Source organism: Crinia signifera, chromosome 2, assembly GCF_055691185.1.
Source record: "Crinia signifera chromosome 2, ASM5569118v1, whole genome shotgun sequence".
NCBI classification, from domain to species: Eukaryota; Metazoa; Chordata; class Amphibia; order Anura; family Myobatrachidae; genus Crinia; species Crinia signifera.
Window position 1 is genome coordinate 226,520,277 of NC_139218.1, and position 144,179 is coordinate 226,664,455.

Below are 144,179 nucleotides of genomic sequence, written 5' to 3' on the forward strand. Positions count from 1 at the left end.
ATAAATGCAGCATAATTTTGAAACTGGTTTGCACAAATGATTTTGGCACAATGGGCCTTATTCCGGTTCACTCGTTCGGATGTGCATTCGGACGTATCGTTCTGAACGCATTGCACACCAACACGCTGTAAGGCCACCACATCCGTTCGGACGGACTACCATATAAGAGGGAGTGGCGTCGTTCTGCCTCAACACTACCGTGTGCGGATGGAACTCACCAAGTTTGCTCAGTCTTTCAGCATCCAAGCGGCCGGACAGCCGACCGAACGCCCTCTGTTGGATTTTTTCAGAGCACAGCACAAATCCGCCTGGAACTCATGCTTCAAACCGATTAAACAATTAGCCAAACTCTATGGTCTCTATTTCTTTCAATTAAATGCTTGTACACCCAAATTGCACTTTACATGAACCCTTACAACATTACAATGTATTTGTTAGAATGTGGCAGTTTCCAAACTATACCTGCGTTTATGTGTCCCGCAATTTTGCATACTGCAATGACCTTAATCAACACCCCTTCCATTTCTATAACTGCCCCAGTTGTGTACCCATTATTTAATCTACATCTAATATTTGTCATAAACATTACACATCATAAATTATTTATTGTCATTTTTTCAGTATTCAAATATTGCGTCATGCAATGCATGTCACTTCCATAGGTACTTGTGTATTATCTCGGCTCCCACGATTTCCATCTTATGGGATCTTATACAATTTAAAATTGTATACCATTGTATATGGCATACAATGGCATACGATGAGATGAGATTTTAAATTGTATAAGCACACTAATGGGTGCTTTCAAGGTCAATTGGCCCCCCTATAAGATTTTTAATTGTATAAGCACCCTAATGGGTGCTTACAATGATAAATGCACCCCCACTATCAACGCCAACCCGAAGCGTGGCGAGCGCAGCGAGCCCGCGAGGGGCGGCGGTACGCGTCCTTCGACCTTTTCATACCCCCACTATCCATGTCGGCGTGGAGTTGATTTTATATAGTGTGGCGAGCCCAGCGAGCCACCGAGCCCGAAGCGTGGCGAGCGCAGCCGTAATACTAATTGTAATTACGCGTCCGCTCGCCACGCTTCGGGTATGAAAAGGTCGGAGGGTATGAAAAGGGTATGAAAAGGTCGGAGGACGCGTACCGCCGCCCCTCGCAGGCTCGCTGCGCTCGCCACGCTTCGGGTTGGCGTTGATAGTGGGGGTGGCGTGGGGGTGCATTTAACATTGTAAGCACCCATTAGGGTGCTTATACAATTAAAAATCTTATAGGGGGGCCAATTGACCTTGAAAGCACCCATTAGTGTGCTTATACAATTTAAAATCTCATCTCATCTCATCGTATGCCATATACAATGGTATACAATTTTAAATTGTATAAGATCGGGTCCCATCGCAGCACATCTCATCTCATTGCATACCATCTTAAGCCTTATGGTATGCAATGAGATGGGATGAGATTGGAGCCGTGATAGTACACAAGTACCCTTCCATATACTATATTCCCATACATATGTGGCCCAGTACGTGTGTCTACTTGACAACTTATCTATTATAACATTGCAAAACACAATTTCTGAATAGGACTCAAATGTGTGCCTATGTGTACATGTGTTTGCCAAACCAGTGTCTACTGTTACCACTGTATACATTCATGCACTAATTGTGTGCACATCACACAGTAACCTAGCCCATTACTCAAAAAACACACACCCCAACATGTATTCATTACCCTTCACTTTATACCACACATAAAAATGATATCACACATGAGTATACAGTATGTACCTATTCCCCTTACCATAACGCAGTACACAAACAAAACACAGACAACTTCTAACTTTGCAGAAACTTGTATTCTATACAAAAATTCTGTATCTATTCTATACAAAAAAAATAAAAATCAATTCAAAAGGTCTGATAGGTGGTCCACCTCCTGGGCTGCCGCATGGAGAAAACGCATCCCTAGGGTTCCTTGCATGGCTCTGTGAACTTGGGTCAGGTAATCTGTTGGCATGGGAAATGGGGTTTTAAATTAGTGTTGAGAATGATTTACACATGTTATTATTTTGTGTCTAAAGTTGTCTTCATTGAGCTAGGAATCCAACCAACCTTTCTACACAGGATGAAAGAGGGTCCTGCTGTCAACATGTTACTAACTACGCTGATGGAGAGACACACAGGGGGCTAGTGTATTAATTGTATGGCTTGTGCCATAAAATAACAATGTATATGCCCAAAGCTGCCCTAGGCTTGTGGATGTGTCAAACAGGACAACTCTCTGTAGTAAGCAATGTACTGATAAGGTCCTAAAATTTTACCTCCTTGCCATTTACAACCATCACCAACTATACAGTACTGTATGTCAATGTAATGGGGGTAAGGTGTGGCTCTCCTTGCAGGTTTACTGCATGGATTCAATGGCAAGCTTCAATAAGGGTACAAGTGTTTTTTGTGGTGGACACACAGTAGTCATTGGTGTGTGAGGGGCGGCACACACCAAATACCAATGGTGTTTGAACTGGAGTGGTGTGTGTGTGTGCAAAAGAATGGCTGTTGTGCCATGGTGTGCACATAGGGGCCCATTTATGATGAAGGCATTTCCAATGCAATCTGGTAGGAATATTACCACCCAGGATCGCATTTGGAAATGTCATCATTTCCTAGGGATGTATCATCCATGACAGTGCAGGGACAGTCCTCCAAAAAGAACCTGTTCCTGCGAAGCGCAGAGGGGATTAGCTGTGGGGAGGGTAGGTGGGTGGTGAAGGCAAGGAGTGAGTAGGAGGTTGGTAGTGGGTAGGGGATTTGTAGTGGGTAGGGGTTTGGGAGTGGGTAGGGGATTGGGAGTGGGTAGGGGTTTGGGAGTGGGTAGGGGATTGGGAGTGGGTAGGCCTCCTGGTTGGCCCCTGCTTCCTCTGCCTGCCTCCGGTCCCGTGTGGCTCTTTGACGTGCTGTGTATATTTTATCTAATTGAAGATGTGGTGTGGTAGGTGGAATCCATGGAGATTTTGGGGGAAAAACAAAAAATTATAGTTTCACTGCAGAAGTTATAAACCAATATACATGACTTTTAAAAACTAGCATACAGAGGTTATGTTAAAATGTTTTTAAAGCAAAAAACACACACACACACACACTCCCACTCACTCAATTTCACTTTCACTGCACCAATCTCACACTAATACAAACATTCGGCCTAACATGGGCAAATAAGAATAAACGCATGCAAAAATCAGCAGTAAACAGGGAATATTTGGCGTCTAAGGAGCTGGAGGAGGTCCGGCTGGCGCCTTCTCAAGTCAGACCATCGCCGATCCAGTTGGGCGGTGGTCCTCCGCACACCTGTGCGGGCGAATATTGGAGACATAGGGGCCTGCCCGCGCCAGCCTTTGCTCCATGATGGCCACAAGGGCCATCAGCTCCCTCGTGGAAAAGGGTGCTGCCCTCTGTCAAGATGGCGCAATGGTGCATTAAACAAATGCAGGGACATATATTAATAATGCTGTTCTCTGATTGGTTGTTAACATTCTTATTTGGTATTAACTTTATTGATAATAGTTCAATTAACAGTATGTATGCGAAATTTCTCTCGCCACCGCCATCGGAACGGATTGCAATACTTACTCTATGCATGTATGTATATGCGTCTATTCACATACATATACCCACACTCATATGTGCATATCTCCTGCCTATATGATTTCATTGTTTAGACTGCTGACCATACCTTCCTGACTGTATAACCACTCAACTAGTAGTTTGGACATTTCAACAATCTTATCCACCATATAATACCTACCTTCAACAAACACACAAAACACATACCAACATGACTGTTACAGTAGAATACACATACAAATCATCTCACCTGACATGGCGTCCATCATCAGCTATAGAAAGAAACAACAAAATAAATAAGTTAGGACATTTCCCAAACATGCAATACATCACCCAGTTCACACATGACTGGGCCCCCAAACCATTACACCACAATCATTATGTAGCCTACAGGTGCATTGTTCATCAATGTCAAATAATCCGTGATGTCACCTTTTTAACAAATTTTGAATTGCTTCTGAATTTATAACGTCATCAAGTAGTTTAAGAGATTCCACGCATCACGGCCTTCCAGCTCTTGCAGTCTTTGCCAGATCCCGGTTTGTCGGATAACATGAGAGTCATGGGCACTTCCGGGAAAGTTGGAATTGAAGGCAAGAATTTCCATGGATGTGTCACATACCACCATCACATTGAGCAAGTGGAACATCTTCCTGTTCCGGTAGATCCGCTCGCTCCGTGATGGTGGCACAAATGGTACATGGGTCCAACCCACAGCCCCTATCACATTAGGAAAGCCAGCAAGTTGTTGAAATGCCAGCTTACTCCTATAAAGGGTATCTTGGGCAAAAGACATGTAACATGTGGGGGTAACCTGTACCTAGTAAGTACCTCATCATCAGGCAACCCAAAGAGGGTCACCCGTGAGCGGTAGATTCTAGCATGACCTGGCCTCCTTTGGCGCCAAGTGGGAGGAGCCGCAAGTTGCCCCTCCTCGTACACCACATACACCATTGCAGCTTGTGATAACTAAATTAACAGGAAATACTCACAATTAAAACAATGTACTTTTAATGTTGAAAATGCAAACAAAATAAAAAAACTATTTCATATAACCATATATACAGGCGAGGGACGGCCCGTATCCTCTATTCTTGGTTGTGGATGTCAAATGATTTCTGAAACATTGGACCCAACATTTAAGTTTCCACACACATGCCATCAATCATAGATATTACTTTATTTAATGACACTTTTCAAACAAGTGTTTGGCTTCCGTGTGTGGGCTGCAATGACTGAATGGGCCAATGCATGAAATTTCATCAGAGGAATGGGGTAATTAAAGTAAATTGACCAGAGGACTGGGTTAGTATTGTGTTCAGCTGGGAGTAATTTAGGTGCCGTGTGTACTAATTGTCAGACCGAACGCGTTGCACATGAACTAGTGCCACCGAGACATGAAAGCTACTTCTTTCCACCGAAGATTTTGGGAGTGTTGGGTCGCGGCCCAAGTGGACGCCTACCACTTATCGAGCACACCCATGTTGACGCCCCAATTTACGCCCAGTTTTGCCCACTTTGAAACAGCGTCCATAGATACGCCCACATTACGCCCATATTATCCGACAATGTTCGACAATGGTGGACATTTTTTCTGTGTGGCGATCCAACCGAGTGCGGAGAGCCGCCATTGCACATGCGCAATGTGTAGGCTACGCACGTGCACTCAGCAGGAATACGCAATCCGAATGAATGTGTAGCTGAGCGAGTCAATCAGAATAAGGCCCAATTAGAGATTGGTCAAAAGACAAAGAACCAAGGCGTTGTGTAAGATCTAACACAACATTATTATATGCTATGCACATTGCATATCATCACTATGATAATAGAAACAAACTTGTAGAGACATGTTCCCTATTGCAATCTTAATACGAGAGGCATGGTTGTGACATGTTATGAACTAGAATAAATAACAATATCAGGAGGGTAGGGAAGAAACATGAATACTGTAGAATGAATTTTAATGAAGTATAAATGTAATGTTGTCAGACTACGTGTATGGGTGTGACCGGTAATTGGATTTCTTGTTACTCGCTTGACGCTGTCAGTCTGTGACTCACCTGCAATTCTGAGGGCGGAGGGACAACGGAACCCCGGAAAACTAACTCCCCACACACAACCACATAATGCTGTCACCGTGAGGACGGTGATAAAATGTTTTATTTTCCAGCCAAAAGAATCACGGATCACCGCTAGAAGAAATATGGGTACTTGTGTAGTTTCACGGCAGCAAGCTATGCTACGCTATCAGCGTAGCTCAACGGCAGACTAGCATAGCTAGCGTAGTGCCCCAGCAGCAGCCCTGATTAGTCATCGTGCTGTCCCCACGAGCTGCAGCTCTGTCCCCCGCGTCCCTGGCAAGCCTAGTGAGCGCCTTTCACACTGCGCTGGTAACCGCCAGATCCCCTGTGCTGGTGGATGCCAGTGGAGAGGCGATCTTGCGGGCGACGGCAGAGGTGCTCCATCTGCCTGAGACGCACGAGCTTGTGCGTCTCAGTAATTTGTGCAGCAGGGTACGGTAACCCTGCCCGTGTCCGCTTCAGGGAGACAGCCAGGGTTAGGGGTCCGGTAGTGCGTGCATCTTGTGCACAAGGGGAGGGGGGGGGGGGTGGTGGTTTGCCGGTGCTCCATATTACATACTGGCAAATGCCTCCATTTCAAACCCCCACTATCCACGTCAGCCTAAAGAGTGGGGAGCGCAGTGAGCCCCCCGAGGGTACGCATGCTCCCGACTTGTTCATACCCTCACTATCCACGTCAGCGTGGAGTTGACTTTATAAAGTGTGGCGAGTGCAGTGAGTGTTTACACGTAAAACGAGCCCAAAGCATGGAGAGCGCATCGAGCCCTGAGAGTGGATGCGGTACATGTCCTCCTGACCTGTTCATACCCCCACTACCCCCACTATCCACGTCGGCGTGGAACCACCGCAAAACAAGCCTGAAGTGTGGCGAGCGCATGCCGATTACTTGACGTGTATTCCTCGACGTGTATTCCTCGTTCCCTCGCTTCGGGCTGACGTGGATAGTGGGGGTGTTTCAGGAACACATTCACACCTGTCATGTCAGGCAGGTTAAAAATGGTCAATGGTTCCCACACAATGTAATAAGCGCTAACACAGCGCTAACTGACTACGCTAACTGCGTAAGCTCCGGTTAGGCACAAATATACACACAGTCACAGACACAAGCTGAATATGCTGGCTGCGGGAACACTATGCTGATTCTGACAGGGACACTATGCTGACTACGTAACTGCCGCCGTGAAACCACACAAGTACCGAAATATGGAATGTTACAATAACAAGAACAATCAATGGCAAAAGACTAAAGAATTCATTGACACTGCAGGCTGCAATTCGCACGATATGCTGCACAATAATTATGATTAAGTAATTAATAAACAGTACAATTGATTTAAAACACCGGTAAGGAATATATGCAACAGAGAATACAGTGCAATATAATTAAAGCAATACAACACAATAAGGTATATTCAACAACAGGTACAAGTGTCCTGACTTTAAATAATGAGTCCCTGAACTGCACAGTTCACTGTACAGTATAAGGTAATTTTGGCCTAGGAGCGCCGTATTGTTTCATAGGTAATATCCCGAACTTTGGCACAATGCCAACACTGAACGTCAACTTCACAAAAGGTTCCAATAAATGGTCCAATTGGCCAAAGGTTGTGATCTGGGAGTATAAACTCAGGGTATGGGCTCTGGCTGAAGTAGGGGCCCCTTGTCCTGGGCCTGACGTATAGGAGGCATTTACTGAGGGGACATTGTGTCCTGTCCAGGGCAAAGAAAGTGGGAAATCAGGGGTAGATTTATTAAGCTCAGTGAAGTGATAAACTGTCTGGTTTTTATCACCAGCCAATCAGCTCCTACCTGTCATATTTCAAATCAAGCCTGTAACTTCACAGGTAGGAGCTGATTGGCCGGTGATAAAAACCAGACAGTTTATCACTTCACCGAGCTTAATAAATCTGCCCCTCAGTCCCTTGGAGGCATAAATGCGTGTTGGTTTGGGATCACAGGTAAGGCCTGGTATTACTGGCCTACTGGAGGCAGTTCCTGGGTGAAGAGATGATAGGGCCTGTGGGCCACTAAATGGATTGGACCCAAATGACCTTGTGGCTCTGAGGGTAGTCGGCTGACAGGGATGTTAATGTCAGTGTGTGTGTGTGGGGGGGGGCAGCACTACAATACCTGCACATCCGCTGATGTTTCTGGCTACTGCCAGTCATGATTCCTTGGACCCGCTGGACCTGTTAGGGCTGGCTGTGAGGTGCGTTGCTGGTGCCCTGTTACTGGGGATCTCCACGTGGCTCTCTGGGGTCAGCTCTGCGTCTGGGACTTAAATGCAGGACGTCGCTGGTCTCTCTTCCCCTGTATCCCTGCTCCGCTTTGTCCTGCAGCTCTGTCTCTGGTGGGTGATTGCTGGGCTCAGGATGTCTGTCACTCGGCGTGAAGGTGCGATGCGCCACTGGCTGGGGGGGTCACAGATGGCTGTGCGGGCGTACTGCTTCCATGCTCTGGCTATGTCTCCTGTGGGACACCACTGGAACTTCCACCGGTCTCTTCTTCCCACCTGTTGCTCACTGCAGGCGCTGTGTCGGGCTCCCTCCTTGTGTCTCTCTCCACTACTACTGACGGCAGCTGTGTGAGGAGCTGCTGTACGCCGGTCTCCTTGCTCCGCTCCACTCAGCTCTGCCGCCATGCGTGACACTCCTCTGCTGTCTCTCCTCATGGCACATGCTGCTTACTCCTTAAGGTGGCAATACACCTACAGATTTATTGTCCAATCTGGGTGGTTGGAACAAAAACCTGGTAATGGATGAGAGCAAATGACTGTTGACCATTTGCTTGGAAATGCTGGAACACTGCCAAACTGTCATTCAGGAATGACCAGAATTTTGTTCCAACCAGACAGATCTGACAATAAATCTGTAGGTGTATGGCCACCTTTACTCATCTGGAGCACTCTGCAGACAGACTCTCTTCGCGACACAGATCAGCTCCTCCCCTCGGTTTGGCGCCCACCGACCACCAATCCGCTGGCACCCTTTCCTTCCCACTCTCCAGGGATCTGCAGGTCCGTACTGGGTTCTAAGGCCCTGTGTGTTGAGCTGGCTGCTGTGGGGTGGTTGCATAGCAACTCCCCAAGGGGACATGTACAAGAACAGCACATTAAGTGTATAGACAGTAAGTGTATAGACATTAAAAAGGGGTACCCCCAACTGCAGGGACCACATAAAGTCATCCAAAACTATATCAATCCATACTTGCCTACATTCCCCAATAGCACCTTGGAGTACCCAGCACCCCCTTTCCCCGGCCACCCACAATAGATTTGTGTTTAATGCATCATTGTAACCCTGCCTCCATTATACAGCACCTGCTTTTTTCAGCACTGTATAGCTGGAGGCGGAGCCAAGATGATGCAATTGTGATGCCACATCCCCAGACAGCTCACCATGTTGCCATTCATACCTCCTATGCAAAACAATAATAGCGCTGTTCAGAGGTGGAACTACTATTGGCACAGCAGGTGCAGTGCACCAGAGTTCCTGAGGACTAAGGAATCCACTGCTGCCGCTGTCACCCTCTTCCTGTCACCCACTGTTTTTCCCTGTCACACTCTGCCTCCCCCTGCCTCTCCCTGTCACCCACTACTGTTTTCCATATTGTGAACTTGGATTGGGGTTTAGTTTAGTGTGTGCTAACCACATGTTACTCAAAATGGAACAGTGTGGCAGGTTTGTCAACTGTTATGTCGGCAATGTTAAAATCACAACAGGCAATGTGTCTTCATTCACAGAATGCCATCAGGAAAAATGCTGACATCAGAAAGTTGACATAACAGTTTGACTACGGAGGGAAATTAGGGTTAGGTTACACGGGACAGGGAGGTTGGGAGAGAATTCAACAGCGGAGATCACTGATCCAAAATCAGCTGTCCTTGTAAAACCTTTTGCCATTACTTTAGTAGTGACTCAGCAGTGCTAGTGTGTATGTGTGAACTTGGGTTCATGCAAGCATTATTAATTCCAGGCAGATGGAGGCTAGCTACAGTAGAGAGGAGCGATTCCTCTTCACAATAGGGGCTTGTTCCCATAGTTAAGTAGCAGAGGTTCTTAAACAACAACCACGGTTCGCAGTTCTTCTTCAGGGCTCTTCAGGCCCTGAAGAAGACCTGCGAAGCGTACGCCGGCCGACCCAGCCGTGCGGACGTTCTCCCAGCGCTACCAACAATACCTCTGTGTGTGATTGTATTTTTAGTCCTTTTCAGGAATCTAATGTAATAGATAGCCGTACCGTTTATCACTCGAGTTAACCGCGGTGCCTACTGTCAGCGGTACTCGGTGTAACGGCTGTGCACGCAAGCTTGCATCACAGCGCTCGTCCCTGACATAGGGAGAGGCTGTGGTTAGCAGCAGCAGCAGGGCACAGTAATAGCTACTTTAAACATCCAAATTGATTTTGTACACATGCATGCTTGAATGCTATAGTTACATGAGTTAGGCAGATGGCCACTCTGTAACCATTTCTATTAGCTTATGCTACATGTGTAACCAATAGTCCTGCAGCACTTAACTCCGTATATGCATACAAAACTACACTGTATTATCTGGCAGCCATCCTGTACCTCAGGTTCCCATTAGTGTTACTGTTACTACACTGTAATAAACTGTGACATATCTGATTTGCTGTATTAATGCACAGATTGTAGTACAACATAGGAGTAATTTATGAGCTGCAGGGTTTATAATTTAATCCAAACCAATTATAAAATTGAGATACCTCTCTACTCAAAATATGATATTACCAACAAGAAGGTATATTTTATGTCTCTTTTCTATAAATGGTGCACCACCATATGACAAACTTTTCCTTCCTTTGCATTACAATCTCTATAGGACATGATGCACAATAAAGTGAAAACTCAGGTTGTAGATTAAATCCACTTTTATCGAATAATACTGAATACAAAATGGGTTAAAACAGCTTGATTAAATCAAGAGGAAGGATCTATGTAAGCTCCCCTGCTAGACTAGTACACACTACTACTACTACTACACAGGAACACACGGTGACAGTTCCATACCGCTGGGAGGAAGTTTGTCCCAGCTGTCTCCCCGTAGCTGGTGACATCACAGGGCGTCAGAGTTTGCTCAGAGAGCAGCGGCGTACGCACACACAGTCCAGAGCTGCCAGACAGAGAGAGCGGAGGAGCAGTGAACGGCTTCCTGGCCGCGGGGACCACGCTGATGTGAGTGCCCTTCTTCCCTTACACTGCGCCACCCCCGGCCGGGCCCTCTCTGGACATCACTGGGCAGGCGCCGAGGTGCTCTTACCCACCAGTTAGCTGTGACCAGGCTGCTGTGTCCGGCCTGTCACTGCGTGCGCCGGGCATAGAGGGTCCCTGCCGGTGGCGTGTGCGGGGATAGATATGGCTATGTTGCTGCGGCCGGTTGCGTGGGATGTCGTTACTGTACTGTGGGTGCCAGCAGCAGCAGCAGCAGCAGCCCTGGGGTGGCAGCTGGGAGGAGGCTGGGTGTGCGCTATTACTTTCCGCCTGGGAGCTATGTGTGAGGCAGGGACCGGGCACCTGGTGCTTCTGCCACCGCTCATCCCGCTTGGAGTTTACGTGACAGTAATTAGCGCTGAGAAACTTGTCAGCCAATGGGAACTGCGCTGTGGGGGCCGCTGTCAGGGACATGGCAGCAGCCGGCTATGCAGCCATCAATACAGGGGTCTAGACACATACAAGATAATGGATTATTGTTTGTGGCACATATCATACATTCTTGGCTGTAATATTAGTAATGATGCTAAGTATTTCATTATGGATCGACTGCGCATGCTAAGTATTTCATTTGTTAGGAGAGTGCACAGAAGTAGTAGTGGGAATGATGACATAATGTCCAATTATATTAACCGTGTCAGCAGCTTTCATCCTACGCATTTTACAACCTTAACTCTGTACGAAATCGTATAAACTCTGTAATCCCTGACTTCTTACCTAATTCTCACTGTAGTTATACATTGGCAATAAACATAGCAACCAGGCTGAAATGCTGATGGCTAAGGTTGTGTCAATTTGCACTGTCCAACATTCATAAATTATCCTCGCTATCTGTATTGTTGATTTATACGTTTACAATATGTACTCTTTCCACTGTCTGTACTTCCTCCCTGGGAAAATCTACAAGGCCTATGGTAACAACAAGGATTTTACCAGGAACTTTTTGAAGTGCTAGTAATCCCCAGTGCATAAGGGGATTGAATTGGTCTGGACAGTGCTCGTGGCTTCTCATCATAACACACGGACAAACATAAGTGAATTCTGTCCCTCTAACTCAGTGGTTCCCAACCCTGGTCCTCAAGTACCCCCAACAGTGCACGTTTTCCAGGTCACCCGGCAGGTGCACTTATTATTCAGACACATTTGAAAAGATCCACAGGTGGAGCTAATTATGTCACCTGTGATTCTGTGGGAAGACCTGGAAAACGTGCACTGTTGGGGGTACTTGAGGACCAGGGTTGGGAACCACTGCTCTAACTCACCCTAAAGCGGCGTACACACCTTGAAATTAGTGCTAAGCAATCTAACCTATGCGAGTTCCCTTGAAGTCCCGGTGGCTAGATTGCCCATACACACATAGTGATGTGTGCTAAGCGATCTGTGCTAATTAATGTTTTGCATGTACTTGCTAGCCGATCTATCTAGATTTTGCCTGCATGTGCTAAAGATCTGAGCCAGCTATGGCAACACATGGGACCGGGTGTCACCATTACTATGGTACACACAGTGATTTGTGCTTAATTTCTTAAGGCCCATACACACTTAAAGATTTTCATTTCAAAAGACTTTGCCAAAATCTCTGAAAGATATATCTTTCACCAAAGTAGTTCGTACACACTGAGCTATTTTCACCAAAGAGCGAGAGATTTTCAGCCGGCGAAAGACTTTGATGAAAATCTTTCATTATAAAAGGATATTTACATAATGGGCGGGGTTTATATTCCAAGAGTGGGAGCAGGGGCCCTTTAATTTCAATGTGTTTCTGTTCTTGGGTCCTGATTCAGAACTGATCGCTGGGCTGCGTATATTGGGAGCCCAGCGATCAGGTAAACGCCGCCCTGGCCGTTACCGCTATAATATACATTGGTGGGCATATATATGGGATGCGGTTAATTTCCCGGCGATCGGATTCCCGGTGGTCAAAATCCCGACGCTGGAATCCCGACCGCCGAAATCCTGAAACTTTCTCCCTACGTGGGTGTCCACGACACCCATAGAGGGAGAATAAATTAGCGCGCCGAGCGTAGCGAGGCACCGGGCGCGCTGCGTGGCGAGCCCGCAAGGGGGGGCAATCCACGTCCCCCCCCCCCCCCTTGTTGGGATTTCGGCAGTCGGGATTCCAGCGTCGGGATTCCGACCGCTGGGATTCCATACTGAATCTATATATATCTATATATATATATATATATATATATAGATATAGAGATATATACACAGTATACACACACACACATATATATATATATATTAATATTAGGAAGCCTTGCATTGGTGTTAGTGGTTATATATATATATATATATATATATATATATATATATATATATATATATATATATATATATATATATATATATATATATATATATATATATATATATATATATATATATATATATAGCCTTGCATTGTGGCAGTGGTCATTTATTTATATATATATATTGGGACACCTTGCATTGGTGGCAGTGACAGCAGGGGGACACTTGGGAGCAGGGGGCGGCTGGAAGCACTTTGCCGCTGGCACCGAGTGCTGACAGAGGAAGAGGAGGACAGGTGACATGGGGGACCGGGAGCTGCTGCGTGGCGGCGGGCTTGCTGCGACTGCTGGCACTGGCAGTGTCTTTTCCCCCCTGCTCCGTCTCCGTGCTGGGAGCAGGGGGAGGGGGGAGGGAGCAGGGGGAGGCGGCGGGGCGGCACACGGGCTGAAAGTGGTTAATCTTTCAGCCCGTGCAGCGTACACATACAGCGATGATGGATAAAAAACCATCCATCATCGCTGGCATGCTGGTAAAACCAGCCGACGTGGGACCTCGTTAGCGATGATGCGGGAGCGCGCATCATCGCTAGGAGGCAATCTGTGGGGCATACACACTAGGCAATTTTCAATTAAAAATCGCTCAAAACGGCTGTTTTGAACGATTTTCAGGTGAAAATCGTCAAGTGTGTATGGGCCTTTAGATCACTTAGAATATAGACAACAATCACATACCTATGTGTATGGCCCTTAAGGATAACTTATAAACACTGTTTACTTAATTTCTTATTATTTTTTAAATTTATCAATAAGAATCTTTTGGCCTGAAGACATGAATATCCCTTTCCCATGTGCTTGTCTTTAAGATTGCTGGGTGACTTTTTCCACTTTCGCTTTGTTTCAGTTTTCCTTCACATTATATGCAAATAACAGCTAGCATGCAACAAGTAGAAATAACATAACCGGTACAAAAAGTGTGCAATATTGCTGGTTCGCTGACATCATCGGGGGAGGAGGCAGCACTTAGAGCTGGTGCTGCTCCAAGCACTGCCTCCTCCATTGGTGTTAATGGGAACCAGGTCCCTCGATCCGATTAAGCCGTTCATACCGCAAAGCAACACAGCAACGAACTAACAAGAACCCTTCTTTTTTACCGGTTCGTATTGCCATGTTGCTACCGGTTTGCGGGACCCGGTAACCCCTTTCACATTGCACCAATTGCCGGATCGAAGTGGCAAGACACTGGCATGAACCCATAATTAGATGTGAAAGGGGTATTGATATGTTGAGGTGGTTATTTTATTTTTTTCTCAAGTAAACAAATGCAATTATGCAATAGATTAATACTGCCCGATTAATTATTTCTTCACAAACGTAGCTGCTTGCATTTTGCCCATTACTCTGGTTGTATGCTGTGTAAAATTTTGCCTGGCAGTGTAGAGATTTGGCAACTGATAATGTGAGGGGTCCATTCTAGAAGCAAGAATGGTCACTTAGAGATTGCAGTGTTTCCAAGTCAAACACATATTTCATGTAAATAACATAATTGTAAACCTAAGCACGTCCTACAAGGTTAAATAAGTAGTAGTCTATTTCTATTAATAGTTTTACAATATATTATTATTAATTCAAATAATGAGGAATATTCTAAAACTTTTTTTTTTCTGTAAGTGCATTGGTTAATATAAAACTAACAAATATTTACTATGATTCTGTCATTTGTTTATTAATTATTATTATTATTATTTTTAAAGGCAACAAGATGGTACCTGAAGGAATCCATCACTGTTCATAGAAAGACCCTTTAAACCTTAAAGCACTTATTTTTTAATTGGGAGAACCCTCTACAATGGCAGCTGGACCGTCGCAAGCTGGCGGAGCTGCCGGACCATCTGGACCTCCTACAGTGACCAGTCAGTGGAATACTGGGTCTCTAGCTGTGGCTGTTTGGGAATGGCAAGATGAGCTCAGCAAATGGAGACCATATAGCGGCAAAGTGAGCAATTATATAGAACAGTGTATGCAGGCTAATCAGCAGCAGAAAAATAGCCGTGCTCTTGGAAACAGCAACAGTATCTCGCTTGGACAAGTTGATCCAAAGTTAGCTCCATATATAATTGATATTGCAACTCTTGCACAGTTTCGCCAAGACACAGGTAAGAGTACATTCATTTGGTTTCTAAAATATGTATTTTATGTCATAATTGCAAAGTGCATCTTCATAAAATTCCTTCTGGAATTTCACCTGCAGCAGGATCATTTATTTCAAACTGGATTTAATATTCAAATTGAGACCCAGTTAGTGATTTGGGGAAAAGATCAAGTAGACCAAGGTTAAGTACCAAACAATCGGCTCCTGTCATCTTTCAAACTGTCTGTAAAATAACAGGGAGCTGATTGCTTGGTACTTTAGGCCTTATTCTAGTTCACTCCTTCTGACAAAATCCTTCTTAGATGGAAAAACCATGTGCACTTCAGGTGGGGCAGATGTAACTTGTGCAGAGAGAATTAGATTTGGGTGGGGTTTTGGCACTTATGTATTATCCAGGCACCCGATTTTTTTTTTTTTTTTTTTCATCGGGTTGGAAAAATCAAGTAGATCGCATCGCATGCAACCAAATCGCATGCGATGTGATCGACGTGATTTTTTTCATAGGAATCAATGTTAAATGGTCTCAATAAATGTTAAATGGTCCCTGAGACCCGATTTCACATTAGGGTCAATGTTAAATGCCCCCCAGCCCCCCCCCCCCATTGTTTGTATGCCCCCTCATTGTTAACGCCACCATCAACGCCAACCCGAAGCGTGGCGAGCGGCGGCGTTACGCATCCTCCGACCTTTTCATACCCCACTATCCACGTCGGCATGCAGTTGATTCAATATAGCACGGCGAGCCACCGAGCCCGTAGCGTGGCGAGGGGACACGGAATACGAGCCCGAAGCGTGGCGAGCGGACGCGGATTACTTAACAACTTTCGCGTCGCCTCGCGGGGCTCGCTGCATTTGTCACGCTTCGGGTTGGCGTTGATGGTGGGGTGGAGTTAACAATGCTGGGGCATTTGGGCTAATACACCTAATGGGGGGGCCACGGGGGGGCATTTAACATTGCCCCTAATGTGAAATCGGGTTTCATGGACCATTTGGAACCATTTAACATTTATTCCTATGGAAAAATCGCGTTGATTGCGTCGATCGCATCGCATGCGATCAACGTGATTTAACCGCAAAATCGCGTCAGTCGCATCGCATTGCATGCCTTAAGTTAAGGCATGCAATTTTCTACATCGGGCGCCCAGATAATACACAAGTACCAGGGTTTTACTTCAAAGTGAGAACTATATTGCAGTGTAAAAATAAAGCAGCCAGTATTTACCCTGCACAGAAACAAAATAACTCACCCAAATCTAATTCTCTCTGCATAAGTAACATCTGCCCCCCCCTGCAATGCACATGGATTTGTCCATCTAAGAAGGATTTTGTCAGAAAGAGTGAACTAGAATAAGGCCCTTTGTCTCTTTGCACTCTCTCCAAATTCTGAGAAATCTCCCAGTTCTCAAGGATCCAGCCTTCAGACTGTCCATATGTTCTGCATCAACATCTGCTCCCCTCAGCCATGCATGGTCCCACAGACAAGATGTTGCTGGACAACAAGAAAAGCAGACCGTTTCTGCAGGAATGTGTGACCAACCTTCTTGGACTCTCCTTTATCCTGCAGGCAGATAGGCAGTATATTGCCCCCTGAGAACACAGGCTGGAATGCCAGACCTTTCTTAAGTAATGTGAGGGACTGCTTGCACTTCATTTGTAGTGCAGTGTGTAATGTGTGCATCTGCAAAACTGGAACAACTTTATATTACTTCTTAAGCTTCTTTTTTATTTTTTTTTATTTTTTTTTACCAGTCACTGACTTTAGTAGTTCTAGGGGGGATTTACTAAAGTTTCTAAAAAGTAAAGAATACAGACACTGTGTTAACAACATCAAATTTGATGGCAGATTTTGCCAATTTAGAGGTAAATTTACTAAAGCTTCTAAAAATGAAAAGAAGTGATGTTGCCCATAGCAACCAATCAGAGTCTGTCTATGATTTCTCTATTGCATCCTAGAAAATGATAAACCCGAATCTGATTGGTTACTATAGGCAACATGGTACTTGTTTCCTAGCACGGCCACAACGATTTAGATCGTTGTGGTCGTAAGATAAAAAATCGGATCGATCGCATCGCATGCGATTTGGTCGCATACGATGCGACCGATCCGATCGACCGATTTTTCACCCGATTTTTTTTTTTTTTCACCTGATTATTTTCAATTGCCCCCCCAAATGTTACTAAGTGGGCTAGACCCCACGATAGACGTCAACCCGAAGCGTGGCGAGCGCAGCGAGGCCGCGAGGGGCGGCGGTGCGCGTCCTCCGACCTTTTCATTCCCCTACTATCCACTAGGGCGTGGAGTGAGAATAGAATAGTGTGGCGAGCGCAGCGAGCCACCGAGCCCGAAGCGTGGCGAGCGGACGCGTCTAACTTCACAGGTATACGCGTCCCCTCGCGGGGCTCGCTGCGCTCGCCACGCTTCGGGCTCGGTGGCTCGCTGCGCTCGCCACACTATTCTATTCTCACTCCACGCCCTAGTGGATAGTAGGGGAATGAAAAGGTCGGAGGACGCGCACCGCCGCCCCTCGCGGGCTCGCTGCGCTCGCCACGCTTCGGGTTCACGTCTATCGTGGGGTCATGGCGGGCACATAAAAAATGTGAAATGGGTCATATTGGCCCATTTCACCTTTTTTAACATTTTTACCTATGTGAGATGGACTTAATCAAGTCCATCTCATCTTGTGCCATTATAATGGCACAAGACCGACAAGATCCTCCCGATTTCAATGTTAAAAGATTTTTTAACATTGAAGTCTATGGAAAAATCGGGTCAATCGGTCGGTCGCATCGCGGCCGATTTTAATTGGTCGCGACCGACCGATTGACCCGATTTCTGTCAATCAAAGGGAAAAAATTTTAAAAAATCGGCCACATCGTGAGGATCGTGTCCCTTAATTAAGAGCCACGATCACTCACGATTGTGGCCGTTCTAGGAAACAAGTACCGGCAACATCACCTCTTTTCATTTTTTGAAGTTTTAGTCAATTTGCCCCTTAGTCTCCTTTTTTAGATTTAATAAAGGAGACAAGTGGTGATATTACCTGAATCGTTGCTCCCGCTACCAACTAAGTTACTGGAGAGCTGGCAGGACTTTATTAGCACATGCAGCAATGCACCTGCTACCAACAGTCATTTATACAGCACTCCGTGATATATATTGGAGTGTGCATACACTTACTACCTGGGTCCCATAGAAATTAATGGAGATATCGGATGCTACTCGTTAGTCAAATGCTGCTCGTAGGTACTGTATGCTATGCATCTCGGCACTGCCACAACATTCTAACCCCCGCTGCAGCAGCAACTTAATAGGACTTAGGATAAAAAAAGGCACGCAATAAATACATGATTGTTTTTTAATCACTTATTACATTCTTTATTTCACTCTGAAGGCCCCCATACATTAGGCTGACTTATCCTAAGGATCAGTCGGCCACGATTTCCCTTGGGAGAGCTCACTAAGATTCGGCACTTGATGTGCCATTTTGTTAACGTGTGATTCATCACATGCAAGTTATCACATATAAGCCCGGGGAGCTGCAGATGGGAGGCGGCAGAATTGATAAACTCAAGTTGACCTTTTCATATTGCCAGTCGACCTTTGGCTTATGTCAACTTTGTTCTATGTCAAACTTGTGCTTGTTGACAATATGGTGTCGACCTATTGACCTTCTACCTAGACACTGTTGACCTAAAATCTTGATCATTGGCAGTTCCAGAGGTGATGCTACAGCACAGTCCAAAATTCAAATAGGGGAGTCAAACCAGATGCTAGTGAGTCTTGGCTGGCAATATATGGAAGCATTTAGAGTAGCAGTTGGTGTGGCTCCCCTATTTGAATTATGGACTATGCTGAAGCTCCTCCTCTTGATCCGCAACTGATCGGATCCCCTTATTAATGATGCATTCTTGTATGATTTAGCCAACGTTCAACCTTCAGCTGGGTACACACTATACATTTTTTACTAATGATATTCACGAGAACAATATCCTTGTGCATTTTTTACTAATGATATTCACGAGAACAATATCCTTGTGCATATCATCTATTTCATTGATGTGTGCTCCAGCTGGCCTCCTCCCAGGCTGAACATGCATTCAAATCTGCCTATGTCGTCAACAACTGTACGTTCAGTGGGTGGCTGAATGACATTCCTGAACGATATCTTTCAGTGTGTTTGCACTAGATCATTTGCCGGAAGTACCAAAAATCGTATAGTGTGTTACCCAGCTTTACTATGGTTGACAGATGGCAGGGAGTTACGCATGGTTGTATTTAAACTAGTGTTCATTCTAGCACCCACTTTCTTTGAAAACCCATGCAGTTCCTGTTCCCTGCCTGGGGTGTCACTGCCTGCTGGGGTGTTTCTAGCACAGCACAGGTCTGGTTTGCATATCAATGCTGATATACAGACCACACTATGCTAGAAGCACTGCAGCAGCAGTGACACCCCAGGCAGGGAAGAGGAACTGCATGGATTTTCAAAGAAAGCGGGTGCTAGAATGAGCACTATTAAACCTTATAGCAGGCATTCCCAACCACGGTCCTCAAGGCACACCAACAGTGCAGGTTTTAGTGATATCCAGGCTTCAGCACAGGTGACTTAAATCGTACCTTAGTGATTCTGATTAAACCATCTGTGCTGAAGCCTGGATATTACTAAAACCAGCACTGTTGGTGTGCCTTGTGGACCGTGGTTTGGAATGCCTGCCTTATGCAATGTTCCTTTTTTTTCCTTTCACTTTTGCATCTTTGTTGTAATTATAACAACAAAATTCCCCTAAACAAAAACGAAATTACAGTTTTTTTAATATGTGCTATTTTATAGAAGTCATGCATTTCAACATGTACATTGCGGGTGCGCTGAGCATTTATAAAGAAAATTCAGTCAGTATGATTTACATAAACCTGTTTTTACTTGATTAAAAGAGCTAGTGGGAGTGTGTTAAGCTGGGTAAACACTATACTTCTTTTTTTTTTTTAAGCTATACGCACATTCAGTGTGGGGCCGGGGAATGTCACTGAACGATATTGGTCAGTGTCTTTGTGCTAGATCATTTGCCTGGAGCATTATCGATATCCGCGCAAATCGTATAGTGTGTACCCAGCGGGATTATAAAATATGGACTAGATCTGCAAATAACAATCACACTGCACATCTAGGGCCTGATTCTCTGTTGCACGCAATGCCAATGCTCACAGAGTTGAGCAGCACAGTGTGTTTAAATTGGTTGATTACAAAGAAACTTAAGGGGCCCATACATCTACTATTGTGTGCAATCATTTTGGCATCTGTCAGCCTGAGATTTTTAACATGTATTTGCACCAGCAGTGATAGCTAACCTTGACGCTCCAGTTGTTGTTGAACTACACATCCCAGCATTTCCTGCATCAGTTTTAGCATTTCCAAATAGCAAAACTGTAGCAGGGCATGCTGGGATGTGTAGTTCAACAACATCTGGAGTGTCCAGGTTAGCCATCACTGTCCTACAGCAAGCTTAGGGTGTAGGGCTGTAGATGTATGACCCGCTTTTACATACTCTCGATGGAGGCCAAACTGGGACTACAAATGAACCTATTACAGGGCTGTTGCCTTTCATCTCAGCCCTTTCAAAGTCATCCACATGTTTTTATAATGCAGTAGCGACTTAGGGCCCGATTCAGACCTGATCACTGGGCTGCAAATCTTTGGAGCCCATCGATCAGGTAAACACTGCCCAGCCAGAGCGTTTCCCTGCCCCTGTGCAGCTGCAATTCTTTGTCAGCCCTGCAAACGGGGGAAATCCATTCGGATACACCATTAACCCCTTCACGACATTTGACGTATATATACGTCATGGCCGGGATGTACTTCCCGACACATGACGTATATATACGTCATGACTTTAAACTGTCACTGCGTCTCGAGACGCAGTGACAGAGGGACGATGTCTGCTGTCCCTGACAGCAGACATGTCCCTGCATGCCCAGGGGGGGCTGCGATGTCGCCCCCCCCGTCGGCGATCGCTGTGATTGGCTGTTCAGTGTGAACAGCCATTCACAGCGTTTTCCTGTGTTACCAGCGAATCGGACGCTTGGTAACACAGGTGTCAATCACCGCCGGGCGTCAGGGGGCATGAGGGGGTCATCGGTGACGATGACACCTCACCCCACCCTCACCCCACCTGCCCCCAAGGCTGTGATTGGTCCGTGGGACCCACGGACCAATCACAGCCAAGGCGCGACATTTAAACTACCGGTGACTGCGCTGCAGACGCCATTCCGGTCTGCAGTAGCGTGCAGAGCGGTCACCGTGCCTATCTGCCGTTATACTGACCTGATCCTTGCTCATACTTACCTGATCCTTGCAAATACCTTACCTGATTACCTGATCACTGCTTGTAGCGTGCTGGACGCTTCCTGGATCTGACTTCTTGGAACTTCCTGCTGCTGCTGCAGTGTGATAGAGAGATAGAGAGATAGAGAGAGATAGAGAGATAGTGACAGAGAGAGCTATATTTTGTGTCTGCTACCCCCCCTTTTTGGGGGTGCAGGGGTTTTTTATATATAAATAACTGTCGCTGCTGCTGCAGTGTCATAGTGATAGATAGTGATAGATAGTGAGAGATAGTGATAGATAGTAATAGATAGTGAGAGATAGAGAGATTTGTGTCTGCTACCCCCCCTTTTTTGGGGGTGCAGTTTTTTTTTTTATATATATAACTGTCAGTGCTGCTGCTGCAGTGTCATAGTGATAGATAGTGATAGATAGTGAGAGATAGAGAGATAGAGAGAGATAGAGAGAGATAGTGACAGAGAGTGATAGAGAGTGTATATTTTGTGTCTGCTACCCCCCCTTTTTGGGGGTGCAGGTTTTTTTTTATACATATAACTGTCAGTGCTGCTGCTGCAGTGTGATAGATAGTGATAGATAGTGATAGATAGTGATAGATAGTGATAGATAGTGATAGATAGTGAGAGATAGAGAGAGATAGTGACAGAGAGTGATAGAGAGTGTATATTTTGTGTCTGCTACCCCTGCCTTTTGTGCTGATCACTATATCTGAGGTGATCAGCAACTTTTTGGGGGTGCAGAGGTTTTTTTTTTTTATATATACCTGTCAGTTGCTGCCAGTTGCACCAAAGGTTGTGCACCTGCTGCCCCTCACTGGTAATCAGTGTCGCATCACTGATCACCTTTTTTTTTTTTTTTTGTGGGTGCTGTGTGGTCTTTTTTTAATTTTTTTTTTACACACACTGTGATTTTGTGGGTGTCCTGTGGCCACTGTGCGCTGATCAGTGACGTACATCACTGATCAGCTTTTTTCGGCACAGGGTTGATCTATTTTTTTTTTTTTGATCAAATTCCTGTTGCCTTTGAGCGCTGTTCAGTGACAGACGTTACTGACCAACATCTGTGCTCAATTTTTGGCGCAGGACCTTTTTTTTTTTTTTTTTAACCCCTTCAATTCTTTTTTTTTTTAACCCCTTCAATTTTTTTTTTTTTTTAACCCCTTCATTTTTTTTTTTTTTTGTATAAAGTATTTTTTTTGTTCTGCACTACATACACACAACACACTACATACCTCCCGGGTTGAAATAAAGTTTGTACCCCCCCCTACACTATACACGTGTTGAAACATTTCACTACCAGTAACACAAAAATAAAAATGTCATCCCAAATGTCATCCCAGTCATCCAGAAGAATGTATTCAGTGGAGGAGGCATATGCCATGCTTGCCTCTGATTCTGACACAGCCAGTGAGGCAAGCGGGGAATTTGAAGGATTCGTCTTAAGCTCCTCTTCCTCCTCTGGTGATGAGGGACCCCCTCAAAGACGCCCCCGTAGAGCAGCTGAGACCCCCCCCCCAATAATTGATCTCGTATGGACCCCACCACCAGACAATTTTGAGCCCCAGGTTCCTGAGTTTTTGGCCATGCCAGGAATCCAATTTGATTCCACAGGTCTCAGAGAAATTGACTTTTTCAAATTATTTTTCTCTGATGATTTTATAAATTTAATGGTGGACCAAACTAATTTATATGCCCAGCAGTTTATTGCTCAAAACCCCACGTCATCATTTGCTAGGTGGACCCCTGTAGATGCAGTAGAGATGATGGCGTTTTGGGGTCTGGTGTTTCATATGGGCATAGTAAAAAAGCCACAAATTAGGCAATATTGGAGTACAGATGTTCTGTACAGCACCCCATTTTACCGTATGGCCATGACCCGGACTCGTTTTGAGGCAATCCATAAATTTATACATTACACCGATAATGCACAGTGCCCACCCAGAGATGATCCCACCTTTGACCGGCTATTCAAAGTCAGGCCGGTCATTGATTATTTCAGTGCCAAATTTGCAGAGCTATACATCCCTGAAAAATTTATTTGTATTGACGAGTCCCTTATACATTTTAAAGGAAGGGTTAAATTCCGCCAGTACCTTCCCAGTAAGAGGGCAAGGTATGGCATAAAAATGTATAAGCTGTGTGAAAGCACCACAGGGTACACCCACAGGTTTAGGGTATATGAAGGGAAGGATTCAAGAATTGAACCGCCAGAATGCCCCCCCTCCCTCGTAGGTGTTAGTGGCAAAATTGTCTGGGATTTAGTGCACCCCTTCCTGGATAAGGGTTATCACCTCTATGTGGATAACTTTTACACCAGCATCCCCCTGTTTAAGGCCCTTGGTTCAAGAGGTACAGCAGCTTGCGGTACTGTGCGCAAGAACCAAAGAGGCCTCCCCAAAACACACATTGCCCAAGTAATGAGAAGGGGTGAAAGCAGGGGAATATGCACCGAAAATATGTTGTTGGTCAAATATAAGGACAAGAGGGATGTCCTTATACTGACAACAATTCATGGAGACAGTACCACCTCCATCCCTGTACGAGGTACCAGTACCCACACCTCCAAACCAAATTGTATCCTAGATTACAATAAGTACATGGGCGGAGTGGATCTTTCAGATCAGGTACTGAAGCCGTACAGTGCCCTGCGGAAAACAAATATCTGGTACAAGAAGGTGGCCGTGTATATCATCCAGATGGCACTGTATAACGCTTACGTGCTATTCCGTTCTACCGGCCAGAGGGGGACATTTATGCACTTTCAAGAGGAAGTCATAAAGGGCCTAATATTTGGGAACCAGCAGGCAGAGGGCCCCAGTACTTCTAGTACTGGCCCCCGTATTGTACCAGGGCAGCATTTTCCCAACGAAATCCCCTCCACTGCAAGAAAGGGAAGGACACAAAAAAGGTGCAAAGTTTGCTATAAAAAGGGAATAAGAAAGGAAACTATTTTCCACTGTGAAACTTGCCCCGACAAACCTGGCCTATGTATAAAGGAGTGTTTCAAAATATACCACACATCGATGGATTACTAGGTTCATCATTTCACCGTGCATCGGGGGTCTTGCTAATGCCACATAGCACCCACCATTCATTCCACCAGAATCTGAGCTGCAAAATCCAAAAATCACTCCTTCCCTTCTGAGTCCTTCCATGCACCCAACTGGTATTTTTTGGTCACATGTGAGGCATTGCCGTACTCTGGAGAAATGGGGGCACAGATTTTGGGGTGCTTTGTCTCCTTCATTCCTTGTGAAAATGAAAAATTTTGAGCCAGAACTGCATTTTTGTGTAAAAAAAATGTAATTTTTCATTGTCACAGCCCAGTTGTACCAAAATTGGTGAAACCCCTGGGGGTTTGAAATGTACACTATACCCCTAGATGAATTCCCTGAGGGGTGTAGTTTGCAAAATGGGGTCACTTGTGGGGGGGTTCCACTGTATTGGTAATGCAACATAGCACCCACCATTCATTCCACCAAAATCTGTGCTGCCAAATCCAAAAATCACTCCTTCCCTTCTGAGTCCTGCCATGCACCCAACTGGTATTTTTTGGTCACATGTGAGGCATTGCCGTACTCGGGAGAAATTGGGGCACAGATTTTGGGGTGCTATGTCTCCTTCATTCCTTGTGAAAATGAAAAATTTTGAGCCAGAACTGCATTTTTGTGTAAAAAAATGTAATTTTTCATTGTCACAGCCCAGTTGTACCAAAATTGGTGAAACCCCTGGGGGTTTGAAATGTACACTATACCCCTAGATGAATTCCCTGAGGGGTGTAGTTTGCAAAATGGGGTCACTTGTGGGGGGGTTCCACTGTATTGGTAATGCAACATAGCACCCACCATTCATTCCACCAAAATCTGTGCTGCCAAATCCAAAAATCACTCCTTCCCTTCTGAGTCCTGCCATGCGCCCCACTGGTATTTTTTGGTCACATGTGAGGCATTGCCGTACTCGGGAGAAATTGGGGCACAGATTTTGGGGTGCTTTGTCTCCTTCATTCCTTGTGAAAATGAAAAATTTTGAGCCAGAACTGCATGTTTGTGTAAAAAAATGTAATTTTCCATTTTCACATCCCAGTTGTACCAAAATTGGTGAAACCCCTGGGGGTTTGAAATGTACACTATACCCCTAGATGAATTCCCTGAGGGGTGTACTTTGCAAAATGGGGTGACTTGTGGGGGGGTTCCACTGTATTGGTGCTTTGGGAGTCTTGCTAATGCAACATGGCACCCACCATTCATTCCACCAAAATCTGTGCTGCCAAATCCAAAAATCACTCCTTCCCTTCTGAGTCCTGCCATGCGCCCCACTGGTATTTTTTGGTCACATGTGAGGCATTGCCGTACTCGGGAGAAATTGGGGCACAGATTTTGGGGTGCTTTGTCTCCTTCATTCCTTGTGAAAATGAAAAATTTTGAGCCAGAACTGCATGTTTGTGTAAAAAAATGTAATTTTCCATTTTCACATCCCAGTTGTACCAAAATTGGTGAAACCCCTGGGGGTTTGAAATGTACACTATACCCCTAGATGAATTCCCTGAGGGGTGTACTTTGCAAAATGGGGTGACTTGTGGGGGGGTTCCACTGTATTGGTGCTTTGGGAGTCTTGCTAATGCAACATGGCACCCACCATTCATTCCACCAAAATCTGTGCTGCCAAATCCAAAAATCACTCCTTCCCTTCTGAGTCCTGCCATGCGCCCCACTGGTATTTTTTGGTCACATGTGAGGCATTGCCGTACTCGGGAGAAATTGGGGCACAGATTTTGGGGTGCTTTGTCTCCTTCATTCCTTGTGAAAATGAAAAATTTTGAGCCAGAACTGCATGTTTGTGTAAAAAAATGTAATTTTCCATTTTCACATCCCAGTTGTACCAAAATTGGTGAAACCCCTGGGGGTTTGAAATGTACACTATACCCCTAGATGAATTCCCTGAGGGGTGTACTTTGCAAAATGGGGTGACTTGTGGGGGGGTTCCACTGTATTGGTGCAACATAGCACCCACCATTCATTCCACCAAAATCTGTGCTGCAAAATCCAAAAATCACTCCTTCCCTTCTGAGTCCTGCCATGCACCCAACTGGTATTTTTTGGTCACATGTGAGGCATTTCCGTACTCGGGAGAAATTGGGGCACAGATTTTGGGGTGCTTTGTCTCCTTCATTCCTTGTGAAAATAAAAAATTTTGAGCCATAACTGCATGTTTGTGTAAAAAAATGTAATTTTCCATTTTCACATCCCAGTTGTATCAAAATTGGTGAAACCCCTGGGGGTTTGAAATGTACACTATACCCCTAGATGAATTCCCTGAGGGGTGTACTTTGCAAAATGGGGTGACTTGTGGGGGGGTTCCACTGTATTGGTGCTTTGGGAGTCTTGCTAATGCAACATGGCACCCACCATTCATTCCACCAAAATCTGTGCTGCCAAATCCAAAAATCACTCCTTCCCTTCTGAGTCCTGCTATGCGCCCCACTGGTATTTTTTGGTCACATGTGAGGCATTGCCGTACTCGGGAGAAATTGGGGCACAGATTTTGGGGTGCTTTGTCTCCTTCATTCCTTGTGAAAATGAAAAATTTTGAGCCAGAACTGCATGTTTGTGTAAAAAAATGTAATTTTCCATTTTCACATCCCAGTTGTACCAAAATTGGTGAAACCCCTGGGGGTTTGAAATGTACACTATACCCCTAGATGAATTCCCTGAGGGGTGTAGATTGCAAAATGGGGTGACTTGTGGGGAAGGTTCCTAACTTTTAGCACTTATGGTGCCTAGAAACCTACATGGTGCCTAAAAAAAAATCTCATAAAAAGGAGGCTCCAAAATCAAGTAGGTGCTCCTTCTATTATGAAGCCTGTGGTTTGGTCAACGTGCACACTAGGGCCACATATAGGATATTTTTGAAAACACAAGAATTGGGGGAATCAATTTTTAGTCACATTTCTCTAGTAAAATCTACTGTATTTGTTAGAAAAATGTATTAAAATTGAAACTCTGCAAAAAAAAAGAAATTTTGAAATTTCACCTACACTTTGTTTTAATTCCTGTGAAACACCTAAAGGGTTAACAAACTTCCAAAATGCTGTTTTGAATACTGTGAGGGGTGCAGTTTTTGAAATGGCATCATTTATGGGGGTGTCTCACATACAAGTCCCTCAAAGTCACATCAGAACTGAACTGGTCCCTAAAAAAATCAGTGTTTGAAATTTTCTTGAAAATTTGAGAATTTGCTAGTCATATTTGAAGCCTCCTAGTGTCCAAAAAAATGAAAAGGGGGTTGAAATAATGATGGCAACATAAAGTAGACATATGGTCTATGTTAGTTATTAACTATTTTGAGTGGTATGATTATTTGTCTCACAAGCAGAAAATTTAACATTTTGCATATTGCTAAATTTTCCATTTTTTCACGATATTTTGGTATTTTTCACAAAAAAACACAGACTGTATCGACCAAAATTTACCACTAACTTGAAGTACAATGTGTCACGAGAAAACAATCTCAAAATCACTGGGATAAGTAAAAGCAAAAAAAAGTTATCCCCACTTAAGTGAGACATGTCAGATTTGAAAAAAAGGGCTCTGTCATGAAGGCACAAACTGGCTCTGTCATGAAGGGGTTAAATGGATTTCACCTATGTGTGGAGTAAGTCCAGACATAGATGTCTTTGTGCGCAGTGGACCGTACGTATGCGTAGTCTATTGATAATTAGCAGGGCAGCAAATCGGGCTGAATCAGGCCCATGGTGTGCCCTTTTTTCTCATGTCTATCTGACCCTTGTCCTTCTTTTTTTTTTCATGTACTTTGCAGCATTTTCTCTTCAGCCCTGAGCCTTTTCACAGCCTCTTTTAGAAAAAAATAAATAAATAAAAATCCACCCATTATTTTGTCTGTCTGTATTCACAAAAAGCTAATCTATTTGCTATTACAGTGCATCTTGCCTGAACACCAGATTACCTTTCTTTTAGCCCATTGCCTTTTTTAATTGCCCCCATTGCTCTGATGCCATGATTACCTGCATCCTGACAAAGAATCCGCTTGACAGAATTTCCCTATTGCCACAAAGTCCGTCCTTCTGAAATTTACTGTAATACTGTGTTTTTGTGTGGTATGAGTTACCCTGTGTCTTTGGGTGTGGATCATATTATCCACTACACTACGGTCCACTGTCATTAGGTCAACACCATTGGGTCGACAGGCAGCAAGGTCGACATGGTTTTAGGTCAACAAATGCGTTAGGTCGACATGGGTTTTTTCACTGTTTTTGACCTGAATGTCGACACAGTTGACATGTAGGGCATGAAATACCGCCTGTCGGCTAAAAAAAAATAAAATGAAAACCCCAAGTCGACCTAACGCATATGTCGACCTAGACACCTGTTGACCTTCATCCATGTTGACCTAGTTGCCTGTCGACCCAACGGTGTCGACCTAATGACTGTCAACCTAAGTGTGGTCAATTTAAGATGACCGTATCCTGTGTCTTTGTATTAAATTACATTCATTGAAGACCCTAGGTCTTCTTCACCAGCAGCAAATCTACTGCAGTCCACATCAGGCTAGTGCAGTCAGATCCGCTATGTCCCAGCCATGATTTTCATTGTGTGATGATTGATACACTGCATAGAACAGTCCCTGTCTTTAGTCCAGGTGCTACTTACCATAAAGGCAAAGCCATACATGTTGTAGCATCTTTTCTTGTAGTGAAGTAACTATTGCTTTATGAAGCAATAGTTACTGTATACTTTCAGAACTCATTCTCTGTGGTCCAGACATATTAGGTTTTTGTCATATGCCAATTTTTTATTAAGCAATAAAAATCTATTTCTTCATACCAGTTAGGTATCCACTGTGATATTCAGTAGTTAAGTCATTACCGGGCAGCTAAATTGCTCAAATACATGTGTACAGTGTAGCTGTATGTGATTCTTACAGATATGCTTGTATTGGGGAAATAAGTGTGTTGTATAATCTCTGCAGCACATAGGGTTTTTTTTTTGGTTCACTCTTTCTGACATTCCTTCTTAGATGTACAAAACCATGTGCACTGCAGGTGGGGCAGATGTAACGTGCAGAGAGAGTTAGATTTGGGTGGGGTTTTACATCAAAGTGAGATCTATATTGCAGTGTAAAAATAAAGCTGTCTGTATTTACCCTGCACAGAAACAAAATAACTCACCAAAATCTAACTCTCTGCACATGATACATCTACCCCCCAGGCAGTGCACATGGTTTTGTCCATCTTGTGGAGCCCATACACGCTCTGTTGTGGTCCGGCTCCGTTCTGTTCTATGCGATGCGCGCTCCCACACAGTACGGGACAAAAAGTATGTGCTGCACATACTTTTTGTACTAGCTACACATCGTATCAAATCGCAGTGCATGCACAAGGGATGCGATCCGATACGATGTGTACTTTAAAAGTACATAACGGAGCCGCAAAACGGAGCGTGTATGGTAATCCTAAGAAGGATTTTGTCAGAGAGTAAACTAGAATAAGGCCCATAGTCTCAGTCAGCCAAGCGCACATTTTCATACAGGAGTTGGAAGAACTATGTGAAGCCTTATTGTGCTTTATGTTTATCCTGTTCATTGAGATTACTGGAATTTTTCGGGAATGTGATCTTTTGCTTAGCAAGGCATTCATTGTTCATTACAATTCCAAGGGGACACTTTGGTGTGTTCTGCATTTCTAAGCTTTCTTTTAGTAAATAATTACTCTCTTAGATTATATTCCCTATTATCCTGCATCCATAGCACTAAATGAAATACAATTATTTCCAGAAAGCCTGGCCCCTTGCAGCAAACATGAATTCATGTGGTTACCTACTATAACTAAGACAATCACATTAACGTTTATTTTGGTTGGCACAGTGGTCAACATTTGCTTCCTTACAGGGTTGGGGACCTAGGTTCAATTACAATAAGGCCCTAATTGTGTGGCTTTCCTCAGGGAGCTCCATTTCCTCTCACAACCTAAAGATGTAGTGTGTGTGATCTTGGTAGTTATCCTTCATCTATTAAGTACATCCTGGCAGTTCCTTCTATCTGTGGAATATGAATTATTGCAATTGATGATTATGATTTTGGCTGCCTCACTTCCCACTGATGCTTTTCCGGTTAGACATCAACACAACGACATCGAGATCCACCCTTAGCTAATGGGTTTGGAAGGTTTCCATGTATATAGAGGAACAACAATTACATAAATATCTTAAACTCCCTGCCTCTTTGGATTTTTGAACCAAGTAAACTTAAATTAATATCTTAAGAATAAACATGACAAAAATATTCTTTTTTTTTTTACCGGCTATTATTACTTCATAGCTAACCTTTTTAACAGATTCCTATGAATTTCTTTGGAGGAAAAACATGGGAGAGAGTTTCTTATAAGGATTGAATCAGATTTTGAAGTAACCTTTCAAATACATTAGTTAAAATACGTTTTAAGATCTTTTAGTGTTGGTACATAGTGAATATTTATGAACAAGTGATATTGTTGTTTTCACTCATTACTAATCTTAAATGGCGATCCAGCCAATCATCTCCTAATGAATGATAACAGGAATATCACTTGTTAAAGATGCCCTTAGTTTCTTAACAATGTATATATATACTTTTTCCTACTCCATCATCTGGGTTATTGCTGCGTGCCCCCCCCCCCCTCACTTTTATCTGGGCAGCACACTGCTGTGCTGGCCGGACCAGTGACCTCCTCCTCCCTGGCCCCTACATCCCCTTTTGGGTGCAGGGAGGAGGAGGTGGAGCCATGCCCGACAGCCAGCAGGTGGATAGCAGCCGGGTAAGGGAGGGAGGGGGAGCCGCTGGGGACCCGCCGCAAATCGCCGGCCACAACGTAGATGACGGCTCTTAATGCAAGAGCTTTCCTTTGCGATAATTATCACATATGTACATTCATATGCGATAATTATGTGTGCGGTAGCCGGCGATATGCTTGTTGCACATTTGCAGCTGTGACATAAACGCGTTGTCCGTTTTCTAGATGTACTGCTAAGTGAACAACAGCTGGACTTCATTCATGTATGGGAAATGAAAGAATTTGCCATGTATCTTCCAGCCTGATGCTGTGCAATTTCATCATTTATATAATAGTATGTATATAAAAACATGTGCGTATACGAATGCAACGTTGTGTCCAAATTTCAAAGCAATCGCTGAAGAACTTTCGGAGATTTAAGATTTTGACCAAACGAACATTTACAGTTTTTTATTTATATAGATTTTCCATTTATTTTTGGATTTTTTTCTTCTATATCTGAGTAATTTATGATTGATCTTGCCCCTCTATCTAGATTATTACTATTATACTTATGTATCCTATGTTATACATTGTTATCAATTGATTTATAGAACAGTCATTAAATTCTCCCTATGCTAATTATTAAAAACTTTAATAAAATTACATTTTTGTCTTTATCCTAATTTATAAAGTCAAAACATTTGTCAATGCACAAAGAAAAAAAATTGAATGTCAATAACTTCATTTTAATTCTAACAGAACATCTGGAATCAGGAATTTTCGTCAGTCCTTAATCCCATTTTCAGCATTAGATTAAAAGATCTAACTAGTGTGGGAACTTAATCCGTAAAAGTATCTGACATGCCAGTGAAGTTTTAGGATTTTTGCTTATGTTTCTTTCTCATCTACCACAGTCTCTTTCCAAAAACAAACATTAATCTCATTATTTAGATAACATTGCAAAATACTGTACAGTGTTAATTCTACTGATTATTCTGGAATCTTACTTTATGCACCCATACATTACTAGTAAGCCCGCTCAAAGCGAATGCTTCAACAGCTAGTCTGCTACCTTGTACAAACCTGCACAAACACTTGCCTCTGTGTTTGTGCATGTGTGAGAGAAAGATGTAGTTTCACTCGCTGCCAACAGATGGCAGTGTTTCCTAGACACACAGACACTAGACATATATAATGAGGTGTGTGTGTGTGTGTGATTGTAGGCAGCACAGTGTCACAGTCTCCTGATCTGGCCAATGCAGGAGTGTTGGAGCTCTTTATTGGCTAATGTTCTTACATACACATTATCCAATTACCTGGTCGGCCTGATGATTTTATAGTCTTGAAGGTTTATTTCACTTCTTGCACATTTCTTCTGAGCTGGCCACATTTTCTGATAGGAGGTGTCATTTGATGATAATGTAGAGTTTGCGCACCTTTGTGCAACTTTGGCAGACCACCTGCGTGCAAAATGCAATGTAAGCTATGCTGCACTTTTTACAATTGTAATTAAATGGATTTCTTTCTCAGCTGGATCACTTTGCAGTGTTTACAAACTACAGATACTACTGTACTTCCATTTATTATGTTAAAGTGATTACACTACATTTTGCAGAATTCAGAAAGTACCCAAAAGTCTTGCATTAGCAACATTGATAACAGAAGGAAAACTTTAAACCCACCTTGAAATATAAAAGGGATTTACAGTATAAACCAAACCGAAAGGAAAGCTGGGAATTAGGGTTACTGGCGACACCCCCCAAAAAATGACACTGAGCAGATGGCTCATCCAAAAAGAGCTTTCTGAATTTTTTTTTATTATTCATTTTTTTTTTTTCCATTTGTTGAACTGCTAATACATTGCGGAGGATGACTTTCTAAAGACTTTTTTGTTGTTGGTTTTAAACAGTTTACTTTTAAGTGAAGCAGAATATGCTGCTTAATGTATGTGTATATTATAATTTGAAGAAGATAGACAGTGGGTGCTTCCCAGGAACTGTCTAAGAATAACAGGATGTAATATTTTTAACCAGCTCAGCAGCTGTACAGAAGGATGACAAGGGAAAGGGAGGGAGTATGTCAATATTTCAATTATTTACATTGGACACTGCATCCAAAAATGAAATCATTTTATTATTTTACTCCTTAACTGCCAAGTATCAGTTGTAAAGTGCAACAGAATATGCTGCGCTCTATAAGAAATTGTGAATAAGTATGAGTGTGACCTTAAAAATTGCAATGGATCAAATGGGGTTGGGGGAAACTCATTTATACTGTATTCGCTTTGGTTGCACCCTAGAGTGGGTGGGACTCGATATTCTAATGCCTGTAAAGGGGCAACAAATGTATAGATAAATCTTCCATTCAAAATACTACATTATTTTTTTCAAGCCGGGACATAGAGGAAATGTGACACTTTAAATGCTGTCTGCCCCATCCTTTTGCACCCAGACTCAAAGGTCCCCTTTAGGTGAAATACTTGTCACCACTTTCAGATGCTGTATGATCAGCAGAAACACCCCATCACTGAAGAAATCCTTATGAAATCCAGTGATCGAGAATATTTCCATTGTCCTGGCTTCAATAAACTAAGGGTCACCGTCATTTCAAGAATTCTGCCCCATCCGTAATTGTTTTCTGTTGATCACCGACAGTAACGCCCTATAAAGATAAAGCACCTTTGTTCATCTGGCCTGCGTGCTGGAGCTTTCCGTCTCCGGGCACTGTTCACCGATATGGGGATGTGAGAGCGTCCCATTGTTATAAATGGGTCAGGTGAGCATCTGAAGCGCACACATGATCCATTTTTCATAGCATGTTATAGCTTGTTTAGCTACTATGTTATTCTATCATACATGGACAAAAGTATTTTAATGCCTGACAATTACACCAACAGGGACTGTACTGATGATGTATTCAAATACTTTTTCTTTAATATGGGCTTGGCCCACTTTTGCAGCTATAACCGTTCCCAATCTTCTTGAAAGGCTTTTCACAAGATTTTAGAGTGCTTCTGAACTCGCGCCGTGTTCGGACGTGCGAGGCTTGCATGCATGCAGCTACTCGGCCACACAGTTTTTGTACTTACATTGATACCAAATTTGGAACTGTTCAGCTAAGGAATCAGACGAGCATTTTTTACTTCTACGTACGATGGGCCTGATTCTGGTTCACTCGCAAAAGCAAATACTCTCTAATGGCCAAAACCATGTACACTACAGGTGGGGCAGATGTAACGTGCAGAGATTTAGATTTGCTCTATTCAATGACTGATGATTTTGTGACTGTTCGAAAATCTGGCATGGGCGAAAACAACATGAATCTGCAAATTTGTCACTGATCCACATCTCTTATCGAATTTGGGTCCATTTTCAACCATTCCAATTCGACAAAAATAAGTGAAAAGGGATTAAAATGCGGTTTAAAGTGCATGCAATTGCAAAACCCATTGAACTCTGCACATGATTGAATACCCCTATAGCCAGTTTGGACTTTAGGAGCTTGCATACTGCACTCAGAGTTTTTTTTCCCTTTATTGATCCTCTCCCTGATACCGAGATAATACGTCATTTTCTTTCTAGGTCACATAAATTTTCCAATAGTGAAAATGCCATCCAAATTCCTCCAGTAGTTTTGCATGATGTCAGAACAGACAAACACCTATTCAATGCAGCTGCAGATCGTCGAAAATGGCCGCAAATTCGACCATTTAGCACCTGTTTTTGCCAATGCAGATTCGACTTTTTTAAAAACCCGAATCTACATTGGTAAAAACTGTTGCTAATTTGTCAAAGGTGCTGCATTTTTAATGACGCTGTTCAGCCATTGGAATATTTACCATGGTTGGATAGATTGAATAGGTCTAATGTAAATTTGACAGATTATCCGCGAAAAGTGATGACATTTCCAACTTTTAGAAATATTGACACTGATTGAATACCCCCTTTTTATCTATAGCTAGATAGTTTAAATGTGAACAAAACATATCATGGGGTTACTGTTGACATTGTATGGTATATACTCTGTCAACCATAAAGTACCTTTTAGCATAATGGATTCAACAGATGAAGGTAAGCAATACGACATCAACAAATCATACTCGGATACGGTCGTATTGTCGACAGCACTAGGGCGTGGTGTGAGAATAAAATAGTGTGTCGAGTGCAGCGAGGCTCTGTGCCCGAAGCATGGCGAGCAAAGCGGTTCACTTCCAACTGTGTCCATGTCGACATCCGCGTGAAAAAACACACCTAACGCATTTGTCGACCTAAACCCATGTCAACCTAGACACCTGTCGACCCAACGGTGTCTACCTAATGACTGTCGAAGTGTGGTCGATAAATTAATTCACACCCATCATACTGAACTCCTTCATAACTAATGAGGAAATATGTATACAATGCTCATTTATTTTTCTCTTGACTTTATTAGATGAGCTTTAAATTTGGTCATGCTGGTCTAATTAAATAATCCAAATGGGCTGTTGTATACATTGTTTTCCAGTGTTTGGCTGGGATTACATCAGCCCAGGAAAACAATATACAGTGACATCTCTAGACCTCATGCTTTATTGCTATGTGTCCCAAGGGAGGTTAGGGCGGTTCTTCTGAAGTGTTTTGCTATTGCAAAACAAAGGATGTACTGCTATGTATAACTAGTACAGCAGGAATGAGCTACAAAAGATAATGCGATCATCTAAATTTACTATATACTGAATGTGGCTTTTACAACCAACTTGTTTCTATTGCGTTTTTTTTTTCTTTCATATATGGATAATGTGGTCTCTGTAGAGATTAAGGGGTATTCAATGTCTGCCACTATTTTCGACAGGGGTAATAGCGCCAGCTGCCTGTTCATTGCTGCTGTTTCCGACAGCCTTGAAAGATGGATTTTGACAAAACAGATCAGACTTTAAAACGAGAAGGATGTGGATTGTCGAATTCATGGATGTTTCTCGACAATCTATAACCGCATTTATCGTCAGGTCCCCATTTTGCAATTTGACAGTTGAATTCTGCCTGTCGAGTGTCTGTCAAGCAGAGCAAAAATGGACCTGGATTCCATCTGTCGGAACGTTCCGATAGTCGGAATCCAAGATTGAATACCCACCCTATGACTATTGAGGTCAATACACACTGGCCATTTTTGTCCAGTGTGTATAGTGCCTGATGATGGGGAAAATCACTGAGCTAAAAAAACGCTGGTACTCTTTACTTAGAAGGGCGCCCACGATTTTGATCGTGGGCATCGTTAGTAAAAAATCTCGGGCATTGAATGCACTAAAAAATCGGGTGCGATCAACCGACGAGATGCCTGAGATTTCCCATAGGGAACAATGTTAAATGTCTCAATTGACCCAATTTTCCTGTTCAATGCCTCAATTGACCTGATTTTTCCATAGGAAACAATGTTAAATGGGCCACAGAGGACAAATAGGCACCCTGAAGTGTATAATGGCCACCCGAATTGTTAACGCCACCCCACGATCAACGTCAACCCGATGCGTGGCGAGTGGCGGCGGTACGCGTCCTACGACCTTTTCATACCCCCACTATCCACGTCGGCGCGGAGATGAGAATAGAAAGTGTGGCGAGCGCAGCGAGCCACCGAGCCCGAAGCGTGGCGAGCGCACGCAGACAGCTGTGAAGCCCGCGAGGGGACGCGGATACCTGTGAAGGTATCCGCGTCCCCTCGCGGGGCTCGCTGCGCTCGCCACGCTTCGGGCTCGGTGGCTCGCTGCGCTCGCCACACTTTCTATTCTCAACTCCACGCCGACGTGGATAGTGGGGGTATGAAAAGGTCGTAGGACGCGTACCGCCGCCCCTCGCGGGCTCGCTGCGCTCGCCACGCTTCGGGTTGACGTTGATCGTGGGGTGGCGTTAACAATTCGGGTGGCCATTATTCACTTCAGGGTGCCTATTTGGCCTCTGTGGCCCATTTAACATTGTTTCCTATGGAAAAATTGGGTCAATTGAGGCATTGAACAGGAAAATCGGGTCAATTGAGACATTTAACATTGTTCCCTATGGGAAATCTCGGGCATCTCGTCTGTCGCATCGCACCTGATTTTTTAGTGCATTCAATGCCCGAGATGGCCGAGATGGGCGCCCTTCTAAGTAAAGAGTACCAAAACGCTCAGTGCGCACACCTGGGGGTAGAAGACTCCATAGCAGGAAGCTATGGAAATCCATCCACTCCCTTGCTCATCTGCTGGCAGATGAACGACTGGGCCAGCGATATGTGGCTCATCGCTGCCCGGTACACACTGGGCGTCTTTCAAGGTGAAAGCTGCTCAAACGAGTAAACTGAGCGGCTTTCAGCTCCGTCTCCCAGTGTGTATGGGCCTTTAATCTCCATAGGCAGACTATCAATAAAATATGCTGAAAATGTGTTTCTTTTTTTCAATGTTGGTTATTGTTTTTTTACCCAGATATGCATGGCATAGCAACTAAAATTATTTGTGTTTTGTGCATCATATTATATTCAAAGGATAGTGTTTTTGAAACCCACATTGTTATGGGAAGAGGTGACTAGATTTTTAGATCTGTAATTCTTAACAAAATGGCAGTGGTTCAAATGATTTTCGTACTTAATGTAGCTTTCTTGTTTTCTATGTTTTCAAAGAAAACTTTTGAGAAGTAGTAAAAGCTAAAATGAACCAAGAGTTAAAATCTGCACCATAGTCTCACAATGTACAATACTGTGCAAAAGATTTGTACAGGTGTCAAAAAAATGCTGCAAATTCAGAATGGTTTCAAAAATAGAATTGTTAATAGTTTGTATTTTGTTCATTGTTAAAAACAAAGTGACTCAATAGAAATGTAAATCAAATCAATAGTTTCCTTCAGCATAATTTCGTCTAGGTATACTTGCACATAGTCAGGAAGTTTATAGTATTATAGTGTGGGATGTTGTAACATCCGCTGCCCATTACCACCGGGCATCGCATTATTAATAACGGCATATGCTCTAACATATGCGGTTATTAACGCAAGGGACAGCTCTTGCGATAAGAGCTGTCCCTTGCGATGCGGTGCCGGCACTGGACTTCCGGGTCTGTGACCCGGGAGTCCATCTGCGCATGCGCAGAGTGACGCGACGACCGCAGGGCATACTGGGAGGGATCCGTGACGGATCCCTCAAACAGCGCTGCTGTAAGAAGCCCATAGGCTTCTGCAGGGAATTGCCAGCTTTTGCTGGCGATTCCCTCCGCAGCGCTGCCACTGCGCTGCCGGGGTTTTTACCGCATTTCTGCTTTAGAGAATCTCCCCCCTTTGTCAGGTATATGATTACCCAAAAATACTTATCTGGTGATATGATCATCATATTCATATGCAATATGGGCATTAACAGAAACTGCTTTGTAGGAGGCTGGTTGAGGAACAGAAGTGAGATATCAAGGGGTTGGGATCATTTGGTCTATTGCATTATGGTCGAAAGTCATTAGGTCGAATCCATTAGGTTGACATGCTAAAAGGTCGACATGACTCTAGGTCGACATGGGAAAAGGTCGACATGAATCTAGGTCGAAAGGTCATTAGTTCGACAGGTCATTAGTTCGACATTGTCTGTCGACATTCACAAGGTCGACATGGGGTTTTTCACTGTTTTTTTACCTGAATGTCAACAGTCGACATGGACACAGTTTAAAGTGCACTGCATCCCCTCGCATCGCTCGCTGCGCTCGCAATGCGTCGGGCACGGTGCCTCGCTATGCTCGGCACACTATTTTATTCTCCCACCACGCCCTAGTGGATGGTAGGGCATGAAATACCGCCTGTCGGCACATGTTGGCTCAAAAGTGAAAAACTCCATGTCGACCTTGTGAATGTCGACATAGACAATGTCGAACTAATGATCTTGTCGAACTAATGACCTGTCGAACTAATGACCTTTCGAACTAGAATCATGTCGACCTTTTCCCATGTCGACCTAGAGTCATGTCGACCTTTTAGCATGTCGACCTAATGGATTCGACCTAATGACTGTCGACCATAATGCAGTAGACCAAATGACCGCATCCCATATCAAGAAAGAATGCATGGTTTTGGGGATTCTGTTATGCCTGCCTCAAATGCCCAATCCGTGCCAGCTACGGGGCTAATTGGCTAGCCCCAGGAATTAATTAGATTTGCTATGGCTAATTGGATATCCCCTTAAATCTGAAAAGGACATCACAATGTTTGCACTTACCTGTCCCTAATTTAGGAATACCAGATATATTTAGTACAGTATATAAAAGTTATGCAATAATTGAGCTAGATGCAGCTTCAGAGTCTGTAAATAAAAACCTTTTTCTGTAGTACATTATCACAACATGACCTGACCTTACAAGAGATAAGTACAGTAGCAGGGAGGTTAAAGCCCAGTCACACCAAAGTGATTAAGTAAAATGCTAAACTGGGAATGAACATTCATTACGCCACTGATGGAACACTTGCTAGCAAGAAACGGCTGAGAGAGAACTTGTTGCTAGATAGTGTAATTACTTTGTCCTCTTTTCTGTTGTACCTTATAGCAACAACGAAAAAATAAAAATGCATAATTCAAAGCACACTCAGTTGATTGCAAGAATTGAGGACCTACAGTATGTTGTTATTCAAGCAGTTTTCGTATTCAGAACTTGGCTGTATTGCTATCATAAATCTATTGAGTCTTACCAGGAGAGATCACGTGCATATAGAGTATGAAGTGAATAAAAGTAAATGGACAGATACTGTACTGTACACAGGTTCTATATAATGCCCCTTTCCCACTGCAGCCTTAAAACGGTATTTTGCCGATTTTTGAGGGCAAAATACCGTTTAAGGCTGCAGTGGGAAAGCGCCAGAGTTGAAATACCGTTTAAAGTTAAACGGTATTTCAACCCGTTTTCAGAGCAGGGTTTTAGCCGGTAATCTACCGTTTAAGAGGCAATGGGAATGCCTCTTAAACGGTTTTACCAGCAGATGCAGCGAGGATGGCTCATATTTGAGCCATCCTCGCTGAATCTGTATACAGCAGCCGGGCTGAAAGATGCGCGGCTTTCAGTCCAGCTGTCTGCTCCCTCCCTTGCCACCCCCCCTCCCCGCCCGCAGCGTCATATACTCACCGCTGCTCACCGGCGCCGTCCCGCTGTCGCTCACCGGCGCCGTCCCGCTGTCAATCACCGCCCGGCAGTCCTGCTCCCCCGCCCGGCCACACAAGCTGGGCGCTCCGCCCCTCCCGGCCTGCTCGCCACGCCCCCCGCCACGGAGACCTGCTCGCCCCGCCCCCCCCCCCCCCCGCTGAACACGGAGCCACTGAGCCAGTAACGGAGTATCAGCCAGTAATATATACATTGCTGGCACAGGCCAGCAATGTATATATTATTGGTACCACTGCACACCAATGATTATTTATCAGCCAGTAATATATACATTGCTGGCACAAGCCAGCAATGTATATATTATTGGTACCACTGCACACCAATGATTATTTATCAGCCAGTAATATATACATTGCTGGCACAGGCCAGCAATGTATATATTATTGGTACCACTGCACACCAATGATTATTTATCAGCCAGTAATATATACATTGCTGGCACAAGCCAGCAATGTATATATTATTGGTACCACTGCACACCAATGATTATTTATCAGCCAGTAATATATACATTGCTGGCACAGGCCAGCAATGTATATATTATTGGTACCACTGCACACCAATGATTATTTATCAGCCAGTAATATATACATTGCTGGCACAGGCCAGCAATGTATATATTACTAGCACCACTGCACACCAATGCTGTAAAAACGTTTTGAAGAGCTAAAACGTTTTACCTGCAATGGGAATAGGACTTAAATGGCATTTCAAACTGTAATCTGCTGCAGTGGGAATGCTAAATACCATTTAAGATTACCTGTAACTTAAAACGGTTCTGCAGTGGGAAAGCAGCATTAGATGGAAATGGTGGCTTCTGCTGTATAATTTGTACACTTGTTTACTTGTGTAACCTACTTACTGTACATGTTGATTTTTTTTAGCCTTTTTTTATTTGATTTCTTCCTCCTTCATCTATGTGCACCTAAGTCTTCATTAAAAGCATTTTGTCACATTGTATTTAGCTTTTAAAGGTGCACCAGTCTTGGAATATAGCAAATGTATCCACATTATAGACAGTATTCAATGCTCTTCTGCGAGCTGTGACGGCGAGCAGTGCTGATTGCTCACTGTCACAGCTCGCGGGTCAGTAATCAACTGACCCTCTGCACACGCCGTTTCCAACTTGTTGGGTTTTTACAGCGAGGTGGAAACAGCTTGTGCAGCCGCCAAAACAGCGAGGCTCGTGTCTAAATGCCTCAGGCTCCCTGCATTAGCCACGAACCTCACCATTTGGGGGAATATTCGCCCTCGTCTGACAGCGAGGATTCTCTGGAATGTTGAATAGGGTGAGCATCCGGCGCAGCGGTTAAATGGCGAGAGTGGCTTGTTTTCAGCGATCCTCGATGTTTAACACCCTCGCTGGCCACATTGAATACGGCCCTATTACTCCATTAATATAAGTCATAGGTTCTCAAACTCTGTTTTCAGGATCCCAAACAGTTAATGTTTTCCAGGTCTCACAGAATCACAAGTGAAATAATTCTCTCCAATCTGTTCTTTTACATTGTGTCCGTGAGCAATGAAATACACCTGTTCATGCTTTCCAGGTCATCTATAAGGAGAACAGTTTGGGGTCCTGAGGATGTCTGAGAACCACTGCCATAAGTCAAAGAAAAGCTGAAGGCAAAATATTCTTTCTCATACTCTGCTACATAAACAGGTGTCGTATTGAGAGATGAGCCCTGGGAATAGTAAGCAGCTTGCCTCAGCTGTTTCACTAGAGAAGCTGAGTAAGCTTAGATGGTAACTAGCGTGAAACATTGCACTAACAACAATTATGGGAAATTCTACCACACGTCTGCACTTCTGAAGTAATGAGAGTTTAGAAGAAAATGCCAGAAAAATTGTCTGCATGGTTTTTAGTTAAAATTTTACATTTGGGATTCTTAATTGGCTTCAGAATTGATTCTTAATTCTTTAGCATTGTTGATTCCAGAAATGCTGTAGCATAATACTGATGCACCAGGTGATCTGTTCAATTAAAACTTACACAACACTCTAAAGGTGCCCACACATGGGCCCTTAGTCACATCTGATTGCAGTACAAATTTGTGCAAAACCATGTGCACTGCAGGTGGGGCAGATGTAACGTGCAGAGAGAGTTAAATTTGGTTGGGGTGTTTTGAAACTGAAATCTAAATTGCAGTGTAAAAATAATGCAGCCAGTATTTACCCTGCACAGAAACAAAATGACTTACCGAAATCTAACTCTCTATATACATATTACATCTGCCCCATCTGCAGTGCACATGGTTTTGCACATTTTTAGAAAAATTTGTACTGCGATCAGATCTGAATAAGGGCCATTGTGCGTTTTGGGCTTCCAATGTGATGTGATGCACACTCAGCGCACATCACTATGTAGTAAAAGAATGTGCTGCCCATACTTTAGTACTAGATTGCATTGCCTCTAGTTCAAACTGCACATTGCGTTGGCATGTCACATGCGTTTTGAACCCGATGCAATCTAGTCCAAAACGCAGGGTGCACAGTGTGTAGGGCACCTCAAGGTTAGACGTAAATTTATAGTAAAACCTGCAATGTAATCTGCTGCATTTACACAGACTTCTTTCAATTTGATGAAACATATATGCTTACTAGTTAAAAGCACTTCCAAATAATAGATAACAGGGCTGGTTTATTAGTGGAGGGGAGGAGGAGAAGAGTCTCTACTCTCACCGCGATTTGGACATGGGTCTGTCCCGGGAGTGACCCTGCATTTGTGGATTCTAACTGCTTACGGCGACCGGGCTTACAGCTGGGTCACGGTCGTCATCAGATGCAGAGCGGTGGCGTGCCAGGTAAGAGGCAGCACTGAGGAGACGCTGCTGCCTCCTCCATAGCAGTGAACGGGACCTGGGTCTCTCAACCTGGGTTACCCATTCACACTGCATCCTGGGTCTTACCCGGGAATCACACTTTTTACTTCTTTGGATTGATTGGAGAGGAGGCAGGCTGAGAGGGGTAGCAAGGTGGGAGAGCACACGGGAATAGAGAGGGTGCAAAGTGGGAGAGGACGCAGGGTAAACAAATGCCTACCAGAGCTTGATGACTGCACAACATTATTTGGCTCCAGTGGCAGCAGCAGGTAGTTCAGGGAGCATACCACGTGGGAGCCCTAAGGTGCTCCGGTGGTGGCAGTACAGGACCTGGCTGCAGCCGCGTGATCCTCCAGAGAAATGCTCCTGGTGCAGTGCTCAGACCCGACTGTGAGTGACTTTTAACTGCTGATTGCCGGCGGAGGCGTGCGGACTAGCGGTGCGGGTGTGAGTGCAGCTCAGTTTGGGTGTCACCCCACCAAAGGGTGACACCCGGTGTGGGCCGCACCCCCCCCCCCCCCCCCTAGTGACGCTATTGGGAGACTCACTAATGGGATAATTCAGTCAAACGTGATGCAGGCGATGTGCTGTTGGGACTTCATCTGAACTCCAGTAATTGTACTCTACACTGCTGATGTAACATGCATAACTCCCACCATCCATAGGTATGATAAGAAATAGACACAAGTTTATGCTCCTGTATACATGCAATGCACATTCCCTGGAGTTTGTGCCAGAATATGTGATGATGATGGATTATATTGATGGTGGCTTGGGTTGCAGGTTTGAATGGGCAATAGTATTAAATGTAAATCCCGGTGGTGTATTGCGGTTTTAAATCTTGTAACCTCAACCACCAGCAATTCACAACTTTGAATAGTCATCACTTCCTCAATATACTCTGTAAACCTGTAAAAATTGAGTACTGAGGCAGATCTGGATGCCCCTAGTAAAATGGGGGGTAGATGCGTTGCATCATTAGTTTGAGCTTTAAAGCGTGGGCAGGGCACACTTGTGGATGATCCTGGGACTCCATATTTCCCAGAGGACCCTACTCCCACCTTTTGGCTGCAGATCAGCAGCAGGTTCTGCATCCTCCATACAGCCACAGTGTTTGGGCCTATTATCACATCAGCACTGCAGCAGATATAACCAGTGAGGCCAAATAGGAACAGACTCATACAGGCAACGCAACCCAGCTGGACTTTTTTCATCAGATACGGTACCGTATGGACTTGAGATCTCAGTCACCACTTTTTTAATACCACAGTTGTTGCAATAATCAATTTTAACCGATCCATTTATCAATTGTTTGGACTTATTTTGTCCTTTTATGTGTTTTATTTTATTTTTGTATTTATTTTTAATGTATTCAATAAATTGAGTATTGGTACTAGCATCTTGTACAAATCGTCCAATTGTTTAATTCACGTTTAGCGCGGTCATCCATCTTTTTAACTTTTAAACACTTGTGGAGGATGGCCACAAAGCCGTTTTTGTCTCTCCAGAATGACCTGCTGTTTCTATAGACACACCTGAAAATAGACCTTTTCAGATGCTGGGCAAACTGTTTTGAATACCTCAGTTGATGTGCATGTGTATGTGTGTGGTCTATCATAAAGATATGCGATCTGGGAAAAAGACAAATGTGCCACCAAATGATTTAGCACACTTCACCTTTTTCAAATGAGATAATTTCTCTGTGGTGTTGGTCACTAAAATAATTCCGCTGGTGACCTTTTATTTAAGTGTTGTAAATTTATATACTTAAAAAAAAAAATCTAATAGTAATAAAAGTATGGATAGACTTAAAGTTGTGAGCGTACTTAAGCAAAACCTGGATTACCTTTTATTTGCTTATGTTGACCCTTTTACTCTCTTTAATCACAGGAACCATGCGATATGTGAGGAAAACTCTCTACTCATTAGACTCTGCACCGGCCAAGGGGATTTGCTGGGAGTGGGTAAATGACGATGGCTACTGGACAGCTTATGAAACACAGATTTGCATTTTCCTAGAGGAAAACTATTGTAAGAGGAATCCATCTGTAGACCTTGGAATATTTGGACTACGGTACCATATTGACTTTGTCTCCCTCATTCAGACAAATCAGGTGACTGGTTTTAGACGACAAATTCAGAGGCGTATAGATGTTCCGTATCCTATAACTACAAAGTTGGGACCAGTGCATAAATCAGCTGCATGTGCTTGTCACCAGTGCCTAGCAAACAGTGGAACAGGACCTATACCTGTTCGATATAGACATTCCATGATTAATTTGTCTGCGTCCTCAAATTACCCCAATGGCAGTCGGACCTCAAATAGCAGTGTTGGCTATCTACCATACCCCAAACCATCAATGACTAGTGCAAAATCAGCACCAAAGCTTAATAGCACATGGCTGCCACCATCAACATCCACGCAGTTCCCTGGTCCATCTTCTGCTAATGGGATAATCAGGTAAATGTTTATTCATCGATTTTTCTTTCACTGCTAATGTGGTTTTTGATTTCTAACAAAACGTGGAAGGAATCCCTACCTACAAAAAAGACTCAGATTAACATAATTTATTCCTTGCGTACGCAACAAGCAATAATTCCTAAGCAGCACACAAGGTGCGCTCTCCCAATCTGACCATTGTGGGAGTGTTGACTGCATACACACCTATGCAGTTATCAGGTAATAGGCTTGATCATTTTCAGAAGTGCGTACCGGGGATGTGCGGTGAGATAAATGGCTGGGGGAGGTACTAGCCAGTGTCAGAGCCAGATTTACACAAACATACGTATTTGTCCTATTGTGAGCTACAAGTCATAGCATATCACTGCCTCCCCAGGAGTATGACGAGAGAGGCGCTGCCTAACCTTACCGCAGATCGCTGGTGGTGTACCTAGCTCTACACAGACACGGTGTAAAATATTTTTAACTACACTGAGGTTTAAAACGCAGTGTGAAATGATAGGCATTACTGAATTACAAGGCTGCAATAGCCATCCATCCCTTCTACCTATCACTCCACAGTGAGATGATGCAGAGATTGCAGCAAATGCTGCTGTACTCTTTACTTAGAAGAGCGCCCACGATTTTGATCGTGGGCATCGTTAGTAAAAGATCTCGGGCATTGAATGCACTAAAAAATCGGGTGCGATTAACCGACGAGATGCCCGAGATTTCCCATAGGGAACAATGTTAAATGTCTCAATTGACCCAATTTTCCTGTTCAATGCCTCAATTGACCCGATTTTTCCATAGGAAACAATGTTAAATGGGCCACAGAGGCCAAATAGGCACCCTGAAGTGTATAATGGCCACCCAAATTGTTAACGCCACCCCACGATCAACGTCAACCCGATGCGTGGCGAGCGCAGCGAGGCCGCGAGGGGCGGTGGTACGCGTCCTACGACCTTTTCATACCCCCACTATCCACGTCGGCGTGGAGTTGAGAATAGAAAGTGTGGCGAGCGCACGCGGACAGCTGTGAAGCCCGCGAGGGGACGCGGATACCTGTGAAGGTATCCGCGTCCCCTCGCGGGGCTCGCTGCGCTCGCCACGCTTCGGGCGCGGTGGCTCGCTGCGCTCGCCACACTTTCTATTCTCAACTCCACGCCGACGTGGATAGTGGGGGTATGAAAAGGTCGTAGGACGCGTACCGGCGCCCCTCGCGGGCTCGCTGCGCTCGCCACGCTTCGGGTTGACGTTGATCGTGGGGTGGCGTTAACAATTCGGGTGGCCATTATTCACTTCAGGGTGCCTATTTGGCCTCTGTGGCCCATTTAACATTGTTTCCTATGGAAAAATTGGGTCAATTGAGGCATTGAACAGGAAAATCGGGTCAATTGAGACATTTAACATTGTTCCCTATGGGAAATCTCGGGCATCTCGTCGGTCGCATCGCACCTGATTTTTTAGTGCATTCAATGCCCGAGATGGGCGCCCTTCTAAGTAAAGAGTACCAATGCTGCCTACATATATGGCAGATGTGAAATGTTTGCTTATAAAAAAATGCAATTGTACACATGCGCATAGTTGCAAAATGCATTAAGGACTGCACCATTAGCATAAGTACTAGGATTAAGGAGGAGGTTATTCAGTGATCTCAAAAGCAAAATCTATCTCTAGTGGGCAAAATCATGTGCAGAGAGAGTAAAGGTCCATACACGTGGGCGATTTTGCCCAGCGTGTATGGACAGCGATGATCGCTATCATCGCTGGGGGGAAAGCCGCTCAGTGCATACACACTCAGTCACTGCTTTCCTTAGCGCAGTGCTATGCAAAGCCATCCACAAAGCCGCTCATCTGCTGGTAATACCAGCAGATGAGCGGCTTTCCCAGCAATGATGCTCAGTCGCCCAGTGTGTGTATGGGCCTTTAGATTTGGGGGAGTTGTTTTGTCTTGGTGCAGGGTAAATACTGGCTGCTTTATTTTTTTACACTGCAATTTAGATTTCAGTTTGAACACACCTCACCCAAACCGACCTAACTCTGCACATGTCACATTTGTCTCTCCTGCAGTGCACATGGTTTTGTCCATTAGAGAAAGATACACTTATACCCATGCTTTTATTACGTTTTTCAGAGAAGTACACATCCGGTTTCAATAAAAATGATTTTTTAATTTTATTTAAATCTCCTAAATGTCAGGTACTCATCGAAGTAACTGACCCACACAAACCTGATGCATACAAGAGCAGCAATGAAAACCCATTTTTGGAGCTGTTCACTAGTGCTGACACAGTGTTAATCATTGCATCTTTTGTATCTGCAAATAATACAGTTGTCATGGTTATATAGGCATTTCTGTGTAGCCTGTATATTTATTACAGCACCCCTTATTTACCACATCTCCATGTATAATTTCCCGAGTCATGCATCATGTGGATTTTTTAAGGTCTTTTTATGCTACTCATGCTATGCAAACTGGCATAGTTTTTACTAATTCCAATGCCTTGATTGTCATGACTGGAACTACAGTTAACTGTATCACCAAAGAACACTAGAGATGAATGAATTTTAATATATAAATATTTAAATCACCAAGCACAACCCCAGTTTGAATATACTGGTAGAAGTATGGAGTGAATTAAATTTGATGGCAGTACAATTCCAGCAGTAGGATGATTGGCGGCATAACATACTATTTTGTATACAGGCCCAGTTCCACCACTTCTAGTAGACATTTATTTTAAAATACAGAATGAACCAAGTAATTCAATTTATGCTTAACCAGTGGTTCCCAAACTGTGTGAAAAAAAGAATATAAAGATCACTGCGCTGCTTATCCTCTTACAACGTGAAATATCAGTAGTACTGTCTCAGTCAAGTATTTCACTGTAATTCCCAGAATGATGACACTTCTTTGATGTGCACTTTTTCTCCATACATGAAACAGAAAAGAGAAACAGCAAAACAAGACTGTCAGATATTATTCCTCATATATGAAGCGAAGGAATATTATTTCCGGGGGAAGGGACCCCAAATTCCCAATATTGGATTGCTTACACGTGCTTACAGGGTATAGCGTGTGTGTAATCCTATCTGGGTATCTTTTAAGGGGACCACCAACTCGTGCTCAGGATGGTATATTATCTTACATGTGCTTACATGCAGGACACTTAAGAAACCCATATATTGGTATCTTTACAACTCCAAAAACAATGCTCAAGGTGTCCTTGAGAAAGACGCCTGGAGCGTCGAAACATGTTGGAGGAGTGTTTTTTAGTAGGCCACCCACGTTACCAAGGACCAGGTTGAAACCATACAGCAGGAGCTACCCGGGTTCCATCTATCTTCCTGTTGTTATCCCTGTTTCTACGGTACGAGGCTTGGCCTATCATCTTTTTGTATTCTGTGTTAATAAAGCCTCATGTTTTATATCTGATCTGCACCATGAGGAGTTTTTCATTTTATTTTATATGGTACTGATTGGAATAAGGAAAGATACCTTTACATGATTGGCTATACATCTCACCACGTAAGACAGTGTGAGCATTGTTTTTGGAGTTGTAAAGATACCAATATATGGGTTTCTTAAGTGTCCTGCATGTAAGCACATGTAAGATAATATACCATCCTGAGCACGAGTTGCTATTATTAGAGATCTTTGCAGCAACTTTGAAGTGAAGCGCTGGTTGTATTACTTTTTCTTGTATGTTCTACGGTTCCCAAACTGTGTGCCTAGGCTCCCTGGGGTGCCTCAGGACACTTGCAGGGGTGCCTTGGGTTGGCGGACCAGGATCAATTCATATTATTTATGGTCCATGTACCAGGCAAAACCAGTGCTTGTGGCTGGCAATCATAATATATGTGGACAAACAGAAGCAAATCCTGTCATTCACCAGATAACTGACATATAAACACAATGCACTTACTGGTAATTTAATATTTTTTTTTCTGAATTTCTCGATAAGAAGCATTTGGCCTAGGGGTGCCTTGAAAATATTTTGATGCTCTAGGGAGCCCTGATTCAAAAAAGTTTGGGAACCTCTGTGCTTAACAATAGTTTGTAACATGAATAAGGTTTTAAAGGTCACTAATACCATCCCAAATTGATCACAACCAACCGCACACGCTTCTCACATCCATACGTTGGTCTTCCACTCCTAAGGTTTATACTCCTACAACAGGTAATTTAAGATTTTCATTCTGCCAAGTGTAGTATGTACCTCCCCTCTAAATAAATCAATCCTTAAAACATGGCTTGTTTTGGTAGTTGAGTTGAAAGCCGTACCCATAGTAACATAAATACACCATAACAAAAAAAAAAACAATAGTGCCAACAATCTAAAAATCGCTTGTTTTGACATTCCCAGATGCCTGCTGCCATGGAGCAATATGTGAAGTAACATGGCTTCATATGTCCTAAATCTACCATGGTGGTGGATGAATACAGGAGCAAGATGGTAAAAGTAGCATCATTGTATGTTTGTATTTTTGAGTAGAAGAATTGTAATAAATTTCAATAGTTGCTGAAAAATAAACTGCAATTTAATATAAAAGTAAAAAGGAGATGTTTATTTGTAAGAAACTGTACTTGACAAAGGTGGTGAATTGATGAATCGTGTTAAGAGATAAAATCAGGGAATAGAATTTTTAAATTTGTGAAGTGATATTAACTATTTAAAATCTCAGTAGGCTCTAAATGATAACTCAGATTAACATAATTATTCCTTGCGTACTCAACAAGCAATAATTCCTAAGCAGCACACGAGGTGCGCTCTCCCAATCTGACCATTGTGGGCGTAAACTCGACCAAACTAATTGACTTGATGATAAAAGTCCTGTTTGGGTGCCCAAACGGGTTCAATTTATTCATCTTTTAGCTCGCTACCCACACGGGTAGCGAGCTGAAAAGATGTGTGCCCACCCATCACCAGAAACAATTGAATACCAGCGGCAGGTGAGCATGGGGGCCAGAACACATGCCCAAGAATTGAATCCCCCCTAAATGTATGTGTGGGCAGTTAATTGCTAAACACCTTGCATATTGTTAAATGTGTTCAGATAAGGCTGCTGGAAAGGCAATCTACTGTTACAGCCACAAGGCTTTGGAAGGAGATGGCTAATTGCAGTATTCCTCTGCTAACCACAGAGTTTTACACTATTGCTGCAGGTTTAGGCTCACTATAGGGCTTTTGGAATTTGGACATAGCATTTCCCTACTTCCAGATTGTAGGTGGCATCATTTATATACTAATGCCCCTTTCCCACTGCAGCTAAAAAAACGGTAAATTGCAGATTTTCAGTGCAATTTACCGTTTTAAGGCTGCAGTGGGAAAGTGCCAGAGTTGAAATACCATTTAAAGTTAAATGGTATTTCAACCCGTTTTTAAAGCAGTCCTACACGTTAAAATAACGTTTAAGAGGCAGTGGGAATGCCTCTTAAACGTTATTTAGCCTCCAGGCAGTCCCAGTGCCTGATGAGACCTAGTAGTTCTCACTTTGTGCATGTGTAATGAGTGCACGTGCATAATAGAGCCGCTCATTACATATGCGCATATGTAATGAGCGGCTCATTAGTATGCATGTGCACTCATTACATATGCGCAAAGTGAGAACTACTAGTTCTCATCAGGCACTGGGACTGCCTGTACTCCGCATGGACCCCCGCTGCCTCCCCACTGCCCTGCATCCCCGTGCAGGTAAGTACAAGGGGAGGGGAGGTGGGGGCACAGGGCAGGTACGGGGGGGGTTAGGCACTCTTTACACTTGGGGGGGGGGGATTAGGCACTCTTTACACTGGGGGGGGGGGTTAGGCACTCTACATTTTACACGGTTCACTGCAATGGGAATGGTACTTAAATGGTATTTAAAACGGTAATCTGCTGCAGTGGGAATGCTAATACCGTTTTAAATACCATTTAAGATTACCAGTACTTTAAACTGGTCTGCAGTGGGAAAGCAGCATTAAACTTGTTAACTAGAGCTGAATGGTTCAGGATATAGACATCAAGCTGTGCCCCAACATCCATCAGTGAGATTCTAGCAGTTCATGCATCTGAGTGATTATCATCAGACTGCACATTTGATTGACAGAAGAGACTGTTTGGGAAGGTAACACCGTTTTGTAGCAAAAATACAGGCATGCCAGAGATGTTTTTTTTTTTTTGGGGGGGGGGGGGGGGGTTTCTGCCTTCAGCTGTGATTGTGTATGTAGAAAAACATAGTTTTAGAAGACTATGATGCAGCTGCTTGTGTTTACAAAGTTACTGAGAAACTTGTGATGGCTTTAGGTAGAATATTCATTTTTGGGCCAAAGCATCACTTGCAATGATTAGCAATTCCAGATTCTGAAAATTTGCAGATGCACATGCTTTTCTGTACAAACATTATTTAGGCCCTATAGCAAGCAAAAAACAATCTTAATAAGTCAACTTATATCCTGAAACATTCATTTGTGTGATAATATAGTGGCGTGGAAATTGTTAAACTTCCCCCTAAAAGTAAACTCTAGATCTTCCCCTGCTTTTCCCTGAGATCTTGTGCCTCTCCCTGTCACCCTCTACCTCCCAATTCCTTCCATTGCTATCCTCTAGCTTTCACTGCCTGCCATGGCCTCAACAATCACCCACTGTATCCCCAGTCACCCTGTGATAACATTAACTGTCGCTTTCCTTTTGTGCCTCTGCTGTGCTAATGTGCATGTGGGGTGGCCATTCTGTGGTAACTTGCAGAGTTGTAGCCAAAATAGTTTGAGAAGTTCTAGTAAAATGAAAGTAGTCAGTAAGTCTATTCAAAATTAAATCTGTTCAATTTAGTTTGTTTATATGGAGAATAAAGTAGAAAAGTATAGTAATAAAAGATGCAATGGTTTTATTCATAATATAATTTAGTAAATAACTTTATAAAAAACAATGAGTAAAACAAATTAGGTATTGCACTCTTTTGTGGTTGTTCAGACGCATTCCACTGCCTGTTAGTGGCTTCTCTAGTCGTTTATTTCAATAACAATTTGTGCACCATTGACTTGTTTTATTATTCTTACATTGTTAGTCCTCAGTTCATCACCCTTGCATTGTACATTATTTCTGCGCATCTCTAATTTTCTTTATACAATTCCATCACATAATGAATTTACATGTTTGTTTTCACCAGCTATTGAGTTATTTTTACTATTCTATTATATATTTGTATTCTGAATGATCACTTTTACCATCCTGCTCCTCAATTCATCCGCTGTCTCCCGCAGTGGACATGGAGATCTATGAAATCCAAAGCCATGTCACTCCACAGCAAAAGACAGCTAAGTATAATTTTATTCTATATTATCTAGATGGAAGAGTGGGTTTTGGTGGGTAGGTGTGTGTGTGGCACGCGTCGTATTTTCACATAAACGAAGTGCAAAGTTGAACCCTTTATTGTAGAAATATTTTTATCCAACACAAAACAGGGTTAAATGTTGTTGTTTTTTTCCAGGCCGAAATGGTGATATACTGTACACAGGAGAACACGTGATTGGGGAGGGGATTTGTTTAGATTGGTGGTAATCCTTGCCTTTTAATGCCCCCATACACTAGTGCGATTTTGGCCTGTTTTCACACAATTCTGACAGGTCAAGCCTAGGAATCGCGTGAAAAGTGGCCACATTCTCAGCTGTTTAATGTCTGATCGGATCCAAAGCGAATTACCGTAAGACACATCGTGGGTGATTTTTAGTAACTGCGATGTATCGCATTTAATTCCCTTGAACTCCTCCGGCAGCTTCCTGGGAGTCCTTTTTACATGCGATAAATCAAATGGCATATCAAGTGCCAGATCGGATCTGTGTAGCTTCCGAGTTCAAGGGAAATCTAGTACAACTAGTCTGATCCAGACCTCACAATAGCATGGTTGCATGGTTTCATAATTTCAAATATTGATTTTTCTCAATTATACCCATTTATTTTATTATGTGATAGTATTTGATTACAAACATTCCTATTACCTTCTATTGGAATTTTATTTATACATAGCATTGTACCATTTTACTCTATAGATAAATGAAAACTGCTTTCTTCCTACTTACTATTCAAATTACACACCTTGGATTCAAAGTCTAATTTCATTCTGCACTATGTTAACATTGATAAGCTATGGGTGTAGTGTCCAAATTGGATCAGTGCGGCAGACATATTTTAATTTTGAAGGGCAAAATGTTAGACATGATGTTTCTCTACAGCTAGCGGTAGCGTCTAAAATTTGCCCGTATAAAAAGAGTTTGCCTACTTCACAGATCAGTACCCCCCTGCACTACAGGAGTCTTGTGATACATTATTTGATGAAAATCTATATTACTAGGAAATAAAACATTAATATAATTAAAAGAGTAAACTTTGGTCCTATTTTATGAACTAGTAGTTGTACAGAAGGTGGAGTTTTGTGTTTTTGTTAGTGGTGGTTGAACTAATAAAACTAGCCCATGCTGTAGCAAAGATTGGTAAGTTGTGTTGTTGTTTTTATATACTCGATGAAGGAAATGATTCATCAATGTTGTATTTTATTCATAGTGATCTCCAATCCGTAAGTAATTGAAACTGGAAGGCTGCTAACTTGGGTTTACACCAATTCCCCTTTAGAACAAATTCTATAACCCAAGCCAAATGAGTAGTGCCTTAACAAGTTCTATTATTCCAAAATAACACTGTTTAATAGAGTAAATAAAAACTAAAACTACATAGACCATCAACAGTAAAAATATTATTGAACTAATAATGCGCGCTCAAAGCAAATAACTCAAAAGCTAGTCTGCTACCTTGTGATTGCCTCTGTGTTTGTGCCTGTGTGAGAGAGAAAGATGTCGTTTCACTCACTGTCAACAGATGGCAGTGTTTCAGACACACTAATGGTCACAAGACATCTATATAGATGATCGAGCCCTGTAAATATCACTTAAAATGATTTATTATATAAGCATCTATAGACATTTGATGATATGCTTTCTTTTCCCTGTAGCATACCTTCCGTTCCAGTACAGATGCAGAAGAACAATTCTACAAAACAGGCACTTGCAGGTAAAGTTATAGGGTTTGTACAAAGTTGTCTGTTTACAGAAATCTTAGGCTTATTTATCTGGTACAAGGCTTTAAATACAAGGATTTTGCTATGAATTTGCTTCTCTGAAACACACACTTCTTATTTAGTCCTTTTCACTATGCAACTTTTTCTCCTTTGCATTGTAAAGGTTTACTAAACTGCACTCTCGTGGACATGCACCATTAATAAAGTAAAAATAGCAGGAAATACACACTGGGAACTTATGGCCAGGTGTATTCTATCATGGACTCCATATTGTAGATCACTTACGAATTTTTAGAGCCAAAATGTTTTCCCTTTGTCTGACATGCACCTTAACCAATGTCACATGGAATTGGTGATGATATAGATAGATCTAGTATTCCTAGTTTGCACAAATGTCCTCTTAAAATTCAGATCTTACCATAGGACGTATATGCTATATCCATACTATTAGGCTCGCACACACTGATTAAAAAAACAAACAAAACATGTTTTGTATCCTCGCTCTTTACAGATGAACAAGCAGGGATCCCTAAGTATCTCCAAGGCATTTGGATAATATAGAGAGTGTTGTCCCTGACCTGCACAGCATTAATGTTGACATTACGATGATTGTCACAAAATGTGTGCAGATTAAGTAGTTATTATTTTTAGAGGATTATCACTGTTAAAGAGCATTTAGCAGACTTGGAGAATGCATATTGAGTTACTGATTTTTCAGTGTATCTAGAATCCCTAAATAATCAAGAGCTGGTAGTGTTCACTCTTGTATCGGGTGGGCACATTTTACATTAGAAATGTACATTAGCAACAAAAGTTCATGTATTAAAAAAATTACACAGCGCACCAGGATTGCACATTGTCACACACCAGGACCCATTAGACATTATGCAACACACTGTAATGTCCATTACACATTATGCCACACACCATAATTTATTTATTTATTTACAGTTTCTTTATATAGCGCAGCATATTCCATTGCGCTTTACAATTGGAAACAGTGAAAAAACTGATTTGGGAAGTAACAAAGCTTACAATGCCCATTACACATTATGCCACACACCGTAATGCACACTACATATTATGCACCACGCCATAATGCCCATTGCACATTATGCCACATAAGTGCCACTTAATTACATGCTCGTTGCCCAGGGCAGGAAAGGCGAACCCAGCCCTCCAGATTGACAGTAGTTCAACTGCCTGTACACAAAGTGCGGGCTTAGCAGGCAGAAAGAGCTGATTGACAGCTGTTTCTAGCAGAGAGCTCAGCGGCATGTCAGTGCGGCGGTGGTCACCTGGGAAAGCTGACGGCAGCTGGAAGCATAGAGCTCAACGGCGTGTCAGCTCGGTCCTGAAGGGTGCAGACAAAAGGGAAAAGTGCATTTAGGAGTGAATAAATAGGGCAGGTTGCTGCAGCAGGAACACTAAGCTGGTAAGATGATGCATGAAATCCACCTACCTCTATCACAAGCATAGCACTAGCTACAGGTGGAAAATTTAAATCTTCCTTTTTTATTTAATAAAATGTACTTTGCATGATGTGTGTACAGGCACCAATTCTAAAGTACATACATGTCCTATCAAAATACATATATTGGAAGCAGCCAACTTTAGGTCTTGAAAAGCAGTAGGATTGGCATTCTGAAGGCTGGCATCCGTATAGTAGGTAGACATTGACAAAAGTAGACATGGCAATGATCAACACATGAAAAGGTTGACATACGTTTTTTACAATTTATTTAAAAAAAATGGGACTTTTTCATACTTTATCATCCACATGGACGATAAACAATAAAGCGTGGTGAGCAGGGAGCCATGCGAGAGTACACGCATGGCTAGATATGCGTCTGTTGGGGCTTCATGTGCTAATTGGGGGGTCCACACGCTCAGGTGTTGAAATTCTCACCCAGAAATGTGAAAAACGCATGTCAACATTTTGGTTGTATCGACCTTGTGCATGTCGAGCTGTTAACTGTCTGCCTAGACCCTGTCTATCCTGTGATCCTTAGGCCGCATGTATTATTATATTCTGTTTCTGTACTAGCGTTGCTGTGTCCCAAATGCCAAATAACTTCTAACTAAATTCATACAGTACTATCACTGATTCCTTAATTTCTAGCTGGGAACTTTATTGCATGGAGACTTTTTTTTCATACTTGTACATGCATTTATTGCAGTTAACCCTGTGTCAAGGCAATAATTAACGTTTTCGGAGATGTTCCTAGCAACATTCCATGGATGTTTGTCATGGGGTAGCACTTGGCAATTTGCAAAATTGTGACATAAGGATGTGGGTTTTTTGTGATGTAGGTTTTTATTAACATTTGTTTTAGTTTCACAAATAGTATCACTGTATTAATGCCATAAATACAGTATTATCTGTTAAATTCTGTCTCTATATTTAAATGAATACAATTGAAATACTTAGATTTATATGGACTTACGACATAAATCACTTATGGAATAAATTCAAGGTCATTTGCACATTTTATGATGGTAACCAATTTGGCATCACAAAGGGTACAAGTAATATGAATCAAACAAAAGATGATGAATTGATCTCTACCATCTAGATGTTTCTCCGAGTGTAACTTAATTTAACAATAATATCAACCTTAAGTAACTTCCAGTTGTTTTTTTGCTCCGAAATTGCTGAGAAATAAAGTAAATCCCCTTAATAAGGTTTAATAATCCAGTTCCCATTTAATTTGGGTAGCTAATACAGCAAAAAAATTGGTTCAGGTTTTATCCTGATGAGTGGAACCGTCACTGACCTCCTTGGTGGTCACAAGACAGTGAAAAAAAGGGAGGGCTGTGCCAGATTATACCCCCATTCACACCAGAAGCAAATTACCTGCTTTCGGGGGCAGATTGCAGCCATCAAAATGACTCGGCACTCATTATGCTGGGTAATTGCCAGGTCAGTGTTATGAAAAGGGTATTAAAGGGAGGACTTCAGATGCTGCTGTTCTTGTTACATTATTTTTGTGGCTGATAATCAAGTGCCAGTGAGCACAAAGTAAATAGTTACTAGTTGCCTGAATCGCAACTAATGAAAACAATGGCAATGCCAAAATGTTGCCTAATAGGTCAATGAACACATCCATTTTATTAAGTATATTTGTAAGTAAGTTACGGCTTAGGGTTTTTGTTTTTTTTTGGGGGGGGGGGGTCTTTTTACTTCTTTAATTGCTGACTAACCTGTCTGCTTATAGCTTATCTGCTGTTTTCATCTCTGCTTGCTGTATGCACTGTATTGCATCAATCTAGTGTGTGTGTTTTGGTAAGCAGACTTCTGGCACTAGATCAAGACAATTTGTTAAAGAGTATCGGAATTAAATTTAGGTGAAATGTGCACTTAAAAGCTTATGGCAAGCAAATAATTTTGTTTTCATGTCATAAACAAATGTTTTTTTACCTATTAACTTTGGTTTATGCCAAAGCTTTCGCTAAATACTCAAAGCAGTGTCATATTTTTTGTGTTTGTGGGTGTCATACCATTTACTATAAGATAGCATGTAAGCTCTACTGGTGTATGGTATATCGGGTAATATCACTACAAAGCAAACTTCTCTCCTTTATGGAAGAGAAAACTAAAAATAAAAAAATTATTGTGATAAGATTAGTGGTCCATTATATAAAAAAAAATTGAAACCACGTCAAGTGTGTCAAATGGATGTTCTATATTTTTGTACTTTTTTTTTTTTCTTTAGAAAAGTGCAAATTTGTTTTAGAGCAAATAAAAATGCTCAGATTAAATTGGTTGTACATAGAAATGTTTATTTCTTTCTCACCCTCCATGGCAGCCTTTACTCTGGGTTACTTCCCCAGCTCTAGACAGGTAGCGCTTTGTAGGCCCCGCCCACCTTGGGTATATACAGCCTCCTCCCCTTGCATCCTCAGTCTTTTTCCTGTCTCCAATTAGACAGTGTAGTGTAGGTTTGTTCTTGTTAGGACTTACCTCATGTCTTCCAGCTCATGCACATCTGCATGGCTGCCGCTGGATGGGGTGGCTCCCGGGGGAGAAGTGGATACCTGGACGGACGGAGATGCAGCAGGCAGCGTCCTGCACTGTGCTCCCATCCGTTGCGCGCATATACATCAGGCTGTGTACTGTTTTGTGCTCCCACTTGCACTTGTAATACAGGCTCCCGCTCCACGCTCAGGACTATGGCATCATTCTGCTGTACTCTCCGACACTTATTACAGACGGCAGTAGGGGGCGGTGGAAGGGCAGTAATGACGCTACGGCTTCTAGTCCGTGCTTCTGCACATGCACCTGTCCCTGGAGGGGTCAAATTGTTATTTAATGGCTCTGGTCTAAACAGTTATATTGGTGGCTATGGATCCGGAAATAAATCCTTCTCCCCCAAAACTGTTATCATGGAGAGGTTTAGAAGAACTTCTATTCATTTATTGGATAGTTTAGTGGTACAGTAGGTCTTTTCTTGTTTTTAGTGTGTCTAAAGCTCCTGGAAAGAAGAGTACTTGCAAGACAAGCATTTGTCAAAGAACTGTATATCATGTGATAAAACTTTCTTGGCTGAGAAAGGTAGTAACATATGTAAGGAATGTAGTGAGCCTGCTGGGATACAACCTATACATATACAGCAGTTTATGGAATGGATGAGGAAATCCGTTGTGACTAAGGATAAATTAAGAGACCTGCAAGGGGCTAAGAGGTCAAGGTCTCAGACTAGCCTGGATTTAGAGTGTGATTCCGAATCCCTTGTTTGTTAAAGACTCAGAGGAGTCCTAGTCCTGGAATAAGATAGCATGATTCATTTGGAAATTGTGGACAGTCTTCTGAAATCTATCTGTAAATCCATGGATTATAAGGAGACTGAGTTGGTGGATGGACACGATTGTCTGTTTGAGCTTAGATCCATAAGAACCAGAGTTTTTCCTGTTCACAAAGTCCTTTAAAGATTTGATGTCTACACAATGGCAAAATATGGATAAGAAGTTTAGTAGTTTCAAGAGGATCGATTGTATGTTTCAAATCAAGGATGAACTGTTTGATGGTGCTTCTTACCTAAAGTTGATGCAGCGGTATCAGAAGTTGTTTCTAAAACTACTATTTTGTTGGAAGACGGTGCTACTCTTAAGGATGGTGCGGATAGGAGAATTGAGAGTTCATTAAAAAAGCTACAGAAATGCTTCAGCTGTGTCTCCTAAAGAAAGAGTGGCTATGGCATCCACGTCCAGAGCTCTAAGACTGTGGGGATCTTCTATGGCACGGGTGTCAAACACAAGGCCCGCGGGCCAAATCCGGCCCGCCAGACATCGTCATGTGGCCCGCGCAAGGAGATAGCATGCAGGGCAGTGTGTCCCAGCTCCTGCCTAGGCCACCTCCTCTCACCCACCCCACCGCAGCCGCCTTACCTGTTCCTCCACTGTCGGCGGCCATGTTCCTGTAGGCACATATGTATGCGGCTACAGAAACATGGCCGCCGGCCTCCACGACTACGTGGAGGAGGGCCCGGCCTCCTGTTCCCTCTGATGCCCGGCAGTGACAGACACTGGGTGGGGACGTCATGACGATGACGCCGCCCGCCCATGCGTCTGTAGAGAAGTAGGAGCAGGCAGGGAAGCTGGACCGGGAGTCGGGGACAGTGTGGCCGCAGCAAGCAGTGAAGAAAAGCTGGAAGCCGCAGCAGCTGCAGGACAGACGGAGAAACAGTAAGTGAGGATGAGGATCACACTCACAATAAAAAAAAAATATCTGCTGTTTCCTGAGGTGTCCCCGTGTATAATAATAATAATGCCATGACACCACAGGCTGCTCCTCCTGTATAATCATTTATGTGTCATGGCATTACTTTTATTATATTATACAGGGGGAGCAGTCTGTGGTGTCATGGCATTATTATTATACAGGGGGAGCAGCCTGTGGTGTAATGGCATTATAATTATACAGGGGGCCCCCGATGAATTTGAGTTTGACACCCCTGTTCTATGGCATCTGATATAGATGAGAAGATTTCAAGACCATTTCTTTAGAATCTGAACATTATAATGAAAGCAATCGAGTTTCTATGTGAAGCATCATTGGATGTAGAAGAATATACTGACAAGTATATGGCGACAGGTGTCTCAGCTAGGCGTGCAGAGTGGTTGCACAGTTGGTCAGCTGATATTCGCTCCAATAATCATACAATAACAGACACAAGTGTAACAGGCTGGAGAACTCATCTGAGAGGGGAGCATTTTCAAGGGTACATGTCCCGTCAGGAGCAGAGAATGTCTTAGAATCAGAGAGAGATGAGAGCAGTACGGAGAGCGATGATCCATTTCCAAGATCTCATTATGAATACTCATCTGAGTATTCTGTCATCTGTCAGACAATACAGCGATCCTAGCCTACCTTAATCGCCAAGGTGGAACCAAGGGTCAGATCCTGTGGGAAGAGGTCTCAGGCATACTATCTTGGGCAGAAAGGAGTCTTCTCTATCTGACAGCGCTACATGTTCCGGAGAAAACCATATCATTGCAGACTTTCTCAGCGGGCACCAGATATTACCTGAAGAATGGGAACTGGACCAACAAGTTTTTATGAAAATAGTGAAGAGGTTTGTGATGCCTCAGATAGATCTCATGGTGACAAATCAGAACAAGAAAATTAATCTCTTCTATTTGAGATATCAACTACCTGGTACAGAAGGAGTAGATGTTTTCTCCCTGAGGTGGGAGCTTCAGCCTGTGGTATGTGTTTTCTCCATTTACTATGATCTCCCCTATTTTGAGGAAAATCAAGGAAGAACAAGCCATAGGAATTGCGATCCTCTCTTTGTGGCCCAGAAGAGGATGGTTCCCCACGTTACTGATAATGGTGATACAGGAACCATTTCAATTACCAGTGATACCCAGGCTACTACGGCAGAGGCCACTTATTCCCCCAGATGTGTGAACACTCAGTTTAAAGGCCTGGAAACTGTGTGGTCAATTCTAGTCAAAAAGGGAGTTTCAGACCCAAGTGGCCCAGTTTCTCCTCAGGTATCTACTACAGAAGATCTCCTCAGATATTTACTACAGAATTTGGAAGAAATTTAAATCCAGGTCTATTCCTTATTCTGAAACTGAAAGTTTTGAAATGCCTTGTGTGTTGCAATTTCTTAATGAAGGCTTTAAGAAAGGTCTGGCAGCCTCAACTCTCAAGAGTACAGATTTCCGCATTGACGGTCATGCTGGATAAAAATTTGTCAGAAGATGGGCTAATAAGGAGGTTTTGCCAGCCAATTAAGAGGGAACATCCAATAATGAAGTCTCCATTGGCTCCATGGGATCTGAACTTAGTTATTAGCACACTTATGATGCCACCTTTTGAACCTCTGGAGATGATACCGCTAAAATAGGTTACTTGGAAAGTCGTTTTCTTGCCTGTCATAACCTCAGCTAATAGGGTTGGGTAACATTATGGGCTGAGCAACCTTATCTGAACATATTTCCTGGCAAAGTGGTGCTCAGACCTAATCCAAATTTTATTTCAAAAGTGGTTTTCCGAGTTCCATTTAAACCAAGAAGTGGTGTTGCCTGCCTTCTTCCCAGAGCCAAAAGATGAAGATGAAGAGAAGTTGCATATGTTAGATGTGGGGTGCCGGTTGACTGCCTGATGGGGATCCCGATGGTCACTATCCCAATGTCGGAATCCCAACTGCCGGTGCTCCGACAGGGGGGGGATCCCAACTCACAGGGGCTATTCTCCTTCGTAGGGGTCCACAACCCCCATAGAGGGAGAATAGAACCTGTAACGAGCCATCGAGTCTGCAGCGTGGCAAGCGCGCAGCAAGCCTGCAAGGGGCTTCTTTGCACTCGTTCCCCTGTCGGAACGCTGGCAGTGAAGATTCCAATGTCTGGATACTGACCATCGTGATCCCCTCTGTCGGATCACCATACCACAGAGATATGAAAGACAAAACCGCTATTCACTCTACATTCAGGTGCAAGAAAGGGCGAGATAGATCTTTTGTAGGCCCCACCCACCTTGGGTATATACAGCCTCCTCCCCTTCCATCCTCTGTCTTTTGAGTGTCTCCCTGTATATAATTGGAAATCACAGAAAGAAAAAAGGAGGGGGAAACTATAGGCTGCCACGGAGTGCCTCTAAAGTTACTATATCAGGATGGATCAAGGAACTCCTTTTATTCGTTTATAAAGAGAACGGTCTGGAGGTTCCTGAAAAGCTAAAGGCACATTCTACCAGGACTGTTTTTACGTCATGGGTAAAAAGGGCACAAGTCTCCGTGAAAGACCTTTGTGCGGCAGCGACGTGGTCCGCTATTAATACCTTTTCCAGTTACTACAATATTAATGTTTCTGCTGCCCACTTTGTGAAAGTTGTGCTTGAACGATCAATGTTGTAAACAAGTTTATTATACTCTTTAAGCATGGCTATGTGGCTTTTATCACCACCCCCCCCCCCCCTCCTCTTTTTTCCTTTCTATGATTTCCAATTTATATACAGGGAGACACTCAAAAAACTGAGGATGGAAGGGGAGGAGGCTGTATATACCCAAGGTGGGTGGGGCCTACAAAGATCTATCTGCCTGGAGCTGGGAAAGTGAAAAGTAACCCAGAGTAAAGGCTGCCATGGAGTGGTTCTGAATAAATGAAATAAGTATATTTTGCACTTGTTTACGTCATTTTAAGCCACTTTTGAAAAACTTTAAAAAAAAAACAATTACTCCCACCTGCAAGCCTAGAACAATTGGCCTTCTCAAAAGGCACCACAATATACCTGTCCCATACCTTAAAAACTTCAAAGTGCCTATATCAGGCATGTCCAAACTATGGCCCTCCAGCTGTTGTGAAACTAAAATGCTATTGGGGAATGCTAAAACTATGGCAAGGCATGTTAAGATGTGTAGTTTCAGCTACAGCTGGAGGGCCACAGTTTGTCCATGCCTGGCCTATATAGTCATTCTGGTGGGTGTCCCAGGGAGATTCAATTACTTCACAGAAAGGGTAGTGGATCATCCCATCAGAGGTGGTAGAGCAATTTAATCATGCTTGGGATAGGCATATTGATATCCTTACAAACAAATAAGGATCAAATATGGTTTGAGGTAACGTTTAAAAAAGGGTCAGACTAGATGGGCCAAGTTGTTATGATCTGCCATCAAATTCTATATTTCTAGGTCCTAAACCAAATTCCAACATTTTTTCCATTTAAAATAGAGCTTTTCCCCAAGCTTATTGCCCGCTCAGAGGGGATGAAGTGAAATTCACAGTAAACTTATACATTTTTAATATTATGGTGCCACAAGGGATCTGCTGCGCCAAATTACAGATTACAAAAATTAATAAGCACAACAGTGACTAACAGATAAATACAATAGAGGACAAGTACAGGGTACATAAAACTAGTTGCATCAGCAGACAACACAAACACTCAAACCCTGCAGAAAACTGGTGTCATCATAGATGGTTTACGTAAGCGAAGAAAAGCACCTCAGAGAATAAGGCCCTGCTTATGAGAGCTTACATTCTAAAGGGGAGGGTTAGACAGATATGGGTGAGTGATGTGTTTGACAGTGGGCATGGAATAGAGGGTTAGAATGAGATTTGGCTGGGTTTGGTGTAGACGTGTGTTTTGAGCGCCCATTTGAGGTTTTGTAGAGAGATGTAGTCAGAGTGATGGAGGTAAAGCATTTCAGAGAAATGGATCATAACATGAAATGTTTTGGCGGTAGAGTGGGAAGAAGTAATTAGTAGGCAGGAGAGGTGGCATGCATTAGTGGAGCGAAGAGTGTGGGAGGGAAAGTCAGAGATGTAAATGGAAAAGTAGAGACCGTTGTAGACACAAGTGATTAGAGCAGAGGAGAGAACATAAGGAGGAAAGGTAGATTTGGGTATCATCAGCATAGAGATTATATTGGATGTAAAAAAAAGCTAAGGAGTTCAACTAAAGAGGACATATAGGGACACATTTATCAAGATCCCTTTTACAATGCGATCTGGGCGGAATATTACCGCCCAGGATCACATTGTAAAATGCGATCACATCACCGGAATGTATTACCTGCTGTGCCCAGGGACAGGACTCCGAAGGAGCAGGGGGGTCTGCGCATGCGCGGTTACGCGCTGACCCCCCTGCGACCTTGCTGACCGCACTGCAGCTCGGGCAGTGCGATGTATAGCCATAGGCTACAATGGGCTATCGCCATATCAGAATAGCGATAGCCATGGGGTGCGAAGCCGGGCTGCCCGATGTTGATACATCGGGCAGCTACGCATCCCCCATAGAAACCTATAGGGGATGCGGCCGGTGGCGCTGCAGGGGGGGATCGCAGCAGGGATCAGAGATTCCTGCTGCGGTCCCCCTTTAATACATTTCAGTGATACTTAATATTTGTGGTTAACTTTTCGGGGATTTAGCCGCAAATCTTACTTAAATGGGCCCCTTAGAGAGAAAAAAAGCAGGACCAAGAAAAGAACCTTGGGGGGACATCTACAGTTAGTGGGAGTTATGAATGGAGACAAAAAAAGTCAGATAGGTAGGAGGAGAGCCAGGAGAGGACATTATCGCGCATACAAAGGAAGTGAAGGATTTGCAGAAGGAGTTTGTGGTCCACAGTGTCAAAAACAGCAGAGGTCTAAAACCAATAAAAACTAATGTTAAAAAAAAAAAAAAAACAGCAGAGGTCGCAAAGAGTGTCCCTTAGATTTTGCAGCATGGAGATTGTTTCAGACTTTTGTGTGGGCAGTTTTGGTGGAGTGGACATGATGGAAGCTAGACTGGAATGGGTCAAGTAGGGAGTGGGAGAATAAAAAGGCAGTTGTTAACAATATGCTCAAGGAGTTTGGACTCAAAAGGGAATAGAGAGATGGCAGTTGGAAAGGGTGTTTTGATCAAGGGTAGGTTTTGTTAAGAATAGAGGGGCAGATTTATTAAGCTTGGTGAAGTGATAAACTGTTTTTTATCACCGGCCAGTCAGCTCCTAACTGTGAAGTTACAGGCTTGGTTTGAAAAATGGCAGGTAGGAGCTGATTGGCCGGTGATAAAAACCAGAGACTTTGTCGGAAATTTACTAAAGGAAATTTGTAAAAAAAAAAAATAGGTGTATTTGTATCCAGAAATACACTTAATTTTGACATTTACTATCCCGAAAATACAGCAATTCGTATTGATGTGCTATTTTCGGGATAGTAAATGTCAAAAATAAGTGTATTTCTGGATACAAATACACCTATTTTTTTACAAATTTCCTTTAGTAAATTTCCTCCTTTATCACTTCACCGAGCTTAATAAATCTACCCCAGAGAGACAATTGCATGCTTGAAGGTAGAGTGGAAAGTGGGGCAGATGTATTACGCCTGATAAAATGGAAGGCAACTTCACCAGCCAATCAGCTTCTAACTGTCATTTTTAAAATACATCTGATTGGCTGGTGCGTTATCACTCTACCAGGCTTAAAACATCTGTTACAGTGTCTGATGAGAGGGAGAGATTGTAGATTTGTGCCAGATAGGAACAGGCAGATGGAGAGGTTAGTGTCAGAGAGGGAGGTGGTTATTTTCTTTTTTTTTTTACACAGACCAGCCAGCAGGGGGCCGGGAGCCGAGCCGCTCATTAGATATTCATATATTCACTGCACCCGATCATTACATATGCACGATCGGGTGTAGTGAATATACCCGGGGAGCCCACCTCCCCCCCACAAACGTTCTGGGGCAGGCAGGACACCTTCCATCTCCCTGCCTGCCGCCGTCCTCAGGCTCCCTGCGGCATCGCCAGTCAGGGGCAGCGAGCCCCTGACTCGTTGAATACTGGAGCCGGCGAGGCTCCGTAACGCGGCAAGCAGTGGCGAATGTGCAGCGAATCCTACACAGGATTCGCTGCACATCGCCAAAATGCTCATTGAATACTGCCCTTAGAGTGCGATTTCCTCCATTGTCGCTCAGCAGTAGGTGAGCATTTTTGCAGATAACTAGCGCATTCGGTGTTCCAGGGTTGAGGTGTTAGTCTGTGAGGGTGATTATTGGTTGGTCAAGAGCAGACGTAAGGGGTGCGTTGTGGAGAATGATCGCCAGTAATTTTAATAGAGGTTCATCGCAAGTCATAAAAAGACCCATTTCTAACACACACACACACACACACACACACACACACACACACACACACACACACACTGGATTATCACAGCTAATTGAATATCTGGAACTAGTTATAATAATTTTACTTTTACTAAGGGGAAAAAAAAAAGCTTCCATTGCTGCTTTCTCCTAAATACCACTACAAAAAGCACTGATTATTATTGTCATTAATTATTTGTATGGCACCACAATATGCTGTAGTGTTGGTCCTTGGGGAATACAGGCCATGCATAAGGAAAAGACATACAAAGGCCGGCAAAGTGATGGAGTGAGGCCCTTGCAGGGGATGTCATTTGCAGTTCAAAGTAAATATAGAAGGGTAGGATAATACCTTGAGATTATATTTAAAATGTATGTCGGAGTGGTGCTGATGAGGGCATTGTAAATAAAAATGAGTTATTTGTATTGGATCATGGAGATCAAAGCAAGGTAGTGGTTTGTGAAGTTGTGTGATGGGCGTGGAGTTGCATTTAGAACAGATTGCAGTTGGGATAGGTGGGTTATAGGAAATGAAGATTGAGGCAGTTACAATATGACAAAACACTGCCAAAATAAATGTGGACTGTGTAAGGGGTAATGCAACAAACTTTTTTTTTTTATTTATTTTTATTTTAATCCATTTGCATTCAAGTGTATTTTGTTGTGAATGGTATTTCCATATTCATTCTATTTTTAGAGTTTGTTTTCTTTTATCATTTTTGTTTTTTGCCTTCCTCATTTTTTCCTTTTTGCATGTGGATTTCATGTACACCTAGGCATGGCGGCTATTCTGATGTCTGCGGCTGGGCTCCCTGTACGTCTTACCTCCACACCTCCACCCTCCAACCCAAACGTGGCCAGTAAGCGTGATAAAAACTCAGTTAGGAGATTGAGGAAATTGCCAAAGAAAGGTAGTCTCACATCCTCTGTCATTTTTAAAATTTCCTTAGAATATATATGTACTGCACCACCCAAAACATTCTTTTGTCCTTGTTGTCCTTTCTTCTCTATGGATTTGGGCACAGGAAAGTACTTTACAGTGTCCTTAAATGGGCTTAAAGTCTTAAGAATGCCTTTGGTTGAACAAGCTTTTGTCTTTCATATATTTTGCTTTTTAACTTTTATTTATTTATTTATTTACAGTTTCTTTATATAGTGCAGCATATTCCAGTGTGCTTTACAATTGGAAACTGTGATAAAACAAACTGGGTAGTAACAAACCGACATAGGAGGGCCCTGCTCGCAAGCTTACAATCTATGGGATAATAGGTGGGATACAAAAGGATAGGGTTCCATAGCATGGCAGTCCCATCAGATTACAAGTGCGTTCTGATGGGGTGCAATTCGATATGAATGCTACTAGAGGTAATTTAGGAATTCCGGAATATGATGAGATTCCCTGCAAAGGTGAGTTTTCAGGTAACGCTTGAAAGTTTGGAGGCTAGAGGAGAGTCTTATTGTACGTGGAAGGGCATTTCATAGGGTGGGTGCACGCATCGTTAATATGAATAAATATATATCTATAGATTGATATATCTATATATATCTCTATATCAAGTTGTATGGATGCGGCACTACTTAGGTCAGCTGTTGTACCAATAACAAAAGTCGGTGCCCCCCGAATATTATGCCCAAAGGTGTGGGATTTAATGTATCGCGATGGTGGATGGCGGCACTCGAATAAAAAACAGTGATGACCTAGATAGATCCACATGTTTCAAGACCTTGCGGTCCCTTTTATCAAGGTGTCTTCTGCACCTTGCTAAAGGGACTGCAAGGTCTTGAAATGTTGGGACCTATCTAGGTCATCAGTGTTTTTTATTTGAGTGCCGCCATGTCACAAAGCACCTAGGGAAATAGTTGACACAGGTTGTGATATACCGCCATCTCACCCGTCGGCTCCCAGGGGTCCGGATCCCATATGATACATAGTATGCGGTACTTTTGCATACAATGTATCGAATGCGATCCTAGTAGGCCTAAGGGCTGCAACAAATATTCATGTCAGCCTGTAGGATCTGCTATGCTAGATGCATGGGAACGTGCCTCACATCGCAATTGTAGGTAAATGAAATGCGATGTGTCACTTTTTATGTGTTCCGTTGCAGCAATGCTTCCGAATCACATAAAAAGTGGCCATATTGCACTAGTGCAGGCATGCCCAAAGTCAGGCCCGGGGGCCAATTGTGGCCCGTGCTGTCATTTCAAGCGGCCCGCAGCCTCCAGCTGGAAGCGGGCAGAGCATCAGTGGGAGCCCAAGCATCTCCTGTCCTTGCAGTACCTGCTTTGCCTCTCCTTCCTCTGGCTCACACAAGGGTCTGGGAAACATACAGAGAAGGGAAGGGGCAGAGTGGGGGACATACAGTGAAGGAGGGTCAGGCTGGGGGACATACAGTGAATGGAGGCACTGATGGGCATTAAGGGAAGGGGGGCAGGCTGGGGGACAGAGTGAATGGGTGCAGAGTGGGGAACATACAGTGAATGAGGGGCAGGCTGGGGGGCAGAGTGAACGGGGGCAGAGTGGGGGACCATTCTGATGTGATTAATGATTCAAAGAATGTCAGGCTGAATGGTCGGCCCCCACACATTTACACTTCACCAAATCTGGCCCTCATCGCAAAAAGTTTGGACACCCCTGCCCTAGTGGATAGGGGCCTTTAGGGAATAGAAAAGAGTTTTCGAATGGAAGCATTTTGGCTGCATTTTTTAAGATTTTGGAGGATTTGGAGTAGGAAGCAAAGAGGTTAAAAAGAGATTTGGTTATTGGTGATGGCTTTGGGCAGATAATGTATTTTTCCCCAGTAAATTTTGATTTATAGACTGAACCACCATATATGTGGGGGTATAATTCTCTCCACAAGGGGCCAAGAACAAGGAAAGTAGAATATTTTAAGAGATCTTTCATCTGAGGTTTTTACTACAGTACAGGTTGAGTATCCCGTATCCAAAATGCTCGGGACCAGGAGAATTTTGGATAACGGATTATTCCGTATTTCGGAATATTTTAATATTTCAATTATGTATTTTGAAGTATCTTGCATGTATGCTGTATAAACACATAAAATACACACAAATATATTTTATTACCACATAAAATACACTCAAATATATTTTATTTGTTCAAAAAACAAGGTTTCAAAACATGAAACAAAATGTGTGTACTATCTCAGCACTGAATTTGAATGCCAAGCAATCATTTTCTTGCACATATATAGTGCCAGTTACATATCATGTCACCAGTAGTGCTGTTACAAATGTCCCCAGTGAGTTTTTAGCAAAAAAAATAATTTTTTTTCACTTTCTGGAATGTATGGTTTTCGGAATAATTCGGATAACGGATACTCGGATACGGGATACTCAACCTGTAGTTTAGTTTATTAGTTAATTCATCAGGATCCAGACTCTTTTCCACATCCCCCTCTCATTCACTTATTTAAGGGGTTGACTGTGTGATAAGAATGTTGCAGAGATCAGACCTTTTGAAGTTTCTAACCAGAGGCAAAGATATTCTATCGGGGGACATATCAAGGGCAAATTAGTGGTTGTGTAATGTAAAATAAAATGGCAAAGCTGCAAATATTGAAAGAGCAGCTTTTGTGGGAGGGAGATTGAAGAATAGAGTCCATCCACATTTGGACAGAAATACAATAATTATTCTACGGTGTTTAAGTAATATGTCCGGGTGTAGTCCCGGAGGAAAAGCAGGGTTATCCCATAGAGAATCTAGGCAAGGGTGAAAGATAACAAAGTTGTTAAATGTGAGAGCAGAAGTCCTAAACTGAGAGCGAAAACTTCAGCTGTGGAAAACTGCTTTGCTTCTGCTGCGCGCTACTGGAATAGCATCCAAAATAAACTTTAAGAGCACCAGCCTCTGTTGCAGTTTATATAGTACGAGATGGCAGGAAGTGCCAAAGTACACATTGAACTAGGTGTGTAGCATAATAATAATAATTAATGAGGCTTGGTATCCCCATGCCTTCATTAGAGTGATTCTTTTGCAGTATCCTCATTTGGTACTTGTGTAGTTTCACGGCGACAGCCTATGCTGTCAGCGTAGCCCAAGGGCAGCCTAGCGTAGTTAGCGCAGTGTCCCCACCAGGCAGCGTAGTCACCGTACTGTCCCTGCAATGCTGAAGCTCTGTCTCAGTCATTTGTGCGGCAGGCTATGGCAACCCTGCCCGTGTCCGCTTCAGGGAGACAGCAAGTGCGTCTCATGCACAATTTGCCAGTGCTCCATATTACATACTGGCAAATGCCTCCATTTCAAACTCCCAGTATCCATGTCAGCCTGAAGCGTGGCGAGCGTAGCGTGCCCCGTGAGGGGACGTAGTGCGCGTCCTCCCGACCTATTCATACCCGCACTATCCACGTCGGCGTGGAGAGTTGATTTTATAAAGTGTGGCAAGCCAACGAGCCCGAAGCATGGCAAGCGCACGCGTAAAACGAGCCTGAAGCGTGGCGTGCCCCTTGAGGGGATGTGGAATACATGTCAAGTAATCCGCATCCCCTCGTGGGGCTCGCCACGCTTCGAGCTGACGTGGATGGTGGGGGGTGTTTCAGGAACACATTCACACCTGTCATGTCAGGCAGGTGAAAAATTGTCAATGGTTCCCACACAATATAATAATTTAATAAGCACTGACACAACGCTGACTGACTACGCTAACTTCGTAACATTCTGGTTAGGTGCGAACATAGACAAAAGCTGACTACGCTGGCCGCGGGAACACTATGCTGATTCTGAAAGGGACACTACACTGACTACGTAACTTCTGACGTGAAACTACACAAGTACCCCTCATTTTAACCCATGGTTTCTTGTCAACCCTTGAGAGCTCTATGTAAGTTGTTATAGATTTTGGTTGGATTCTTATAAGAAGTGTCACCCAAAGATAAAGGGGCCTGGGGTGGGTAATCATTTTGACAGCCACAGTGCAGTGGACATTATGAGTTTATTCTTATCTGCTGAGTCCTCATTGAAGTTAGCAGATTATAACTGGTGATACGATCGAGTCGGCTACATATCCCCAAATATTTGCTTTTGTAGTGTTGCATTGGAAACTCTTCCAGGTATTGTAAAATATCAGGAGATATACTTATATTGAAGGTCTCTCAATATTAATTTTACTGTAATTTGCACTATTAAGTGTTTAAGCTGCATTCACTTCAGTGATGTCACGAGTTCCTAGTGAAATAAGATTGTATTTTTCAACTAGTTAACGGAATGCAGCATAAATTTGCAAATTAGGACAAGCACCCAATCCATTTTGTAATCCATATCACAATATAGAGGAGATTCCAAATTAATGCATTAGGTTAAATAAATGCAATGTAAAACCAATGTTACTATGACACTGTAGGTCAAATAAGGAGAAAATGGTTTGTTAATTGGGCAACTAAGCATCTTATATAATGGTTAGTATAATGTATGCAAAGATTAACTGTCACAATTCCGCTTATACGAAATAAGAGCTCCTGTGTTCTGAGCTGAATCTGACGTGGGTAGCAGCTGATAGGCCATGTGTGTGTGTGTTACTAGGTAGCAGGTTAAGACTTTTTTATATTTGGTTAACTATTTATGCTGCCTTCCCTATGCTGAGATACCCTTTATTTATTTAAGGTAAGAACATTAATATCCTTGCAATCAATACACTTGTAGTGTGTAAAATCCTCTGATCATCAATTTAATATAATGGTTTTTGTATATCAGTTTCTTCTTAATTGATGTATTAATTTTTTTACTGTGTGCTTATCTTCTGTAAATATGCGATCTGTTTATTAAATTGGGTACCTTCTAAATTTGAATACAGGTTGGGTATCCCTTATCCAGATATCCCAAAACCGAAATATTCAGAATAGTTCAGTACCCCCGCCCCTTTATTTATACTCGCCTCATCCCCTGATGACCACGGCGGCCATTGGGCTCCTCTTCAGCGGTATCCCCAGTCCCAAGGATGACTTCACTGGCGCACCCGTGAAATTCAGCATTTCAAAGCAAATGGTCAACTGTCATTTGCTCTCATCCATTACCAGGATTTTGTTCCAACCAGCCAGATCGGACAATCGATTTGTAGATGTATGGCAGGCTTTAAACTCATTTTAGTGGCATAAGACTCTAGTCATGGTGTGAATAGAAGGGCTGTTTAATGTGCAAGAAGGCAAAATTCTGTGTTCTAACGTGCTTTACATAAAATAGTAATGCAACTTTCCAGCAAAGTTGAACATGTTTTGTTACCCTCATTGTATTTTTCTAAATACAGGTCTCTATAAAGCTTAATGGGGCAGATGTATTAAGCCTTAACAAGAGATAAATGCAAGGGTGATAAAGAGAGATAAAAGACCAGCCAATCCCCTCTTTACTGACTTTTTTTCAAACACAGCCTGTAACATGGCAGTTAGCAGGTGATTGGCTGGACGTTTATCTCTCCTTATCACCCTTGCATTTATCTCTTGTTAAGGCTTAATACATCTGCCCCAATGATTGCTATGCGGCTCAAAAATAAATGCATTCCAATAACTTTGTCCAGGCACTGCAAATGCTAATACTGTACAGACAGACATAAGTGTTCAATTAATTCAAGGCAATTCAACTTGAAAGATTGTTTTTGTACTATGGGCAGAAATCTGGGTAACATGGAAAGCCCAGACAAATATGTGAAGAGCGTACCAACTACACCCAGATTGCATCTTTTGTTAGAACTGACTTAGTTTAGGCCTTGCCAACTCTTGGGCCCTTCAGCTGTTGGGAAACTTATTTCTCTGATCAGCTGGTAAAACATACTGGGACTTGTAGTTTCACAAAAGATGGAGAGTAACTGATTGGTCAGGCCTGCTCGAGTTCTGCTGTTAATCACTTGATGAGATACAGTACATGCAAGGAATTAAATTAATTAAATCCCACGCACAAAGTTGAATGAGCTACCATCCTTTGGTCTTCTAGATCAGGGGTCCTCAAACTATTTCTCTTTCAATGGTCCTGGTGACACAGCTCAACACTGGGATGTAGGAGGGTCCGAAGGAGCCAGGCACCTATCCTAAAGCTTTTAGAGGGTAGGCTCCTCCCCTACTGCATCCCGGACTTCTCCAGTTCGTGTTAGGTGCCCACTGGAGTGGGTGCTATTCTAAAGAGCTGCAGGAGCAGCTGAAGAATTAGAGTAGTTAGGGGAATTTTATTATTTTATTAATTATACTCTAGCTAGGTAGGTACAGTGTGAGGATTCTCATAGTGAATCCTCACACTGCTAGCGCAGCAGGAGCTGACAGAAGCGTGTCCTGTCAGCTCACTGTGCACAAGGGAGACGCTGTCTGGCCTCCCTGTGCAGCGCTTACAGCTTCTTTTAAGAAGCTGCCTGGGCTCCGGAGTGTCCTGAAACCGGCTTCACGTTTAGGTGGGGATCATGGGGGACAGGCGCTCCGTGATGGCGGCGGCCATTTTATGCGGAGCTTACACGCTGAGCTCCTGTATGAGAGGACAGCAGCGTTGTTACAGGCATGTTCCAAGTGGTCCCCAGTCGAGGGGGAGATACTGGAACTAGGAAATCCTACCAAGGGAGCGGCTGACTGGGGGTGGTTGGCGCCAAAAGTCACGGACCCCGCAGCAGCAGGGACTTTGGTCTCTTCCCTCACTCTGTGTTTGGCGCCTTTCAGAACGCTTGCAGCGGAGCTGAGCTGGCTTACAGATCCTAGCAGAGTGTTTGGATTTCCTGGGATTCGTTTCCCCGCATCTGAAACCGACAGACAGCTAAGTGACTGAGTGCAATAACCTGTATAATCGCTGGTACATTGTATGCACTGTATATATATCACTTTTCATCATGTCTGAGCAACATGCTGTGGTTTTGGGGGAGGGAGCCCTTATTGCACTGAGCGCGTGTAATGTATGCACACAGAAATTTGTCCCTGAGCAGATGACCAAGGGGGGCCTGTGTAACACTTGCGCTGCTGTGAGACCCATGGGGAGTGAACCTCAGAGGGCAGAGCAGATTGAACCCGCGTGGGCCAGTGCCCTAGGCAGGTCAGTGAACGCTTTGGTGCAGCTACTGGACAGACAGAGTGATGTATTTGTAGAATCCCAGAGACCTATGCCATCATCTCAGCAGTCCTCTGGCTCCTTGCCTCTTACCCAGGCAGATCCTGCCTTTATTCAGGTGATGCAGGATACTGCTAAGGGGATCAACAGGTTTAGTGAGATACTAGACAAGATTGATGTTGATGTTGCAGGGACCCCTAAAAGGTCTTATGCTATGCCTACATTGGTAGATGAGGAGGAGGGAGCGTATACTGACATCCCCTGGGATCAGGGGCGTCTACCTCTGAGGCCAGACCTTCTAAGACAAGGCCCATTCAATCACCTGGATTCAGCTCGATTTATTTTGACGGCCTGGTTATTGAAACCGCCATTTTGAAAAGAAAAGGTTATTCTGACGCAGTGGTTCATACTATGATTAAAGCCAGGAAATCTGTGTCCTCGGCAAATTATTATAGAGTATGGAAGACTTACATTCGATGGTGTGAGAGACGGAAGTCACACACATCTCATTTTAAATTATCAAAAATGATGGAATTCTTACAAGATGGTTTCTCATCGGGCCTAAGCCTTCAGTCATTGAAGGTGCAGATTTCGGCCTTGTCCATCTATTTCCAGAAGAGGATAGCCATTTTACCGGAAATTCAGACATTTTTACAGGGGGTATCTAGTTTGAAACCTCCATACAAACAACCAGTAGCGCCTTGGGATTTGTCACTGGTTTTGGAATGCCTTCAGAAGGCACCCTTTGAACCTTTGAGGTCGGCGGACCTAAGTTTCTCACATGGAAGCTGGTGTTCTTGTTGGCAGTGGCATCAGCTAAGAGGGTGTCAGAGTTAGGAGCTTTGTCATGCAAATCTCCTTTCTTAATTTTTCATGACGATAGGGCGGTCCTTCGGACAGTGCCTCAGTTTTTACCGAAGGTAGTCTCTGCCTTCCATTTAAATCAGGAGATTGTTCTACCTGTGTTTCAACCCCCAGAGGGTTCTAAGAGAAGGGACAAGTTGAAGAATTTGGATGTTGTGCGTGCTTTACGCATTTATGTGGACAGAGTAAAGAGTGTCAGAAAGACTGACACCTTGTTGGTGTTGTATGACATACACATAATTGGTTGGCCTGCATCTAAGCAGACTATTGCTAGGTGGTTGCGTTCTGTGATAGCTTTTGCAAACACCAAAGTGGGAAGGCCTGTACCGGCCAGAATAAATGCGCATACCACCAGGTCAGTTGCCACCTCTTGGGCGGTTCGACATGGGGCAACAGCTGAGCAGGGCTGCCACTTGGTCGTCTGTTCATACCTTTGCCAAATTCTATAGATTCCATGAGTTTGCGTCGGAGGACGCATCATTCGGGCGAGCAGTGCTGAGAGCTGCAGACCTGAGCGTACCCACCCAAAGGACCGGCTCTGGAACGTCCCAGTGTTGAGCTGTGTCACCAGGACCATTGAAAGAGAAAAAGGGATTTTTGTAAGAACTTACCGTTCGAATCCCTTTCTCTGATATGGTCCTGGTGACACCGATCCCTCCCTTACGCTCAGTAAGTATGCCAGAATTTTCATGATGTTCATGTTAAAATGGTTAAAGTTAACAGTTTTGGTTATAAAATGTGCATATAATATGTGCAGGCGTTTGTACTGAGTTAATGTATTCCAGTGGCTTTGAAAGATTGAACTGAAGAAGTCCGGGATGCAGTAGGGGAGGAGCCTACCCTCTAAAAGCTTTAGGATAGGTGCCTGGCTCCTTCGGACCCTCCTACATCCCAGTGTTGAGCTGTGTCACCAGGACCATATCAGAGAAAGGGATTTGAACGGTAAGTTCTTACAAAAATCCCTTTTTTGCTATGGGACCCCATCTGACAATAAAAATAATTACAGGACCCTAGCAAGTGACTGCTTAAGGTAATCACATCACATGTGTAGGCAGCAGACAGCACATACATGGCAGCATTGTGGAGGCACAAAATGATGGGAGGAGTCAGAAGTAACAGATAGTTCAACAGATTTTTCAGACTCCTTGAATCACTGACTGAGATAAGAAAAATAATCAGCTTGATGGTCAGCAACATGGAGCTGTGACCCCATGCTGAGAAGGGCGGGACCAACAGTTTGAGAACCGCTGTTCTAGAGTGATTGATTCTACCTCTGGGGCTTGTACAGGCATAAAAGCTTTCTATTTTCCTGATTGACCTGTTATACGAGTCTAGAACAGCAATGCGCAATATTTTCTATTCCATTTTCTTCATTGGGAGAATACTCATTAAAGGGGTCAAAATAAAATATATAAAATACGTACATAGGTAAATGATCTCTATAGAGAAAGATATGTGCAGTAAAATATGTCATTTAGATTCAATTACTGTAGTTCAGCAGTTGGTTTATCGCTCAGTGACCAAATTGCTGAGCTTTTATCTGTGACCAGTGATGGCGGGGGAAGCGCATGCTCCTGCGACCAGTGACCACTGCTGAGCTGGTTGCTGGAGCTCAGTGACCATATCTCTGGAGATTTTGGCTGAAATCCCTCCATGTGCACGGGGCTTTTGAGAATATTTGTGCTTTCAAACATTTAGGATTTTTTTTTTATTTTTTTTACTCCAGATAAGTACATTTTGGCATTTGTGCTTTGTATGCGAAAGTTTGCTTTACGGTACCAATCTGGCTCTGACTATAGGAACAGAAATAAATGATACAAAATTCTTTATGATGCAACTAAAACCCTTCATTTCTTTGTGTTTGTTTTAAGTAAAAACTATTGCTAATTACCTTGCCTGGACATTTTGCCTTATTCCATTATGCGATATACAGTATACTTTAGACTTTTAACTTTAACAATGACGTGTGTAGTAATCTATTACAAAATGTATACGTCTGAGAAGTGGTGTAACAATGGAGCCGGCGCCGCCGGGTTCTGCAAGGTGCCAGGGAGAAGTACCCTGTGTCTGCTGGTTCCAGGAAGAGGAAATCCTGCTCTGCCAGGATGGAGACCGAGTGCCGGGTCTCCCTCTCCTCAGCATCACAGGACTTCCTCTTTCCAACGCGGGACTCACTCTTCTAGACAGCTCAGGGCTGTTTCTTTCTGGCACCAGCAGCCGCAGGATTTCCCTCCATGGTGCCAGGTCTTCCTCTCTTCTTGGGTACAGGCAGCAGAACCCATAGGCAGGCAAGTGTTGTCATCAGAGACCTCACTGGGGAGTGTAGACGCGGAAGCCTCTTTCCCTCCCTCCTCCTAGGTACCACGTGGACGGAGGCTCGTGGCAGCCAATGTCTGGGTGTTCAGGTTGCAAAACTGAGGTATAAGGTAGTCTTTTCCTGCAGTGAGGCCATACAGGCTTTTTTGGAATGTGTGGGTGCAAATTCTTTATTTTAAAAACATTTATGGGCATATTTTTACTGGTTTCACTGGAAGCCATGTTTTTTTTTTTTTTTTTTTTTTGGGTGGCTGGGACAAACATTTTTTGGCAGGGGGTGAAGAGTGGGGACAGTGGCAAAATTTTATGATGCAGGAAAGCTCACAGTTGGCAGTATGATGCAGGAAAGCTCACAGTTGGCAGTATATGATGTGATTACATTGAGACTAAGGACTCCGTGGCCACTTGTCTGGAAAGATAGATGCATGGCAGCAAGCTTGATTGACCAGAAGGCTGTCTGTCCCTTTCATGCTTCCTTTCCCCGGTGTCAGGTGCAGAAAAGCTTTAGTAAATAAAAAAATCTTTGAAGAAGTTGAAAATAATCCTCTCTGGTTTCTTCAAAGCTCTGTCCGTATTACAAAAGAGCATTGGGGTCGAAGAGAAATGAGCTAGCCAGGTCCTTGGGATGGGAGGATGTAGAATACAGTGTGGCTTGATTGGGGGATTGAAAGAAGTACTTGGGACAGGACAACTGCAGAGCAGACCATGGATGTCTGATCCTGGATGAGGGATCACAGTCCCAAGTGATTACTGCGGAGCAGAGACTGAATGCGCTTCCTGTGGCAATGTTGCTAGCACCGCCCCATGACCTTTTATGATTGCTGCCTTTGTGGGATTAAGTGCTCTGCGGACAGATCCTATGATTTCCGGACTGTCCAGAGGAATACCAGATGGGAGGAAAGGCTAGCTTACTGTAGGTCCTTTTACCCCACTTTTTTTCTTTCTTGAAGCAATAAGATTAAGATGGTGGAAAGGGCAATTGTTTCAACGTTGGAACATGATGATATCAATGAAGGATGAAACAATCCTATTCTGTTTTTCATTAGCATACACAGGTGGTCAACTCTGACTATGGAAAAACAATATTTTACTAAGAAAAAAAAATCTATTTTGAGTATTTGTACGAGTTGTCTGAGCCACAACTTGGGCACAATTTCCCTTGACCTTCCCTAGCAGCTCCCGAAGAGTCGCCATATCCGATTTGGTTGTTGATGTGCCATGTTTTACATGTGATAAATCGCATGCGATATATAGCCTGTAAAAGGACTACTTGGGATCTTCAAAGGAAATAGGGTGCGATACATTACAGGTGTTAAAAAGCACCCAGGATGTACCGCTGATGGGGTTCAGATTTATCCTATGTTCTGCAGGTCTGGCTTCCGACTGACCTCTGATGCACACGGGTACGCGCATTAAATTCGATCAGAGGTCAAACACCTGCAATTTTGGACACTTTGCATCTGATTTCTCGGCCCATCCCTCGGAATCGGATGTAAAGAGGCCAATCAAACATGATGTATGGGGGCCGTAAGTGAATGCATTTCAACAAAGTTACATATTTTATGGGGTTAATATAGTGGCAATAGCAATTGTGCCTTAAAATGTAATCATTGCTTTCATTAAAAAGTCACCTTCGCTCCCTTGTTTTAAACAATTTATTTATGCATGTTTTCACAATCGGTTAAACCTAAAACCACTTCCTATCTCCTCTACAAAAAATATTGTTGTGAATCATACAAATATATGTCCGAGCAGCATAGCATAAATCCGCATTAGCACAACATTTCCCAATAGCCAATCACATCCCAGTCATAGTACGTTCTTTTTGACTGAAATATAGAATCTGCTGTCGGTGAAAAATCTCCATTTTTTTTTCAGTTTTTTAGGTCGTTTCGATTTTTCACCTGGGCTAAAAATACAGTATGGTCAGAAAATCTGTATGTTTTCGACTATTTTCAGTTGAAATTGGGGGTGGTTTCGAAGCTTTTTCCCTATGCCAACAACAACAAAAAGATGAAATAATGGGCAAAATATGACAAAAACTTCAGAAATTGAATATTGAAGCATCACAATAGGCCTTTTTTCCACCTAGTACTACTTAACAATTCTAAAATAGTACTGTTGCCCATGTAATGCTAGATAAATTCCAAAATACTGTGGTGCTGAGACAATGGGAGTTTAGAAATGGTTGTACAAGTACAGCTAAATACTGTAAGTATACTTTTTGTTACATGTGTGTATGTAATCTTAAGGTTTTTAAATATGTTTATTGTAGGCAATACTGCTGACCCAGAACAAGTTGTGAAGAAATACCTGGAAAACATACAGAAGCCTCCAGAAGAGGTCTGATATCATTCATAACATTACCATTAAGTTGATCAGAGAGATGTATGTATATGTATGTGTGTGTGTATTTTTTCTTGCAAAAATGTATACCTTTTAATTTATTTGTTATCTTTAAGGATTGTATTATCTGCATGGAGACACTGTCTGCAGCATCAGGGTACAGCGAGTCCTCAGAAAGCAAAAACATCAAGCCTACAGCTGTTGGGAAACTGAAAAAGTGTGGTCATGTATTCCACCAGCTCTGCATGTTTGAGATGTATAACAGTGGGAACAAGGTATTGCCTCTATGTTCAACTGGCTCTTACTACTTTACCAGTCCCTTGTTTTCTTCTTCTTTGCAATTCCTATTGAACTTGTATAAATAATGGTTTCTGCAGAACAGGTTTTAAACCCATCTGAACAAAAGAACTGTTTAACATCCGGTTTGCTTGAAATGTGTAAATCAGTTGTGTTTGTGTGCAGATTAACTTTCTGTGTAGCTTAGAACCATGTGCACCCAAAAAAAAAAAAAAATTGCACATTTTACAAGGTTTCTAAGAAAAGTATAATATTGCAATCTTAGCGATATACAGTATGTATCCATTCTGTGAATAAACAGGGACACGTTATAAGCTGCCTTTTGTTCTGTAACACACACACACAGTGTGCCTGCAGTGGAGGGTGGATTGCTACAAGCATTTAGTGCCGTAAAGAGGGCTAGTGATTTGCAAATGTTTTATGGATGATACATGATGAACGTACAGTTAGATGTCCAGTAGTGGATGACGAGCTGTAAAAATCATAGGTGGCTGGGTCTTATCTGATAAGTCTAGAGCAGGGGAGCAAACTCCAGTCCTTGAGAGCTACCAACAGTTAATGTTTTCCATGTCTCCTCACAGAATCACAAGTGAAGTATTTCGCTCCACCTGTGGATCTTTTAAAATGAGTTAGTCAGTAATGAGTGCACCTGTGTACCTGCGAGGTGAGCTGGAAACCGTGAACTGTTGGTAGCTCTTAAGGACTGGAGTAGGCTACCCCTACAGTATACAGAACCCTTTGTAAGTAAAAGTGAGTGCTAAGGAATTTGGTGATGGAGAAAATAAGAAAAAAATAATAACTTGTTTTTCTTTTCACAGGTGCAAATTCTATTTTTATTTAAATTTTTATTTATTTGTAATATTTGTTTTTATAATTTTGTGTTTTTTTAATTCATTTTTATTCTTCTTTTCTCATCACCATATTCCTTTAATTGAGCACTTACTTTTACTTACAATCTGTCTTCATTTATAGAACTGCTTTCTAAACATATGAGCATTGCCGAGTGCTTGCCAGATCCCCCTAGCTGGTGAGCGCTGGCAGAGGGGGCGGCAGTGTGCGGGCCGGCACACGGGGACGCGCAAGCAGCTCACTAGTTCGTCTCCGTCAGTGGGGACAGGGTGCTTCCCTGCCAGTCTCTGCTTCAGGGAGACACGCAGGGCTTCCGACAGAAGGGGCGCGCAAGCACCCCATTTTGTCGCACTCTGTTGGCTGGCGGGGGCGCATGGCGAGAAAATCATAATTGCCTTTTTTAGTGCAAACTTTTTTTTTTATTGAGTTACAATAGGGAAAATAAGGAATATGAAGATACAAAGGAGAGAACAAGTAGGGGACAGAAGTATGAAATATAGAATAGCTCCCGAGTGAAAAAAAAAAAAAAGGATCAATCCTAATCCATGACAAAAGCCATCCAGAATGCTAGGGGGGTTACTTCAACAGTCAAGTGTTAAGCCATGTACACACGGGTCTCAGCCCTGGCGATTTTGTGTGCTGTGTGTATCAAGATGTAGTTAAGCCGACAGAGATGGCTAACTACATCCTGCCAGCCATGGGAGCTGCGGCCAAATGCACAGTGTAGCAAGAATATTCTTGGCTGCACTGACTATTTGGCCAGGTGATAGAGGCACTGCCGGGCCACGCATCGCAATCGCCTGTTGTGTACGCCCCTTAAGAGTTAGTCTCAGAGGACTCAAGGAGACTATATAGAGGCCTTTGAGGAGGCAGGTGTAAGAATATCCCTAAAGGTTGCAGTCTATAAAGCCATTGAGCAGAACCTTGTATTCCTGAAGAATGCATAATCTGCAGAAGTTAAAATAACCATTTCCATAAAGTAATCCATTTTACTCAACCAATCCTTAACTGTTGGAGGGTGGAGGAGTGCTACCGCACCGGAATAAGGGACTTGGCAGCATTATTCGAACGGCACAGCTGGGACCTTTTTACATTTTGAAATTAGTCTGGAAGACAGATGAAACAACTAAACAACGGCTCAGATGTAACTGTTTCCGTTAAATGAATAGCCCAGCTGTCCAGAGTGGCTGCAGACAGAAGCATTGGCATCATGTGTGAAATGGGGTGCCAGGTGCTCTAGAGCATTGCCAGTACGTTGGGCATTCTCCCACTTCAGCGGCTGAGATATAAATACATCTCATTAATACGGCTTCCTGGTTCACCTTGGTAAAGAGGCAAAGAAGGAAAAGCTATAGTGGCACAATGTGTATAGTACATCTACAGTACCTCACTGTGTTCTATTTGGGATGCTGCCGAGTTGATTTTATTGGCTAGAAACTACTACTGATGTTACCTGTCTGATGGGCGGCTGTTGCATTGGAAACAGACAGAAAGGTCATTGAATATGCAGTGCAAAGTAAGAAAACGTGTCTTGCCATGTAAATAAATGGAATAGGAGATGATGGCTGGTCCTAAGTAGGCTGGAAGGGGTACAAGTTTTACACTCCTGCTTTATTGAATTTTGATGTCTTTACTCTACTCTAAGGTCAAAATTGTGAGTAATCACCTGGTTTGTTTCCCAGTGTGTACACCGTATTAGCCATGCACCATTGAACTTTTCAGATAAATGCATATACAGTAACCATTCTCTTTTATAATTGTCATTTGTAGGATGGCAGTTTGCAGTGCCCAGCTTGTAAGACAATATATGGAGAGAAGACTGGAACACAGCCAAAAGGAAAAATGGACATTTTTGTTATACCGCAGTCTTTGCCTGGTCATGAAGATTGTGGCACAATCCACATTATTTATACCATTAACCCAGGAATACAGGTACATGAGAATTGTAACACCATCATGGCCTGGGGCAATGCATACCGTAACAACATTTTTCAGTTGTGATGCTGTAATCCTTTGTCATAGATTAAGTATAATAGTTTAGATGTAACAGCAGCTGACATGTTGCTGTGTACCTATCTATGCGTGTCCACTACATAGCCTGGTGTCTTTGTGTGGGGAGGGAAGCTCAGGTACCTAAAGCATAATGTATGATAAACTGCCCTCGGAGCTGCGATAATGCATGGAGTCAGGAATTTATCCCAGATCCTTTGTTATTGCAAGATAATGGGACACTTTTTCTCCTGGAATAAATCAAAAACAAGCTATAATTACATAGGCCCGATAATGACCAGTGTTAATAAATCAGCCTGTTCTGGGGGGGGTTTTCTCGTGAGAAAAGTTTTTGATGAATACAAAGTTTGTGTATATTGAACCATCACAAAGCAAAGCTGTCACTATCTCAGTAAAACTACACCTCCCCCCTCCCCAATTCTGTATTTCTCAATATTCTGTACTTTGGAATATGTGATAGGAGACTCATTCTGTAATACATAAGTCGTTTGCCAGTCTTATAATGTAAAACATGATTTTTATGCAGGAACCTGAGCACCCAAACCCAGGGAAGCCTTACACAGCCAGAGGCTTTCCTCGCAACTGCTATCTTCCAGACAACAGCAAAGGAAGAAAGGTAATCCGGATACATTTTTCTGTGGTTTAAACCAGCTAAACTCCCAATTAATGTACTGGAGAACCCACTATTGAACACTACCTGTAAGGCAAGGAGATTGTCCCGAGCAAGGCTGGGTCTCTCTCCATACAACTCAGTATTTTCCTCAGTACATTACAATATTAAAACACAGGAACCTCTCATACAGAATAAGAATAATACCTTTAAATGGAAGAAGGAAGGGATTAGGAATATAATCGATGTGTTGGACCAGGAAGATTTATCAATGCTCTCTTATGAAAGTTTAAGCGAGAAATACACAGAGACAAACATCTCAAAATTTAATTACCTCAAGATAAGAAGCTATGTGACAAGTATATTGAATAGCCTGATAGGAAAATAACTAACAGGGGGCCTGGATCTGGCAATACGCCAGGCAATAAGTAAGGGAATTACTACCGCCCTATTGTACACACAAATTAAAAGACAGGCCCAGGTGGAGGATATAAAGACAGGGATGACAGCATTTGTCAGAACTAACAAAAATATAGTGACAGCATCATACATGGAGATGCAATACAAACTGCTGCACAGGGCATACTATACGCCAAAGAAACGGTTTCAAATGGGAACAGTTACAGACTCAAACGGCTTTAAATGTTTAATGCCGGGAGCAGACTTGTATCATTGCACTCTATGACTGTCCAGAAGTGCAAAAATATTGGAGGATGGTAGCAATACATATACAAGATAGTTACGATATCAAGATAAAGCTCACACCAGAATGGGCCATATGGGATATACTAACACACATAATAGACTGTCGCAAGGGCAACGGAAGTTTATAGCTAAAATAGCAGCTGCTACACGTAAGACAAACCTGTCACAATGGACATCTGCTAATACACTTACAATTACAATATTAAAACCGAGAATATCGTATCTATACCAGATGGACTGGATAGAGATGAATACAGACAAAGATAAAAAAAATCAAAAACTTTTTTGATACTTGGCTTCCCTATATTAAAAAATGATCCCCCCCAACCAGAGAATTAATTAGAAAAATGGTATCAATGACATCTTGGTACAAAATGGAGGTGGGAGGCCAATGGAATAAGTCCCTTTTGAGAAAGAGAAAGAACACTATATAAGAAATAAGGGTGAAGGGAGGGAAGATAATGGATACCGGGACGGGGGAAAAGTTAGCTGTCAAGCAGAAGGAGGAAAGAAGGAAAGGAAAGGGTGGAAGGGAAGTACCAAGGGGCATACAGTATATAACAACATAGATAATGCATGGTAAAATAAGTTTTATTAATGGACTAATTTGTGAATTCCTTTGATACATGAACTAAGAAAATATATGATGTAATGTAAAAGTTTTTAAAATTGTATGAAAATTTTTCTACTGTCAATAAAAATAATAATAATAAAAAATAAAAAAAATCTGTGTTAAGTGGACCCTCGGGGCTTAATGCATGCAGCAAGTGAATTCGCTCTCACCCTGTAACCTGGAATCTTAGTCTTGCCATGCATTAGCCACGAGGCCTACCTCTCCAGGCCTTACACTGTTATACCCCTTTTACACCGCCGAAAAATCCGGGTCAGCGGCGGGTCAGACCCGGATCCTCGGCGGTGTAAATGGGGGGTATCCGTGTCCATTTACACGGGTCCTCTACCCAGGTCCTGACCTGGGTAGAACCCGGATGGGACCCGTGTAAATGGCGGTGTAAATGGTCCCGCTGCGGGTCCACAGCGTGCAGCGCTGGGGAAGCTGTCCCCAGGTGCTGCGGGAGGAGGGGGGTCCCTGCGGCTACTGAGGCGAGATGGGGTACCTGTCAGCGGCCAGCCTGACACGGCGCTGCCACTGCTGTATCTCCCCCCGGCGGCCGGTCCTTGCGGCGGATGGACAGTCAGTGTCGGCGGTCCCTCTGGCGCAGGGGAAATAGTACTATTTCCCCTGCGCCAGAGGGACCACCGACACTGACTATCCATCCGCCGCAAGGATCGGCCGCCGGGGGTAGATACAGCAGCGGCAGCGCCGGCAATCATAGTGTCAGGCTGACAGGTACCCCCTCTCCCCTCAGCAGCCGCAGGGACCCCTCTCCTACTCACAGCACCCGGGGACAGCTTCCCCCCTCTACCCCCACAGCACCCGGGGACAGCTTCCCCCCTCTACCCCCACAGCACCCGGGGACAGCTTCCCCCCTCTGCCCTCACAGCACCCGGGGACAGCTTCCCCCCTCTGCCCTCACAGCACCCGGGGACGGCTTCCCCCCTCTACCCTCACAGCACCCGGGGACAGCTTCCCCCCTCTACCCCCACAGCACCCGGGGACAGCTTCCCCCCTCTACCCCCTCCAAGCTATATAGATAGATCTATATAGATCTATATAGATCTATATAGATCTCTATAGATCTATAGATCTATATAGATCTATAGATCTATATAGATGTATAGATCTATATAGATATCTATAGATATATCAACAAGGAAAGGCAGGGCTGACCCGGGTTCAGTGTAAATGGTGCAGACCCAGGTCGAAGTGCTGTGTAAATGCAGTATAAAGCAGGGTCAGACCCTGGAAACTCCAGCGTTCAAAGACCAGGGTCGGACCAGGGTTTTTGGTGTAAAAGGGGTATTAGTCTAAAGCCTGTGCTAAGTCCCATGGCCAATTGAAGTCCCCTCTTTGCGTTCATTTAAATATGTGGTTTGGTTTTTTTCACTAGTTCATGATACAAAAAAACAAAATTACATGTTTTTATAAGTAAAATATGAATGAATTCTGCATTTTTATTTATTGTATTGAAATAAATATCACATTTTTCAAACTGTTCATTAACCCTTTCAGTGCCAACATCTGAGAGAGATGTTAAAAATTGCTAAAAATGCTAGCGTCGCTCACATTTGTTATATACATTCAAATAAAAAATGTTAAAAATATATATATATATTTTTCCTATATAACGTAAACATTACAGGTCCTAATGAGGAATAAAAATGTTTGCTTCTCAGTTTTCAAAACTATATTTACAAATTCACTCTGTACCGTAGTGATTATTAGCTGTGGCAAACTTGACACCTGGTGGTGAATAGGAAGTACTACCGAGCACATTACAGAGAGGAAACATCATCACAAAATAATAAATGTGATTGTATTGTCAATTGTATCACTTCTCATTATAAATTACCATGTTTAGTGAGTGCATTCAATGTATGACCAGCCTTACAAGCTTATTGCTTACAGGTATGTGTAATACACACAATGGAAAGACTAATGCATCATTTAGCTTGTACCTGACACAACATCAAAACCTATTAGAACCGTAATAATGCCTCCTTACATTCAGTGGCAGCACCGTAGATGCTAACTCCAAGTTGGCCAAAGGACCCCATTCTACCCACCTCCTCATGAGGGGGAGGAGTCAATCCACCAAGTGAAGTATTGAGCGCTCCAGAGTGACAGTTAGGGGTAGACTATGATGGGTAAGGTGAGTTCAGTGTTGAACTGCAAGAGGGGATGGCTAGGGTAATGCTACGAGAGTGGCGGGTGTAGGTTTATCCCTGTGGGCATGGGGACGGGCAGGAGGAGGTGCAAGGTCCAGAAGCCTGCTTGGACTTAGGGGGCATGGCTTCACGGGGAAGCCACCGATAACCGAGGTATGCAGCCTGCTTCTGTAGACTCTGCAGCACCCAGCTCCTGTTACTTTGGAGGAGTCGTCATTTTGGTGTCCACTTGTGAGTGGCTGAAGGAGCAGAGATAAATAGTATTACATTGCAAGCAGTGGTACATTTATATGTTTTTATTTACTGTATCCGTTTAATCAATTCATTACCATGCTTTTTATCTTTCCATATTTAACATTGAATATACAGTATAACTATACATAACTGTCTGTTAATCGTGCAAGGTTTTCTATGCTATATAAATCAGCAGCTGTGCCCTGTACCTTTGTCTCCTAGCAAAAAAATTGCACTGCAAACAGCTGGAACAAAATGCAGCTGTCAGGCTGTTAACCAACCAGCCACATAACACCCATTCTCTACTCCCTCCATTGGCTAATTCTTAAGATTGCATAGCCCAACATGACAAGGGCCAAAGTTATCTGACGCAGCTTCTGATTCCATATTGCCTCACACCATTACTACTGTAACTGTCCGGAAGAAGATACAGGGATGTTGTAATCTCTCCCTACCTGTCTGGACGGTGACAGCTGTCAGACAGGACAAGACACCCTGTGGATAGACATGTACTACAAGCTCTGAAATGGTAGAGTTTGCTTCAGGTAGCTGGCCCAGTTCTGCTTTTCAGGATCCGGATCCCTTGATACCCAACCCTGTATCTTACATTATAGACCACTCCTGGGCTAATATTTTTATAAACCTGGGGATGCTACCGACTTATACAAATTTGTTCATGGTACCCCAACCGTTTATTGAAATAATGCTTAAAGCAAATAAACTATGAATAGACCTACATTTTTCCTTAAACTTACATCTTGTCAGTCTGATGGCTCACAGTGTATATGGCACACACACTCCCTGTGCCTACATGGCTTACCAGATACAGTATCCGATCAGTAGGACATATTGAAAGATTTGTCATGCCCAATCGCCTGATTAGTGATATCAAATCACTAAGCAATTATCAAGCTGATAATTGCGCAATGTATGCCCGGCTTCATTCTCCAAAGATGTTCCAAAATAGGACCTTATTCTGGTCCATTTGCTCCCTTGTTTATTCACACAGGGGGGTGAATTTTGGCACTGCGTATGCGTATAAACTTTTATGCACATGTGCAGCCGCTTGGTGGGAGCAGGTGCGGCGAATTGCTGCAAAAGTATGTTTATGCTAAACAGCGATTCAAATTAGTGCAGGAATTCAGGGATGGTCGTTCGCGCGGGCTGCGCATAGATGATGCGCGAAGCTGCGAATTACGCAGCTTTGCATGTTAATCAGAATCGCCCCCATAGCCTGGACAAATTAGTTGGTAGCCCTTAGAAAAGATCATAAATAATTGGATTATAGTGATATTTCAAACAAATTGCTTTCTTGAATTATTTTAATTTGGCCTACACATGTAGCGACCATGCTTAGTGTTCTGAGCGATGCCAGATCGCTCAGAATGCTCAGCAAGATCACTCAGCGTTGTGTGCTGAGTGATCTGCCAGCGACAGTGTTCTCCTTGAGAACCCTGACCCTGGCGATTACTTAGATTTATCCAGCTGGATATTAATCGCCGGGGGGATAGCGCCGCGTGGGGCCGCACATTGCTGTCGCAATGCCCCTAAACCGCTATGTGGGTAGTCCCCATAACACGTTTTGTAGTGGAAACATGCAACACTCCAAGCAGCATTTTCAGGAGCAAAATCCATACAAAACATTACATACCTCAATAACCCCCAAATGGTGCAGAAGGCGCAGCATTTCCAGTCGCAGGAGGAGTGACGTCGGTCGCACCGGATGATTCATCATTCTCACTGCAACCATCAACATAGCAACTACATATACAACAAAAACATGAATGCTCAATGCAGCAGTCACAGAACATGCAATAAATGTAATCTGGAGGCATAAGATGCAACAAAGCTTTTTATTTCTGTGTGTGTGTGTGTGTAACTACTTTATTCAGATTATTTGTTTGATTTCTCTAGGTATTGGAGCTGTTAAAACTGGCCTGGTCTAGAAGATTGATTTTCACTATTGGTGTTTCCAGCACAACGGGTGAATCGGACACTGTAGTATGGAATGAAATCCACCACAAGACTGAAATGACCTCAAACGTGACTGGACACGGCTATCCTGATCCAAACTACCTAGACAATGTCCTTGCAGAGCTTGCTGCCCAGGGGGTCTCTGAGGACTGCTTAAACGTGTAAAAGACGCTCTAGCTGTCTGCCTCCTAGTGAGTCATAGGAGGCATTCATTTAGCTCATTTATACGATGCCTTAATGTTTTGATTTAATTTAGCATTATATTTTTTGGTAAAGCAATACGTAACAAAAAATAGGTTTACAAAAATGCTGGGGAAATTGTGTGCTTTGTATAAGAGTGGCAGGTGGGTTTATGCTGCCAGCCCTGCGGGACAGGGACCAATCATTCTGAATGTTCCACCTTGTCCTTCCATACACCTGTGTAACATTGTGATACAGCACTTTCATTAAACAAGAGGTCAATTGTGGAGAATAAAATGTAAAGCCATTTAAATGCTATTTTGCCATGATTTTATTTAATATTCCTATGTTTGGTACTTGGCAAAGGACAAGGGAAATCTTGTGTTGATAATGATAGCTGGCTCATAGACCGATATGGTTTGCTTTCCTCTTACTGAGTTACATCTCTTATTACTCTTGAATTGTATTATTCTTTCTCTCAAAGTCAGTCTAGTTTATTAGCTAAACCGCAAATTGTTTTATCAGAATTCAGTTCTATTAGTTGAAAATTGTCATTTAAAACAAGATTGTTAAAACCCACCTTTTCTTCCTGTGTTGCTTTACCAACAGCATTTTATTAATGAGGTTATATTCTAAAGAATTAATAAAAAATATTTTATGCAAGCTATGCAAATATTTTCTTTATGAAACGTTTTACAACTGCTTTTGGCGACAGCTGTCCCTTCCATAGGCTTGCGCTCTGAGCTGTAGCTTGAACTTTATATCTTTTTTTTTTTTTATGTCAGATGGTGCCTTTGCTATTCATTATTAATCTGGGCTCAATATTGCCAGCTGTTGCAGAAAGGGTGGCACTGTTTTATAATGGGTGCTTATGCTCATCATCTATCAGGTACACGGGTTAAGCACAAGTGAGGGACAGCGTTAGAAACAGAGTGTATTTTGTTTTTGTCATGTGGCATTTTCTGGGCAGATGTGAATTCACCATAAGAGGCTAATTCTTATGTATATTGTACAGGTTGAGTATCCCCTATCCATGCATCCCTTATCCGAATTATTCCAAAAACCGTGGTTTTTGGAATCATTCGAATTTTTTTTTTTTTTTTTTTAACCCCTAACCCTCTTTTCATACTTACCAAGTCCCCGGGCGTCCACAGCAGGCCTCCGGCATCTTCTCCAGGGTCTCCAGCGGTCCCAGGAATGCATTGCGCGAGTGTGCGCGCGCCGGTGACGTCACCGGTGCGCGCGCACACTCGCACAATGCATTCCTGGGACCGCTGGAGACCAGGAGAAGATGCCGGAGGCCTGCTGCGGACGCCGGGGGACGCCCGGGGACCATCAGGGGACAGGTAAGTATGGCTTAAAAAAAAATATTCTAAAAACCGGAAAATTCCCCTATCCGAAATGCTCGCAGTCCCGAGCATTTCGGATAGGGGATACTCAACCTGTAGTTGTTTAGCAACTGTGTACCCAACAAGTCAAAACTGTACCTGTTACAAAAGACAGGTTATGCGAGTTTTGGTTGTGTAACTTCCCATGCATTTTTATTACTGAGATGTTGTACAAGAATCTACTGTATTTGTTCTAAATCTTCTATTTTATCTGAGCATGCCACTAGTCTAAACAATTTAAGGTACTTGTTTAGTTTCACGGCGGCAGCGCATGCCGCTCTAGCTGAATCTTGGCAGCTTGCCAAACTGCCTTACTTCTCTAATGCTGTGTTCACACGGTCCGATTTCCTTTCCGATGTTGACGATATAGTCAACATCGGATCGGCATCGGATGCAGATCGCAAGGGTTTTAACCCTTGCGATCCCGATCCGATCCCGATGCGCGTTCACGTATCGGAAGCCAGAAAGTCTTGGTTGCCTTGTCTATATAGTGCAGATCTGCACTATATAGTCAAGATAGGATGCAAATCGAATGTGCCTTAGGATCCTATCCACGATCCTATCTGATCAGATCGTGGATAGGATCTTAAGGCACATCTAACGTGTGTACACACCATAAGCTACGTTATCAGCGTAGCGCCTGTTTGAATCCTGGCAGCTCGCCAACTGCCTTACTTCTGTAATCTACGTTATCAGCGTCCTACGCTGTGTGATACGTAGGAGCGTTTTAGATGCTCCAGCAATGAGACGCTCCTGCCTCTGACCTCTGAATAGCTATTGCTCAGATGTATGATATGACAGGTGTGAATATGTTCCTGAAACACCCCCATTATCCACGACAGCCCGAAGCGTGACGAGCGCATGCGTTACGCGTCCTCCCGACCTTTTCATACCCCCACCATCCACGTTGGCGTGGAGTTGACTTTATGTAGTGTGGCGAGTGCAGTGAGCCACCGAGCCCGAAGCGTCGCGAGCACAGTGAGGGGACGCGGATAATTTCACATGTATTCCGCGTCCCCTCGCGGGGCTCGCCACGCTTCAGGCTCGGTGGCTTGCTGCGCTCGCCACACTATATAAAATCAGCTCCACGCCAACGTGGATGGAGGGCGTATGAAAAGGTCAGGAGGACGCATAACGCTGCGCTCGCCATGCTTCAGGCTGCCGTGGATAGTGGGGGTATCAAATGCCAGTATGTAACATGGAGCACTGGCAAATGCCTCCTTTGTTGTGCATGATACGCAATTGCGTCCACACCCCCTCTTTGGACACGAGAGGCGCGCGCTACTCAGAAGCAGGAGCGTCTCATTGCTGGAGCATCTGAGACACTCCTACGTATCACACAGATGGAGCAACTCTCCGCCGGCGCCCGCATGATCCCCTCTCCACAGAAGAGAGGCTATCATGCGGGCGCCAGCGCTGTGTGAGAGGTGCTCACTAGGCTTGACAGGAGCTTAGGAGTAGCAGCGATGGGCTGCGGCGGAGTCAGCGTAGGACGCTGATAATGTAGATTACAGATGTTAGGCAGCTGGCGAGCTGCCAGGATTCAAACAGGCGCTCTGCTGATAACGTAGTTTAGAGAAGTGATGCAGTTTGGCAAGCTGACAAGATTCATAGCTAGAGCGGCATGCGCTGCCGCCGTGAAACTAAACAAATACCCAATTTAACAATGCAACTTTCATAATTTAACAAAAACCAAAGGAATTCTATTTTCTCATACGTAGTAAACATACTGTTGATATAATTTGGAATGAGCTTGTTGGCCTAGTTTATTGTTCTAATGTGTTTTCCAAATTTTTCTGAATGAGCAGTTTTTCCTGTGTATCCTCTTCAAGGTAGCGAATAACAAAAAGCTCGCAGACGTTTTACTTCGAAGACACGGACAGCAGGACATGTGACTTATATATAAATATAATTTTCGAGGGAACCAATACAAGCTAGTCTGTTTCTTTATTTATATAATACATGTGTTTTCTGAAAACTATGGTAACATAGTATTTAAGTTTATACAAAATACCAAGTTTATTACATGAAACAAATTCTTATGAATAATTATGAGTTTTCTCTTGCGTGATAGGCTATGTGTCTACAATCTTACATGATGGCTAAGTACTTTACAAGAAGATGTTGCTTTAATTTTAGTTTAGTCCATGTAGTAGTAGTTTGTTTATTACTTATACCACTTGAACACTGCCCAGGTCACCTTTTAGCGTAAAAGGGTGCTGATGGAAAAACACAGGTAGACTGACCGGGCATTCCAACCGGGGTACAGAGCAGGGATGAACTCTTGTAATGGGGCAGTGTAAACTGGTGAACCGGGTCATCCAACCTGGGTCCAGTTTACACTGTATGGAGAGCCAAGGGAAGCCCCAGCAATAACCCAGGGCCAGTTTACCGGTTATTAAGCGTGCCGTGGTACACTAATTGTGGTACCTTTTCCATGTGTCGACCATTTGCATGTCAACCTTTCGTCTGTTGACCTTTTCCATGTCGACTCTTTATACCATATCCCTGTGCTACGGCTTGACATCGGTGTTCAGTGATCAAGGCTGGACCTAGAACTGTAGTGTAAAGGGGTACAACACTAATTTCTCACTGAAAATTCATGTCCTGTACAAGCAACTTATGAACCCATTGCATTTGATAATACAGCTGCAAGTTCTAGAGGCTATATGCCACACCTATGGTACTCCAGACTCACAATGTCCAGGGTAAGATCATGGTTAAAATGCCTTAATATACTAGTGTATGATTATGGTAAACTTGTCCACTTTTTGGATGGTTTAATGCACTTCGTCCTGTATAGCAACAACTTTGTCTAAAGCAGGGGTCCTCAAACTATTTTACTCTGGGACCCCATTATACAATAAAAATAATTATGGGACCCCAGCAAGTTACTGCAGAAGGTCATCATGTCACATGTGTAGCCAGCAGACAGCACATACATGGCAGCAATGTGGAGGCACAACATGATGGGATGAGGCTAAAATAACAGACAATTCAACAGATATTTCAGACTCCTTGAATCACTGACTGAGATTAGAAAAGTCATCAGCCTGATGGTCAGCAACATGGAGTCACGACCCCATGCTGAGAAGTTCAGGAACCACAGTTTGAGAACCGCTGGTCTAAAGCAATAAGCCATATGCTAGCCATATATGCAGAGATTTTGTTGACCAGTTTAATTCCAGATTGTCTTGAAATCACTGTTAGGGAATCTGGTACTGATAGCCCCAATCACATGTGGACATTCTGGCTCTGAGTATTCCAGTCACACATCCTGAGGGCCAAATGGCCATCACTGTCCAAATTATCAATGCATATGGAAAGCTTTAAATGTATCATTTTCATCTGCCTATTCCAATTTCACTGTTTTGGTTTTAGGTAAATGATATGTAGAAAATATACTGAGTTAGTCGACATTCTTTCAGTTAATCTAAACATGGTTTCTTTATTTAAACACCAATAACGAAACCAATATGCTATTACCTGACCATGGTAGGAGGGCTCATATTTTTGGCCATCAATGATTGATTACCAGCCTAATTTAGCTTTAGAATGTGCATCTGCGTTTTGTTTAGTTTTTGGGGTTTTTTTTTTTCTGTGTTGGAAATTGGAATGAAATAGAGAACATTACACATACTGTATGAGAGGTCTTGTTACTTACTTATTGAACCACCCTTGTGTATTTATTAAGCTACTGTAGGCTCCTGTTTGTATAGGAGACACAACAATTTAGCCAGGGTCAGAGTTTACTTAACATCACCATCTTAATGATTGGTCAGCTAGAAACTTTGCAGGGAGACTTAGGAGCCGGGAGCCGCGCTGCAAATAAAAACATACAAAGGAATTGAACGCCACTGATTCTCTGAGAGAGCTCTCAGCCAATCCGTGGCTGCCCATTCTATTGTATGGGTTTTGTTGTATTTTTGCCCTCTGCCCGGCTCCTCCCATCTGCCTCTCTGCATCAGCTTGCAGTGCACTCCACCCGCATCCCTGATTTCAACCTGCCGGCTCTCAGCCCAGCTCTGTCAAGCACATTTTATGTGCACCCTGTCTGAACTCCGATATAATGCGCATCAGATCGGATGTCCTACACATGCAATTTAGACCCAAATCGCATAGTTTTTGGGGCATTTAGAGTACTGATTGTTAAGCAGTAAAGAAAAAATAATGTAATTGTTACTTAACAGCGAATAATATTTTTATATAAACTAAAACTCCCCCAAAATGGAGGAGAGAAAATGAAAGGGCTAAGATTAGCAAATGGTGTTTGAATTTTAGTTCAGCGATGGTGCTTTGTCATAATGCTATATTATTAATTTTTATGTCCTATTTTCGTGCTAAAATAAAATCCCTATTTACCAAATGCCTCATAAGTAAAAAATGTATGCAATAGGGGTAACCTGATTGCTGGGGTATTGGTCTGTTCTGTGACTGTGCTGACAAATTTTATAAAGAATGGGATTTCCTTTTATTATATTTTGTCACTTTTTTATTTATTTATTTCTTTAATCCTTTGTTCTGTTTTAAGAGTAGTCTAAAACGATACATGGCTGGAAAATGCCTTGAAGGTAAAAAAAATCCTAAAGGTCACCAAAAAGAAGGGGTCATGATAGAGCATTACCTTATATGAACCAGAAGATCATACTGTATGTTGCTGTAATACCATTGTCTTAACCTTACTTTCAATGGCAATATTATTTATATGAAGATTTTAAAAAAAAATTTTTATTTCTATAGCTCATTCCTTTGCATTGAATTTTTGGTAAAGAATTAACTTTATACATGTGTTTTGCACTAAAATGGGGCCACCTGATATGACTTGCACAGAGATACCTCTAAGGTAAAAGCGTTGGAAGGTACGGTAATAGCTGCATAATGTACGATAAAAGAAACCACTTACACCCACAGAGTCACGAAGTGCTCATAGTGATCTGATACATGCCCAATGCTGTCTTGAAACAGATTCATCAGTACTTACACTGAGGAAGATTTCTGGTGTTTGCCTTGTATTGTGATACTTTAACCACTAGTGAAAGGTGGTCTAGCACATGGGTCCCGGGAAGGACTTATCCATCGAAAAGTAATCTGCCAGCGTTGCTTTGAGAAATGCAGGGCATAGTTTGAGTGAAATTGCTCACCTGGAGAATATTTTTCTGTCTGGTGTGCAATGCCAAGCAATATGCTGTGAACAACAGTGTACCTAATCGCCCACAACCTATACCAACTTCTTCAAGTAACCACTAACAGGAGGTGAATTTATCAGAGTGTGTTCCAAACAGGACTGATTCCAAACAGCTGGTCAGATCCATGCTGATCTGATGGAAATGAGGAAGAAAAGCGTGTTACTCATGAGCTTCAAATGCCAGCCCATTGGATTGAAGGGATGTGTTGCAGCCCTAAAACCATTGCTTAAGCTTTTAAATAAAAAGAAGGCTATTGCTTAAAAGCACAGGAGCGTGACCACTAGTCAGTGGCAGAAAATTATTTTCACAGACTAAGTGCAGTTTGAGGTGTTTGTGTCCAAGATAATTTAATTTCATTCATTATAAGACCGGAGATCACATGCTTCCCGCTTGCATTCAGCTCCCAGTCAAGCGTGGGGAGGTTTGATTATGGTCTGGGGATATTTTTGAGGCTAAGCAGTTGGTGACTTCATAAATATTAAAGGAATGATGGACTACAACATACTGGTGTGCCATACTATCCCTACTGGCACCAACCTTATTGGTTGTGATTTTACACTTAGATAGAGAAGGACCCAAAACATACCTCCAGTCTTTGCAAAAAGTATGATCAATTTAAAAAAACAGGTGCTAAAGAACATGGTTTGGCCATATCAGAGTCCTGATTGCAATCCAATTGAAAATTAACTGTCTCACATCTCCCACATGATAATGTGCTTTCTCTGCATTCCCTAGATCAGTGGTCTCCAACCTGTTGCTCGCAAGCTACCGGTAACTCGCCTGAGCAATTTGGGTGGCTTAACCACTGCTTTCTGCCCGTTGCCGCCACCTTCCTCTGCACTCCGCCGTCTTTCTCCACTGCTTTCCCCCGCAGGCCCGCTCTCCTCACTTTGGAGGAGACAGACGCTAGAAGTCATATTTGATCTCTAGTGTCTGACCGGGAGCACCGCACTAAGCACTCCCGGCACTTCAGGGTAACGCTGTAGATCTGTGCAGGTGGGCAAGCAGTGCCCCTTGGCAATGAGCATTAACCCCTGGCAGCAAGCAATTATCTCTTGGCAACGATAATTAACCCCTGGCAATAAGCAGGCAAATTACATTTTATTAGAAGCATTATGCTGGGTACACACCAAAACGATTTTTGGCACAATCCCATCAATCTGGATCCAATTCAGACTGATTGGATGCTGATTGGATGCAGATTTGGTCCAAATCGTTTGGTTGGATCTGAATTGGATCCTAATCCGATCCTACCTGCTGCAGGTAGGATCTGTAAAAGATCCATTCATCTGAATACAGAGGGGATCGGATCGTATGCAAATCGTACGATCCTATTTGCATACGATTTGCATCCAATCCAAATCGTTTTGGTGTGTACCCAGCATTACTGTGGGACATTATGTGCAGAATCTTGTGTCAGGGGTATTGTGGTGTGTGGCATAATGCCATCCTCCCAACGGTCTTGATTTTCGCAGGACGTTCCTTATTTAGGAAGGTCCTACATCCCACCCAGGGCCGGCGTGTCCCACGCTGGGTGAGGGAGGGCAGCGTGGATTAGACACTGCATGCATCTATTAACCCCTTACCGCCGCAGCCTGTTTTTGCCTTCCTGACAGAGCCCTTTTTTTCAAATCTGACATGTATCACTTTATGTGGGGATAACTTTTTTTTGCTTTTACTTATCCCAGTGATTTTGAGATTGTTTTCTCGTGACACATTGTACTTCAAGTTAGTGGTAAATTTTGGTCGATACAGTCTGTTTTTTTGTGAAAAATACCAAAATGTCGTAAAAAAAATTGAAAATTTTGCAATTAGCAAAATGTTAAATTTTCTGCTTGTGAGACAAATAATCATACCACTCAAAATAGTTAATAACTAACAAAGACCATATGTCTACTTTATGTTGCCATCATTATTTCAACCTCCTTTTAATTTTTTTGGACACTAGGAGGCTTAAAATATGAATAGCAAATTCTCAAATTTTCAAGAAAATTTCAAACACTGATTTTTTTAGGGACCAGTTCAGTTCTGATGTGACTTTGAGGGACTTGTATGTGAGACACCCCCATAAATGATGCCATTTCAAAAACTGCACCCCTCACATTATTCAAAACAGCATTTTGGAAGTTTGTTAACCCTTTAGGTGTTTCACAGGAATTAAAACAAAGTGTAGGTGAAATTTCAAAATTTCATTTTTTTTGCAGATTTTCAATTTTAATACATTTTTCTAAGGAACACAGTAGATTTTACTAGAGAAATGTGACTAAAAATTGATTCCCCCAATTCTTTTGTTTTCATAAATATCTTATATGTGGCCCTAGTGTGCACGTTTACCAAACCACAGGCTTCATAATAGAAGGAGCACCTACTTGATTTTGGAGCCTCCTTTTTATGAGATTATTTTTTAGGCACCATGTAGGTTTCTAGGCACCATAAGATGCTAAAAGTTAGGAACCCCCCCACAAGTGACCCCATTTTGCAAACTACACCCCTCAGGGAATTCATCTAGGGGTATAGTGTACATTTCAAACCCCCAGGGGTTTCACCAATTTTGGTACAACTGGGCTGTGAAAATGAAAAATTACATTTTTTTACACAAAAATGCAGTTCTGGCTCAAAATTTTTCATTTTCACAAGGAATGAAGGAGACAAAGCACCCCAAAATCTGTGCCGCAATTTCTCCCGAGTACGGCAATGCCTCATATGTGACCAAAAAATACCATTTGGGTGCATGGCAGGACTCAGAAGGGAAGGAGTGATATTTGGATTTTGCAGCACAGATTCTGGTGGAATGAATGGTGGGTGCTATGTCGCATTAGCAAGACCCCCGAAGCACCAATACAGTGGAACCCCCCCACAAGTGACCCCATTTTGCAAACTACACCCCTCAGGGAATTCATCTAGGGGTATAGTGTACATTTCAAACCCCCAGGGGTTTCACCAATTTTGGTACAATTGGGCTGTGAAAATGAAAAATTACATTTTTTTTTACACAAACATGTAGTTCTGGCTCAAAATTTTTCATTTTCACAAGGAATAAAGGAGACAAAGCACCCCAAAATCTGTGCCCCAATTTCTCCCGAGTACGGCAATGCCTCATATGTGTCATCCTGGATGAGCTGCATTACCTGAGCCACTTGTGTGGATTGTAGACTCCGTCTCATTCTACCACTAGTGTGAAAGCACCGCCAGCAGGAGCTGAGAAGTGGGGTTCCCTTTAACACGAGCCACATTTGTGTTAGACATTTTAGTATGTCACCTTTGTTAGCAAGAAAGTCTTCTGAGACTCCTATAGTAACGTAAAGGTTTTAATAGGAATCTGTTGAATTTGTCAATCCTTTTAGGCTCAGGTCATCCAGAGCAGCAAACTAGAGAAATAGCATTCACCCCTTCCCACTATTGACAGGATTGAAGTTGGCATAATTAGGAACAATGCCTACCTTATTGTTTTCTTTACACACCACCAACCAATGCTGAATAACTTGATTCCTATACATACAAATGTATCTTCCGTCATCATTGGTGCTGCGGTCACGTTACTACACCTCTAGTCTAGAGGGAGTTTACTGCCCCCTTTCCTTGTTTTTCCTGAAAATGCATATTCACATTACTGTGTGAATAAGAAATCAAAGCAGATTATGCGGATTAAAATCATATGCAGCATGTGTATATTCTCAGTGCGACTGCAGCTGTATTGGTATACAAATTGCTAATTTTCCCTCATGTGCTTTTCCTACTCTTAACTATCTACTCCATACGCCCTTTGTCAGCATGTAGTCCCTCGCTTTTTTTTTCCACCCTTAAACTTATTCCAGTATCGTTTGCTGATGCAGCTATATATATATATATATATATATATATATATATATATATAACGATCCTGAGTGTCCGGCACAGCCTCCTAGAGTAGTTGCTGCATGGGTGCCCGCAAGAAGAGATAGGTAGGTACAAACGGAGGTTGCGGCACACCATTCACTTAAACAGGAATTAATTTTTATTGCATGAAAGCAACGTTTCAATGCCTAAACTGGCATTTTAAAGCCTGATGAAAATGCCAGTTTAGGCATTGAAACGTTGCTTTCATGCAATAAAAATTAATTCCTGTTTAAGTGAATGGTGTGCCGCAACCTCCGTTTGTACCTATATATATATATATATATATATATATATATATATTCCCTGCTCTCGTCCTTCATTGGGCAGTATTCAATTCGGCCAGTGAGGGAATTTGTACGGCGAGGATGGCTTTTCCTCACTGAATACAAACCATCATTACCATCAAAAATATATATTTTGACTATATAGTACAGATCTGTAATACAGTATATAGTCAATGCAGCCCTGTCTATCTGGCTTAGATTTGTGCTGTGCGGGATCGTGGATCGGGATCGCAAGGTTAAAAAACCTGTGCGATCTGCATGCGATCCCGATGCAATTGTGACTATATAGTCAAAATCTCATGCCATATCTCACCTTGTGAACACACCATTAGTATCAGTGGTTGTTTTACACTGACACTGTAATGTAGCATTTTTTATACAGATAAAACCACAGTCAAACACAGAATATACACATGGCACATATTTTAATCAGTGTAGTATGCTTGTGTGTTTTATTTGCTTAGCATTATAAAGAATATGCAGTTTAAGGGGGGGGGGCTGGCACCGTAAGGAGACTAGGCCGTGAAGGACTCATTGGTAAACCATGAAAGTAAATTGTACTGTTCAGTGATAACTTGATCTTCTGCTACAAATAAACTCACAGGTAACTGAACTTCCTTTTACATCATTAGGAGACCTGCCTTTTTAAATTCCATAATACGTAGTTGTTAAAGTATACAGTGTGAGATGTTAGAAAAGTATACAGTGTGAGATGTTAGAAAAATATTTATAGTGACTTGAGCAAAATGGGGTTAAATGAAACTTCAAGAAATGTCTTTATTGTACACCAGTAAAAGGGTGTGGTGACTTCTGCCATTGCTTCCCTATTATTAGCATTGCTAGAGTGACATATTCGTAAGGTGTGTTGTCAAACTGGTTTAACAAATTTGTTAATGTTGCTGAAAAACAAAATTCCAATTACGGTGGCGAACTCTGAACAGGGCTGGCTGCTTTAAACCAAAAGTTCTTTTTATTATGCTGTGACTACAGGCACATTGCAAAATATAAACAAAAACTACTATACTAAAAAAACAAGTGTTTTAATGTAAAATGTTAATGCCAGTGGAATGCCCATGCTAAATCTTAAATTCTACTTTTTGTGTTTCTCTGAAAAGGTTTTTGTATGTTCCATTTTATATAACTATTCAGATGTATTTAATGCTAACTATTAAGTACGACTAATGCGTTACTTATTTTATATGTTTTTTTTATTTTTTGTATGTTTTAATATGTTTAGCTTTACACTGGTAATGTACTGGAGGAGGTCTTTTTGTCAGGCATAAACTTGATATTATGCAGCAATGACCATGAGATTACTAAACATTGTCGTTATAATCCTCTTCTCTTTCAAACGTAGTGTATTGGATCTTTTAAATACATTATATTTTAACAAAACATTGGGTGACATTCTATGATTTGCGGGTTTTTTTTGTTTGCGATTTTTTTCGCAAAAACGGCTGAAATCGCATGTTTTTCCATTTTCGCATATTTAATGAGCTGCGAAAATGTGAAAAAAGTGCGATTTTGGCCAACAAGTTGGACACACTGGAAATGCGATGGCTGCTTTTCGCAGCACATCGCATCCAGATGTTTTCACATTAAAAAGTATACAAATCGCATATTTAATGGAATGCGATTTGTATAAACTGTGTCTATAATTCGCCCAAAAATCAGACCAGGTTCTGATGGGCGAATTAGCCAGAACCCTGCACAGATCATTGCGATCTGTGCAGGGTTCTGGTGTAAAAAAAAAGTTTAAACAGTTAAAATAAAAAAGAAACCAGCGCGGGGTCCCCCGCCAGAGCATAACCAGCCCCGGGCTCATTGAGCCGGTGCTGGTGACATAAAATCAGGGTCCCCAACAAATAGGGGTCCCCTTGATTTAATGAAACCAGCACCAGGCTCAAGGTCCGGCGCTGGTTCCCGAAATACGGGGGACAAAATGACTAGGGGTCCCCCGTATTTTAAGAACCAGCACCAGACCCAACCAGCCAGCAGGGTAATGCCACAGTCGGGGGACACTTGTTATATAAGGTCCCGCGGCCAAAGCATTATCCCCCTCGCTGGTCAGCATGGGCAGGGGTCCTGGGGAAGTGGGGACCCCCCCAATGAAGGGGTCCCTCCCTCCAGGACTTACCAGCCCATGCTGAAAGTCCGGGGCTGTCCCCGATGCCCCTGGGCGGTGGGCATCGGGCTGATGCAAAGTGTAAAAAAAAGATTAAAAACGATTGTTTTCTACTGTAGAACTATGAGTCCCAGCAAGCCTACCCCGCATGCTGGGACTTGGAGAACCACAAGTCCCAGCATGCGGGGCATTAAAGGGCCCGCTGGCACTTGTAGTTCTACAGTACAAAAAATAGTTAAATAAAACACACTGACACCCTGAAAAATAAAAGTTTAATACATACATAACACACACACACTGATACTTACCTACCTTGAGCCCGTAGGTCAGTCCCTGGATCCGGGGTCCGGGGCTCCTGGACAGAAGAGTCCGGTTCCGGGGCTGGTCCGGGGTCCTGGGCTCCAGGGCTGATGTCTCCGGGGTCCAGGATCCGAAGTAGTCCAAAAGGGGTTCCTAAGGAAGGAAATCCTACTCACCTGGTCCCCAGCGACGACCTCGGCATCCTCTCCGGCAGACGCGCTGCTCCCGGCTCCTCCCCTTTTGGACTACTTCGGATCCTGGACCCCGGAGACATCAGCCCTGGAGCCCAGGACCCCGGACCAGCCCCGGAACCAGGACCAAGGCCCCGGAACCGGACTCTTCTGTCCAGGAGCCCCGGATCCAGGGACCGACCTATGGGCTCAAGATAGGTAAGTATCAGTGTGTGTGTTATGTATGTATTAAACTTTTATTTTTCAGGGTGTCAGTGTGTTTTATTTAACTATTTTTTGTACTGTAGAACTACAAGTGCCAGCGGGCCCTTTAATGCCCCGCATGCTGGGACTTGTGGTTCTCCAAGTCCCAGCATGCGGGGTAGGCTTGCTGGGACTCATAGTTCTACAGTAGAAAACAATAGTTTTTAATCTTTTTTTTACACTTTGAATCAGCCCGATGCCCACCGCCCAGGGGCATCGGGGACAGCCCCGGACTTTCAGCATGGGCTGGTAAGTCCTGGAGGGGGGGACCCCTTCATTGGGGGGGTCCCCACTTCCCCAGGACCCCTGCCCATGCTGACCAGCCAGGGGGATAATGCTTTGGCCGCGGGACCTTATATAATAAGTGTCCCCCGGCTGTGGCATTACCCTGCTGGCTGGTTGGGTCTGGTGCTGGTTCTTAAAATACGGGGGACCCCTAGTCATATTGTCCCCCGTATTTCGGGAACCAGCGCCGGACCTTGAGCCTGGTGCTGGTTTCATTAAATCAAGGGGACCCCTATTTGTCGGGGACCCTGATTTTATGTCACCAGCTCCGGCTCAATGAGCCCGGGGCTGGTTATGCTCTGGCGGGGGACCCCGCGCTGTTTTTTTTTTTATTTTAACTGTTTAAACTTTTTTTTTACACCAGAACCCTGCACAGATCGCAATGATCTGTGCAGGGTTCTGGCTAATTCACCCATCAGAACCTGGTCTGATTTTGGGGCGAATTATAGACACAGTTTATACAAATCGCATACCATTAAATATGCGATTTGTATACTTTTTAATGTTAAAACATCTGGATGCGATGTGCTGCGAAATGTGCCATCGCATTTCCAGTGTGTCCAACTTGTTGGCCAAAATCGCACTTTTTTCACATTTTCGCAGCTCATTAAATATGCGCAAATGGAAAAACATGCGATTTCGGACGTTTTTGCGAAAAAAATCGCAAAAATAAAAAACCCTCAAATCATAGAATGTCACCCAATGTTTTGTTAAAATATAATGTATTTAAAAGATCCAATACACTACGTTTGAAAGAGAAGAGGATTATAACGACAATGTTTAGTAATCTCATGGTCATTGCTGCATAAAATCAAGTTTATGCCTGACAAAAAGACCTCCTCCAGTACATTACCCGTGTAAAGCTAAACATATTAAAACATACAAAAAATAAAAAAATACATATAAAATAAATAACGCATTAGTCCTACTTAATAGTTAGCATTAAATACATCTGAATAGTTATATCAAATGAGCCCGGGGCTGGTTATGCTCTGGCGGGGGACCCCGCGCTGTTTTTTTTTTTTTTTTAAATTGCGATTTCCTGCAAACGTGCGATTTTCGCACATTTTCAGGACTAAAGAAATCGAACCAAATCGCACCTATTCGCACTATTTGTCCTGTTTTTCGCATCTCATTAAATATGCGAAAAACGGGCCAATCTTGCGATTTTCAAAAGTGCGATTTGGTGCGATAAAAAACATGAGGATTTTACCGCATAGCATAGAATGTCACCCATTATTTCTACCCTCCCCACATAATCCTACATTTCTCGAGGGTACCTTATCCAGGTATGGGTTATGTAAGCTGATATTGCTTATCTCCCCATATATGAAGAATTGTGCTATATAAAATGGGTGATATTCACCCTTCTCATTATCAGCACCACTATCTATAAGATGGCTTGCCGACAGCAGGGTGAAATCAGGAACTCTGACCATTCTGACACCTGCAGCTCTGGATTTCAACATCTGCAAGTAGCGTTTCCCGACAGCTCTGTCCTTGCCGTGGTGCTGCATAGGGGATTCGGTCATTGGGTCACCAGCAAGTTGTTAGACCACCATTAGGTTGACAGGTTCATTAGGTCAACCTGAGTTAGGTTGACAGTCAAAAGGTCAACATGGGGTTTTTCGCTGTTTTTTTGAGCCGACAGGTGGTATTTCATGCCCTACCATCCACTAGGGCGGGGATAGCCAACTCCAGTCCTCGAGAGCTACCAACCGTTAACGTTTTCCAGGTACATTTGGATAGGAAATAATAGCGCTCAGTGGTAACTATGTAACAAGGTTTTTTGTAGCCTTGCGTGGAGTGTATACAAAACCAAATACAGCCTTAACAGGGTTCACAGGTTTGGTGTAAATCCAAATGATCCCAGGATTGTATCCAATGCTCCCCTATCACACACACAGGGGAGACAATATAGAAAGCATTTTCGGATTTTCTCCTTCTTTAGAAGTGCTTCTGATGAAGGAGAAAATCCGAAAACACGTTTAAGCGTGCTACTACTAAGCCTGACATGTGGACCCGATGGGACAGCTGCGAACCTTGGGCTGAGCCCCCCCTTGTTTCCGGAACAACCAGACCAGACTGAAAGAGGACGCTACCACCATCATCTGCATGCTGTTTTGCCTGGTTCATACTGTTCACGCTTTTTTACAAAGTCACTACATTGTAAGTGCATTTTACAGATTAAATTTACATGGGTCCTCAAACTGCGGCCCTCCATATGTTGTGAAACTACAAATCCCAGCATGCCTTGCCACAGTTTTGCTATAAGGGAGTGTTAAAACTGTGGCAAGGCATGCTGGGATTTGTAGTTTCACAACATCTGGAGGGCCGCAGTTTGAGGACCCATGGATTAAAAGCTTGTTTTATTGTATTGACCTGCACCATGTTGCTTTCTATTATGTCTCCCCTGTGTGTGTAATAGGGGAGCATTGGATACAATCCTTGGATCATTTGGATTTACACTAAACCTGTGAACCCTGTTAAAGGCTGTATTTGGTTTTGTATACACTCCATGCAAGGCTACAAAAAAACCTTGTTACATAGGGGGTTATTCTAGTTCACTCTTTCTGACAAAATCCTTCTTAGATGGACAAAACCATGTGCACTGCAGGGGGGGGCAGATGTAAAATGTGCAGAGAGAATTAGATTTGGGTGAGTTATTTTGTTTCTGTGCAGGGTAAATAAGGACTGATTTATTTTTACACTGCAATATAGATCTCACTTTGAAGTAAAACCCCACCCAAATCTAATTCTCTCTGCACAAGTAACATCTGCCCCACCTGTAGTGCACATGGTTTTGTCCATCTAAGAAGGATTTTGTCAGAAAGAATGAACTAGAATAAGGCCCTTAGTTACCACTGAGCGCTATTTTTTCCTATCCAAATGTACCCCAATGTAACATATATTTGCAGAAAAATCTGGTAAGCCACCATTCTTAATTTATTTCTTAAATGATAGCACAGGAGAACTGGGAACTCCTGAGAACTGATGAGCTCACACAGTTGTTATGTATTGGAAACTTGGGCAGCTACCCGTAAAGATCAGATGCATTATCTTGTCCCCATGACACCCTGGTCGCATGCAGCCTGCTAGCACTGCAAAAGTCTGCAAGGTCAGAGCTTCTGCAGTATATGACTGCAAGTACTCAGAGTGCAAGCTGCATTAAACGGACTCCTGAGCGTATGAGACAGAAGGCTGGGTGTGCCTCAAAATGCAGACATACCCAAGCATTAAGGGGAGGGTGAGTGACATCTGCAGCAGGCAGGATATGCATATTTTTATTTGCACCGCCCAGTTAGTCTATGGCTACACTAGCTGTGCGATGACTTGTGCACAAAGGAAAAATCATTTGATGGTGGGCGTCTAACGAAGGATTTCGGAGACTTTCGGGCAGTGGCAAATTCTATCTTAGGCATCAACATCCAGGCGCACAGTATGCACCTCCATGCACAAGGAGGGATTTCACTCTGACGGGTTGATCTTCGGAGCCCAGTGATCAGGTCTGAATTGGGCCCATTGTGCAGCATTAAAACTCCCACTTAAAATAACCCTGGTCCGGCGACCCGACATTTCAAACCAGATAATGAGCAGTTTTCACCATGGGTTCAACCTGGCTCCCTGTGCAGGGTGAATGGGTAAGCTGGGTTGATGGGACACTGAACCCATTGACAGCAAAAGAAGAGCTGCCGCTTGAGCATTCTCATATCCAAGCACAGGCACTGCGCGTACCTCTGGTGAAACTGACGACCTGGCTGGGTTGGGATGCCAGTCTGAAAAGGATCTCCGCTGCATCGCACCCATGTACACAATCCCTGATGTGACCTGCTAAAGCAGTGTTAAAGCAGTATAAGTGAATTTCAAACCTCAATGTATTTGAACACCACTATTATACCCGACCTTTACTAAATCTTCCCCTTCTGATCGGCCATACACTAAATAGAAACAGAAATTGAAGTTCTCCATTTCTTCAGACATTTGTTTCATCATTTATGTTGTGTTCTAAGGTATAATTGTATAATTAGCAAACATTTAGTTATGTAAACTAATTACTACATCCTTACATAGTATAGAAGAAAGTCCCGACGCATGTCTGTCTGAACGCTCTAATCTCAAAAACTGCTTGACCAAATTTTGTGCAGTTTTCACTAGTATGTAGTGCAGTTCTTGAGGAAGGTTTGGGTACAGTATATTAACCATGGGCCTAGCCCCTATGGGAGCTGGATCAAGTCGCAGAATTACTGCGGCAGGGCCAGGTAGTGTGTGTGTGAGAAGATTCAGTGAGGGGCGAGGCGGCCGGGTGATGATAGCACACCTGGTAACAGCCGCGGGCTGGACTCTCCCTCTCTGGCTGCTGCCAGTGCCCAGTATCCAGGAAGGGAGGAAACACTGCTGCTGGGAGAGAGCTGGGAGAGAGGAGGGCATGGCTGATTTTCCAGAGTGAGTCATGACGCACGGTGGCGGTGCCCCTGGCTGCGGCTGCCTGGCCGTTCGGGTGCCAGCAGTAGTAGTTGAGACAGAGAGCAGCTGGATAGGGGAAAGGAAGGGGCCTAAGCAGAGGAGCACAGTGCTGGGCGGAGTGGATGAGCTGACTGCGCCATCTGTGTCAGCAGGGAGTGAGAGGCTGGAGCGTGACTCCCCTTTAGGGGCAGCATGGCTGAGTTCCCCCTGGGTCTGTGGCAGTTGTGACACATACCTGAGGGGGGGTGCTTTATTCTATTGGGGACCTCTCCTCTGTAATGTCGCAGCAAGCCCCGTTACTAAGCTAGTACTGCCACTTACATCATCTCTACATAGTATACAAGAATGGATACTTGTTTCCTAGCACGGCATCCGTCGGGTCCCATCGCATACCATTAGTTAAGGTATGCGATGGGACCCGATCTGACCCGATATTAGGGTTTTAAGAGCTTCCTATACAATTTTAACATTGCATCGCATTGCATGCCATTCCAATGGCATGCGATGTGATTAAACCCGATTTTACGTTGTACAGGCACCCTGATGGGTGATTACTGTGTTAAAAGCACCCCCAGACCTTCCCCCCCACTAACAACGCCAACCCGAAGCGTGGCGAGGGGCGGCGGTACGCGTCCTCCAACCTTTTGATACCCCCACTATCCACATCGGCGTGGAGTTGATTTTATATATTGTGGCGAGCCACCGAGTCCAAAGTTTGGTGAGCAGACGCGGAATACATGTGAAGTTACCCGCGTCCCCAAAGCGGGGCTCGCTGCGCTCGCCACGCTTCGGGTTGGCGTTCATAAACTATATAAAATCAACTCCACGCCGACGTGGATAGTGGGGTATGAAAAGGTCGGAGGACGCGTACCGCCGCCCGTCGCGGGCTCGCTATGCTCACCTCTCTTCGGGTTGGCGTTCATAGTGGTGGTGGCGTTAACAATGGGGGGCATATAACATAGTAATCACCCATTAGGGTGCATGTACAATTAAAAAATGGCATAAGATTAAAATCGTGGGCGCCGTGCTAGGAAACAAGTACCCAAGAATGTCCCTGTAGCACGGATTCTTCTCCGGTATGTTTGTTGTCTTACCAATAACTGTTCCATTGCAAAGCAGGGGCAGGTTGCTAGTTTATAAATAAGTTCATAACAAGATGGCAATAATATTGTCCCCACAGATTACAGCCAGTTCCTTTACCCCACTTGTGTAATGTGAGCAATAGGCTTGCTAAGAAAGGTATGAAGGTATTGCAGTGGGCTGGACTGGTTTGGTCACATTTCAATGGCAGCCATGAGAATGTGTAGCAGGTGACCCTTTGCGAATACCACACCAGTACAATGGGATATGTATTGGAAAACCAGTAAAACATGTTTGTTATCAGAATGAATGCAAAGAATGCAGTTACAGTATTTGAAGCAGCTCCTTGGCTATGCTGAGGTCTTTAGGGGGGAGGCACTTATCTCCTCTTCCTAAATTGTGTCACAGTTATTCTGGTGTATCTGTTCCCTGGCACAAGTACTGAAGAGAGGGTCGCTACTTCAAGGATGGCTGTTTACATTGTACTGTGCTTGCTTGTTACTTTATCTGCCGTTACTGCAGGTAAGTGGGTTTATTAATGTACTGTAACAAATATTTAGGGCAGGCGCCTCACATTTAGAAATTAATTTCCTGAATACAGAGTAATTCTATTGTTTTTTGTTTTTGACATGATACATGCCAGGGCTTGCTCATATATTGTGTCTTACAAGTGGTTCCATATAGGGGACATGAGAAACCTTATTTAAAATGTATGTAGCCATGGGGATCATTGTGCTTTATAAGCAATGGAGGGACATGGCACTGATGATTACATTTCAATGTATATATATTTTATTTCCCCCAAAAATGTATCATCCATAATGTGGGTAAGGTGAAATCAGGAAGATTGCTAGACCCTTCAGGTAGACGGGGAGATTACTATTTCAGGGATTCTCCTGCAGAATGCAGCAGAGTATGTTTTGCGCCTGAATGGTCTGCTCTGTCAGACACCCACTAGTAGTAGTTACTGGGGAAAATAATTAAATCCACCCCATGGAGACATGTAGAATCATGACTGTGAGAAGGCAAATGTTTACAAACTACAGAGCAGGTGCAACTTCACACTGATGTAGAAGAATTCTTAAGCAGAAAGGCATGCTGCCCATATGGAGCTGTATGCGTTTCAAGGTGTATGTACAGTAGGTCTACTCATGCACTTTAAAGGTCCATACACACTGGGCGATTATGCCCAGCGTGTATGGTCAGCGCTGACCAATGTCATCACTGGGGGGAAACCTGCTTAGTGCATACACACTGAGCAGCTTTACCCCCTGCCCGGTGCGGGGGTTGGACGGCTTTGTATAGCGCAGCGCTATGCAAAGCCGCTCATCTGCTGGTAACACCATGCAATGATGCAGGAGCGTGCAGCAGCGCTCTCCGCTGGGGCATACACACTGGACGGTGTTGAGCTGAAAGCCACTCAAACCTGCTGTTTTGAGCGGCCTTCAGCTCAAAGTCGCCCAGTGTGTATGGGCCTTAACACTCAATTTCCATGTTCTTTTTTTTTTTTTTTTTTCAGCCCTTGGATATGCATATAATTTATTCTGTACAAATTTATAATGCTGTAATATGTGTTTACCATTTTACTTAAGCCTATCTATCTAGAATGACATTGTTTTCCTTATGACTAAATGAGCATAAAACAAAAGGCATTGATAAAGAATGGCTATTTCAGAGCAGGCTAATTCTGCCTACTGAACACTTTGCAGGGGAATATGGAAAATGCTAAATGTCCAAACTGTGGCCCCCCAGCTGTTGTGAAACTACACATCCCAGCATGCCTTGCCATAGTTTTAGCATTCAGTAATACAGGGGTACCCAATCTTTTATGAATCATGGCACCCTAGAGCAGTGGTTCCCAACCCTGGTCCTCAAGTACCCCCAAGTGCACGTTTTCCAGGTCTCCTCACAGAATCACAAGTGATATAATTAGCTCCACCTGTGGATCTTTTAAAATGTGCCTGAATAATGAGTGCACCTGCCGTGTGACCTGAAAAGGGTGCACTTTTGGGGGTACTTGAGGAGCAGGGTTGGGAACCACTGCCCTAGAGTATCTGAATTTTTCCACGGCACCCCTAGGTGTAGAAAAATATATATAAAATTCTGTAGATTGTGTTTATATGTGCTTCTTAGGTCCTGTGTTAAAGGGCAGGATTTGCTGCTGATTGTACACTTATTTTATAATTTGGCAGCCACCAGCACTGGTTTTGTCCATAAATAATTGATCATAAATAATTCGAATTAGTCCTGGACCACAAAACCGTGGCACTCCTGCAAGTGTCCTGAGGCACCCCAGGGAGCCACGGCACATAGGGCCTTATTTTGGTTCATTCTTTCTGACAAAATCCTTCTTAGATGGACAAAACCATGTGCACTGCAGGGGGGGCAGATGTAACATGTGCAGAGAGAATTAGATTTGGGTGAGTTATTTTGTTTCTGTGCAGGGAAAATACTGACTGCTTTATTTTTACACTGCAATATAGATCTCACTTTGAAGTAAAACCCCACCCAAATCGAATTCTCTCTGCACAAGTTACATGTGCCCCACCCGCAGTGCACATGGTTTTGTCCATCTAAGAAGGATTTTGTCAGAAAGAATGAACCAAAATAAGGCCCTTAGTTTGGAAACCACTGCCCTAATAGCAAAACAGTGGCAAGTCATGATGGGAATTGTAGTTTCATAGCAGCTAGGGTGCCATAGTTTGGACATGCCTGGTCTAGAGACATACTGTGGTTAAGTCAGGGTTGCCGACTTTTTCTGTCTCCTCTCCGGGAGAAGCCCGGAGAGGAGACTTGCAGCTTCAGTTCGGGGGGCGAGGCTTGAGCTTTACATCATTAAGCCCCGCCCCCAGGATGGTAAAACCCCCCAATTCACGGATCTTCGTGGAGGGGGCGGGGCTAAAATGACGCGATTTTAGCTCCGCCCCCTCCTCTGAGACCCGTGGATTGACGGATGTCAATCCAAAAGTATGGGGAAGACGACGCAATCGGGGGGTGGCGTGGGGGTCCCCCGGAATCCGGGAGGGTTGCCCACCTTTCCGGGGGGCCGGGAGGAGGACCCGATTTTCGGGATCCTCCCGGTAATTCCGGGAGGGTCGGCAACACTGGGTTAAGTAGACTAAAAAAGCTACCTCTGGGGCAGACAAACTCTCTTGGGGAGTTATAAAATGGGGAGAGCTAAAGTATCAATCATCTGTTATTTGTCAAACACAGACTGTAACACGGTAGTTAGGGGCTGATTAGTTATGACTTTGGGCAGTATTCAATGCCGATTTTCTGCATGTGCAGTGAATCCTGTTTAGGATTCGCTGCACATTGGCCGCGTTCCGGTGGACTGGAGCATTCACTGCCAGCCCTCCCTGTTGCCCTACTCAATGCCTCAGGGCTCGCTGCCACGATGGCGAATGTTAACCCTGCTGGGAGACGGCAGCAGGCAGGGAGATGGAAGTCTCCCTGCCTGTGCCGGAATGTGTGTGTGGAGGGCTCCTGGGGACACGGGCAGCAGCAGCTGCCCCCCCCAGAGAGCTGACAGGGGACACTGTTAGGGAGCCGCTGCACTGCTCCTGCTCGTGCATATGTAATAAGCGGGAGCAGTGTGAAGTGAATATATAAATATGTAATGAGCGGTTCCCCTCCCCCTGCTGGCTTATGTGTAAAAAAAAAAATGAAAAAATTAAATATATATTCATGTGCATATATGAATAAAAATAGCATGCCACTTCACAGAAAAAAATACAGATTTTTTGACCAAATTTAAAAAAAAAACTTTATTGTAAAATATAACATTCCAGTTCACCTTAAAGAGATGGCGATTGCTACACGGTGAAGCACAGCTAAAATCACGCTGAAAGCAATTCGTCATCCTAGCATTGAATACACTCACAGCGAATCACAGTGAAAAACCCATTGGAAAACAGCAGCAAATTGCGGCAACTTCAGACGACTAATTGGCTGTCATTCACTGTTTGCCGTCGGCACATTTTGAGCGTTGAATAGGGCAAATCACTTTTTCCGTCAAAAGATACACCATGGAGCACGAAAATTTGCCGTAAAAAGCGGTGAATCAGTGGCATTGAATACTGCCCTTTATCTCTCTCCAAGACATCTGCCCAGTGTCTGAACTTGTGATTGGTGGGCACAGGTTCAATCAATAAGTAATGCATGTTTTACTTTGTTAAGCAGGATGTATGGAGCTCAATGTTCCTGCTCAACCGTAAGTTAGAAATAAAATGAAAACAATCAAGTCTTAGGGGTATATTCAATGCCGATGATGGCAAGCAGTGCCTATTGCTCGCCATTATTGCCCACACTCATTATTCAACCCACCCCTTCACTCACCGTTTCTACCTCCATTTCTAAAAAGCGATGTGGAACGACGAATGCGGCCATCAAACCGGCGAGGCTCACAGCTATATGCAGCGGGCTCGCTGCATTTGCGGTGAACCTCACCATTCAGGGGAATGCTCGCCATCCTCTGGCAGCGAGGATTACCCCGGTACATAGAATAGGGTGAGTGGCAGGCGCGTGGGTTGGGTGGCTTGTTATCGCCATACAAATGTCCTCCTGCAAACACCCGTTTTTGGTGGCAGACTGCAAATATTAGGTAACTGCTGAACTTAAGTAGATGGAACCTCTAATACCGCCAGCAGCTGCATCCCCCATAGTTTCTGTAACGCATTCCTGATATTGATCCCTGGAGCTACCACCATCTGAAAATGGTGGTAGCCTATGAGCTACTTACTGTGAAGCTGGCGGGCAGAAGTGGCTGCTGTGCAGTGTGGTCTGGCGGAGTGCCCATACGCAGATCCCCCAGCAACCTGAAAAGCACATCACAGGGACGAACCCATGTCCCTGCATGTGACAAATCGCATATTCCAATGCTAACCTACGTGATAAGATCCTGTCCATATCACACTGAATATGTGATCCATAATAAATGGACCACTAAAGTACAGAAAAGCTGTGGAAATACAATAAGCAAGGGAGATAGCAGTAATGAGGATTATTTATCAAATTGGGGAGACATAAAATTTAAGAGATAAAGTACCAGCAGTCAGCTTTTGTTTTACATTTTATAGGCTGTATTTAAAAGTGACAGGAGCTGGATTGGTAGTTAGCTCTTACAATTTTAATTCCCTTGAGTCTTGATAAATACCCCTTCTCTTTTATTGGTCCATTTAAGAAGGATCGCATATACTGTACAATGCAATCTGGACGGAGTCTTACCGCTCAGGATTGCATTGTAATATGCAACCCTAACATATGGATGTATCTCCCTGCATGCACAGGGACAGGGAGCCGCTCAGCTGGGTGCTCCCTGGTTTCAAGTTGTGCATTCTTGCAATGGAAAGTACTATGAGAATAAGTCTATTATTATCTGCCATATCACTAATATAGCACTGCAATTTACAAAAATGTACAGAAAAAAATGGTTTAACAGCTTGCAGACTTGATATTTACGTAGAATGCTTTTTCTTTTTCAGATTTGTCCTCTTATGTTCCACAACTTACTAACAGCCCTATCCTAGGAAGATTGACGGCTACGACTTTCGCTCTAGAAAAGCCCCAGTGCATCTTTAACCAGACTTCAACTAATAATGTTTGGTTACTTGTAGCTAACAGTACAGGTAAAAACCACTGAGAAAGCAGTGTTATTAAGAAAAAAGAATTAATTTGATTTGTATATTATAATTATTATTTATTTTTCCTTGTAGTGACAGTGAATATGACCTCATTGAATTTCCCATCCCCTTCTTCTTCAATTACAACTATGGGATACTCTGTCTCCTTGTACAATAAAGAGAGCACGTTCACCTGTCTAAATACAGCTGATTATATCCGAGTTGGTGGTGACACTGCCTGTTCTGACTCCACCAACTGCAACGGACCTTTACCTTCTCCTGGGTCATACAAGTAAGTGCAGATTTATGAACAGGAGCTTGGAGTGTTTGCTGACCATGCCCTATAAATCATATGTTTTCATTACAGAATTAAATAGGAAATTCCATCCTTTGCTTCTGTTCTTTCACTTTCAAACAAAATTGGTTATGTCTAATTTTGTTTATACTTTTACACTGCTTTTTTAGGGACACCTAATGAGTCTCACTGTGTAGGTATTACAGTAGTATGCTATAATTATAATGCATGATTGCAATGAACACATCTTCATCTGGTGGAGCAGAAAGACCCATTTTGGTAACAACTTGTTACTAACAAGTTAAACTGTATTGTAAAGCCCCATACACACTTCTTGATGTCCACCGACACCGATATTGACGGAAGCAGGGACCTGGCGGGGTGCCGGTATGGGCAAGTGCATACACACTTGCTGATGCCAGCGGGGAAGCATAGCCGTCATTAACGAGGACCTCACTCATCTAAATATGCAGGACAAGGGAGGGGGTTGTTAACGATACTCGGGAGTGCGCATCGATTCGTTAAGGATATTCAGTGTGCACTCTAGGCCATATAGTAAGATATTGCTCAGAAGGGCCAGGGCCGGTGCAAGGAGCGCCCCAGGCGAGTCGGGGTGGGGGCGCCCCGGGGGGGGGGGGTGTGTGTACCTGTCCTGCGGCTGTGTATATAAAGCTTGCGGCAGCGGGGGGGGTCCCTGCAGTCAAGAAATAACGAGCGCTATCCGCCTGGCTATGCGGAAGCGCTTCTGTTGTGAAAACACTGGCCGCACGGCGCACGCTGATTGGCTGAATCTCAGCCAATCAGCGTGCGGCCAGTGTTTCCACAACAGAGACGCTTCCACGTAGCCAGGCGGATAGCGCTCGTTATTTCTTGACTGCAGGGACCCCCCGCTGCCGCCGCCGCAAGCTTGATATACACAGCCGCAGGACAGGTACCCCCGCGGCACGGGTGGGCAAAATGCCGCCCTCCAGTGGCCGACGCCCTAGGCAAATGCCTAGATTTGCCTAGTGGTGGCGCCGGCCCTGAGAAGGGCCCTTAAATCTCTTCTACAACAGCAGTTTCCAATCTTCAGGAAACAGCTACTGTCATAATGAACATTGACCCTACAAATAGAATATCCCACTCTTACCTCAGTTCAAAAGTACTGAAGGTTCTCTGTGCTGGTATTCTAATGGCCAGATTTGGGAATTAAGTAAGAAAGAACAAGTCATTTTGTACCCTGGTAAATGTCCAATGCATCTTTGGCAGGCCCAGATATTTTTTTTTAAATAATTTTTATTTACTAACTTTTTCTCCTTGCAGCCCCTTCTGTTAATTTTCTCATTGCAGTCTTGCCTCATGTCAGCCTTTCCAAGCCACAGGGCTGTAATTTGCCTCAGCTATAGTCTGCCTCTATTAAAACCCCATCCATAAACAGAGAAATACTAAAGGGAATTGTGAGAGACTGCAAACTGAATCCCTGTCTGAAGCAGTGATGTGTGGTAAGGTCAATGACCGCTGTCAAAGCCCGCTGCCTCCCAGTGCTCCCATACAGTGTCTCACCCATATCCTGTATAAAAAAATACAAATAATATATTAATTACACAGTATATGTGTATTATCTTTGTATATATATTAATCGAGAATGATGTGGGCCCCATTGCAAAGTCTTGAAAGGGCAATCCCCCCCCCCCCCCATTGTCACTATAATGCTCATTGTGGGGGGGGGGGGGGGGGGGGGCAGAAGAAAGAGTAAGAGACAGAGTGAGTCAGGGAGAGAGAAATAGAGGGAGAGAGGTAGAGAAAGAAAGAGAGGGATCAAGAGAGAAAAGAAGGGGCTAGTAAGAGGGAGAGATTGTCATGGAGTGAGAAAAATGGGAGCTTGAGAGAGAGAGAGCGTCAACGAGAGACGGGAGAGAGAGCATCAGCTATGTACCTTTTCCCACCCCAGTAAAGGTGCCGCTGTGCACACACACCCGGGACAGATGGTGCTACCTCTGGCACTGCTGGGTGTCCAGTCCACCCTGCACTGCCAGATCTCCGCCGCGCCGGGTCTCCACACCGTCTCCCCACCATTCCTGTCATCAGTGCCGGAAGCTGCACAGTTCAGGCCCTTTTGTATTTTGCTCTAGGGCTGGTCTCTAGAGAGTGACATTGAGCCCCAAGAGAGAGAGAGGTAAAGGAGAGACTGAGGCAGGAAGAGCTGGACCACATTCTGTAGTCAGTGCTGTGCTGTCACTGGGACACAGGACAGCGGTGCTGCCATCCTACCACTGCCATCAGCGTTATGTAAAACAGTTAAAAGGGTACAGGGGATTGCTAGCTTGGCCTGGGCCCCCCGACTCACTGGGCCCCCTAGCAACAGCACCCCCTGCACCCCTCCATTGTTATGCCACTGCTCATGACTATCTACTGTTAAACATCCAGTGTTACCACCTCCATTTTCAACAAGCACAATGCACAAGAGCATAAGGATCTGGACTTTGGTCGGCAGTCAATAGGTCGGCCACTATCGAGCCAGATGCAATAGGTGGACATGGTCAATATGTTTACACAAGAAAAAGGTTGACAAGGTAATGGTCGACACATGGATAGGTAGCCATGAGTTTTTTCACAATTGTTTGTATTGTATGAACCTTTCACACATTACCGTTCATGTGGGCTATGATTGGGAATGGTAAAGTGTGCTTAGCGCAGCGAGGCCCCTGGCCAGAAGCATGGCAAGCAAAGTGAGCCATGCGTGGGTATGCCATACACTAATTGAGGATCCATGTGCTCAAACATACAAACTGGTACCAAAAAAGGAGAAAAACTTATTTCAATTTTTTCACTTTTGTCAATATTTTCCTTGAGCCGACCTTTTTCCGATGTGGACTTTGTGCAATTGACCTCTTGCGGTCTCCAGCATGCACCAATGCAGCCACAGAAAACAATCCCAAAGATGTTGAATCAGCATTTGAAATAATGACCTATATTACTGGCCCATGGTACCTTATTACTATGTGTCAGTGGTAGGCAGAATGACTGTTTGGGGTTTCTAACAAATTGATGTCATGAATCGCATTATGTACATTTTAATTTTACAAATTTAGTCTGAAACCTGTAAAATATGTTATCATTTCAGAGTGAAGTTGGTTGTGGTGAATGCTGTTACTGGAAGTTTTGATTCCACAAGTTGGTCTCAAACAATCACTCTTAAAACAGGTAATAATAATGTAATTTAAGCTAATGTTCTTATTCAAATTTTAAGAATTCCATTTTTTACTAAATACAGTAGGTGATTGTGATATCCATCTTTATTTCTATACAAACTACTTTAAAAATGACTGTAACAGTACAAAATGAATGCTATATACTGTTTTTAGACATTTACAATGCATCTGTTTGATCCGTATATTAACCCTTTGAGTGCCAACATCTCTGTGAGAGATGTTTAAAATATCCGCTAAAAATGCCAGCGTCGCTCACATTTGTTATATAAATTCAAATGAAAAATATTGTGTAAAATAAATTATATTTCCTATATAAGGTAAACATTATGGGCTATTATGATGGATACATATATATATATATATATATATGTTTGCTTGGCAATTTTCACACCTATTTTGACAAATTAGCTTGGCACTCAAAGGGTTAAATGAGCATGCTGTCAGATAAGGCATATCATGGCCTGACAGGATCAAGAGTAACACATTTCATACACAGGCGACTCTAATGGGGGGTACACACGGTTCAATTTGGACATGTTTTCAATTCGATGTTGCTGCTAGAAGCAACATCGAATCGAATCTAAATCGAACAGTGTTAACTGCCTTTGATCTAGATTCAACCCCAATGTTTGGCACTGGGATCGAAAGCAGAAATAGACTTGCCTGGAAGATCTGCTCCCACCGCCCACCCTTTTGTTCGATTCCAGCAAGCCGCCAGGTCCCGGTGGCTGTCGATATCAAATCTGTATCGACGGCCCCAAGGAATGAAACGTGTGTACCAGTGGCGTAACTATCGCCCCACAGCCCCCACGGTGGCGGGGAGGCGCTTGGAAGGTGAGGGTACCAGGGGGGCTGCGGGGCTATTGTTATTCGCTGCGTCTGCCCGGGACCTTCAGTCTGCGAATCAGTCTGCGGTCTCTCTGTCTCCCTGCTCTGCCGGCTCCTTCTGCCATAAAAAATGTGACACACAGAAAATGGCTGCCTCCATACTGCAGACTGTTTTTGAGGATGATAGAGGAGGGGGAGGCCTCCTCTAGCATCCTTTAAAACGGTCTGCTTTACGGGGGGGCAGCCTTTTTCTGAGTGACACATTTTTTTATGGCAGCAGGAGCTGGGATAGCAGGGAGACAGAGAGCCGGACCGCAGACTGATTCGCCTGAGGAAGGTCCCGGGGAAGACGCAGCGGCACTATGTGGAGGGGTAAGGGGGTTGGGGGGTCGGGGTCGAGGTGGGGGGTGCAAAAGATTTGTGGCAGGGGGGAGAATTTTTCATAGTTACGCCACTGGTGTGTTACGCCCCTGACCCTGGCACTGTGAGAGGAAGCACAAAATCTCATTTGGTCCTGTGCATTCCAACTTGTGCAGGTTTGTGAAGCAGGCTTGTAACATCTGTGAAGATCCCCACGCAGGCTTATTGAGGATAGTGAGGGTAGTTTCGATTTTTTTTTGTTTGTGTGTGTGTGTGTGTGTTGCCTTAGTTTACTTTGAAATAAAACCTTTTATATTAAGGAAATATAAAATAGAATTGATTCAACTACACAAACTGATTCTGTTATGACTGTTTATTAAATCCACTTGTGTTCTTCTCTCATCTGAACAGGAAAGAACTTTTCAGTAATAGACACTTGGCCTGGAGGACGTAGTGGGGCCATGATTGTCATTACCTCCATTCTCTCGATTCTGTTGGCTGCTTTCATTGCTTGTTTGATCGGAACTTTCATTTTGGGAAGGTAAAGAGACACTTCGTAACACACACATATAAATATATACTCATTTATACAGTATATGTTATAGAGTCATAAAAACGTAAATATCAGTATAAACTATATGACATATATTCATAGGTGTGCGCACATTGAGTGTTAGGGGTGCACAGGCACCCCCTAATGCTGTGCCCACCCTTATGCTGCTAGCAATACCAGCAAAAGACTTTTGCTTTTTAGAACTGTATTCCATTAAAAGAAGCATCTATCAATCAATAATGTTTGTTTGCGTTGTTAATTGCACTAGACCATTGTCCTATTACTACATACCTGCGACATCCATATATATTTATGACTTTATTTGCATGTATTGTTACACAGAGTAATTAGATTAGATTAAAACTGAAATAGGCAGATTATGGTGGGGCTGAGATATATTGTAGATATATTGTAACCAGTGCCAATCAATGATGGTAGACATGCCTAATCAGCGGTGTTAGACACGCCCAATAGATGGAGCTATGCACACCCCTTTAACGGTGCACCCCCTAATAAAATATGCTGCGCACACCTATGCATATATTCCATTCATAAACTTTCATTCATCAGCTTTCTATGGAGAAAAGCTCATTTGTGGGATATCAGTGTTCTGCTTTAAAACTGTAATATAACATTATATATCATGGTTTTAAGGTAATGAAAGTGTAAAGATTTAGCCAGCAGACCAAATAGAAATATATGTCTGTGATCCCCACTGCTATATATATTCCCACCCTGCATAAGGGTCTGTCCCAGTGGCGTAAGTTTGCCCCAGTAGCCCGGAGGCAAGAGTAAATATTGGTGCCCCCCAAATAGCTCAATCAGTAAGGTGTCTTTCTCCAGTAAGACAGGTCATGGGTTTTAATACAGGTTGTGACACTTGCAAAAATTATGTTAGGAAGGGGAGTCAGCCACAGAAGCGATATAGACGACTTTCAGTTAACTGATTCCAACTTAGAGGGGAGGAGAGGTGCCCCCTTGGGAGCAGGAGCCCAGCGGCAGATGATTCCATTGCCTCCCAGAGTTACACCTCTGGTCTCTGTCCTATTTTCAGGGAACTCTCCTGTTATGCCAGTGTTCTTTAATCAAGAACATGTGAGTGCAGTACATGGTAACTTTACATGACACCCCACAATCCAGTACATTGACTGACTTGCGCTTCTCAAATTTTTTTTTTTTATTGGGGGGGCGCCCTCTTTTCTGTTCTGACATCTGCGGGTTGCGGTACCCATCTGAAATTCGTTTTTGTCTATTGAAATCGGTTAAATAATGAATTAGTGACTAATAGCGCCTGACTCTTTTATTGGCTTATAATAAAGTTTTTTTTTGTCTATCTCTCTTCTTTTTCTATTTAGCAAAGGCATAGACACATCAGTTTCTAAGCAGATTGAAACTCTAGAAAAGCCCGTAAAGATCCAAGACATTGATATGAAGAATTATAAGTCGCATCATGTGTCAGAAACCACTGTCTATGAGCAGCCACTAGAATAACCTAAAGTAAACCATCATAACAATCGCTGAGAGACTTTTACTTGAAAATGTACCTGTCTTGTAATGGTTCTCATTTGTGCAGGACAACGTATGTGTGTCTACTGTTCTACTGAGTGCTATATACAGTTAAAACATTAAATGTTGTCTGATTTTTTTACCTGTATAACTGAGTTTTCCCCTACACAGTGTATACTGTATGTAAGATTTTGTTCTTTTTTTTTTAAAACCTACATATACAGTATGAAACAATGGGTGCAGTTCTTTATCTACTTTTGGAGAAACTGGCTTTCCTATGCACTGCAAGTGTATGTAAACTTTATTTCTACTGGCTGTTTCCTGGGTTATTTTATTATTATATGTCATGTCTATCAGTCACAGACCATCCAAATCAAAAAGGAATATGATAATGCATAAAATTAAATGATTTTTACAATAAAGACTTTCATAATGCTTAAAAAATGTTCTTCCAAACTTGAATGCTGGATAAGTGCAGCCATTGAAACTGTGGGGGTGAATCACATTTGATTGGACGAGGCTGAATTTGTCCCCATTCTGAAGGTGGTGGGTCCACGTATACGCGATTAGCGCATATACAGACCCCAGGTGTGTACGGCTTTGGTGAGTTTCGCACCCACTGTTTCCCCCTTGTATGGTAAACTGTATATGAAAATGTGATAACACTACTGTGGGGACTCCATGAGGTGTCATATGTAATATTTTCTAATTATCTATATAAACCAATACGTACCAAAACTGAGCTCAAAGGTAAGGGATGAGTTTTGCAAATGGGGATAGTAGAGAGAGCAGCACAAGAAGATGTATTTATGATTAATGTTATTTACATTTATGTCCATCACAAACAGGGCCGTTCCCACAGATGCCTTGTACCCCATTTTCTCCCAGTGAAAGTACAGGGATGACCGTCGGGTTATGTAACCATGATCCTTATGATTCACTCGCAAAGGCAAATTCCTTCTCAAATGGACAAAACCATGTGCACTGCAGGTGGGGCAGATGTAACATGTGCACAGAGATTTAACTTTGAGTGGGTTATTTTGTTTCTATGCAGGGTAAATACTGGCTGCTTTATTTTAACAGTGCAATATAGATCTCAATGAAGTCCAATCCCACCCAAATCTAACTCTCTCTGTACATGCTACATCGGGATTGGTTTGAAATCCCGGCGGCCAGAATCCCGGCGGTGAAAATCCCGACGCCAGAACCCTGACTGCTGAAATCCCGACAGCGGGTCCTGTGGAGGAGCGGGTGCCATAGAGCAGCCTCATGTCAACATGGACAAGGTCGACATTTACAAAAAAGGTCAACACAAGTAAAAGGTCAAAATAGTATTGGTTGACAAATAAAAAGGTTGCTAATGGGAAAAAGGAAGCATCATTGGCTTGTAACAGATCAGCTTTTTCATGACTCATGAAAAAGCTGACCTGTTACAAGCCAATGATGCTTCCTTTTTCCCATTAGCATTGAATACTGTCCTAGCTTTATGAAACTGCACTGCGAGAGGAAGATCTCGTTTGAATTTCCTAACTTAGCGTGGCTACCTTCACGGCATCATCGTGCACAGATCTTCTTGGTCTTTCCTGGTCCGAATAGAGAGACGCCGGCGGTGGGGAACTGAGTCCCGGTTGCTGCCGACTCCTGGCTACCTCTGAAGGATCCTTATTGTTGGGCAAGCTGTTTGCTGCTTTTTATCATGTATGTGAGCTATTTATTATGTCAAGTAAAAACTTTTTATTACTGACGTGATTGCGCCATTTTCTCCTTCTCTACATATATATATATATATATATATATATATATATATATATATAGTATATTAATGCATTAATAGTTCAAGTACATTGTCACTGTATTTATTAATTGTGTTTGTGTGTAACACACCTCTAAGTAAAACATGCAGTAGATCATTAAATTCAGAGGACTGCTGCCAGAGGTGCAATATTTGTTTTGTGACACTAATCCTGTGTACAAACAGTCCTAACCCTTTTTTCTCTGTTTGGGAAAAATCCATGGGCAATTAAGGGCCTAGTTCAGCATGGATGGTAATCGGAGAAATTGAAGTTGACTACGGGCAGAAAGCCGCCACCCAGACAGAAAGATAAAACACCCCGTGCAAATTTGCGAATGCACCACCTGTTGCCATGCATTCACAGATCTATTTGCAGATCCCGGAACATCAAAGAGTCTTTGCCATCTGAGCAAACGTGATTAGGACCAAGGCTGGCAGTAATCTACAACTAAAATGGCTGTAAGTGGGCAGTGCTAGTGTCGGAGAACCACCTCAATAACATCTGGGTCTGCCTGTCAGACACACCCAGAAAATGCCATGTTTCCGCCCCCAAATGCCAGCTTCCTGTCAGTCAAACTGCGGCTGCATTGTGATTGCATTTTTAGTCGCTATTTGCAGCTGCACACGCAAATTCTCTAATTAGCAATCCATGCTGAATTACCCCCTCAATCCTACAATGGACTAGGGAGATTTATAATTAACAAAATATGTGGAAGAGGAATACATTTGTATAAAGCTAATAATTAGTACATTTCTGTTCTGTCCTTCCAAAGTACAAATCTCAGCCGCAATCTCCTGATATTGAGCAGTGTGTGTGCATTCCAAATAGTCTGCCCATATTCACTTACCTGTAGCTTTCCTGTCAATATGTCTTCGTGTGTGTGTGTGTGTGTGTGTGTGTGTGTGTGTGTGTGTGGACATGCAAATGCCATGTGATGTGGCAGCACATCGGTAACTGTTAAAAACTAAATATGTTTTAGGGTGAAGTTGCAGTTGACTGGGAGCAGATTGCTACCACCCAGACAGAAAGAGGAACCGTCCTAGGCAAATTTGGAAATACATCAAATGTCGCTATCCACTTGCTGATCCATACAAATCCTGGAACATCAAAAAAAACTTTGCCACCAGATGCGCAGTCATTCGATAATTGCTCGATTTGTGGATTATGCAATTAGCGATCCATGCTGAATTAGGCCAACTAAACAATATTGTTTAGGGTGTATGCATTATAATGTTTGCCCAGGAGTTCCAGGGAAAGCACTGCCAAGATAGCTCATGAAGCCTATCGGCTATTGTGTACCCAGCTTTCGATTTTTGGGGGAGAAGATGAGTATTGTTAGAAACGTTAAAAAAAGGTAAACAATCATTTCCATTCTACATGGATTCCTATTGCATCAGGTCAATCTATACAGTACATTTGGCTCAAACTTTAGGGTTATTGAGACCTGATCAATTGGCTGCTCTGCTGCAGAGCCCTGAGATCAGGTAATCGCTGTCCAGCCAGAGTGAAATCCTGCCCTGTGCAAGGCTTGCAAAAATTATGCAGATGGTCGGATTGCTGCAAATCCATTCCTGAATCATTCGCCATTGAATGATTTTCCAGTGTGTCCAGTCTGTGCATAGCCCAGGTCTTACCCAGCGGGGCCGGAGATGACATCACATGCTTTCCCCTCAAATGCATGCCTGCATTTTTCCTGACACTTGTCTATGGCCAGCTATAAAAAAAAAAGTTGCCGGATTTTATCGTAGCGCAGTAGTTCTATTATCGACCAGCCTGGTAATTTACAGCGGTGCTCTCAGGTCTGAATAACCCCCTTTGCCCACACTGGCCACATCTTTTCTACTGTAAGGAAAACCTGAAATGCCTTTTTTTTAAGTCTTCAATCCTGGATTCCATCATTGAGGAAATGATGGAAATATTTATAAGAGCTAATTCTATTGCAGTGACTAACTACACGTGCTCTATAATATCCTTACAGCATTATAGGCACATAAATGACAGTGTGTACTAGTAATTATTGTTACATTTTACTATGATGAGAGAGCCTGCAGCAAAACAAATAAATATCTATGAATTATTTATAGTATTCCTTAAATAACTATGGAGCAGATTCAGAGACGTACGCTATTTTGATAGCCTTGCTAAACTACAATGGATTGGGATCTACACATGAGCAGATCTGCTCCTACTATATAGGATGTTGTATGGCTCCAGATGTCCAATGAGTGACATCCTGCAGCCATTTGGGGGCATTAACAAAACAGCGACATGGTCCCGTTTGTGAGGTGTGCCAAAGTCTGTGACCCTGGCAGTGCAAATTTGCAGGCCATCCTAAAGGTTACCCAGACAATCTGCTGATGTTCACTTCGTGGATCTGATGGTGCATATGTGGATTCAGGCAGTGGATCTCAGAAGTCAGCAGTGTGTGTCTTTCTATAAAAGATGCCACCTACAGGCTTTCTGAGCGATATTGTTCACAATATTGCCTAGTGTGTACACTTAATGTCATTAATGAACATTAACGATGCACGCTCCCACAAGTCATTAGCAACCCCCTCCCTCATCTGAACATGTACTGGTTAGCGACTGTCATGCTGCAGCATGACCACCACTCTATTCCCCCAGCATTGGCAAGTGTGTATACAGTCTGCACTCTGCCGGGTACCACACCTGCCAATATTGGCATTAGCGGGAACTCGTTTAGGACATATGGGGCTTTAGTACATGTTCTCAGATACGTCCGAAGACTCAGCACCCATCAACACTGCGTATACCTCTGAATCATAATTCTGGAAAAAAGTTGACTGTAACCTCTAAAAAATGAGCACCTCTAAATAAGGGCAGTATTCAATGAGGATAATTTCACGGCGAATTTGTGCTATTTTCGTGTTGGAAGGTGATTTTTTTGGGTCAGAAAGTGAATCACCCTATTCAACATGCACTTCTCGCCGTCTTTCTAAGTGATTTTCGCCGTGTATCGCCGTGTAGCAAATCGCCATCTTTTCATGGAGAAGTGGAAAGTGAACTTTTAAAATAAAGTTGTTGTTTTGGTGTCAAAAAATCTGGAATTTTATTCTGTGAAGGGGCATGCTATTTTTATTCATGTGCCCAGGTGAATATACATGAATATATATTTAATAAAAAAAAAATTTTTTACACATGGCATCAAAATCCCAGTGTTTGGGATGCCAGCAGTCAGATGCAAAATTGACTAAAAAAGTATGACGTTTAGGGAATAGCTACCTGCAAGGGCGTAACTACCATAGGTGCAAGGGGTGCAACTGCTATGGGGCCCAGAGCTGAAGGGGGCCCATTTTTGCTGTGTAAGTAATGTTTTACATACATTTATCACCATCAGTTGCTAAATAGGGGGCCCTTACAAACTTTTGCTATGGGGCCCACGAATGTCTAGTTACGCCTCTGGCTACCTGTTAGCACGGCGGATCTACCATTAGTCAGGTTTAGGCAGCTACCAAGTCTGCCCATCACAAAATGAAGGATTTCTTTGAGAAAGTTACAGGTGGCAGCCATGTAACTTGTAAGACGCCACCTTTACACTTTCACTTGAGGTAGCAGTATATGGTTTTGTGTGCAGGGTCGCCTAGAGAGGGGTGCTATGGGTATGGTCTCGGCCACTCTGACAAAGGGTAGTGCCCGGCTGCTCTGACAGAGGGTAGGGCCCAGGCAGCAGCCTGCCAGCACCCCATTCACTGCAGCCGCCCTCCCCCACTACACAGCGGTGGGCCGCAGGTCCTCCGCAGCCCACCGTACATAGACAGTCCCCAGGCCCGGCCAGATCATCCAGCTGCCCACTGTTCGGGGACATACACAGGCAGTGCAGAGGGCAGCAGGAATGCTGGGCGCCCGCAATGTAAGCCGCTCTTGGTGTGACATCATCACGTGGCTTACAGTGCGGGCGCCCAGCATGCCAGATGCCGGAGGACGAGCCTGAGAAGCCGTTGCAGGTATCATTTTAATATGGGGGGGTTTTAATCCCGGGCCCCACTATTTCTGACGGCAGCCCTGTTTGTGTTTGTGGGGGTAGACATAGGCTTATGTTACATAGGGTGCATATGAGCCTTGCACCGGTCATGCCCGTTAGGTTGCGTCTAAGTAGAAAAATGCGTCCCCTGCCATATTGCTAAAAAACATATTGTGTACGAGGAGGACACATCAGTATTTAAAATTAAAATGAAGCCATAGAGTGAGGTGAGATCAGCACTATTTTTATTACATTACATTAACACACATTACAGTTGTATCTGAAACTATGAAAAATCCATATGGCCTCTGGGCCTGTACCTTCCATTTATCTTTCATGAAACTGTGTCTTGAAAACTGTTCCACAAAAAGCACGTACAGTACAATTAGGATTACTGTAGTCACATACATGTGCAGTAAGAGTCCCTCATCGTCAGATGCACAATGGCTGCAGACATGAGGAGATTGGCAGCCTGCAGCTGTTTGGGGGTCAGGATGTACTGTATACTGATTTTATATATATATATATATATAGGGGAGAAGGAAGACGTATACGGAGAAATAGAACATCTCCTATTAAAAGAGATGAGGACATGGTGGGATGTAGAAACTCTGGAAAATTACATTAAAAGCGCCAGAGTGCCCAGAGGTTTGCGTCTATTTAAAGAACCCACTTTTGGTAAAGGAAATGAAAAGTTTTTAAAGGAATGGTACACAATTTTAGAGAATATTTCTTTGGAATTAATGAAATTAATTGTAATGGAGAAAAAGAGAAATCTAAAAGATATTGAGAATTCAATAATAAATTTGGAAAAGAAATTGGAAACTAAAAACACTAAGGATGTGGGGGAATTTAAAGACTTTATGGAAAATAAAATCACAAAATCAGAGTCAGATATCATTCAGGTTAAAGTAGCCAAGTTTAAAAGAGATAAAACAGACTATGAGTTAAATCACATCTAGAGAATAAATACACTAGAGTAGATACCGGATATTCTCGTTCGAGATATCCCCCCCAAAGATGGAATAAAAAGGTTGAGGAAAAATCAAATAGACCAGCATACCCAAAAAGAGATATGTCCAGTGATAAATGGACACAAGTTAAAATAAATAATGGATGGCGCAGAGACAGGAGAGACAGCCATGCAATTACTCCCCACAGGTTCGAAATAGGTTCCAGCCCTTACAACAGCTAGGGGGAAGGGAATTAGAGCCCATTCCTAATCTCCCTCATTTTTTAGAACAGCGCAACAAGGAACCGCTATCCCCTCGAATATGGGGAAAAAGAGGTTGAGAAGAAGGGGGAAGAGAGGGGGAAAAGGTCCCCATGTTCAAAAGGCGAGTAGTGACATACGTCCACCAATACAGGGTATTTTTAATTTGTCAGATACACCGTTAACGGACCATCAAACCCAATTATTGCAGAAAGGTCTGTCTTTTGCCCCAGCAATGGGGGTTAACAAGTTCACATTGCAAGTAGACCTTAACCTGTATATTCGCAAGCTTACCCTAAAACGGCACTTTCATAAAAATCATAGAAATGATAAAAATAACCAAGGAGACTTGGAAGTCGACATGGACTCACAAGTGGAGGTAAATAGTACAGGTTTAAAAAAACATAGTACTTACTATCCAGTGGAATCACAAGGATCTAATATAGAATTATTTGCCCAATTAGTCAAAAAAGACTTTGATGAAATGTCAGAGAATTTTAAGATGCGTGAGAACAATTTAACATCTAGAGAAAAAGTGGCATTAAAAGAATTAATGACTGATAAAAATTTAGTTCTAAAACAAGCTGACAAGGGGGGTGGCTTAGTAGTCATGAATAGAGACAATTATATAGAAGAAATGCAACGATTGTTATCCGATCCAGCTTCATATAGGAGTTTATCTGAAGATCCAACCACTAATTTTGTGGGAGAACTAAAATTGTTATTGAATGAGGGTAGGATAGGGGGTATATTACACAAAGATGAATACGAGTATGTTTTGAACTTACACCCCAGAGTGGCAACCATATATCACTTGCCAAAGCTGCATAAGAATTCGGCGTCTCCCCCTGGGCGCCCGATTGTCTCAGGCATAGAATCCCTAACAGCAAGATTGTCTGAATACGTGGATTATCATTTGCAAAAATATGTCCCAAAATTAGCCTCCTATATAAAGGATTCCACTGCCGTTTTACAGGAGCTTGATACAATCGAGTGGAGGAAGGATTACAATTGGGCGACCATCGATGTTGATGCTTTGTATACATCAATCCCCCATGAGAAGGGATTGGAGTGCATCGACAGAGTGTTAACAAGGGATATTACATTGTCAAGAGAGAAGGTACCTTTTCTGGTCAAATGTCTACAATTTGTATTGAAGTATAATTATTTACATTTCTTGGTAATTATTATATTCAGCTGTGCGGGACGGCGATGGGGATGATATGTGCCCCAGGGTTTGCAAATCTCTATTTGGGAGAATGGGAACAGGAACATGTATATGGTAACAATTGTTATTCAGAAAATATCATAAAGTATAAACGCTATATAGATGACCTGATAGTCGTATGGAAGGGTCAAGAGAGTGTATTTTTAGAGTTTATACAATACATTCATATTAATCAATACAATTTGAGTTTCACTCACAAATTCAATTCTATTGATATGGATTTTCTAGATTTAAAGCTGAAAATTGTGGGCACTGAGGGTAATTTGAATATTGAAACGAGTACCTTTTTTAAAACAGTGGATAGGAACAGCTACCTTAAATATGATAGCTGCCATGCCAAAAAATGGAAATCAAATCTACCGTACTCGCAGTTATTACGTCTGAGACGGAACTGCAGTACATTAGAACTTTTTGATCAACAAGCAGCTACATACATACTTCGTTTTAAAGAAAAAGGTTACCCAGAAGCACTGATAGAAGATGCTCTGATCAAATGTAGGAGCACAGCACAAAGTAGCCTACTACAGTAAAAAAGATAAGAGTCAGAAAGAGAAAAAATTGGTATGTCCATTTGTCACACAATACAGCGCCCAGATCGGTGATGTCAGACGCATTCTTACTAAACACTGGTCAGTTATTAAAATGGACCCTATCCTTAAAAATCTGGTTCCTGCTCGTCCTGAATTAATATTTAGGAGAGCGAATACTTTAAAGAATAAACTGTCACCGAGTCTGTTGCCCTTGGAAACAGCACCGGCTATCTCACATTTTGGAGTAGCGCCTTTTCAAGGTTTCTCTAGTTGTGGGAGGTGCAAAATGTGCCACCATAGCATGAGGGGGTGTAAAAAAGTCCAAGGTATAGGGGGTAAGGATTTTAAAATCAAAGGGCCGATTAATTGTAACACTACTCATGTAGTATATCTCCTGACTTGTCCGTGCGGCAAAAGGTATGTCGGCCAGACAAAGAGGATACTTAAAGTGCGTATACTTGAGCACTATAGAAACATAAAGAATAAATTAAAAAATCATAGTGTACCAAGACACTTTTTATCTTGTCAAAATTGAGACGCAGGGGGGATGATATTTGTAGGTCTCGAATTGGTGACCCTGGACATCAGGGGAGGAAACAGAGAGAGGCAGCTGTAAAGAAGGGAGTCATGGTGGATGTACCACCTGGCTACTCTATCCCCGGATGGCATGAATGAGGGAATGGAAATTAATTCCTTCATAGGATAAGATGTGTCAGGTTGCCTTTAAGGTACAATCGTAATTCTATATCGATCAAGTTAAGTTGTAGTTGTTTCTGTATTTTAGAGTATGTTCTGGTCTTCAATATAATCTACAGTTTATTCATTCAAGTTACTAAGTGTAATATGTTATTGGTCTATGTGGGCGCATTGGGTGTAGCCACTATCCCGCAAATTGATAAAATATCTGTCTCTTTGAAAGAATATAGAAAATGTTTTTTTTTTTTCTATGTAAGGTCCCTTTAAGATTGACTAGATCCTATATGTTTGCTGTTTCACGTTAGTGACTCTGGTTAAATATGAAAAAATACGGAGGACGTGTTATGATTCCCGATATATATATATTTTTTATATATATATTTTTTACATTTATTCAGTATCCAATTCTCTACTTTTTTCCATTCTTCCAAAGTGTATTTTATATTGTGTATAAAGAAGGTATATGAATGCAGAGTTAAACGTAAAAAACGTAGAAAATGATCAGATTTTTACAAAGTAATTTTTATGTATTTTTGTGTATTTTTTTCTATGTATATTTTTAAATGATCTGTATATATGTATTATTTTATATGTATTCACATGTTTTTTATGTACGATTTTGTGTACCATTTATGTGCTAGTTATTTGCAAAAGGTGCAGGGTAAAAGTTCCGAGGAATATGTAAAACCTTGTAAAACTAAATAATTATCCACGCTGACAGCTGTGAAAACGGGCTGAGGCGGAGGATAAAAGAGGTTACTGACTGTCGCTAGGCCAGCCCTCTGACAAAGTCTATGTCGAAATGCGTAGGGGCGTGGCCTAGCGACGTCACTGAAACGAAGGAGTCCACGGTGAAACCGGCTCCAAGGAAACTTTAGGTGCTGGGCACCGATCCATGCTGTTTTGTCTGCGGTAATCTATACCGCTTGTCTCGGTACGTGATCCTATCCCCTTTCCGTGTGTTTGTTGTATCCAATAAATTATTTTACAAACTGATACCCGCACTATGGAGCGCCTGTTCTTGTTACAATTTTAGATTACTCCACCTGCTTTGACAAACAGGAGAACAGTGCTGCCGGATCCAAAAGGGAGATCTGAGTGCGTGTGGGAGAGCACAGGACTATACTGTTGCTACGGACATTTCCAAAAGACTGTGGGAACGGTAGTTCCAATTAATATTGAATTAATTATTTTCACCAGTTGCGCACTGTATGTTTGTATATATATATATATATATGCATACAAAGTCCAATAATGAAGGCACACAGGAGGTGAATTCAAATCATGTGTATTTGGCAAAGATCAAGCACTTTCGGGGCTCTCCCCCTTCCTCAGGATCACAGCCCTCACAGTGCAAACAAGTGAACAACAAGAACAATACACCCAAATACACATTAAATACCTTCATACTCACCTGATTCCCACGCTCAGCTCCGGACCTCGCCGCTCCATTACCCGGAAGCCGCATCTCCAACATCTGTGTGGTGCCGGAAGTACAGTCTGGAACACCCTCCTTGCGTTCCACCTAGCCGCTTCCGCGTTCCACAAGTTGCTAGGAAATGCACGCTTCAGCAGTGTATCAGGAACCGGCTCACCCCGGGCAGCCACGCAGAATCTAAGGGAATATGCACAAAATATTAGACATACAAACATCAATAGCTACATATATTTACAGTCATGCAAGGTAATTACCATACACAGAGGTAGCAACAATTTCAAAAACAAGCACAAGCTCAAAGTGAAAATAAGGGGGATAGCGATACAGCACTAAGCCAAGCTATTCCAGTTTATTTTGTCATTAAGGCCACCTGGTCTAATGGTGCCTAATCTAAGAATCCACTGGGTTTCTTTGATAAGTTTTTTGGCCCTATCCCCTCCCCGCAGGGAGGCTGGCACTTGGTCAATTATGTAATATCTAAGGGACTCAAGAGAGTGCCCTGCTTGCTTAAAATGGTGGGGGACTGGTTGATCCACCTCCTTCCCCTTTAGGGTAAGGTCAATGGCAGATCGGTGTCCCGCCATCCTCTCCTTGAATATTCGAGTGGTTTGACCCACATACCTGAGGCCATGTATATATATATATATATATATATATTTATTCTGTGCTGGCTTCGGCACTCTGCTGTCCCCCTGGACTCACTTGCTCTGGTGCCTTCAGGTGTGGCCGCTTGGGTCCATTAGCATACAACAAAGATATTGCGAGCGGCACTCAGAGACTGGATACACGAAGTAACACTGCAAATACGTGTTTAATGCAAACTTCAACGTTTCGGGGCGCTGGTCCCCTTCGTCAGGGGACCAGCGCCCCGAAACGTTGAAGTTTGCATTAAACACGTATTTGCAGTGTTACTTCGTGTATCCAGTCTCTGAGTGCCGCTCGCAATATCTTTGTTGTATATATATATATTCATATATATTCCCCAAAGGGGAAGAACAGCCCTTACCAAAATAATGGTGTGTACACATGGTGTGATGTGACGGCCACTGATAAGAATTTGAAGGAGTGAGAGAGAATGGCCCCCTTTGGACTGAGCATATCGAAACAGAAGTAGACTTGCCTGCACCGTCTATTTCTGCTTTCGGTCCTCATGCCATTTCTCCCACAGTGCAAAAGGTTAGCATGCATGACCATCTTGGAAGAGTGCGTTATGAACTAAGGGTAGGAAAAGAGATATATAATATATATGGGATGATTCCGTGTTTGTGGCCTAATATGTGCCACACTTTACGTGTTTACATCAATAGCGGGTTAGCTTGGATCGACATGGGTATTTTCTCATCATGTATGTGTAAAAATGAAATAATATGGCTGCCCTCCAAAAAAGCTGTTTCTATATTAGTGTTACATACAGTATAGTAATTTTACAGTCTCGCAGATAGCGTAGATGGGAATCATGACTATATTCTGTTATGTTGGGTAAGTTGGTGCCACCATTAGATCTGTGCATTTGCAGTTTTATCAGAACAATCCTTTCCCTTTTTCCATTCCAAATGAATGTATGTAAAATCTGTTCAATTTCCATTGTATCCCGTTTGGCTAACGAAAGTGGGAGACATTAAAGTGGATATAGGATCCTGGGAAATAAGATCATTTCAACTAAATTTATGCGAGCCAGATATGAAATATTTAAATATCGCCATCTCTCTGCATCTTCCGCATACTGTGAATCACAGTTTTCAAGTTGATGGCATATGGATTGTTTACAATTTTTGGGAGTTGTGTTCCTAAAAGGTAATAGCTTTAGTGCAGGGCTGGGCAACACCGGCCCTCCAGATGTTAGTGAACTACACATCCCAGGATGCTTTGCATTAGTTTTGCTATGTGGCCATGCTGAAACTGATGCAAGGCATGCTGGGATGTGTAGTTCATCAACATCTGGAGGGCCGGTGTTGCCCAGCCCTGCTTAAGTGGTTCATCTGATAGGGGTCTCCTGGAACCATGCTGCGTGCACATAGCCTGGTCTTAAATAAAGAGCTGTGGATTTTTCAAAATTAACCTGAAATCCTGATAGTAATCCAAACTTTTTGATGCATCCATCAGCGGTCACAGTGTCCTCCTTGGTTCCAAAATGAATACTAGAACATCATCTGCAAGGTGGATATTTTTAGTTCCTCTGCTCCTAATTTAATACCTTTGAACCGTGGGCAGTTCTGTAACACTCTAAGCATAGGGTCAAGGGCTAGATTAAAAAGCAAGGGGACAGTGGACAACAATGTCTTGTTCCTGGAGTTAATCTAATTTCTTTGCACACAGTTTCATTAATTTATAAGGCCGGGCGGTAGTTGGTTGGTTATAGAAAAATCTAATTATATGTTGGAGAGTAAAGTATATTCTTAAGGTGTTTTTTTTCCATGGGGTGTCGCCATGCCCCTCCTGGATGCCCCACCGGTGACCACACCCCTCCGGTTTTCTGGGACCCGTCGTTCTCTTGGGGCCGGGAGTGCAGCTGATATGGGGCCCACAGCTGATAGGGGCCCACTTTCCCTGTCAAGGTAACATATGGTTTATACATTTTTCACCATTGGGTGGTACATAAGGGCACTTCAATTTTTTTACTATGGGGCGTATAAATATATAGTCCCTAGAAGTTAACCTGTCCCATGTATGTAGTTCCTGGCAGAGCCAGGTTTAAGACTCTACCTCCCTCTTGCTGACATCAGTTGTCAATCACTGGGGAGGGGGAAAGAGGGCTGCATAGACAGGCTATTTGGGCACACTGCAGACCCCTGGATTCATGGTTACGGTACATCACCATACTGGGACCCCAAACAGGTCTAGGCATTGGTACTTTTTTAACCTACCTCACCCATGATTGTGCACCTTGGGGATAGAAATATGTTCCTGTTTCAATGTTAATAATCAGGATTTCCTATTAAAAGCAGAGCAACATTATTGATTAAAGATGATGATTCTGTCATTGATGGAACAATGGAAAGAATCCAATAATTCTTTGGCGATAGCTCATTTCCACTGAAGTGTGTAGTAAAAGAATAATTGCATGATTACTATGTATCACAGTGGAAGGGAGTAAAACTGGCACACACATGTTCACAATTTGTTTTTATGAAGTGATTTTAATTGCAGTAAAATTCCCACAGGGCAAATCCCTGACCTGAATTTATGACAATTAATGTTTTTTATTTGTGTTTGAGAGTTTATATCAGCTGAGAGCAGAATATTTGATTTAGATCAAGAGAAAGAGCAGAATCGGAAGCATACCCTGTATCACTGTACCTGAAATATGACATCCCGTGTACCAGCTATGTGGTCAGTCACATTACTCCTTCTTACTGCTTTCTGCACTGTCAATGGCCAATTGGGTAAGTTGAACTTCATTTTAGTGTTCATTATGGGCATTTTATGCTTGCTGAGCATTTTTGCAACATTAATATCTGATCCTTAGAAAGGTATCTTGTTAACATGCAACAATGGTTTATATCCAGGAGAGACTTCTGTTCCCTGCTTGGTATCCAGGGTATAAATTGGTCATGCAGAGGTGGGGGGAACTAATTTCTCTATGCCACCTGATTACACGCCCTCCCCTCTCCCCATTAGGCAGAGACAGGGCCAGTGGTAGGGTATTTGGCATCCCCCCGCAAACTAGAATGCTGTTCTGTGAGAATTACTGTGCAGCGCCAATGTGTAGGTTAAAATGTTCCACCTCACCATGGGCGAGATGTACTAAACTTCAAAAGTGATAAAATAGAGAGTGATAAACAGCCAACCAATCAGTTCCTGCCTGACATTTTTCAAACACAGTCTGTGACATGGCAGGCAGAAGATGATTGGCTGTCTGTTTATCACTCTCCATTTTATCACTTCTGAAGCTTAGTACATCTGGCGCCATTAGAGGTGGTGGAACTCTGTTCCACCCCGTTCCCCCTCACTTTAACCCCTGTTGGTATCACATTAGTAATATTAATATTAATTATCAAAAAAACACCAGGTAAGCCATACTCTCATTGCATACTGTACATTACAAATGTATTGTCTGCCCCTGATCATTCCCTAACAAGAAGGAAAAACAATAGAGAAAGTTATTTTCTGAAACTCCTTTTCTCTAGTTATCAATGGAAGGCATAGAAACACAAATTTGACAATTAGTCCCAGACAATGACACCCACGTAAGGGAGGTACTGTAGGTCAGATGCTGTGAGGAAGAGATTGTGTGCTGCAGAGAGGAGGGACGGATCTGCCACTACTGCGGGCAGGTGATGCAACTTGCAAACAGGGCAAGGGGTCTGAATGAAGCCCTTTACTGTAAAGTTCTGGTGCCATGCAACCCATTGCTACAATGAGTCCTGTGCACTATGGTGTAGTAGTGTGGTGTGTGCTGGCAGTAGTGTAGCATGTGGAGTATGTATGTGTGGAGCAATAGTGCATTGATGTATACACTGGGTAATAGTGTAGTAGTACAGTGTGCTCTGGTGTAGTATTATAGTATGTGCTGAGCAGTGGTGCATTAGTGGAGTGCGCACTGGGCAGTAGTGGTGCATGTAGCAGAGTAGTGTGTGCAATATGATGTATTATAGTATGTGTTAGGCAGCGGTAGAGTAGTGGAGTGCAGGAGCGTCACTAGATATTCGTAGGCCCCATAACAAAAGTTAGCAACTGATGGTGATAAATGTATGTAAAACATAGTACTATTACATAGATGGTAAAGATGGGCCCCCTTCAGCTCTGGGCCCATAGCAGCTGCCCCTCTTGCACCTATGGTAGTTACGCCCTGTGGTGGAGTGTGCACTTTGAGCGATATAGTGGTGTGTGCACTGTAGCCAGGGGTGATGTTTTCCTTTGACAGTACGTGTCTAGGTCAACAGTCTTTGCAGTGTTTAGTGGACTATACACTATAAATATCCTCTATAGTGTATAGTCACAAAAATTTCCTCTGTACGTTATGGATGCCATAAAAGTGCTCTTTGAAAGGTAGTGTGATCGTCACAAAAACACTGCACAAGATCTGCGTCTCTCTTCTGCACGGATCACTAGCTCCCATTCACTATTACAGGATTTTTATCGGGCTGCTCCCATCCTATGGAATGCCCTTCCACGCACAATAAGACTCTCCACTAGCCTCCAAACTTTCAAGCGTTCCCTGAAAACACACCTCTTCAGGCAAGCCTATCATATTTAAGTTCTACACGCATAACCCTCTGAGGCACTTATGCATTATATAGCTTCCCTTATATAGCTTCCCTTCTGGACCTGTAACTTGGTGGGACTGCTATGCTATTACTGGTGCCTGTCCTTGTGTTTCCCTCCTATATCCCTATAGATTGTAAGCTTGCAGCAAGGCCCTCCTACCTCCAAGTCTATCTGTTGTTACCCAGTTTGTTTTATCACTGTCTACTATTGTAAAGCGCAACGGAATCTGCTGCGCTATATAAGAAACTGTAAATAATAATAATAATAATAAAAAAATAATATGCCTATCCCAAGCATGTTAAAATTGTTCTACTGTCTTACCCTCTACCACCTCTGTTGGTAAGCTATTCCACTTCTCCACTACCCTTTCTGTGAAGTAATTCTTTCTAACATTTCCCCTGAACCTACCTCCCTCCAGTTTCATGTCCTCGTGTTCTATTACTTCTTTTCCTTTGAAGAAAATTTCCCTCCTGTACTATGTTAAAACCCTTGATATATTTGAAGATTTCTATCATGTCGCCCCTTTCCCTTCTCTGCTCCAAACTATACATGTTAAGATCTTTTAGTCTATCCAGGTAAGTTTTGTGATGTAGGCCATGCACCATTTTAGTTGCCCTTCTTTCTACACTCTCCAATGTATTTACATAGGCACTGCTTACTGAAAATATTACCTATCACCATTTATAATATTGTTAAATAGTCCCATACTTTTATTTCTTTATGTATTTGTTTGCTTTGTAATTTTTTTTATCTCTGTAGTGGGATGGAGAATCTTTTTAAGATTTTTGTTCAGCTCCAGTTTGCTAAGAAAGGTTTTTAATTGTAAGAATGGTTTAGGGTGGGGCCCCATACCAGTATTTTGCTTAGGGCCCCCACTCTGCTCAGGAGTCACTGAAATTCTGAAGTCTCCCTACCCTGGGTGTGGTTGGAAATGGCATGCAAGAAGTACAGGGCCCTTCGGTCAACAGTGTAAGCCAGTTATACATATTGTATACTTACTGTATGAAAAAATACAATGATACAATGGAGAGTGATAATCAACCAATCAGCTCCTGCCTGACACTTTGTAAACACAGACTGTGACATGGCTTGTTCTTTATCACTCTCCATTTTATCACTTTTGAAGCTTACTGCATCTGGCCCATTAGCTCCATGTGGTGTTCACAGTCAACTTATCCATTCCTATCTGTTTCAAATGTGCACAATAACTTTCATTGGATGTTGAGCACATAAGTAGGTCAAGTATATGGTACCAACAGCAATGTAGCTCTAAGGGGTCAATTCAATTATTAGCAAAAGCAGTGGCAGCTGTTACCTTTTGGCAGGAGGGGTGCTGCCGTTGGCCGCATTGCAGGCACCCCCCCTGCCCCATCCGCCGACGCCGCTCCTCTCGGTACCCGCCTCAGGCGCTGCATTCCAGGTGCCAGGCGCCGGGACTGGTGCATGTGCAGTACAAACCTCTGTACTACGCATGCGGACAGATTCTATGGGCTGCTTCGGCAACAGCCCATAGGAGAGAAATCACTGTCACAGTGCCTGTATAATACAGTACAGATGACAAGCACCGGGACTGGCATGTATGCAGTACTGACGTAGGTACTGGATATGCGCAATCCCCAAGTTTTAGGGGCTTACGCTCGGCAACCCATAGAGAGCCATCCCGGAGGGAGGCAACACCTCCCAATGGGACTGCCTTGGTGACTGACAGGTCGGCTTCCAATAGGAAGTATTTTTTTTTACAAGGGCGTGGCCATGCCCCCTCCCATTGGCCATGCCTCTTTTTTTCCTGGGGCCTGGCAGTGCTTTCAGCAGCCCTGGTTGTATTCAGAAAGTTATAAGCTTTCCAATGACATATCACAATGCATGAAAACAACAGAAATAGCATGGACCCTTATGCCAGCACCCGTAAGGGGTCGTCCAATTACACCCATCTTCGAACTTATGTTGTCCCTTAAGATGATAAGTTAGTGTGCAAAATTTGAAGACGATTAGTTAAAGCGTTTGAGAGTTATCGTGGAAGATCCATATACACACACACACAAACATTCAATTATACTTATGTAGATGTATAGTTTAAATATACATTGTATATCTGGATTTGGCTAATGAAATCTATCATTGTTTTCTTCTTTAGTCATCAACTGTCCGCCTCAACTCATTAATACTCTTGGCGCAGTCACATTGGAAACTGCGTCTATTGCAAGGACCTGTTGCCTTCAACAAAATGGACTTTTACCAAGTGACACTGTAGTGACAGTAGCGGGTTCACCCACTGGTAAGTAGATATGCATACAGGTATAGGTACAACATATAGTTTTTGGAACCTGCAGAGTGTAAACACCCTGTCATACTATGGGGTTTCTGCACTATGGGCTTTATTCAAGTTTGTATTAAATTAAATTGAAATTGCGATTCTCTAGGCTAGGGAGCTGCTAATGATGGTAAACCAAGCTGCCACCCAGGCTAAGGGTTGGTCTAGGCTACGCAGACTGGGCACAGCAGCAGAGACTCAGATACCACCATGTATTAGCATGCATTGGTGTATTCAGGGGGGGCACCCGGGCACGTGCCCCCCCCATGTCATTTTTTGTAGCTAGGGACCAGGGCTTTCCAACTAGCCCAGGTCCGTGTCTCTAGCCCCCTGGGAACCGGAGATATCGCCTGGCAAATCTGTAACGTTTTTCCCCATAGGATAATATGGGACCCGTTAATTCCGACCCCCACCCGGTTCCGACGGCTGCCAGTTCCTCCCTTGGCATCACAGAAGCTTGTTGATCTCATTCAATTCCAAATCGCTGGGCCTTCAATATGATACCAGGCTGGTCCATATCGGTCAATTGGTTCCAGAGATATTGCGGATAAACCGATTTTTTTATTTTTGAAATTTAGGGCCTTATTCTAGTTCACTCTTTCTGACAAAATCCTTCTTAGATGGACAAAACCATGTACACTGCAGGTGGGGCAGTTACTTGTGCAGAGATAATTCGATTTGGGTGGGGTTTTACTTCAAAGTGAGATCTATATTGCAGTGTAAAAATAAAGCAGTCAGTATTTTACGTGCACAGAAACAAAATAACTCACTCAAATCTACTTCTCTCTGCACATTTTACATCTGCCCCCCTGCAGTGCACATGGTTTTGTCCATCTAAGAAGGAATTTGTCAGAAAGAGTGAACCAAAATAACCCCCTTAATTTCATGGCTGTTCATGTTCTTTGAGGGCAGATTACTCTGGAACCAAAAGTTCCAGTTTCACTGGACCAAAATCATTCAAAGCCCAGCTCAGAAGTTCTTCAATATGATACTTGTCTCATGTAAATGGGTCAGTTGGTTCTGAAAATATAACTGGTTAAATGAGATAACTGGTTAAAGGGGGGGAGGGATGGTTTTCTCTCCCCCTCACACCAGAAAATGAATTGACTAGGCTGGTGTAAAAGGGGCCAACCTGGGAATGCATTTTCTTGTGTGAAAGGGGTATTATTTCAAATAGCCGGGACCTGAATACAGCCATGCTCTGCCACTGTCAGTGGCTATCACTTCTGCCTGGTGGTGGCTGTCCCCCATTTACTGCGAGCATGTATTCCCCCTTGGCAATGAGCATGTAATCCCACATGGCAATGAGCATGGAACCTCTGGCAATGAGCATGGAACCCTTGGGAATGAGCATCTAGATAAGCAGCACTTATGTAGCATCATTTTTAATAGGCATTATGGTGTTTGGCATAATACATAATGGACATAATGGCGTGTAACTTAACGTGTAATGGATATTATGGTGTAAATGTTTAATGCGCGCCTTTGGCAGACAATGTCCCTAATTATGAAGCGTATTGTGAATTTTGGTTTAATCTGTGTGGCATTATGTGAATTCTCGCTCAATCCGTATGGCATTTTATGAATTTTGTCTCAATCCGTGTGGCATTATGTGAATTTTGGCTCAATCCATGTGGCATTATGTGAATTTTGACACGATCCATGTGGCATTATGTGAATTTTGGCTCAATCCATTTGGGAGAAAAGGGTATTGTCAGGGGTGAGTGGCTAATTGCCAAGCACAGACCTGCAAATTCCGGCGCTAAAATAATCGTTTGTGGTACTTATGTAATAGTAGTTTAAATATGTATAAACACCAATTGCTGCAGGTGTTAAGTGAGTTTGACTAAACTCAAAAGAAGAAATGTAGAAAAAGGGTGTTAACACTTTGCGCTAATGGTGTAATTATTGCTCTGGTAGATATTGGTGAACAATATGAAAACTGGACACACCTCTGAATTTAGCATATAATATTTATTTAGTACAATATAAAAGAAAAAGTAAAAAAAGACAATAAAATAAGCAAATTGAGCTTATAATTATAATAAAACATGCAGTAAATAGCTGAATGTATTGCACAGATATTTGGAAGCTATATGTAGCAATAGCAAAGCTTAATTAACTGTTCATCACGCATGCAGATTGTTTCTCCGTATAATTGATGTATTTAGTAGCACAATAGCTCAAGCCAAGCCGAAAAGTTAGTAGCAGACAAGCTAAAAGTGAAAAAGCCCCTTTTGATTGGTTAGCATGTATAAAAACACGCACAAGGCAGTCCAACGGGGTAACACTGTAGCTTATAATAATTGAGTTAGAATAATTATCTCACCCTTCCGTAGTTGTGGGGAAGGAGGCGGGGAGCCTGATGTTTCTGCGGCTCAACCCGCTGGAATGAATGAGTAGCCGGCTCAGATGTTAATGCCGGAAAGCGGGGAATGAATCTCAGTCCGCCTGGTTTGAAGTCGGAGGGGAGCAGGAGTACGATACCATAAAGTACAGCGTTGGCGTCCGTGCCTGCCGAATCAGGTGGATGAAAGGAGCCGGTGGTAGCGTCTCACTTTTTCAGGGACGTGTCGGTCCGGGCAAGCTGGGTTGAGCTGGGCTGGAGTAGCGGAGGGTGCTAGCGTGATGACGTCACGTGGAAGTAGTAGCTGTCAACGCGTTACGTCTCTATGGTAACAAGAGACTTTCTCAAGACGTCTTGCCCGAAGTGTTAACACCCTTTTTCAATCCATTTGGCATTATGTGAATTTTGGCTCAATCCGTGTGTTATTATGTGAATTACGGCTCAATCCGTGTGGCATTATGTGAATTTTGACACAATGCATGTGGCATTAATTTAATTTTGGCTCAATCCATGTGGCATTATGTGAATTTTGGCTCATTCCATTTGGCATCATGTGTAAGGGGCAAGTATAATGGGGTCTAGTATTTTGTTGCATAATGTGTAGAAGTTGTATATGGTGTGGTACACTACACTCAAGGACACGCCCCCTGTTGAGTGGCCACCCCCCCCATTTTCTGGAGCGCGCCTTTGGCGCGCGCACAACTACATCCTTCACTTTTGTCACCATGGTGGGCCTGCATACTTTAAATGCCAGAGCCTATTTTTAATCCCATTCCCACCCTCTCTCTGCCACTCTCTTAGCATGTACACTGGCACCACTAACACTGCCCCTCCCCCACCCAAACCCTATTTTATCGTGGCGCCCCCTGTCTTTTTATCCTGGATCCGACGCCTGGGGCAGGATGTACTAAAGGAAAAGTGTGGGCAAAAGCTTATTTTCAGGCTTTGGCCCCATTTCCGAAATGTACTAATCATGCTAATGTTGGGTTTCAGTGCGGAAGGCAACGTCAGCTTCTGTTGGCATTACTCAATAACAGCCTATAGCAGGTTTTTGAATCATGGAACCCTAGAGTATCAGAATTTTTTCAAGGTACCCCTTGGCCAAAAAAAAAAAAATGTTGAAAGAAATATAAATCTAAATATACTATGGTACTACGGTATGTCATCCTTAGGTTCAACTATGTGGTAAAGGGCAAGAATTGCTTCTGTTTGTAAACAGATTTTATGATTGGCAGTAACCAGAACTGGTTTTGTCCATAAATAATTGCCCATACATAATTTGAATGGTTCCTGGACCACCAAACCAAAGCACAGGACTTATTCGGTGGCTGCAATAGAAAAAGGCTGATCGTGGCCGGAGCTGTCTCCCTTCTGGAAAAAGTATTGACATGCCTGTATTTTCCCTGACACGTCAAGAAAATGGCCAGTTACCACCCACAAATGCCAGCTTACTGTCAATCTTGGGCATGACCAGCGAGGAAAAAGTAGCAGAAT

At 43.1% G+C, this 144,179-nt stretch overlaps 2 protein-coding genes and 1 long non-coding RNA gene across 4 annotated transcripts; 2 read left to right on the forward strand and 1 right to left on the reverse strand.

Annotated features, from left to right (window-relative positions):
• Positions 1–1,920: 1,920 nt before the first annotated feature.
• Positions 1,921–11,090, reverse strand: LOC146060572 (uncharacterized). The gene is made up of 3 exons (XR_014470446.1): positions 10,737–11,090; positions 3,877–3,898; positions 1,921–2,012 (listed from the first exon to the last, which is right to left on the reverse strand). It is a non-coding gene; the product is annotated as an uncharacterized LOC146060572 (long non-coding RNA).
• Positions 10,749–90,830, forward strand: DTX2 (deltex E3 ubiquitin ligase 2). Of its 2 annotated transcripts, XM_083173935.1 has the most exons (10): positions 10,749–10,901; positions 14,944–15,345; positions 45,281–45,851; positions 54,819–54,877; positions 67,739–67,873; positions 80,447–80,514; positions 80,634–80,792; positions 83,434–83,595; positions 84,200–84,289; positions 89,924–90,830. In XM_083173935.1, the coding sequence occupies exons 2-10, from the start codon at positions 15,039–15,041 to the stop codon at positions 90,146–90,148; spliced, it is 1,776 nt and encodes a 591-aa protein (XP_083030061.1). In that variant the 5' UTR covers positions 10,749–10,901; positions 14,944–15,038; the 3' UTR covers positions 90,149–90,830. The 2 variants fall into 2 exon arrangements, with proteins under 2 accessions (XP_083030061.1, XP_083030062.1); XM_083173936.1 differs by lacking the exon at positions 67,739–67,873 and having other exon boundaries at positions 10,750–10,901.
• Positions 90,831–109,633: 18,803 nt separating this feature from the next.
• UPK3B (uroplakin 3B) lies at positions 109,634–122,408 on the forward strand. The gene is made up of 6 exons (XM_083171163.1): positions 109,634–110,107; positions 115,069–115,212; positions 115,300–115,498; positions 118,605–118,684; positions 120,292–120,421; positions 121,789–122,408. Exons 1-6 carry the CDS (start codon positions 110,053–110,055, stop codon positions 121,922–121,924), a joined length of 744 nt encoding a protein of 247 aa, XP_083027289.1. The 5' UTR covers positions 109,634–110,052; the 3' UTR covers positions 121,925–122,408.
• Positions 122,409–144,179: the final 21,771 nt, after the last annotated feature.

Coding starts and splice junctions, on each gene's coding strand:
- DTX2 (XM_083173935.1), top strand. CDS start 15,039: ATGGCAGCTGGACCGTCGCAAGCTGGCGGAGCTGCCGGACCATCTGGA. Junction 15,346..45,280: donor ACAGTTTCGCCAAGACACAG/GTAAGAGTACAT, acceptor CTTTAATCACAG/GAACCATGCGATATGTGAGG. Junction 80,515..80,633: donor TACAGAAGCCTCCAGAAGAG/GTCTGATATCAT, acceptor GTTATCTTTAAG/GATTGTATTATCTGCATGGA.
- UPK3B (XM_083171163.1), top strand. CDS start 110,053: ATGGCTGTTTACATTGTACTGTGCTTGCTTGTTACTTTATCTGCCGTT. Junction 115,499..118,604: donor CCTTCTCCTGGGTCATACAA/GTAAGTGCAGAT, acceptor TTATCATTTCAG/AGTGAAGTTGGTTGTGGTGA. Junction 120,422..121,788: donor GGAACTTTCATTTTGGGAAG/GTAAAGAGACAC, acceptor TTTTCTATTTAG/CAAAGGCATAGACACATCAG.